This window comes from Mesoplodon densirostris, chromosome X (genome assembly GCF_025265405.1).
Source record: "Mesoplodon densirostris isolate mMesDen1 chromosome X, mMesDen1 primary haplotype, whole genome shotgun sequence".
Taxonomy (NCBI): Eukaryota; Metazoa; Chordata; class Mammalia; order Artiodactyla; family Ziphiidae; genus Mesoplodon; species Mesoplodon densirostris.
In genome coordinates, this window is record NC_082681.1 from 49,353,670 (window position 1) to 49,497,848 (window position 144,179).

The 144,179-nt window shown below is 42.3% G+C and overlaps 2 protein-coding genes across 2 annotated transcripts; both read right to left on the reverse strand.

Annotated features, from left to right (window-relative positions):
* Positions 1-18,332: 18,332 nt before the first annotated feature.
* LOC132481569 (melanoma antigen preferentially expressed in tumors-like) lies at positions 18,333-21,070 on the reverse strand. The gene is made up of 4 exons (XM_060086434.1): positions 20,781-21,070; positions 19,724-20,050; positions 19,558-19,611; positions 18,333-18,885 (listed from the first exon to the last, which is right to left on the reverse strand). Exons 1-4 carry the CDS (start codon positions 21,068-21,070, stop codon positions 18,333-18,335), a joined length of 1,224 nt encoding a protein of 407 aa, XP_059942417.1.
* Positions 21,071-53,945: 32,875 nt separating this feature from the next.
* LOC132481570 (nuclear RNA export factor 2-like) lies at positions 53,946-98,263 on the reverse strand. Its single transcript, XM_060086435.1, has 20 exons — positions 98,120-98,263; positions 97,426-97,509; positions 97,198-97,308; positions 97,007-97,087; positions 96,799-96,868; positions 96,564-96,652; positions 96,337-96,444; positions 96,045-96,154; positions 94,195-94,231; positions 93,744-93,812; positions 93,605-93,660; positions 93,354-93,461; positions 93,189-93,247; positions 92,965-93,080; positions 92,828-92,869; positions 92,149-92,206; positions 81,783-81,798; positions 56,602-56,769; positions 54,126-54,186; positions 53,946-53,990 (listed from the first exon to the last, which is right to left on the reverse strand). The coding sequence occupies exons 1-20, from the start codon at positions 98,246-98,248 to the stop codon at positions 53,946-53,948; spliced, it is 1,617 nt and encodes a 538-aa protein (XP_059942418.1). The 5' UTR covers positions 98,249-98,263.
* Between the last annotated feature and the right edge of the window lie 45,916 nt (positions 98,264-144,179).

Here is a 144,179-nt window from a genome sequence, read left to right on the forward strand (position 1 = left end):
AACTAAATATTGTAAAATACTTGCACTCTCATCATTTAAATTGTTTAGGCACTTCTCAACCTTGTTTACACACTAGAGTCACTTGGGAAGATTGAAAAAAATCACTAGCGCCAGCCTACACCCACAACACTTAAAACAGATTTGGGGGTAGACCCAAGCAATCACATTTTTAAAACTCTTCATGTGATTGCAGTGTGCAACCAAGGTTGAAAACCACTATGTTAAAAGGCATCAGCTTTGGGGTTATGCTTGGCAGAAGACCTTAGGAATGCCTGCCACCTCACTTTGCTGACTTTCCACTCAGTGCTCTTTTTGGGGACCTAGTGATTCCATTAGCTTACAGTGGGGATTGGTAAACTGTGGTCCACGAGCCTGTTTCTGTATGACCTGCAAGCTAAGAATGTTTTACATAGTCGAATGGTTAAAAAAATCCAAAGAAGAATCATATTTCCTGGCATGTGAAAATTACTTGAAATTCACATGTCCCTGTCCATATATAAAGTTTTATTGGAAGAGAGACATGCTGTGTCAGTGGCAGCTTTTGCTCTACAATGCAGATCTGAATAGCACCATCGGAAACTGAAAGGCCTGCAAAGCCTCATATATTTGTCATCTGGCCCTTCCAGGAAAAGTTTTTTGAGCTCTGGCTTAGAGCAATTGTCCTTAAAGCAAATGCACAGTAATAGCAGTAAATGGCTGACGGTCCCTTTGGCTAAGCCTGGGAAGAAAATTTACTGCAGTAACTTGCGACTTCACTGTAGGGTCCTTCCACAGTAGTCCACTCATTCATCGTGTTCTGGGTCAAGTGTGGGAATTGAGTAAGGGACTACCATTTGCCATCATGATAGCTCAATTCACCAGATCTAGCGCTTGATTTATTAATTTTAATATTCTTATATTTTATTATAAATAAATACTTATTTATATTCTATTTATTTTTACACTGATCAAATGCAACTTTGGAGTATGTTCAGATATTTCAAGATCCAAGGGATCTGTTGATCAATTAGCCACCTTCAAAGATTGCTGTAGGTCAAACCAATGTGACTACCCTTCCAGCCTTGCTGCTTATTAAGGTAAACAGCACTCACCTTGAGGCAGGAGGTTAAGTGTTCCTACTGGGCCTGCAACTCCAGGACCACAACATCCCCACTGAAATGAGGGGATCTCCCATCTCATCGGTGGCCTACACAAGTCAGCCACTTCAGAACACTTCGAAGATGAAGATGCCCTCCGCACTAATGTGTTTCTCAGTGCTGTGGGGAAGGGAGCCTCCTCTGAGTCCCTAACAACATCTGTTTGGACCACGGACACATTTACTTCAAAGGCATTTCATTCAAGTGACCACAGGCGACAACTCCTGCAACTGTTTCACCATTGTGTGCCATGGGACACCAATATATCATCCTCTAATGTCAGTTGGATCCTTACCGTCGTCAGATGCACCTAAGCCAAATAACTTTTCTCAGATTCCCACTTCCTCCAGAGCTCTTGGCTTGAACCAATTTTGGTGTCAAGGACTCTATCAATCAAAGTTCCCACTTGCCTATGCCAGCTATTCGTTCTAATAGCTATTTCATAAAAATAAGATGTTGTTAATAAAATATATTACATAGCTGACAAAAACTCTGTGAGGGCCAGAAAAGCCGGCTTGGATGCTATGCAGCCAGGGGAAGTCCACTCACGCTTTGGGACTGCTATAGCTGAAACACCACTGCTGCCTGTGTGCTAACTGACATGTATGCATTCCAGGCACTCTGCTGTGACTGCTCCATAAGAACCAGAGACCCCTCCCATCATACACAGCTAATCAAGTCACTGAGCCATACGTGGCTCCCATGTCATTCAGTTACACCTCCAATTCTCAGGATGGTGCATATGCTTGATACAACCGAGATCCCACTTGGAATCCAAGCTGTAAGGGGTTCTGCTTAATGTGTACACACACACAAACACACACACACACACACACAGACACTGGTTTCACGTCTTTAGTTTTTTGTTCACTAAAGAACAGGAAAGCATATGAGTGTTCAGGTATGTCTGAAGAGTTGCCAATGGAATCCGATTCATCGTTGATTTTATAGAACGTTATAACTTTTGCTTCTGTAAATGGTATATTCAAAATGGAAACGGGACTTTGTACTTGTCACAATTATTTTGTGTATATTTGTCTTATACTCAACAAACTTATTAATCTCTATCGTTAATCTTAATTTCCTTAGCCTCTCTTGAATTTGCATGAAGGTAACTGTGTTATCTTGACAGCTTTATTTTCCCTTGTACACATTTATTAATTCACATGTGTATAGATGCATATATACATTCCGGCTCACTGTACTGCCTAGTAGATGTAGTGTGATGCTAAAACAAAAGGGTCATGTAAGTCATCTTTGTCTGTCTTCTGATTTTAAAGGGAATGCTTCCAACATTTCGCTATTACGTATGATGTTTGATGCAGTTTACTCTTTTTTAAATAATTGTTGTCAGTCTAAAGAAACATCTTTCAATTTATGACTTGCTGAGAATTCCTGTTATTGCCAGTTTTACTGCTGACTGGTTGTTTCAATTTTTCTAGGCCTTTTTTTACTGAATATTTTTTGATAATCCTCCTTTCCTCCTTCCTTTAGAGCACTAATGGGCTAAAATTTTTTTCATAGATCTCCTAATGTTAAACCAACGTGGCATGCTTGGAGTTAAACACGACTTTGTCATCCTGTGCTTCCTGTCTTGGCCGTGGCAGGATTTAGCTTGCTATACATTTATGAATACTTTTTGCATTTGTGTAATTATCTGAGATTGGCTAATAATTTTGCCTTCTCATGTATTCTTTGTCAAGAATACTTTTAATAACATTAAGATTTTCTGTTTCTTTAGCATGGAAAATCATGTTTTTCTCTGGGATTTGTCTGTTTTCTCTAAATTTTAAATTTATCAGCATATCTTTTCCATAACACTGTTGTATCTTTTGAATCTTTGCTGAAACTGAAAGTGTGACAGCTTTTCTCATTTCAGAGTGCCTTCTCCATGCCTTATCTCTAATTTTCTTGAGCCTTGTTGCCAGATGTATCCTTATTTTCTTATCTCTCTAAACTGTTTGCAGCTAGCATTTTGTTGTTGTTGTTGAACTCTGTCATATCTCCTATCAGTTCCGTTAATTTCTGTTCTTATTTTTATTATTTTTCCTTGACAAGAGTGGAAAGACATGAGATTAATTTTTATACATTAAATGATCCATGAACAGGCTTTGCATCTAACTCCAGGTTTTATTTTCTAAGTTTTATGTTTGAATATAATGAACACACATATACCCAATCCATTCATCTGTTTGGAGGAGGCCCAAAGCTTTGCAATGCTGCCACTGCCACGACGTCTCTTCAGTTCCACTGTTGGCACATCAGATGATTGAGGAAGAGGGAACTGGAGCACTGAAGTAATAGGCTCTCTACTCTAAGTACAGCTGACCCTGGAACAACAGGGTTTGAACTGCGTGGGTCTGCTTATATGTGCAGTTTTTTCAACAAATATATAAAACAATACACGTGTAGAACATCGTGTACAAGACAGGTATTGAAGTGGATAGCCTATCCTTACACAGGCAGAAGGTGAGGGATATTTAACAAAAAATTAATGACGTGTTTGTTTTCTTTCTCTTTTACAACTTTGCTTTCAAAGAATTACATACCCATTCAGTACGTCTCTCTGTCTCTCTGTCTCTCTCTGTCTCTGTCTCTCTCATAATTGGAGAAACTATGCATCAGCCTATCATCACCACAGGTTTGTGCTTTTTTTAGTATAACAATGTTTCCATGCTGTATTATGAATATGACGGTGATACTGTATGCAATAAAAGTTTTATAACGATTCATTCATTAGTGTATGGTCTAGGCTACCATGAAGCAATGGTATCCAGCACACTGGACAACCATAAAGCAATCATATTGCTGCTTCGTCGTTATCAATGCACTAATCCCTATTCCTCTAAAAAATATGAATTTTTTTTCACAGTATCTTTCTACTTTTGGTGTCAGCATTAGTAGTACATATAACATGTACCATGTTTTGTATCATATAAGACAGTATTGATGTTGGTACTGACGGACAGACGATTCATTTTGTAAGCAGATGATGCAAACTTTCGGTATCAATAAATACAGTACAGTACTGTAAATGTACTTTCTCTTCCTTATGATGTTCTTTATAACATTTTCTTTCCTCTGGCTTACTTTGTTGCAAGAATACACTGTATAACACATATAACACACAAAATAAGTGTTAATCCACTGTTTATGTTATCGGGAAGGCTTCCAGTCAAGAGTAGGCTATTAGTAGTTACGTTTTTGGGGGACTCAAAAGTTATCTGCAGAGTTTTGACTGTGCAGGGGGTCGGCGTCCCCAACTCCCGCATTGTTCAGGGGTCAAGAATATATATGTATTTCATTTAAGAGAATAGCATACAATGTAGAAAAGAGTATGTAAACAACCTGGACTTTGAAAACATACCTGTCTGGATTCAAATCCTGCTCTGTCCCTTACTGCCCATGTGACTTTACACAAGTACTCAATCTCTCTGCGTTTCAGTTGCATCATGCAGCAGTCAGTGGTCCTGTTTGCCAAGTGTTTCCACTTCTCCCCTGTTCCAGGCCCCTGGCAGAACTGCACTTCTTGCTTTATCCCCTTTGTTTGGGCGGGGCCATAAATGTGACTAGTTCTGGCTAATGGGTTTGAGTGATATGTGAAATAATTCTGGGCCACAACATATGGTTGTTGGTGTGAGACCTCCCTCCAGGCCCAGGCCCCTCTTTCCCTCGGGCACAGCGATCAAAAACTTTCTACATGGTGGCTGCTCTGTCGGGTTCAGTCTCCAGGTCATTCCAGTAGGAAGAGATCAGATCTCTGACATCCACCATCCTGTGATGGACGTGCACCTGCCATGGACATGTAGTCGAAGTGAGGAATAAGCCAGTGAGATTTGGAGATTGTCTATGACCACAGCATAGCTCAGCCTCTCCTGACTCACGTGTCTCATCTGCCAACTGAAATAACACCCTCTCAGGATTTTTTTGAGGGTGAAATGACTTAACTTACATGACGAGGTTATCACAGTGCTTGACACATTATAGGGACTCAAAACATGGCAGCTTTAATTATTACATATTAAAAAAATTGTTTTGGAAAAGTGTGGGATATTTGTATAAAATGAGAGGTATTGTGTCTGCTCATCCTGACAGGTAAGGTGTACTTTGCTTTCCAGAGGGGGGCACTATATTTGTTGCTATAGGTAAGACTGCTTAATGATTTGCACTTATGCACTTCTCTTTGCCACCACGCTATCAAACATATGTTTAGAAATTGAAGTTACCTCTGAAGACTAAAAAGTGAATAGATTTAAGCAGGAGAAAGTCTGGCTGATGTGATAAGATAAACTGCATTTCAGAGCAATAAGTAATTTCTTAAAGAGAAGAAGAGATTATAATAATTATAAACATATTCTCTTACTCTTAGTAAGCAAAGGCACAAGGTTTTAAAGTGGTAGGAGACTTAGTGTGGACAGGTCTTCACAGAATATTTTCTGGGAACACTCGTTCCTCAGATGCTCTGTGGAAAAATGTATCATCCCCGCATAAGTTGGGGAAACTATCCCTCCTTTTGACATTCATATTGCATATTACCATATTATCTAAAAAACATCCTATTGTTTGGAAATTCATTTACCTCTAGTCCTGTGTGTTCCACACATGTCTGACGTAGTGTCCAATTTCGTTGGTGCTGTTTTATTGTGGCCCTAGTGTTTTGCAGAACAAGCTTGGAAATGCTGAAGTGAGAGAAAACTAAAGTGGATTATTTAAGCATCATGTAATATAAATTATCACATGTGACAATATTCTTGAGCCATGTAGCAAGAAGTATTTCTACCCCATAAATGTAAACAGAATCTCACTATCTGCTCAACTTGACTCATTCAATACCACATTCATGACAGACCAGGACCCTGCTGCTGAGAGATGACATCCAAGTCCATGAACCCCAGCCACCCTGTCCATGGCCGCCCCACCCACCCAGGCCAGGCCATCCTCCTTCTCCACTTCACTCTCTACCAGAAGCTGCTCCCGTCAGTCCAGGTTCAGGTCGCTCACACCCACAGGCTTTCTCTGCCAGCTGTACAACAGTTAGGCCATGTCCAGAAGCCCCCTCCCACCCCCCACCTATGTCCAACACTCTCTCTCGGGCCCACGGCTCTTTGCCGGACCTCGGTCTGATGTTGCTTGGGCGCCTCTAAAAACCCAGTTCCGTGAGTAAACTTCTAGTACCGGCGGGGGCAACTCCTACCCGAGTACCACCAACCGTGGCAGGATATTAAAGTTGGTGGAAAGGTTGGGATATGAGCCAGAGTCTCCTCAAAGTGCCCCCTCAGCCAGAGTGACCACCACAGGTCTAAAGGTCTTCTGCACCTATGGGTCTGACTCTTCTGGAGGTTAAGCCAAACTGCAGTTCAGTAGACCTTACCCACTCTTAAATGGCATCCCATCCTGCACGACCATAGGTGATCACATGACGTCGGAGACCACCTGAACCACCGAAATGAGGAGCCCTCAATCTTCACCTGACTGAGGGGGCTGAGTCTCACGTGACCACATGGTGGCACATGACCATAAGGTCCACTTGACCAACAGTGGTCCAGAAGCTGCAGAGTTCACATGAGTGGAAGAACCTTGGGTGCCACGTGTGGTAGGAGCCACACTGTTGCCCATACATGGATCTACAGCATTTAGTAGCCCACAAACTTCACATGATGGATATTGCTGAACTTGGCATGTACCATGCTGGGAAGGGTACCAGACCATAGCATCCACATAACCCTAAGCAGTAGATCACATCAAGGGCTGAGGCTACCACATGCTGGTAGCTAGACAGGGTCACATGAGAGAAGGAGCCATGTGACACACAGGGTTTAGGAGTCCACCATGCTCTAGTGACTTGTAAGGCCGGATCTACCACAGGGCCATGGCGGCAACAGGCCCAAAGATCCCACATGCCCATTGGGTTTAAGAGCCCAGGGTTCTGACTGGACAAGAAGGGCTTGGCCTGTCAGGTAGCTATTGTCCACAGGAGGGCAGCATCCACATGACCCGCACCCTTAGGTACCCACAACGCTCATGTGCCTGGGAGGGCCGAGTCAGCTTTCTGACAGTAGAGTCCAATGACATTAGGGTTCTACTCTATCTGCATGTTTCAGGGGAACATTACCTTCGGGAGAACAGGAGATCTGAGATTGCCCCCATTCCTCATCTCCTCCCTGATATTGGTGCCTCTGAGTGACCTTCTAAGCGGACAAGCTTGGGCTTTACCTACACCCACCCCTCTCTAATGTGTTAATTTTATGTGCTTTTTTCCCACCGTTAGCACATGAAATTTAACAGGTAACAAATTAACACATAAGGATGAAATAAGTCTTCCCCCAAAACCACTGTCCTGGGCATGCTGTAGAAACTACTGTTAACAGCCTAAGCCGTGGGTACAGGTAAGTGCTGTTGACTTCAGTTTCATGCAGGTCTAAAGGAAATTAAAGCAAGTCTAATGAGTTGTAGTTTTTAATTTTGGAGGAATAGTGTATAGTGATGACTGCAGGCCACAAACCTGAGAAGGATAACTCGTTTAAGACAGGTAACTCTATAGGTTACGTGCTGTTACAGAATTTTACAGATGTGAACACTGAACTCCAGAGTTATTAAATTGATCAGTTGACTAAGAGGTCATGGATATTGCAGGTGGCACACCAAGAGTGGCCCACAGTCCATCTGGCTCCAGGATCTGTGTTCTGCTCAGCCACCAGGGCCCTCACCAGAAGGTAACATTGAGTTCACCCTTACTAATTCACAAAATCTGGGAAATCAGCCCCAGTTACTGAAAAGTTGAGATCATGAGAGGTCTCTTTGGGATGCCACACTAATTACACCCAGTCAAATTTGAGTCTATTTCATGGCCTCTATTTAAATTTTGTGTATAGATATAAATGTATATCTACTATGTGGAATATGTGTATATGAGTGGTTTATGAATTGCTTGATGATAGCTGAAAACATTTCCTTCTTTTAAATAAACCCTGAAAAGGAAGTATCATAAAGTTTGAACTACAACAATTTCAAATGAGTGGAATCTGAATTCATTAGATTTTACAGTGTATATTCTGTCTGTCTCTCCCCAGAAAGAAGAGAGAAAGGAGTAGGAGGATATATATTGTGGGGTTTTTTTAATTGCAAATCCAGGAACACCTATTTTACTGATTTGTGTGGGAAATGGCAGGATCATCAGTATGTCCAAAATAAGTGTGATCTGATCTTTCTGGTTTGCTGGGCTTGGTAAACAATGCTTTATATTGTTCAGATTATTTTTCTAGGTTCCTGCAATGTGGCATGGCTGCATAAATGAGCTGAAGAAAATGCAACAGATCAAATTTTCCACTGTGGTTAAAGTTGAAGTATTTAGAAAAGTCAAGAGAATCTGTGGTTCCAGGCCTACTGAAAAATGTCCTAGTTTGGGGAATAGAATACTAAGAGAAGACAGTTATTCGTGCAGATCACTGTGTCTCATGTAACTGTGGAGAATTTTTTGTTGCACACATAAATTCAGGATACAAAAAAGGACGTATATCTTTATTTAAAATAGAGCCTATTATGAAACTTTACACTGGATTTAGGAAACATCTCCATGTAGTCATAGGATGGAATCTGACACCAAGACCTGATATAGTTGTTATAATTAGATACAGATGAGCAGATCAACAGTGCAAGATGCAGAACAATTTTATCGAGCCTAACTATGCTCACCTGATGGTGATTCAGGTCAACTTTTTTGACCAAAAGAACAATTGTGGCCTCCTCGTTACCCTCTTAAGTCAGCTTCTGCTCCTGTCAGACCTGATAACTCAAATCAATCCTTCTTTCTCTGAGAGGACGATCAGGAGTTCCTCAGGACCTTTTGAAAACATTTAGTTACATCAGTGGGGCTCTGTCACCACCCTCTACTACGTATCGCTGGGGCAGGGAAGAAACTCTATAGTTAAAGATCTGTGTATCTGGGGTCCAGTTTAGGCATTACATTTATCAGGCACTGTGTTTAGGCAGCATGATAATCCATTTCTCTTGCATGTGATTAGCAGGACTTCATGGGAACAAATTTTCCTTCTTTTATCTTTTTTTGCTTTGAGGTGGCCACTTTGGAAGTTGGTGCCAGTGGTTTTAGGAGGAGGAGTGGCTTTATGTAACACAGAGAAGTGGGAAAGGGGAGAAAGAGAACAGTTGTGATGCTGTTTCCCTAAAGGAAAATACTCAAATTCTTCTGGTTCTAACACACTTATGTACAACTGAACTAGATGTCTTATGTGACTTTACTTTCAGAGAGCAAAGTTGACTTACCTAGCAACAGTACACAGGAGATAGCGTCAGATGGGGCTGTATCATTATGGAAATTGCATTCAGAACCTGTTTTTCTTTGTTCCTTTGTGAAATTCGTTAAGATATATGGAAGTAAGTTTACAGTCAGTGTTTTTATTCTTTTTTTAACATCTTTATTGGAGCACAGTTGCTTTACAATGGTGTGCCAGCCTCCACCCTACAACAAAGTGAACCAGCCACATATACACACACCTTCCCATATCTCCTCCCTCTTTTGCCTCCCTCCCTCCCACTCTCACTATCCCACTCCTCCAGGCGTTCACAAAGCAAGGAGCTGATCTCCCTGTGCTATGCGACTGATTCCCACTAGCTATCTATTTTAGGTTTGGTAGTGTATATATGTCCATGCCACTCTCTCACTTTGTCACAGTTTACCCTTCCCCCTCCCCATATCTTCAAGTACATTCTCTAGTAGGTCTGTGTCTTTATTCCTGTCTTACCCCTAGGTCCTTCATGACCTATATTTTGTTTCTTAGATTCCATATATATGTGTTAGCCGACGGTATTTGTTTTACTCTTTCTGGCTTACTTCACTCTGTGTGACAGATTCTAGGTCCATCCACCTCAAAAGAAGGAAAATGGTTGCAGTTACTGTCCTGTGGCGTAGAGTTGAATATCCCTACCCACCAACCATCACGAAGTAAAATTCAACAGCCCTAGGTTGAATATAATAGGTAGCATAAAGGGCTCATCCTGTAAGGATTACTGTAGTATGGATTAAAGTTAATATTAAATTACAGTTTCTTCCAGGCCAAGGATGGAGACAAGTGAGAAGATAGGGATTCTGTACAGGGTGTTTATTCATGAGCTGTGTCGTTTGTCATGACATGACTGTCCAGTACAATTTGGAAACCCCTTCCACGTAAAAACCATTGAAAATAAAATTGTGGTTCATCGATTTTCATAGTACTAGTCGGGAATGAACTTTTTCCTGGGCTGCTTCTTTTTATCCAGTCAAATATTTTTCCATTCAAAACATAGTTCTAGAGTGTGATGTCAGGAAGTTGGCATAACAGGAGTCTCCAAATAAATATTTTGCCTAATCAGCCATGGGCAAGAGTGTTTTTGTGGGAGCCCCAGTATCCAGTGATGAAGCTCCAACACCCTGATCCATTAGAAAAAAGAATCCAAGAACAGACACGTTGAAGAGAGTAGGAAGAACAGCTTCACCCTACCAATATCAAACTTCCCCCAAGGCTACACATATCAATGCCTAGATAGACGCACTACGCCTGCAATTCCTCCCATGGGGGAAAGTGAGAGTGTGGTGAGCCCCTGAATACCCAGTGGTGCTAGATGCTGCCCAGGAATCCCACTTCTTTCTTGCCCAAACCCAGAACCCAGAGGCGATGAGCATGGCTGAATAGTCTTGGGATAGCAAGGAGAAGGGGAAAGGGCAATGGCTCACAGCAAACAGGGCGCTAAGCTCAACAAAGGGCTGCAGTTCTTCTAACTGCCTCAGAGACTGTACCTTACAAACCTCATAGGACCCATCACCTACAGAAGCCTCAATTTGCCCACGAGCAAATCCAGCACTCCATGTTCTTGACCCTCTCAGAACCGGCATTCCATGGACACCCCTGCAGAAGGTGCACTCATGCCTCAACAGATCATGCACATGTGCATAAAAAGAACTGGCACCACTCGGCTGGATGGTGAGAACAGTCATACCTTAAACACTTCAGGGTACCGAAATGGGGAAAATAAACTGGAGGCTGTCAGCATGTGCCCTGGCTTTGTGCAATTGAGAAAAGGCGTGTATCATCCAAACACATCCTTCACAAGATGGACCAAGAAGGGCAGAGCAGGTGAATCCACAGAAGAGGCCTCAGAGACCCCCCAGTATCCCTAGCTTGGCTGAGTGGTGCAGGTGTTTCTCTCCTGAAAAAAGTCAGTAAAGACTGATGGAGGAGATTGCTTCCTTAAATGTGAAGACACCAACGTGAGATTTTCAGGGGCAGGAAAAATCTCGGAAGCCCAACTCCCCACCAATGAAACAAGATAATTTCCCAGTAACTGACCCCATAGAAATGGAGGTCCATGAATTGCCTGACAAGGAATTCAACATGATTGTTTTAAATATGCCAGCCAGCTGCAAGGCAACTCAATGAAATCAGAAAAGCAATACCTGAACAAAATGAAAAAGTCAACAAGGAGATAGAAATCATAAAAAGGAGCCAAAGAGAAATGATGGAGCTGAAGAATACAATGGATGAATTTAGACCTATAATAGAGAGCTATAACAGCAGACTTCATCAAGCAGAAGAAAGAATTTATGAACTCAGAAAGCAGTAATTTGAAGTTATCTAATCAGAGGAGGAAAAAAAAAAGAATGAAAAAGAGTGGGGAAAATCTATGGGATTTTTAAAACACCATTAAATGGACTCATATATGGATGATGGGAGACCCTGGAGGAGGAGGAGTGGAGAGAGATCGAGAGAAAGAGAGAGAGAGAGAGAGAGAGAGAGGTGGTGGTGGAGATTTTATTTAAAGAAATAATGGCTGAAAACCACCCAACTTGTGGGAGCAACATGGACCCTTATGTTCACGAAACTCAAAAGTTCTCGAACAGTATCATCTCATAGTAGGTTATATGAAGACACATTATAATAAAAATATCAAAAGTCAAAGACAAGGAAAGAATTGGTTTTCTTTTCTTAACTGTCTTTATATTTTACTTATTTATTTTGAATATTTACAACAATCTAGAATTTTAGTCAACTCTATTAAAAATTAATTTTTATTGGAGTACAGTTGCTTTACAATGCTGTGTTAGTTTCTGCTCTACAGCAAAGTGAATCAGCAATATATATATATATATCCCCTCTCTTGTGGATGTCCTTCCCGTTTGGGTCACCACAGAGCATTAAGTAGAGTTCTCTGCACTATACAGTGGGTTCTCATTCGTTATCTATTTTATATATAGTAGTGTATATATGTCAATCCCAATCTCCCAATTCAACCCACCCCCCCTTCCCGCCCTGGTATCCATATGTCTGTCCTCTACATCCATGTCTCTATTTCTGCTTTGCAAATAAGTTCATCTGTATCATTTTTCTAGATTCCACATATAAGTTATATGATATGATATTTGTTTTTCTCTTTCTGAATTACTTCACTCTGTATGACAGTCTCTAGGTCCACCCACGTCTGTGCAAATGACACAATTTCGTTCCTTTTTATGTCTGAGTAATGTTCCATTGTATATGTGTACCACACCTTCTTTATCCATTCCTCTGTTGATGGACATTTAGGTTGCTTCCATGTCCTGGCTATTGTAAATAGTGCTGCAATGAACATTGGGGTGCATGTATTGTTTTGAATTATGGTTTTCTCAGTGTATATGCCCAGGTGTGGGTTTGCTGGGTCATATGGTAGTTCTATTTTTAGTTTTTTAAGGAACATCCATACTTTTCTCCATAGTGGCTCTATCAATTTACATTCCCACCAACAGTGTAAGAGGATTCCCTTTTCAAGGAGAGAATTGTTAAGTCTGTGAGAGAAATGCCACTTGTCATATACAAGGGAACAGCATAAGGCTATCAGGAGATTTCTGAAAAGAAACCTTGCAGTCCAGGAGAGAGTGGGATGATATATTCAAAGTGCTGAAAGAAAACAACCAACAACCAAGAATACTCTATTCGGAAAAGCCGTCCTTCAGAAATGAAAGATAGATGATGACATTCCCAGACAAACAAAAGCTGAGGGAGTTATTCACCACTCGACCTGCCTTACAAAAAATGCTAAAGGGAGTTCTTTGAGTGGAAACAAAAAATTAACAACATGAAAACCTACGAAAGCATATAACTCATAAGTAAAAGTAAGCATATAGTCAAATTCAGAACACTCCAACGTTGTAATGGTGGTGGGTAAAACACTTTTAACTTTAGTATAAAAATGGAAAGACAAAAGTATTAAAAATAAATACAGTTGCAATAATTCATTAGTGCTCACAATATAAAAGATACAAACTGGGACATCAATAGCATGTAATGATGTGGGAAGAGGTAAAAGTGTACAGATTTTGCATATGATCAAAGTTAAGCTGTTATCATCTTAAAGCAGACTGGCATAACTAAAGATGTTTTATGTAAGCATGGTGCTAACCACCATGGTTAATTAATTTTAGTTTTCTTTCTTTTTTTGGTAAGTCTTTGAAATGCAGTGCATTTTCTCAATATGTAAGCAATAAAAACAGATTATTAAATAATTTTGCATCCTTTCTCTTCTTTTAATTGAAATATAGTTGATTTATAATATTATATTAGTTTTAGGTGTACAGCAGAGTTATCCAGCATTTTTTCAGATTATACTCCACTACAAGTTATTATCAGATAATGCCTATAATTCCCTGTGTTATACAGTATATCATTGTTGCTTTCCCATTTTATACATAATAGTTGTATCTCTTAATCCCATGCCCCTAATTTGATTTGTCCCTCCTACCTTCCCTCTCCCTTTTGGTAACCAAAAATTTGTTTTCTATATCTGTGAGTCTGTTTCCATTGTGCATATGCATTCATTTGTATTATTTTTTAGATTCCACATATAAGTGGTATCATACGGTATGTCTTTCTATATCTGATATTTCACTAAGCATAACATTGTCTAGGTCCATCCATGTTGCAGCAAATAGCAGATATTCATTATTTTTACGGCTGAGTAATATTCCATTGTGTGTGTATATATGCCACATTTTTCTATCAAGTCGTCTGTTAATGGCCACTTGGGTTGCTTCCATATCTTTGCTATTGTAAATAGTGCTGCTATGAACTTTGGGGTGCGTGTATCTTTTCAAATCAATGCTTTTGTTATTTTACTGTATAGGTATCCAGGAGTGGAATTGCTGGATCATATGGTAGTTTTATTTTTAGTTTTTGAGGGAGCTCCATATTGTTTTCCATAGTGGCTGCACCAATTTACATTCCCACCAACAGCATATAAGGATTCCCTTTTCTCCACATCCTCTCCAGTATTTGCTATTTGTAGACATTTTGATGATAGCCATTCTGACAGGTGCGAGATGATATGTCATTGTTGTTGTGATTTGCATTTCTCTAAATATTAGCGATGCTGAGCATCTTTTCATGTGCCTGTGGACCATGTGTACATCTTCTTTAGAAAAATGTCTATTCAGGTCTTCTGCCCATTTATCATTGGGATGATCGTTGTTTTGATATTGAGTTCTATGAGCTGTTTACATATTTTGCATATTAACCCCTTGTCGGTCACATCATTTGCAAATATTTTATCCCAATCCTTTGGTTTTATTTTCATCTTTGTTGATGGCTTCCTCTCCTGTGCAAAAGCTTTTAAGTTTAACAAGGTCTCGTTTAGATTATTTTTGTTTTCATTCATTTTGCTTTAGGAGATTTATCCAAAGGAATATTGGTATGATATTTGTCAAACAGTGTTCTGCTTATGTTCTCTTCTAGGAGTTTTATGTTTTGAGGACTTGCATTTAGGTCTTTAAGCCATTTTATTTTTGTATATGGTGTGAGGGAATGTTCTAACCTTTGTTTACATGTAGATGACCAGTTTTCCCAACACCACTGATTGAAGAAACTGCCTTTTCTCCATTGTATATTCTTGCCTCCTATTCTGTAGATGAATTTACCATACGTGCATAGGTTTATTTCTGGACTGTCTATTCTATTCCATTGACCGATGTGTCTGTTTTTGTACCAGGCCCATGCTGGTTTTTTTGGAGGGCGGTTTTGTTTCTTTTTTTTGCGGTACGTGGGCCTCTCACTGTTGTGGTCTCTCCCGTTGCGGAGCACCAGCTCCAGATGCACAGGCTCAGTGCCCATGGCTCACGGGCCCAGCCGCTCCACGGCATGTGATATCTTCCAGGACCGGGACACGAACCCGTGTCCCCTGCATCGGCAGGCAGACTCTCAACCACTGCCCCACCAGGGAAGCCCAAGGCCCATGCTGTTTTGGTTAGCTTTGTTGCATAGTCCGAAGTCTGGGAGGGTTATACCTCCAGCTTTATTCCTTTTTTTTCTCAAGATTGCTTTGGCAATTTGGGGTCTTTTGTGGTTCCATATGAATTTTTGGATTCTTGGTTCTAGTTCTCTGAAAAATGGCATGGGTATATGATCGGGATTGCGTTACATCTGTAGATTACCTTGGGAAGTATGGACATTTTAACAATATTAATTCTTCCAATCCAACAGCATGGGATATCTTTCCATTTCTTTGTTTATCTTCAGTTTCCTGTATCACTGTATCATAGTTTTCATATAGGGCTTTCACATCCCTGGTTAAGTTTACACCTAGGTATTTTATTCTTTTCATTGTGATTTTAAACAGAGTTAAAAAATTTCTTTTGTGATATTTCATTATTAGTGTAAAGAAATGCAACAGATTTCTGTATGTTAATCTTGGATCCTGAAAGTTTGCTGAATTCATTCATTAGTTCTAACAGTTTTGGGGTGGAGGCTTTAGAACTTTCTATACAAAGTATGTCATCTGCAAAGAGTAACGGTTTTACCTTTTCCCTTCCAGTGTGGGTACCTTTTATTTCTTCTTTCGTCTGATCGCTGTCGTTAGGACTTTCAATACTATGTTAAATATAAGTGGTGAGAGTGGGCATCCTTGCCTTCTTCCTGAATGTAGTGGAAAGTCTTTCAGCTTTTCGCCATTCACTATGATGTTGGCTGTGGGTTTGTCGTAAATGCCCTTATCATGTTGCAACATGTTCCCTCTATACACACTTTGTTGAGAGTTGTTGTCATGAATGGATGTTCAATTGTGTCAAAAGTTTTTCCTGCGTCTATTGAGATAATCATGTGATTTTTATCTCTCATTTTGTTGCTGTGGTGTCTCACACTGATTGATTTGCAAATGTTGAATCGTCCTTGTGACCCTGGAATAAATCCTACGTGATTTATGGTGTATGGTCCTTTTGATGTATTGTTGGATTTGTTTCGCTAATATTTTGTCCAGGACCTCTTCATTTGTATTCAGCGAAGGTATTGCCCTCCCATTTCCTTTTTCTGTAGTGTCTTTGTCTGACTTTGGTGTCAGGGTATTGGTGGCCTTGTTGCATTCTTATTTTATGATGTCTTTGAAATGCCATGTGTTATCATTTCAACAAAGCAACAACCTATACAATTCATTTAACATGTTTGTCTTTCTAAGTCAGAAATGCAGTAGCAAACTGGAGGTAAGAACAAGTTATTAACTATTTTTATTAAGTATTAATTAAATTTTACATCATTTTCTCTGTTTTTGAAATGCAGTTTATCACTTCAACATGTAAGCAACAAGAAAAAATAATTGTAAAAAATTTTTTACTGAGTCTTTAAAATGTGTGTGTTATCATTTCAACAAGGAAACAATGTAACCATCATTCATTACTTTTACATTCTTCTTTCTTACTAAGTTTTTAAAGTGCAATCTGTTTTCATTTCAACAAGGAAAATGCAATCTGTTTCCATTTCAACCAGGAAACACTATACACAAAATACTAATAATTTTTCCATTCTTTTCTGTTATCAGATCTTTGACATTTTCTATGTTACCATTTCAACATACAAATATTAGGAACAACCTATTAATTAACTTTATTTTCTATCAATTAGTCTTTGGAATGCAATGTTTTATCACGTTGACATATAAACATATAAACAGGTAATTATAACATTTTTCTTGCTAAGTCTTTGAAATAAAATGCTATCATTTTAACACGTAAGGATATAAAGAATTTAATTTACATTCTTTTACCTTTACTGTCTTTGATATGCAGTATGTTATCATTTCAACATGTAAACAATACATGTAAATTAGCAATTAGTTATTCTACATCCTTAGTTTCTTGCTAATCTTGGATACACAGTGTGCATTCAACACCTAGGGTACATCACATTTGAGAGTAGCCAAATTTCTAGAGTTCAAAAGCCACATACCGTTAGTGTGCACCATACTCAGCAGTGCAACTCTAGTGGAAGAGCAGAGGGAGCAAATACATATGCAACCATGTGTACCATGAAGGAAATAGACATGGGACCTTAAGAAAAAGCAGCAAAAGAATAAGTCTACTTAAATGGGGAAGTAAGAGAAAACCTATCTGAGGAGGTAACATTTAAGCCATGACCTGAGGCCTGAGAAGCTATCCAAAAGGATAAATAGGCCAATATCATTTGAGCAGACTATGTAAGGGTAAAAAGTGAAAAAAATACTGTGTTATGAGGGAATAAATAATTTCCCCAGTCCTCTAAGAAAGACTAGAGAAACTGATAAATCGTAGGAATGTCTACACTCTGAGTGAGATCAGGGACTTTATCTTTCTTAGCACCTGGAAAAGTACCTAAATCATAACAAATGCTTGGTGAATGTGTGTGGAATAAGGAATAACTGAGCCAGGGGTCTGAGACCTGGGAAATCAGGCAGCAATATGCTGATGAGGATACCAGTAGGTAGTGTGCATAGTTTGTTTGTTTCCTTTTAGTTGCATATGGTTTCTCGTAAGACACCTGAGGTAATCAGAAACACAAGAAGTTTGCAGGTGCCTAGATGGTAAAATTATTCAACAACTATCACCTCTAGGAAGAGTTTCAATTGATCTGACTTGTGTCAAGTGCCCATAAATGGATAAGTGAACCAATCAGTGTGGATAAGGAAATGATGTACCATGACTGGGTCAGCTTATGTCACATACCCAACACTGTGGTTAGTAACCAGAAGATGTAGAGGGCAGTCAAGAGACCCAGCGGACCTTTCAAATTCCTCTATTTCCTTTTTAAAGTTCCTCTTTTATAGAGATCAGTTTACCTATCCAGTGTTCCGAACCCCAGTTTTGTAGAATAGTAGAACTTTACACGTGTCTCTACAAACTTGGGTTTCAGGCAGAAAAAAAAAAAGTGAACGCTTTCATGGCCACACATCAGTGTTGAATCTCCTCCTTGTACTGTGGAAATCACAAGTGACCCATTTCATGTCGTCCCGCTGTGCCCCGTGCAGCATCGCCTCCAACTGAGCCTGAACTTCAGCAAGTTTCTGTCGGTCCAAACTGTCATGAAAATTCCCTTCCTCGTAGCAATGGAGAGGGACAGGATAAATCACATACTTCAGCTTCATCAAGGATGTCAAGTGCTGCAGAAGGCTCTTGAGCACAAGCATCGTAATGGGATTGAAGGCAAAGCTAAGGAAATTGAGGTGGGTACAGTGGCTCAGGGCTGGGAGGATGGCAGAGAGAGTAGAATCAGTTATCATACAATTGTCTATCTCCAGATGTTGCAAGGTGCTTGAGACCTTCTCCAGCAGAGTCTGCAGGGGCTCATAAACTTCGGAGAAGAAATGGTTGTTACTGAGACTCAATACCCTTAGGTGGGTGGCCTGAGAGCTCTCGGACAGGACAGTGACATCTCTGTCAGAAAGGCTACAGTAAGGTAGATACAGTGTATCCAACTGACGTGGCACAACTCTATAGAGAGAAAAACATAAGGTTATTTCAGAAGAATGAGGGCAATGAGCCCCAAATTATAGGTACCTAAGGCTCTAGAATAAAGTACTGTGTTCACGGTTTGCAACAGGTGGTTAACATTGTGGACTTTGGGATCAGACTTTATACATTTGTGACCCTGAGAAAGTTACTTTACAACTCTGAGGTACAGGGATTTAATCTTGAAAACGTGCACAGTAGTAATTATTATAAAGAACTGCGGGAAAGATTAAGTGAAGAAATTGCATGCACTTAGTATATACGACATAATCAGTGTTGCATCTGATTCACTTATTTGGCGAGGATGGGTCTGGGAAAGCAGCCAACTGAGGGTTTCCTTTGACTAGTTCCCAGATGACAAGCTCTCCATTCAGGGTCTAAGGCTTGGGGGAAATACAGGAGCAAAATTATCTGGCAGTGTTAACTATTGGGGCCCATCCATGGGCATGTGCATTAGTCCTATAGCTTAATGTTTCTCCATCTGAATGCCTCCTCTTCCGCTCTAGAGAGCTGTAAAGTCCAATCGGAGAAGGACTGAGTCTTTTTCACCAATATATTTACAGACTTCTTTTAGGGTCTGCCCATGGCCACTGAATGAATGAATGAATGAATGTATGAGCACAGCTTCCTTTTCTAACCTCATCTGCTGCTCACCGTAAGGTACCCCTCTCTCCCCCGGCTAGATTCAAAATCCCAGCAGTGCCTATGCTGAGGCAAAAAGAGAAATGGGTTACAAGGAGCTTAGGAAGATCCAAGCATGGTCTCTTCTGTCTTAACAATGAGGTGTTCGGGGAACCCAGGTTCCTACCCACCCCCTCACCTGAGCAGTTTGTACAGCTGATTTGTGAGGCAGAAGAAAGATAAGCTGAGCTCCTGGAGATTGTCCAGCCGCCCAAGGCAGAGGAGAAAAGATCTGAAGTTCCTTCTCTCAAAATATTTATAGGGCATGTTGTACAGAGTAAGGCTGTAAAGGTGGATCACCCGAGCCAAAAGGGTGACGACTTCACTCAGATTAGCCTGATCCATTTCCAGGTGATCAATGCAACCCAGATCCACAAACTGCAGGATACTTCTGTGGCCAGACATTCTATCGATTTGCAAATTTCTGCAGCAGACGTGCAAGGACCCAAAGTTCTGCTGAATTTTACTACAAAGGAAAGAGAGGAATTGCTCTGTTCTCAAGGTACTGTTGAGGGAAATATCCACTAGTAATTCCATGGGTTCCTGAGCTGACTGAGTCTCAGACCCGGAATTACCAATCCCGAGGCACATGACACTATGCTGAGCTTCTTCTATCTTAAGGATAGAGTGCTGAGAGTAAAGGCATGACTTAAAACAGAAAGGGAATGCGGTCCCAATCTCAGAGCATATTGTCTTACAGTCCGGGTCATGCCTTAAATCTAGGATCCTCAGTCTGGGCCCCCTGGAAGGAAAGGAAGAGACAGAACACATGAGAGATAGCTGATTTTAATATAACCCAGCAAGATCAATGATGAGAAGCAGGGACAGTGCACTTTAACCCTGGTTTTCACTTCATTGCCATTCACCAAGAAGTTCTTTCCACACAAATGCAGCGTCTTTCATCCTTTCCCCACCCCCTCCTTCACCTCCAGGCTTTCCCTGTCTCAATGCCCATATTCCACTTGTGTGTAATCACACTCAAATCCATTCATAGTATCCTCAAGCACCTCTATTCTATAATCAACACTATAAAGCAATAGAGTCCCGAAGGTGACCCCAAGTGCTGACCGACAGCTCTGCAAAGACTGCAGTGTTCACCATTGTCTACTGTTGGGAGATGGTTAGGTATTCCCTTGCCCCAGGCTACAGCATACCCTCCTGCTGACTCCCTGTGTCTCTACTACTCATAGTCTTACCAAGAGGAAGAGTTCTTGGCAGGGAGCATCTGCAGACCATCAATCATGGCTTCCAAGATGTCATAGTGTGACTCCCGTGTGTTCAATGACCCAATATGGAGACAGCGAAAAGGCCAAACCCTCACCATTGCCTTTAGTATCGTCTTATGCCCACCCAAGAAGGCAGCGTTGAACAATGGAACAAAGAGGTCTCTTGGGATTTCGTCCAGGGCATGGATAGCTGCAGGCTCATTATTCAGCAGACTCTTTGCAGCAAGCTCAAGGAGGGTGACTGTGGTCTTTTGGTCCATCTTCAAAAACCTGCTTCAGAGTGGAGAATATTTAGAAATCCTGAGAAGATATCTATAGTCACTTGTTTGCTTCCAGGGTTAGCTATGGACAAAATACTTATTGAATAAGTATGTGGTGAATCATAGGGCCAATTCAAGTGACCTCTACTATAGGAATAGAATGAAAATGGACTTGTGTGTATATTTAATTATATATGTGTACAAACACGTACACATGCACGCACACACACACACACACACACACACACTTACATGAGATAAAAATGCCATTAGAAATCAGAGGTAAGTTAGCAGAAGACAATGCTGACCACCAAGCTGCCTTCCTGAAATTATTTCCTCCTGAGGAGCTTCAAGATGGCAGAAGGGTACGGCGTGGAGATCACCTTCCCGCCCACAAATACATCAGAAATATATCTACATGTGGAACTCCTACAGAACACCTACGGAATGCTGGCAGAAATCCTCAGACCTCCCAAAAGGCAAGAAACTCCCCACGGACCTGGGTAGGGTAAAAAAAAAAAAGGAAGAACAAAGACAACAGAATAGGGATGGAATCTGCATCAGTGGGAGGGAGCTGTGAAGGAGGAAAGGTTTCCACACACTAGGAAGCCCCTTCGTGAGAGGAGACTGCTGGTGGCGAGGGTGAGAGCTTCGGAGCCACGGAGGAGAGCACAGCAACCGGGGTGCAGAGGGCAAAGCGAAGAGATTCCCGCACAGGGGATCGGTGCCGACCACCACTCACCAGTCCGAGAGGCTTCTCTGCTCACCCGCCGGGGCGGGTGGTGGCTGGTAGCTGAGGCTTGGGCTTCGGAGGTCAGATCCCAGGGAGAGGACTGGGGGTGGCTGCATGAACACAGCCTGAAGGGGGATACTGCACCACGGCTAGCTGAGAGGGACTCCAGTAAAAAGTCTGGAGCTGCCAAAGAGACAAGAGACTTTTTCTTGCCTCTTTGTTTCCTGGTGTGCCAGGAGAGGGGATTAAGAGCTCTGCTTAAAGGAGCTCCTGAGGAGGATGTGAGGAAATAGTTAATCAAGTCTAGGAAGCACAGAGAGTCCCATACAGGATAAATCCAAGGAGAAACACGCAAAGACACATATTAATCAAACTATCAAAGTTTAAACACAAAGAACAAATATTAAAAGCAGCAAGGGAAAAATGACAAGGAACACATCAGGGAATCCCCATAAGATAAACAGATGACCTTCCAGCAGAAACTCTGCAAGCCAGAAGGGAGTGGCAGGACATATTTAAAGTGATGAAAGAGAAAAACCTACAACCAAGATTACTCTAACCAACAAGGATCTCATTCAGATTTGAAGGAGAAATTAAAAGTTTTACAGACAAGCAAAAGCTAAGAGAATTCAGCACCACCAAACCAGCTTTACAACAAATGCTAAGGGAACTTCTCTAGGTAAGACACACAAGAGAAGTAAAAGACCTACAATAATAAAAACCAAAACATTTAACAAAATGGTAACAGGAACATACTTATCGATAATTACCTTAAATGTAAATGGATTAAATGCTCCAACCAAAAGACACAGTTTGGATGAATGGATGCAAAAGGAAGACCCATATATATGCTGTCTACAAGAGACCCACTTCAGACCTAGAGACACATACAGACTGAAAGTGAGGGGATGGAAAAAGATATTCCATGCAAATGCAAATCAAATGAAAGCTGGAGTAGCAATTCTCATATCAGACAAAATAGACTTTAAAACAAAGACTATTACAAGAGACAAAGAAGGACACTACATAATGATCAAGGGATCAATCCAAGAAGATATAACAATTCTAAATATTTACGCACCCAACATAGGAACACCTAACTACATAAGGCAAATACTAACAGCCATAAAAGGGGAAATCAACAGTAACACAATCATAGTAGGGGACATTAACACCCCACTTTCACCAATGGACAGATCATCCAAAATGAAAATAAATAAGGAAACACAAGCTTTAAACAAGATGGACTTAACTGATATTTATAGGACATCCCAGCCAAAAACAACAGAATACACATTCTTCTCAAGTGCTCATGGAACATTCTCCAGGACAGATCATATCTTGGGTCACAAATGAAGCCTTGGTAAATTGAAGAAATTTAAAATCATACAAGTATCTTTTCTGAACACAATGCTATGAGACTAGATATCAATCACAGAAAAAAATCTGGAAGAAATACAAACACATGGAGGCTAAACAATACACTACTAAATAACCAAGAGATCACTGAAGAAATCAAAGAGGAAGTCAAAAAATAGCTACAAACAAATGACAATGAAAACATGAAGACCCAAACCTATGGGATGCAGCATAAGCAGTTCTAGGAGGGAAGCTTATAGCAATACAATCCTACCTCAAGAAACAAGAAACATCTCAAATAAACAGCCTAACCTTACACATAAAGCAATTAGAGAAAGAAAAAAAAAACCCCACACTTAGCAGAAGGAAAGAAATCATAAAGATCAGATCAAAAATAAATGAAAAAGAAATGCAGGAAACGATAGCAAAGATCAATAAAACTAAAAGCTGGTTTTTGAGAAGATAAACAAAATTAATAAAACTTTAGCCAGACTCATCACGAAAAAATGGAAGAAGACTCAAATCAATAGAATTAGAAATGAAAAAGGAGAAGTAACAACTGACAATGCAGAAATACAAAGGATCATCAGAGATTACTACAAGCAACTCTATGCCAAAAAAATGGACAACCTGGAAGAAATGGACAAATTCTTAGAAATGCACAGCCTTCCGAAACTGAACCACTAAGAAATAGAAAATATGAACAGCCCAATCACAAGCACTGAAATTGAAACTGTGATGAAAAATCTTCCAGCCAAAAAAGCCCAGGACCAAATGGCTTCACAGGCGAATTCTATCAAAACTTTAGAGAAGAGCTAACACCTATCCTTCTCAAACTCGTCCAAAATATAGCAGCGGGAGGAACACTCCCACACTCATTCTACGAGGCCACCATCACTCTGATACTATAACCAGACAAAGATGTCACAAAGAAAGAAAACTACAGGCCAATATCACTGATGAACATAGATGAAAAATCCTCAACAAAATCCTAGCAAATAGAATCCAACAGCACATTAAAAGGATCACACATTATGACCAAGTGGGGTTTATCCCAGGAATGCAAGGATTCTTCAGTATATGCCAATTAATCAACGTGATACACCATATTAAAAAACAGAAGGAGAAACCCCATATGATCATCTCAATAGATGCAGAGAAAGCTTTCAACAAAATTCAACACCCATTTTTGATAAAAACCCTCCAGAATGTAGGAATAGAGGGATCCTTCCTCAACATAATAAAGGCCATATATGACAAATCCACAGCCAACATCCACCTCAATGGTGAAAAGCTGAAAGCATGTCCACTAAGATCAGGAACAAGACAAGGCTGCCCACTCACACCACTATTAGTCAACATAGTTTTGGAAGTTTTAGCCATAGCACTCAGAGAAGAAAAAGAAATAAAAGGAATATCCAAATTGGAAAACAAGAAGTAAAACTGTCACTGTTTGCAGAGGACATGATACTATACATAGAGGATCCTAAAGATGCTACCAGAAAACTACTAGAGCTAATCAATGAATTTGCTTAAGTAGCAGGATACAAAATGAATGCACAGTAATCTCTTGCATTCTTATACACTAATGATGAAAAATCTGAAAGAGAAATTAATGAAACACTCCTATTTACCATTGCCACAAAAAAATAAAATATCTAGGAATAAACCTACCTAAGGAGACAAAAGACCTGTATGCAGAAAATTATAAGACACTGATGAAAGAAATTAAAGATGATACGAATAGATGGAGAGTTATACCATGTTGTTGGATTGGAAGAATCAACATTGTGAAAATGATTCTACTACCCAAAGCAATCTACAGGTTAAATGCAACCCCTATCAAACTAACATTGGCATTTTTCACAGAACTAAAACCAAAAAATTCACAATATATATGGAAACACAAAAGACACTGAATAGCCAAAGCAATCTTCAGAACCATAAGTGGAGCTGGAGGAATCAGGCTCCCTGACTTCAGACTATACTACAAAGCTACAGTAATGAAGACTGTATGGTACTGGCACAAAAACAGAAATACAGATCAGTGGAACAGGATAGAAAGCCCAGAGATAAACCCACGCACATATGGTCACCTTATCATTGATAAAGGGGGCAGGAACGTATAGTGGAGAAGGATAGCCTCTTCAATAAGTGGTGCTGGGGAAACTGGACAGGTACATGTAAAAGTATGAAATTAGAACACTCCCTAACACCATACACAAAAATAAACTCAATATGGATTAAAGACTTAAATGTAAGGCCAGACACTATAAAAGCCTTGGAGGAAAACAGGCAGAACGCTCTATGACATAAATCACAGCAAGATCCTTTTTGACCCACCTCCTAGAGAAATGGAAATAAAAACAAAATAAACAAATGGGACCTAATGATACTTAAAAGATTTTGCACATCTAAGGAAACCATAAACAAGACGAAAACAGAACCCTCAGGATGGGAGAAAATATTTGCAAATGAAGCAACTAACAAAGGATTAACCTCCAAAATTTACAGGCAGCTCATGCAGCTCAATAAGAAAAAAAAAAAAAACAATCCAATGCAAAAGTGGGCAGGAGACCTAAATAGACATTTTCCTAAAGAACATATACAGATTGCCAACAAACACATGAAACAATGCTCAACATCATTAATCATTAGAGAAATGCAAATCAAAACTACAATGAGATATCATCTCACACCGGTCAGAATAGCCATCATCAAAAAATCTACAAACAATAAATGCTGGAGAGGGTGTGGTGAAAATGGAACACTCTTGCACTATTGGTGAGAATATAAAATTATACAGCCACTATAGAGAACAGTATGGGAGTTCCTTAAAAAACTAAAAATAGAACTACCATACGACCCAGCAATCCCACTACTGGGCATATACCCTGAGAAAATCATAATTCAAAAAGAGTCGTGTACCAAAATGTTCACTGCAGCTCTATTTACAATAGCCAGGATGTCGAAGCAACCTAAGTGTCCATCAACAGATGAATGGATAAAGAAGATGTGGCACATATATACAATGGAATATTACTCAGCCATAAAAAGGAACGAAACTGAGTTATTTGTAGTGAGGTGGATGGACCTAGAGTCTCACATAGAGAGTGAAGTAAGTCAGAAAGAGAAAAATAAACACCGTATGCTAACACATATAAATGGAATCTAAGAAACAAAAAAAAAAGGTCATGAAGTACCTATGGGTAAGATGGGAATAAAGACACAGACCTACGAGAGCATGGAGTTGAGGATATGGGGAGGGGGAAGTGTAAGCTGTGACAAAGTGAGAGAATGGCATGGACATATATACTCTACCAAACGTAAAATAGATAGCTAGTGGGAAGCAGCCACATAGCACAGGGAGATCAGCTAGGTGGTCTGTGACCCACTGGAGGAATTGGATAGGGCGGGTGGGAGGGAGGGAGATGCAAGAGGGAAGAGATATGGGAACATACGTATATGTATAACTGATTCACTTTGCTATAAAGCAGAAACTAACATACAATCGTAAAGCAATTATACTCCAATAAATCTGGTAAAACAAACAAACAAACAAACAAATAAATAAATAAATAAAGAGGGGCAGAACGAGATTTGACACACACAGAAAAGGCAATGGCAATGTGACCATACAGGAAGAGGTTGGAGTGATGTGACCACAAGCCAAAGGATGCTGGCAGCCACAAGAGGCTGGAAGACGCAAGAATGGATTCTCTCCTGGAGCCTCCAGAAGGAGAACAGCCCTGCCCACACCTTGATTTCAGCTCAGTGATATTGATTTCAGACTTGGCTTCCCGAACTCCAGAAGAATAAATTTCTACCATTTTATGCCACCAAAAAAAAAGAAAAGAAAAAAAATTAAAAAGAAAAAGGAAAAAGAAAGAAAATGGTCGGGAGAACCTAGGGGTAAGACGGGAATAAAGATGAAGACCTACTAGAGGCTGGACTTGAGGATACGGGGCAGGGGAAGGGTGAGCTGGGACAAAGTGAGAGAGTGTCATGGACATATATACACAACCAAACGTAAAATACATCACTAGTGAGAAGCAGTCACATAGCACAGGGAGATCAGCTCAGTGTTTTGTAACTGCCTAGAGGGGTGGGATAGGGAGGGTGGGAGGGAGGGAGATGCAAGAGGGAAGAGATATGGGGACATATGTGTATGTATAACTGATTCACTTTGTTATAAGGCAGAAACCGACACACAATTGCAAAGCAATTTTAATCTAATAAAGATGTTAAAAAACTATTTTCTCCCAAAAGGATACAAACCAATAAGAAGGAAAATGTACATCTACACAAAAGCCACACCCTCATCATTACTTTAAAATGGAAAAGGCCAAAAATTCAAAAGAATTGTGAGTAAAACAAGAAAAATCATAAATCCTGGCATAAGATTTGTCATACCCCCATTACTAGGCTTTGTGGAAAGCAAAAAGACAGACCAAGAAAAGCTTCCAAGAGAGAGGAAAGAAGATGGAAAAGGGATGAAAGCTGATCTAAAACTACAGCAGAATGACTAAGCCCAGAATAAATCTAAAAATATCAAAAAGGTGTCCTAGAATATGAGAGCCCAGACTACAGGGAAGGTACTCCAAAATCAGAGCTTATGAAGGGACAGGGATGATTTAAAGTGCAGTCTTTGAAAGATATAACTCTTACGGAAGAATAAAGGCAAAGAGTTAGGGAGAAGCATCCGTTGGCGCTTGGGTAATGACAGAGAAAATAAACAAAAGGGGAAAATTAAGGATCTTGCAAGACATAAGAGAACCGCAAAATCAGAGCACTCAGGACTTCTCCCTTCATCACCAAAACAAACAAACAAAATATAAAGGATCTGGACTTTGCCACACTAACAAGAATTCACATTATTAAACTAGGAATCTTGTCAAAAAAAAACCCAATATCATACAGATGAACAGAATGAAGGGATTTCCATACAAAACGCTGTCAAAAAAATAGATGAGGAAACAAAAGTGCATACATATTAAACAACCATGAAGGAGAAAAAGACTGGAAGTCAACACTCCAAACAAATTTAATTTTACTCAAGCAAGCATTGGAGGATATGAAACCCACCTTAAATAGAATATTTTTAAAAATCAAAAGACAGAGAGTGACTAAAATGAAAGGCTGAAGCATAGATTTCATAACCAACTGGGGTGTCCTTTAAATATCACAGCCTACTGAAAAAACGTTTGAACTTGTAGAAACTTGGGAAATTCTGCACCCCTCAGCCCTTCCTAAGGAAGCTACTAGAGCAGGGGTCTGCAAACTGGCCCAATGATCCAAATCCAGCCCACTGCTTGATTTTGTAAATAAAGCTCTATTGGAACAAAGCCATGATCAATCATTTATGTATTGTCTATGAATGCTTTTGCACTACAGTAGCAAAGTTGAGTAGAGAGACAGTGACACTGTGACCCAGGAACTTACAATACTTCCTATACTTCTCTTTACAGAATGTTTGCCAAGTAATTTAAAACAGGAACTGGGATTGTGGTCCCACTGCGATGAGAAGGAAAACTTCACCAAAATACCTAATGGAGAGTATTTTACATACAATAGTAAAATCAAGGTGGAGGAAAGGGGAGAAGGCTAATGTACAAAAGGTTTATGCTGTGAAAAAAGAACACAGAAACTGTGCAACTAAACATGAGAGAAGGGAGAGAAGTAGAAGGAAATAGAACAAACACTTTATCATAATGCAGTAGGTGAGTGTTAAATGATACGGGAGGAAAAAGTGCATAGACCAGAGAGTAAAGTGTTAAGAAAACAGGTGGTTCAGAATGATTTTAAGAAAGCATTAAACGTGACCAAAAACATGTCTTAATGACAAAAGCCAAAACTCACAAAGAAGCTATAACCCTTAGGAATATTTATGCACCAATAACAAACAAACACCTTTATAAACCAAAAATGAAAGGAGACGTAGATAAAATAATAACAGGAAACAGTAACAGTAGGATATTTAATACACCAAACTCAGTCTAAGGCTGATCAAGTCATATAAAAAAAAGAGAAAGCTAATCAATAATGTTATATAGGGAATATATATTTGTCAAAATGGATCATAATTATCTCACAGAGATTAGATAATTGATTTCTATAAAGTAGAAAAAGTACAAACAATCCTCTAACCCCAAAGCAATAAAAGTTAGTAATAAAAGTTGAAAACAGAAAGGCCTTTCCACCTGAAAAAAATTATTAAAGCTTCTCTTAAAAAATTTTGAATATAAGAGGAGATGCAAACTGAGGTTGTAAAGAATTTTTTTTAAAGAATGACTATGAAAAACTACATATCGGCGTCTATGGGATACAATTAGCATGGTGATCTGAGGCAAATTCACACAGTACACACTTTTATGAGTAAAAATGGAAGAATGAGGATAAATGAATTAAAGTATGGCATCAAAAAACGAAAAAAAACAACTAGGAAAAAAAGAATAACTAAAGAATGCAAAACATAAAAGCAGAAATGAATGAGATACAAAATAGAAAAATGAAATCTTGTTTTTCAAAACGGACAAACCACTAGCTGGCCTGATGAAGGAAGAAAGGGAGAGATCACATATAGACAAAATAATAAATGACAAAGGAGAAATAATCATTGAAACAGAAAAAAAGAAGAAATTTCTTTGTCAACCTCTACGCAAATAAACTTGAAAATCTATATGAAATAGGTAACTTCCTAGATAAATACAGATTAACAAAATTCTGGTTGTAGTGTTAGAAAGCTTAAATTAGGCAATTTTCATAGAAGAAATAAAGTTATTACAGCAATACCCCCAAGAAGCACCTTGCTCAGATGGTTTTTCAGGTGAATTCTAGTAAACCATCAAAGATCAAATAGTACCAATGCTCTATGAGTTATGTAAGTACATTAGAAAGGAAGGAAACTTCCCTAACTTCTTTTACAAAGCCAGTAGGATGCTAACAGGTAAAATGTAGATACCAAAATACTAAATAGAATATTAGCAAACATCCAACAATACATTTAGAAACTAATATACTCTGAGCAAGTGCAATTTATCCCATTAATACAAGGCTGGTTCTATATTAGGAATTCCATTGATATCATTCACCATAGTAATAAAATCAAGGACAAATATCATATGATTAAAACCACAGATGCCAAACAAATCTTTGGGAAACTTCAACACCCATTCATGTTAAGAAAAGAAAAACCTCAAGAAATGGGAAAGAGGGACGCATTCTTAACATGATAAAAGATATATAATTAATTCCTCATGCAAGTATTTTATTTAGTGGGGGACTACCAGAGGTTCTCCAATAAGGTCAGGAACAAGAAAAGTATGCCCATTATATCATTCCTGATCAATCTTCAACTACAAGCATTAGTCAGTTGACTAGAGAAATCAATTAGATTTATGAGAATGAATAACAAGAAGTAAAGCCACCTCTGTGTGCCGATGATATTACTGTACACCTGAAAAGCCCTACACAAACAATGACAGATTAAGTAAAACAATAAGAGAGATCAGCAAGGTAGTAGGATATAAAGTTACATACAAAAGTCAACGGTCTTTGTGTACACTCACACACACACAGCTAGAGGACACTTTAGTAGAGAAAATAACATATACAATAGCAAAAACAAACCTTAAATGCATAGAAATAAACTTAATGAGGGCATCGATGCAAGGAAAATCTTTAGGCGACATAGAAGGAAACTTAAATAAGCCCAGAGATATTGGCCAATGTTCTTGGATAAAATAACTCAACATTAAAAACATGTCGGTTCTCCCTAAACTAATGTATAAATTTATTATAATCTCAAAAATATCAGCAAACGTTTTTATGTTGTTAGGTCAATGGATAATAAAATTAATATTTTTATAAAAAATCATGTAAGAATAGCCAGGATATAAGTGAAAAAGAAAACCTATAAGTGGGGAGTATTGATACCAGGCATTAAAGCACGCTATAAAGCCTCAGAAATTATAACACTGTGGTACTGGTACATGAATAGACAAATAGTCCAGTGAAACAGAATAGGAATCCCAGAAAAACAACCATAATATATGGAAATTTCAGTATATGATGAAAGGGCATTTAAAACCACTGAGGCAAAGATGGACGTTCAATAACTGATGCTGGAACAACTGAGCCATTTGGGAAAAGAATCAGTGTAGATCCATATCACACACTATACACAAAAATAAACTGTAAACGGGTTAGGAATCTAAACAAATGAAACCATAACAAAATCTTTAAGAAAATATGGCAGGACTCTGCTTTAACCTCAGCATAGGGAAAGGCTTTCTTAACTGTGACTCAAATTTCCAGAGGCAATGAAAGAAAACAATGATCTGTGTGACTACAAAGGATTTTTTTAATGTACGGCAAACACATCATAACTAAATCAAAAGGCAATTGACAAATTGAGATAAAGTATTTGCAGCATGCCTCCCGGACAAATGAATAATAGTCCAAGTATATACAGAACTCTGAAGTACGGAAGGACAAAAGGCTAATATTTCTACAGAAAAATGGGAAAAGATATGAGCAGATAATTCACAAAACTATATAAAATAGTCCTCAAAATATAGAGTCAAACTTTCTCATAATTAGACAAATGCATACTAAGACAATGCCGAGATATCATTTCTCACCTACAACATCAACAAAGGTCACAAAAGTAGGGCAACATGTTCTGTTAGTGAGTCTGTGGGGAAACAGTCACAGTAGCTAGTGGGAGTGAAAACCAGTACAACCCTTCTGGAGAGAAATTTGGAAATACCTAACAGAAATACACATGCACTTCACTTTTGGCCCAACAATACTACTGCTGGGAATAAAACTTGAAGATCCATTTCCACCAACACAAAAGTACTTATGCCTTAGGTTATTCACTGCAGCATTGTTTGTCGTTGCAGAGTGTTGAAAACAAGTTAAATGCCCCTACATATGTCAGCGGAGTCCAATGCAGCTGTAAAAAACACAGAAACAAAAACAAAAACAAAAAAACAATGAAGCCCTCTATGGCATAAAGAGTTTTTTTTATGGAATGCTGTTAACTGAAAAAGGAAAAGTGCAAAGGAGCATTATAAGATGCCGTCCTTCATTTAATAAACAAGGGAATATAAGAAAACATATATGGATCAGTTCATTTGTGCAGAGTAAACACAGGAAAGATTAAACCAGAAACTAAAGAGATTGGTTATCTACAGGGGGAGTGTGGGAAATAAGTGGGGAACGGGAAGGGGTTAGAAGGCATGACGAAAGAGTGACACTTGTCTAATAGGTGTTTCTGTGCAGCCCTGACTCTTTGAATCACAGTAATATTTCACATACCCCAGAATTAAATAAAAAATCATAATCAACTAAGATGTGGGGAGGAGGCAAGCTCAAATAAAAACACCACAAAATTAACCTAACTATATGACAAATGAATGTCTTAACCACAGCTGAAGAGGTGAGAAAGAAAATAGCTAAGCTAAGCAACGTGGGGAAATAGTACTTCTTTGATTGCATCCTCTGAGGCCTAAGGCATAAAGAACTGTACACAAACACGAGTTATCAAATCTGTTTCTAACAGGTGTATTGGGTAGCATTTCTGCAAGTACTTCATGTATATATCAGGAATGAACAAGTAAGTAAATATTGAAGATAAGGAGAGCCAGGTCACACAAAGAAGTTACAAACAAGGCTACAATGGATTAACATAAGAAGTATCAGTATGAGCTCCTGGCTTTCAATATCTATACATATAGGTAGAGAAACTGAGAAGTATCTGTAAACATGAGTATATACATACAATATATTTCCTTCATTTGTGGATGGAGAGGGAGGACTTAGCAGCAATGAAACTGCAATAGCAATGAACACACACTGAGATATTGGTTTCTAAATGTCATTTTCCAAGGAAAGGAAGCTTGGCTCTTTGCAGAAGTGTTTTTTTGATTTCAGGGCCGTGCTGGGGACAAAAACACAAGATGAATGGGAATACCTTACAGTGCCAGCAAGGAAGTACACAAAAAAGGATCAGGTCGTGCTGAAAGAACACAGACCCCACCAAAAGAAGCTTGCAGTCACCAAAGCTGGAACAATTCAAGAAACTAAATAATGATATAATTTGATTATAAGCCACAATGTAACATAGTTATTCATGATTCAATACTGACATAAATAATTTGATTAGTTATTTGATTCAATAATTTGAAATAAAACAATTTTTATAAACAACTTGAAAATCTATACATACATAAATGGGGGAGAAAAGACAGCTCTTCAGAATTCCAGTGAACCAATGTAGTAGGAATAAGGAAATAGAAAGTCACCATTAAGTCATAATTGTTGTAGGCAAGATCAACAGATGGATTTTAAAAGTCGTGAATAACAGTCTGAGAAGAAATAGGATATTTTCATAGTCTGAAAGTATTTCCTACACGATATTTATTACTTACAAATAGGAAAACAGTACCATTACAATGGAGCCACACAGTTGTCCCTACCTTAATCAAGTGTTGCAAATGAATAGCATCATTAATACAACATATGGACATCATGTACCCCCTCACATGATGCTTGGAGAAGGGAACAGAATCGCTTTTGCAGCGCCGTGGTATAAGACCTAAAATTAAGGCACAGTGACATGTATGCCTTGACATTTGGGGGAAAACCCAGAGGGTCTCAAATGGACTCACCACAAGTTCCCATTCCCCTTTTGTGCTCCCAGGAAGAAGGTCCCCTAGCCAAAGAACCAGCCTTATCATGGGAACTAGCCACAGTGCCTGCTCGCCCCTGACTATCAGGTTTCGGTTCCCTACCAGCTCACAGAAGTATTCAAACAAGCCAATCACATCCTCCCATGTGAACCAAGGGTCATCTCGTCCTCTTGCTACTACAGACTGCCCCCCACAGCCCCTGCTTGTTCACTCTCTTCCAGAGAATGACTCCTGTGGGGCTCTACCTGGCCAGTAGTGTCCTCCTCCCCAGGCTGTGAGTAAATGTTACTAATAAGCTGCTGTGGGTAGTATCTGTCCAGTGTCAGGTGTCGTGTGTTCAGCCACCCCCATAACACTAGGGTGGAAATTCCTCCATCATCAATGGGATGAAGGGGAGGAGAATAAAACAGGTATTGTTGCCAAAAATGTATAATTTCAATCAAATCAGAAGAACACATCAGAGAAACCCAAGTTGACAGACATTCTATAAAATACCTGACTGGTATCTTCAAGAGCGTCAATACTGGGAAACACCCAGAAAGCTTAAGGAACTGTCAGCTTGGAGGAGACTAAGGAGAAATGATGGCCAAATGCAATGTGGTATCCAGAATGGGATGCTGGAATAAAAAATGAGATTACTGGGACAAATGGTGAAATTCAAATAAAGTATGGAGATTAGTTAATAGTACTGCATCAATGTTAAGTTCCTAATTTTGATAATTTTTCTATGGCTATATAAGATGTTAAGGGCTTCCCTGGTGGCGCAGTGGTTGGGGGTCCGCCTGCTGGTGCAGGAGACACGGGTTCGTGCCCCGGTCCGGGAGGATCCCACATGCCGCGGAGCGGCTGGGACCGTGAGCCGTGGCCGCTGGGCCTGCGCGTCCGGAGCCTGTGCTCCACGGCGGGAGAGGCCACGGCAGTGAGAGGCCCACGTACCGCCAAAAAAAAAAAAGATGTTAACATTAGGGAAATCTGGGTGAAGGCTTTCTATACTGTTCGCAAAGTTTCTGTGAGCCTAAAATTATTTCAAAATAAAGAATTTTAAAAAATTCAGTGGTTAAAGGAATGGTTATTGTATAAACGACACTGTTAGTAATAGTTTAACTAATTGAAATACGGTTAGGAGGATGGATAAATGCTCATGCCGCATCATCCATTAAAAAACTATTTCAAACTGCTTTAGAGAGCCTATTAAAATAAATGAAAGTGCAGTCATCTCCAAGATGCAGATGAGTATTTATCTGCTCTTCAGAAGATAACCATTTTAAGTATAAACACAATGAAATACCATATATATAGAGACAGAGACCAGAGAGAGATAGAGAGGTGGGGGAGGGGGGAGAGAGAGACATACATTTCGATACTTACAATTTAAAATCTGAGATAGCAAAACAAACTGCAAAACTGAGGTGCAAAGGAGAAATACAATTTTATTTTTAAGAAGTGGAAGGGTGATCTAGGGACTGTAAAGAGAGAGCGGGGAATGATTAGCCACACAACTGAAGCGAATCACAGCTGAGGAAAGAGGAACGCATGGCGCGTGGACAGGACAGTGGACCCAGCTATCCGTTCGATTGCCTTTCTTATTAACCCCCAAACCTTGATCCTGGGTAATTTAATTTAAGTCAATAGAGGCGTAATTTATAGAAAGAATGCTGTTGTAATTTACCTGACTGGAACAAGAGTTGGAAAAAACTTGGGCTGTCCAAGACCCCAGCAGTAGGCGCGGGTTCCTGCCTCTCTGGAGCTCGCAGCTGACAAGCCTCAAGGCTGCCGGCTTGGGCGTCTTAACAGCTCCCTCTCAAAGTTAAGCTCGCTGGAAAAGGACTTGGATTGGTGCAGCTCAGGTCACGTGACCCCTATCGCTCAATCTACACTGTACTGGGAGGCGGGGCCAGGTTCCCGACCCCACCCAGACGGACCGAGGGGAGAGAGCCTTATGCGTGAGAGGGTTCTTCTCAGGCGCCAGCCCCACCCTCCTACATCTCCTTGGCCCAGTGTCTTTCCTTGTGGCCTGGACACCGCCTGGCCAGGGTTTCTGCCAGGCCAGCTCTCAAACCTAGAGAACTGACGTCAAACTTGATAGGCTACACAACAGAGGGTGTGAACTTAAAAACGAGGGGTGGGCTTCCCTGGTGGCGCAGTGGTTGAGAGTCCGCCTGCCGATGCAGGGGACGCGAGTTCGTGCCCCGGTCCGGGAAGATCCCACATGCCGCAGAGTGGCTGGGCCCGTGAGCCATGGCCAAAGAGCCTGCGCGTCCGGAGCCTGTGCTCAGCAACGGGAGAGGCCACCACAGTGAGAGGTCCGCGTACCGCAAAAATAAATAAATAAAATAAAAGTAAAAAAAGAAGAATTGAAATCTCGCAGAGTGTGTTCCCTGGGCACGATGGAATCAAATTAGAAGCCAGTAATAGAAAGCAAGAAGTAGAATCCCTAAACACTTGGAAGTGGTGGTTCACACATCATTCCAGGTTATCATTCACACCCTTGTTATAGAAGAGCTGAAGTGAGGAAGATTTGCCTGCTAAGCTGAAAGGCATTTCAGGCTGGCCCAATAAAGAGCTCACTCTGGCTCTTTCAAACAGCCTATTGTTCGGGGCAAGGCTGGAGGGAGGGAGACAGTTCAGGAGGTTGTTACATCAGTGCCACCTGACATTAAAGCTCCTAGTGCACTGGCAAAGGAAGTCCAGCCAGCTTGCTGGTTGTTAGTGCAATCGGTTTGGTGGCTCATTGGATTTGTCAAGCACAAGAGAGGTATTGGTGTGGTTGCTGGAAAGTCCTGAGAGAAGGCAAGATTCGGGTGCCTTCCTGGTATATATATGACTGCTGTCCAGTCTAACCCATGGACGCATACACCGCGGTTCTTTATCAGTCCAGCTCCACCGTTTTAAAAGTTTCACCGCAGTTGTCCTCTCCTCCTTCCTCCTCCTCCTCCCTCTTTCTCCTCCTTGTCCTCCTCTTCCTCATCCTGCTCCTCCTCGATTCTTCCCCTGATAGTGCCATCTGTCGGATAAGGCTGTCCTTTCTGGACAGGCAGAAGAGTGTCCTTTCTGAGGTTTGTAGGATTGGTCCCTTAGGCCAGGTTGGCACTTTGCCTGCCCTACCATGCTGTTAGCCTAAGACATGGTGCGTGGTAAGTGGACCACAGATGTGTCTGCAAACTTGTATTTTTGCTCCTCTTTTCAGAATACAGTGATGGTGGTAGACCACCTCAAGGAAGAAAGAAAGGTTGGAGTTCTTTCCCAGGTAATTCTGGCGAGAGGAGCCCTCATTATGACCTTGTGCGAGTACTTCAAGGACAGCAGGAATATAAAGAAGCTCAAGGACCCCTGTGAGTGTGTGATGGGAAGACTGGGTGGGAAAGAGCTGTGAAGGGGTCAATCATAGGGCCCAGGGTGTGGCAGCCCCTGACCTTTGCTCGCTTCCTCTCCCTTCGCTGACCTTCGGGTCCAGCTGCTGAAGTACACAAAACGTGTCATTGTGCACACCCTCGGTGTGTTGCCCAAGACTCAGCATGTCTTCAGCTCCTTTGGGGTGGACATGTGGTACCAGACGGTAAGCGCCTGCTTCCTCCCTCGGGCGGGCCCAGGAAGCCACAGGTGGGTAGGAGGTGGTTGTGGTGACTGGGCGCCTGGTCTCTTCCTTTTCAGGAAACGAAGCTCTGCTTCTGTGTCAACAGGGTGTTCAAGGAAGGTGAGTGTGGGTACACCCCCTCCCCAGATGCCCCACTGCTCCCTCCCCCTGGCCAGTCTCACTCCCAGAAACCTCCCCTTCACTTCCTTTCCCTTCCCTTCCTTATCCATCATTTCCCTTCTCTTCCCTTCCCTTCCCTCCCGTCCCCCCTCCCCTCCCCTCCTTTCCTCCCTCCCCTCCCCCCTGCCCTCTCCTCCCTCCCCTCCCCTCCCCTTCCCCACTGTGTTCTCCAGCCCTCAGTCTTCCCACAGACACCTCAGGTTTGAGCTGTGTCTACACCTGTCTGCCCTGCACACACTGGGCGTTGGGGAAACAGGCTGTGGAGTTTGGTGGCTCTCATCCCAGATCCTTACTCTGAGAGTTTGGGCCATTACTTAACCTCCCAGTTTCTTTATTTGAAAATGGGGTAGTAGTATCCACCTCTTGTGTGGCTGTGAAGACTGCATCCCGTGCACTTGTGTAGTGGTTGTCTGGGACCCTGTCACTGGGCGCAGACTGCTCCTATATTTGCCCTCCCCATTCCCGACACTTTGGCCCCCATGAACAACTGCCCTCTCAGCATGAGGGTCCAGTCATAGCCTGACTGAAGACCACCATGTGAGCGTGTACAGCATGTGCAGCTCCAAGGGGTACTGTGGTTTGTTTGCTCTTGAAGTGGAAGGAAGTTCTCAGGGCTGTGTGTGTGCCTTCACCTGGACCTTAATCGCTACCCCTGCCAGCTACGCCAGGAGACAGCCCTGTAGTGGGCGGGAACGCCTATCACAGCTTGGGCTCAGGGGTGTGGGAATGAGGTGGCATAGACCTTAGGTTTGCTCAGTATTGTGGAAAGCCAGCAGGGAGATCCCAGGAGCAGTCTAGCCTAGTGGTTAAGAAGAGCATGGGCTCTGGAATCAGCTTATGGGTTCTCCCCTTGACCCAACACTCACTCGCTGTGTGACCTTGGTCAACTCACATGACCTCTCTGTGACTCAGTGTCTTCTTCTGAGAATGGGGATCTGACCATCCACTCCTTAGTCTGTGTGTCTATTTCTATAAATAAAATCCCCACCCACCGCCTCTCTCTCTGTCTCTCTCTCTGTCTCTCTCTGTCTCTCTCTTTCTCTCTCTCTCTCTCCCCTCCTCCTCCTCCAGGGTCTCCCATCATCCATCTATGAGTCCATTTAATGGTGTTTTAAAAATCCCATAGATTTTCCCCACTCTTTTTCATTCTTTTTTTTCTCCTCTGATTATATAACTTCAGATTACTGCTTTCTGAGTTCATAAATTCTTTCTTCTGCTTGATGAAGTCTGCTGTTATAGCTCTCTATTATATTTCTAAATTCATCCATTGTATTCTTCAGCTCCATCATTTCTCTTTGGCTCCTTTTTATGATTTCTATCTCCTAGTTGACTTTTTCATTCTGTACAGGTATTGCTTTTCTGATTTCATTGAGTTGCCTTGCAGCTGGCTGGGCATCTTTGAAACAATCATGTTGAATTCCTTGTCAGGCAATTCATGGACCTCCATTTTTATGGGGTCAGTTACTGGGAAATTATCTTGTTTCATTGGTGGGGAGTTGGGCTTCCTAGATTTTTCCTGCCCCTGAAAATCTTGTGTTGGTGTCTTCACATTTAAGGAAGCAATCTCCTCCATCAGTCTTTACTGACATTTTTCAGGAGAGAAACACCCGCACCACTCAGCCAAGCTAGGGATACTGGGGGGTCTCTGAGGCCTCTTCTGTGGATTCACCTGCTCTGCCCCTCTTGTTTCATCTTGTGAAGGAAGTGTTTGGATGATACACGCCTTTTCTCAATTGCACAAAGCCAGGACACATGCTGACAGCCTCCAGTTTATTTTCCCCATTTCGGTACCCTGAAGTGTTTAAGGTATGTCTGTCCTCACCATCCAGCCGAGTGGTGCCTGTCCTCTTTATGCACATGTGCATGATCTGTTGAGGCATGAGTGCACCTTCTGCAGGGGTGTCCATGGAGTGCTGGTTCTCAGCGGGACAGGAACATGGAGTGCTGGATATGCTCGTGGGCAAATTCAGGCTTCTGTACGTGATGGGTCCTATGAGGTTTGTAGGGTACAGTCTGTGAAACAGTTAGGAGAAACTGCAGCCCTTTGTTGAGCTTGGTGCCCTGTTTGCTGTGAGCCCATGCCCTTTCCCCTTCTCCTTGTTATCCCAAGACTATTCAGCCATGCTCATCGCCTCTGGGTTCTGGGTTTGGGCAAGAAAGAAGTGGCATTCCTGGGCAGCGGCTAGCACCACTGGGTATTCAGGTGCTCACCACACTCTCACTTCCCCGCATGGGAGGAATTGCAGGCCTAGTGCATCTGTCTAGGCATTGATATGTGTAGCCTTTGGGGAAGTTTGATATTGGTAGGGTGAAGCTGTTCTTCCTACTCTCTTCAACGTGTCTGTTCTTGGATTTTCTTTTCTAATGGATCAGTGTGTTGGGGCTTCATCACTGGATACTGAGGCCCCCACAAAAACACACTGGCCCATGGCTGATTAGGCAAAATGTTTATTTGGAGGCTCCTATTCTGCCAATTCCCTGACATCACACTCTAGAATTATGTTTTGAATGGAAAAATGTTTGACTGGATAAAAACAAGCAGCCCAGGAAAAAGTTCATTCTCGACCAGTACTATGAAAATCTATGAACCACAATTTTATTTTCAATGGTTTTTACATGGAAGGGGCTTCCAAATTGTACTGGACAGTCATATCATGACAAACGTCTCAGCTCATGAATAAACACCCTGTACAGAATCCCTATCTCCTCACTTCCCTCCATCCTTTGCCTGGAAGAAATTTTAATTGTGGATATAATTTCCTATTTCCATGACATGGTAATCCTCACAGGATGAGACTCTTTTCAAACTATTATACTCAAACTAGGGCTGTTGAATTTTACATCGTGATGGTTGCTGGGGAGGGATATTCAACTCTTCGCCACAGGACAGTAACTGCAACCGTTTCTCTTTTTTCGAGGTGGATGGACCTAGAGTCTGTCGTACAGTGTGAAGTAAGTCAGAAAGAGAAAAACAAATACCGTATGCTAACACATATATATGGAATCTAAGGGAAAAAAAAAGGTCATGAAGGACCTAGTGGTAAGATGGGAATAAAGACACAGACCTACTAGAGAATGGACTTGAAGATATGGGGAGGGGGAAGGGTAAGCTGTGACAAAGTGAGAGAGTGGCATGGACATATATACACTACCAAACGTAAAAGAGATAGAAAGTGGGAAGCAGCTGCATAGCACAGGGAGATCAGCTCCGTGCTTTGTGACCGCCTGGAGGTGTGGGATAGGGAGGGTGGGAGGGAGGGAAACGCAAGAGGGAGGAGATATGAGAAAGTGTGTATATGTGGCTGGTTCACTTTCTTGTAGGGCGGAGGCTGGCAAACCATTGTAAAGCAATTGTGCTCCAATAAAGAAGTTAAAAAAAAAAAACACTGACAGTAAACTTACTTCCATATATCTTAACGAATTTCACAAAGGAGCAAAGAAAAACAGGTTCTGAATGCAACTTGCATAATGATACAGCCCCATCTGACGCTATCTCCTGTGTACTGTTGCTAGGTAAGTCAACTTTGCTTTCTGACAATAAAGTCACATAGGACATCTAGGTCAGTTGTACATAAGTGTGTTAGAACCAGAAGAATTTGAGTATTTACCTTTAGGGAAACAGCATCACAACTGTTCTCTTGCTCCCCTTTCCCACTTCTCTGTGTTACATAAAGCCACTCCTCCTTCTAAAACTGCTGGCACCAACGTTCGAAGTAGCCACCTCAAAACAAATAAGATAAAATAATGAAAATTTGTTTCCGTGAAATCCTGCGAAATCACATTCAAGAGAAATGGATTATCAGGCTGCCTAAACACAGTGCCTGATAAATGTAATGCCTAAACTGGACTCCAGATACACAGATCTTTAACCATAGGGTTTCTTCCCCGCCCCCGCGATATATAGTAGAGGGTGGTGACACAGCCCCACTGATGTAACTAAATGTTTTTAAAAGGTCCTGAGGAACTCCTGATCGTCCTCTCAGAGAAAGAATGATTGATTTGAGTTATCATGTCTGACAGGAGCAAAATCTGACGTAAGAGGGATAATGAGGAGGCCACAATTGGTCTTTTGCTCAAAAAAGTTGACCCCAACCACCATCAGGTGAGCATAGTTAGGCTCGATAAATTGTTCTGCACCTTGCACTGTTGATCTGCTCATCTGTATCTAAACATAACAACTATATCAGGTCTTGGTGTCAGATTCCATCCTATGACTACATGGAGATATTTCCTAAATCCAGACTAAGGTTTCATAATAGGCTCTATTTTAAATAAAGATATGCCTCCTTTATTGTCTCCTGAATATATGTGTCCCACAAATACTTCTCCACAGTTACATGAGACACAGTGACCTGCACGAATAACAGTTTTCTCTTACTATTCTATACCCCAAACTAGGACATTTTTCAGTAGACCTAGAACCACAGAGTCTCTTGTCTTTTCTAAATACCTCAACTTTAACCACAGTGGAAAATTTGATCTGTTGCATTTTCTTCAGCTCATTTATGCAGCCATGCCACATTGCAGGAACCTAGAAAAATAATCCGAACAATGTATAACATTGTTTACCAAAGCCAACAAACCAGAAAGATCAGATCACACTTAGTTTGGACATACTGATGATCCTGCAGTTTCCCACACAAATCAGCAAAATAGGTGTTTCTGGATTTGCAATACAAAAACCCCTACAATATATATTCTCCTACTCCTTTCTCTATTCTTTCTGGGGAGACACAGACAGAATATACACTGTAAAATCTAATGAATTCAGATTCTGCTCATTTGTAACTTTTTTAATTCAGGCGCGGGGAGTATGGTGACTAAACTTTATGATATCTACTTTTCAGTGTTTATTTAAAAGAAGGAAATGTTTTCAGCTATCATCAAGCAATTCATAAACCACTCACATACACTATTCACATATTAGATATACATTTATATCTATACACAAACCTTAAATAGAGGCCATGAAATAGACTCAAATTTGACTGTGTCTAATTAGCGTGGCATCCCAAAGAGATCTCTCATGATATCAACTTTTCAGTAATTTGGGCTGATTTCCCAGATTTTGTGAATTAGTAAAGCTGAGCCCAATGTTACCTTCCAGTGAGGAACCTGGTGGGTGAGCAGAACACAGTCTGGAGCCAGACGGCGTGTGGGCCACTCTTGGTGTGCCAACTGCAATATCCGTGACCTCTTAGTCAAGTGATTGATTTAATACCTCTGGACTTCAGTGTTCGCATCTGTAAAGTTCCGTAACAGTACGTAATCTATAGAGTTACCTCTCTTAAATGAGTTATCCTTCTAGAGTGCATGGCCTGAAGTCATCACTCTACACTTTTCCTCCGAAATTAAAAACTACAACTCATTAGATTTGCTTTAATTCCTTTAGACCTGCATGAAACTTAAGTCAACAGCTCTTACCTGTACCCACTGCTTAGGCTCTTAACAGTAGTTTCTACAGCATGCCGAGGACTGTGGTTTTGGGGAAGACTTATTTCATCGTTATGTGTTAATTTGTTAACGTGTTAAATTTCATGTGCTATGGGGGGAAAAAAGCACATGAAATTAACACGTTAGAGAGGGGTGTGTGTAGGTAAAGCCCATGCTTGTGTGCTTAGAAGGTTACTCGGAGGCACCAACATCATGGAGGAGATGAGGAATGTGGGCAATCTCAGATCTCCTGTTCTCCCAAAGGTAATGTTCCCCTGAAATTTACAGATCAAGTAGAAACCTACTGTCATTGGACCCTACTGTCAGAAAGCTGACTCAGCCCTCCGAGGTACATGAGCTGTGTGGGTTGCTAAGGGTGTGGGTCATGTAGATGCTGCCATCCTGTGGACAATAGTTACCTGACAGGCCAAGCCCTTCTTGTCCGGTCAGAACCCTGGGCTCTTAAACCCAAAGGGCATGTGGTCCCTTTGGCTCTGTTGCCGCCATGGCCCTGTGGTAGATCCAGGCCTTCAAGTCACTAGAGCATGGTGGACTCCTGAACCCTGCATGTCACGTGGCTCCTTCTCTCATGTGATCCTGACTAGCTACAGCATGTGGTAGCCTCAGCCCTTGATGTGATCTACTGCTTAGGGTTATGTGGATGCTATGGTCTGGTACACTTCCCAGCATGGTACATGTCACGTTCAGCAATCCCCATCACGTGAAGGTTGTGGGCTACTAAACACTGTAGATCCATGTATGGGCAACAATGTGGCTCCTACCACACGTGGCACCTAAGGTTCTTCCACTCATGTGAGCTCTGCAGCTTCTGGACCGCTGTTGGTCAAGTGGATCTTATGGTCATGTGCCAGCATGTGGTCACGTGAGACTCAGGCCCCTGAGTCACGTGAAGATTGAGGGCTCCTCAGTTCGGTAGTTCAGGTGGTCTCCGACGTCATGTGATCACCTATGGTCGTGCAGGATGGGCTGCCCTTTAAGAGTGGAGAGGGTCTTTTGAACTACAGCTCGGCTTAACCTCCAGAAGAGTCAGACCCATAGGTGCAGAAGACCTTTAGACCTGTGGTGGTCACTCTGGCTGAGGGGGCACATTGAGGCGATTCTGGCTCAGATCCCAACCTTTCCACCAACTTTAATATCCTGCCACGGTGGGTGGTACTCGGGTAGGAGGTGCCCCCGCCGGCACTAGAAGTTTACTCAGGGATCTGGGCTTCAAGAGGCGTCCAAGCAACATCAGACCAAGGTCCAGCAAAGAGCTGAGGGCCTGAGAAACAGTGTTGGATGGAGGTGGGGGCGGGAGGGGGCTTCTGGCTACGGCCTAACTGTTGTACAGCTGGCAGAGAAAGCCTGTGGGTGTGTGCGACCTGAACCTGGACTTACGGGAGCAGCTTCTGGTAGAGAGTGAAGTGGAGAAGGAGGATCGCCTGTCCAGGGTGGGTGGGGCGGCCGTGGACGGGGTGGCTGGGGTTCATGGACTTGGATGTCATCTCTCAGCAGCAGGGCCCTGGTCCGTCATGAAAGTGGTGTTGAATGAGTCAAGGTGAGCAGATAGGAAAATTGTGTTTACATTTATGGGGGAGAAATACTTCTTGATACATGGCTCAAGGATATTGTCACTTGTGATAATTTATATTACATGATGCTTAAATAATCCACTTTAGTTTTCTCTCACTTCAGCATTTCCAAGCTTGTTTTGCAAAACACTAGGACCACAAAAAAACAGCGAAATTGGACTCTACTTCAGAGATGTGTGGAACATACAGGACTACAGATAAATGAATTTTCATACCGTAGGATGTTTTTTAGATAATATGGTAATATGCAATATGAATGTCAAAGGGAGGGATAGTTTCCCCAACTTATGCGGGGATGATACATTTCTGCACAGAGCATCTTAAGAACGAGTGTTCCAGAAAATATTCTGTGAAGACCTGTCCACACTAAATTTCCTACCACTTAAGACCTTGTGCCTTTGCTTACTAAGAGCAAGAGAATGTATGGTTACAATTATTAGAATCTCTTCTTCTTCTCTTTAAGAATTTACTTATTGCTCTGAAATGCATTTTATCTTATCACATCAGCCAGACTTTCTCCTGCTTAAATCTATTCACTTTTTAGTCTTCAGAGGTAATTTCAATTTCTAAACATATGTCTGATTGCATGGTGGCAAAGAGAAGTGCATAAGTGCAAATCATTAAGCAGTCTTACCTATAGCAACAAATATAGTGCCCCCCTCTGGAAAGCAAAGTACAACCTGCCTGTCAGGATGAGCAGACAAAATACCTCTCATTTTAAACAAATATCCCACATTTTTCCAAAACAATTTTATTATTATGTAATAATTAAAGCTGCCATGTTTTGAGTCCCTATAATGTGTCAAGCACTGTGATAACCTCGTCATGTAAGTTAAGTCATTTCACCCTCAAAAAAATCCTGAGAGGGTGTTATTTCAGTTGGCAGATGAGACACGTGAGTCAGGAGAGGCTGAGCTATGCTGTGGTCATAGACAATCTCCAAATCTCACTGGCTTATTCCTCACTTCGACTACATGTCCATGGCAGGTGCACGTCCATCACAGGATGGTGGATGTCAGAGATCTGATCTCTTCCTACTGGAATGACCTGGAGACTGAACCCGACAGAGCAGCCACCATGTAGAAAGTTTTTGATCGCTGTGCCCGAGGGAAAGAGGGCCCTGGGCCTGGAGGGAGGTCTCACACCAACAACCATATGTTGTGGCCCAGAATTATTTCACATATCACTCAAACCCATTAGCCAGAACTAGTCACATTTATGGCCCCGCCCAAACAAAGGGGATAAAGCAAGAAGTGCAGTTCTGCCAGGGGCCTGGAACAGGGGAGAAGTGGAAACACTTGGCAAACAGGACCACTGACTGCTGCATGATGCAACTGAAACGCAGAGAGATTGAGTACTTGTGTAAAGTCACATGGGCAGTAAGGGACAGAGCAGGATTTGAATCCAGACAGGTATGTTTTCAAAGTCCAGGTTGTTTACATACTCTTTTCTACATTGTATGCTATTCTCTTAAATGAAATACATATATATTCTTGACCCCTGAACAATGCGGGAGTTGGGGACGTCGACCCCCTGCACAGTCAAAACTCTGCAGATAACTTTTGAGTCCCCCAAAAACGTAACTACTAATAGCCTACTCTTGACTGGAAGCCTTCCCGATAACATAAACAGTGGATTAACACATATTTTGTGTGTTATATGTGTTATACAGTGTATTCTTGCAACAAAGTAAGCCAGAGGAAAGAAAATGTTATAAAGAACATCATAAGGAAGAGAAAGTACATTTACAGTACTGTACTGTATTTATTGATACCGAAAGTTTGCATCATCTGCTTACAAAATGAATCGTCTGTCCGTCAGTACCGACATCAATACTGTCTTATATGATACAAAACATGGTACATGTTATATGTAATACTAATGCTAGACACCAAAAGTAGAAAGATACTGTGAAAAAAAATTCATATTTTTTAGAGGTATAGGGATTAGTGCATTGATAATGATGAAGCAGCAATATGATTGCTTATGGTTGTCTAGGTGATCGAAACCATTGCTTCATGGTAGCCTAGACCATACGCTAATGAATGAATCATTATAAAACTTTTATGGCATACAGTATCACAGTCATATGCATAATATAGCATGGAAACATTGTTATACTAAAAAAAGCACATACCTGTGGTGATGATAGGCTGATGCGTAGTTTCTCCAATTATGAGAGAGACAGAGACAGAGAGAGACAGAGAGACAGAGAGACGTACTGAATGGGTATGTAATTCTTTGAAAGCAAAGTTGTAAAAGAGTAAGAAAACAAACACGTCATTAATTTTTTGTTAAATATCCCTCACCTTCTGCCTGTGTAAGGATAGGCTATCCACTTCAATACCTGTCTTGTACACGATGTTCTACACGTGTATTGTTTTATATATTTGTTGAAAAAACTGCACATATAAGCAGACCCACGCAGGTCAAACCCTGTTGTTCCAGGGTCAGCTGTACTTAGAGTAGAGAGCCTATTACTTCAGTGCTCCAGTTCCCTCTTCCTCAATCATCTGATGTGCCAACAGTGGAACTGAAGAGACGTCGTGGCAGTGGCAGCATTGCAAAGCTTTGGGCCTCCTCCAAACAGATGAATGGATTGGATATATGTGTGTTCATTATATTCAAACATAAAAATTAGAAAATAAAACCTGGAGTTAGATGAAAAGCCTGTTCATGGATCATTTAATGTATAAAAATTAATCTCATGTCTTTCCACTCTTGTCAAGGAAAAATAATAAAAATAAGAACAGAAATTAACGGAACTGATAGGAGATATGACAGAGTTCAACAACAACAACAAAATGCTAGCTGCAAACAGTTTAGAGAGATAAGAAAATAAGGATACATCTGGCAACAAGGCTCAAGAAAATTAGAGATAAGGCATGGAGAAGGCACTCTGAAATGAGAAAAGCTGTCACACTTTCAGTTTCAGCAAAGATTCAAAAGATACAATGGTGTAATGGAAAAGATATGCTGATAAATTTAAAATTTACAGAAAACAGACTAATCCCAGAGAAAAACATGATTTTCCATGCTAAAGAAACAGAAAATTTTAATATTATTAAAAGCATTCTTGACAAAGCATACACGAGAAGGCAAAATTATTAGCCAGTCTCAGATAGTTACACAAATGCAAAAGGTATACATAAATGAATAGCAAGCTAAATCCTGCCACAGCTCAGACAGGAAACAGTATGACAAAGTCGTGTTTAACCCCAAGCATGCCACGTTGGCTTAACATTAGGAGATCTGTGACCTTAATTTAGCCCATTAGTGAAATAAAGGAAGGAGGAAAGGAGGATTATCACAAAGTATTCAGTAAACAAAGGCCTACAAAAATTGGAACAACCAATCAGCAGTAAAACTGACAATAACAGGAATTCTCAGCAATTCATAAATAGAAAGATGTTTCTTTAGAATGACAACATATATTAAAAAACGTGTAAACTACATCAAACATCATACTTAAGAGCAAAATGTTGGAAGCATTCCCTTTAAAATCAGAAGACAGACAAAGATGACTTACATGACCACTTTGTTTTAGCATCACACTACATCTCCTAGGCAGTACAGTGAGCCAGAATGTATATATGCATCTATACACATGTGAATTAATAAATGTGTACAAGGGAAAATAAAGCTGTGAAGATAACATAGTTACCTTCATGTAAATTCAAGAGAGGCTAAGGAAATTAAATTAATGATAGAGATTAATAAGTTTGTTGAGCATAAGACTAATATGCACAAAATAATTGTAACAAATACAAAGTTCCATTTTCATTCTGAATATACCATTGAGAGAGGGAAAAATTATAACATTCTATAAAATCAACTATGAATCAGATTCCACTGTCAACTCTTCTGCCATACATGAACACTCTTATGCTTCCCTGTTCTTTAGAGACCAAAGAGCAAAAAACATGAAACCAGTGTGTGTGTGTGCATGTGTGTGTGTATGTGTGTGTACACATTAACCAGAACCCCTTACAGATCGGGTACTAAATGAGATTTCTGTTGTATCAAGCATATGCAGCATCCTGAGAATTGGAGGTGTAACTGAATGACATGGGAGCCACGTATGTCTCAGTGATTTGGTAAGCTGTGTATGATGGGAGGGGTCTCTGGTTCTTATGGAGAAGTCACAGCAGAGTGTCTGGAATGCATACATGTCAGATAGCACACAGGCAGCAGTGGTGTTTCAGCTATAGCAGTCCCAAAGCGTGAGTGGACTTCCCCTGGCTGCATAGCATCCAAGCCGGCTTTTCTGGCCCTCACAGAGTTTTTGTCAGCTATGTAATATATTTTATTAACAACATCTTATTTTTATGAAATAGCTATTAGAATGAATAGCTGGCATAGGCAAGTGGGAACTTTGATTGATAGAGTCCTTGACACCAAAATTGGTTCAAGCCAAGAGCCCTGGAGGAAGTGGGAAGCTGAGAAAAGTTATTTGGCTTAGGTGCATCTGAAGACAGTAAGGATCCAGCTGACATTAGAGGGTGAAATATTGGTGTCCCATGGCACACAATGGTGAAACAGTTGCAGGAGTTGTCGCCTGTGGTCACTTGAATGAAATGCCTTTGAAGTCAATGTGTCCGTGGTCCAAACAGATGCTGTTAGGGACTCAGAGGAGGCTCCCTTCCCCACAGCACTGAGAAACACATTAGTGCGGAGGGCATCTTCATCTTCGAAGTGTTCTGAAGTGGCTGACTTGTGTAGGCCACCGATGAGATGGGAGATCCCCTCATTTCACTGGGGATGTTGTGGTCCTGGAGTTGCAGGCCCAGTAGGAACACTTAACCTCCTGCCTCAAGGTGAGTGCTGTTTACCTTAATAAGCAGCAAGGCTGGAAGGGTAGTCACATTGGTTTGACCTACAGCAATCTTTGAAGGTGGCTAATTGATCAACAGATCCCTTGGATCTTGAAATATCTGAACATACTCCAAAGTTGCATTTGATCAGTGTAAAAACAAATAAAATATAAATAAGTATTGATTTATAATAAAATATAAGAACATAAAAATAAATAAATCAAGCTCTAGGCCTGGTGACTTGAGCTATCGTGATGGCGAATGGTAGTCGGTTAGTCAATTCCCACACTTGACCGAGAGCACGATGAATGAGTGGACTACTGAGGAAGGACCATATAGTGAAGTGGCAAGTAACTACAGTAACTTTTCTTCCCAGGCTTAGCGAGCGGAACTGTCATCAACTTACCGCTGTTACTGTGCATTTGCTTTAAGGACACTTGCTCTAAGCCAGAGCTCAAAAAACTTTTCCTGGAAAGGGCCAGATGACCAATATATGAGGCTTTGCAGGCCTTTCAGTTTCCAATGGTGCTATTCATATCTGCATTGTAGAGCAAAAGCTGCCACTGAAACAGCATGGCTCTCTTCCAATAAAACTTTATATACGGACAGGGACATGTGAATTTCAAGTAATTTTCACATGCCAGGAAATATGATTCTTCTTTGGATTATTTTAACCATTCGACTATGTAAAAACATTCTTAGCTTGCAGGTCATACAGAAACAGGCTCATGGACTATAGTTTCCCAATCCCCAGTGTAACCTAATGGAATCACTAGGTCCCCAAAAAGAACACCGAGTGGAAAGTCAGCAAAGTGAGGTGGCAGGCATTCCTAAGGTCTTCTGCCAAGCATAACCCCAAAGCTGATGCCTTTTAACATAGTGGTTTTCAACCTTGGTTGCACACTGCAATCACATGAAGAGTTTTAAAAATGTGATTGCTTGGGTCTGCTCCCAAATCTGTTTTAATTGTTGTGGGTGTAGACTGGCGCTAGTGATTTTTTCAATCTTCCCAAGTGACTCTAGTGTGTAAACAAGGTTGAGAACTGCCTAAACAATTTAAATGATGAGAGTGCAAATATTTTACAATATTTAGTTTAAAAATCTTATAATTGTTGTTTTGGAATAATAATATTCCAATAATGATTACATAGAATATTCCAATCATAATGAATACATAACTGTGTTCGAAAGTATGAAATAAGAATTCCCATGTAGTAAACGGAGAATGCTCTTCTTCAAGGAAGGAAAGAAGGAAGGGAAGGAGCGAGGGAGGGAGGGAATGAGAAAGCACAGTGGTAAGGCAGGGGCCACCAGTGGTAGGGTTAGGGAGGAAGGCTAAACCACTGACGAGCCCAGAGCCAGGTATGGGTTAAAGCCAAGCACCCAGGAGCCCAGGGCTGACTCGGCAGTGAAGTCTTCTCTTCAGGAGACGGTCACAACCCAGCGTAAGCGTGGAAGGGACAGAGCAAACACAACACATGGAGTGATTGGCACTGAGGGAAAAGGAAAAAGAGAAAAGCCTGGAAAAGACCAAAAGAGAGAATTTCCCTAGAGAGATAAAGGAGTGGTAAAGGTTGAAATTATATCCATTGTGTAAGAAGAGAACACTGACCAGGAAGATGGCTGATTGAACACAAGGGTGGACTTTCACTTCCTCCTGAAACTTCATTAAAACAACATGAAAGGTAAACAAATCAATACAATGGTATATTACCCAGCAATAAAAAGGCAAGAACACGGGTGGATCTGAAGAAAAAAAAAATATGCTAAGTTCAAGAAGCCAGACACAAAGGAGTACAGGATGAGTGATTCCATCTATACGAAATTCTAGAGCAGGAAAAGCTAATATATGGAAATGGAAAGCAGATCAAAGTTTGCATGGGGCCAGAGGAAGAAGAGGAGATTAACTGGGAGCCTTTAGGGAGTGTGGTATGTGCTCTATATATTGATTAAGCTGGTGGTTAACCCTAACCCTTGATTTTTACATGTAAGTAACCGGGCATCAGGAAATGTTGGGTGAGTCATGTAAAGTGTTGCAGCTTATTAATCAGCGAGGAGATACTCATATCTGCTTATCAATGATAAATTGTCCTTGTTATGCTGCGCAAGGAGCCAACAGGTATAGTGCTTCAGCCTAAGCAACTGGGAAGACGCTGACCCAGACACAAACATCCTTTTATACAAGCAAAGCATAGATCTGAACGAATAACTATTGTGCATTCCAATCACCCATTTATAAACACAGTTGACACTCTCACGCGTTCCTTTGCCTTGACTTCTTAATGTTTATAATTACACATAAAAACCTAGGACTTCCCTGGTGGTGCAGTGGTTGAGACTCCGCCTGCCGATGCAGCGGACACGGGTTCGTACCCCTGTCCAGGAAGATCCCACATGCCGCGGAGCGGCTGGGCCCATGAGCCATGGACGATGAGCCTGTGTGTCTGGAGCCTGTGCTCCGCAACAGGAGAGGCCACAACAGTGGGAGGCTCGTGTACCACAAAAAAAAAAAAAAAAAAAAAACCAGAAGCATTCATTAATATCTTCTTCTGAGGAACCACAAAATCATTAACATTCATTAATATTTTCTTCTGAGGATCCATACTTTAATATAGTTTTATACCCTGAGTTTTTTTTTTTTTTTCACATTGTGTCATGTGGTGTCAGGAATATTCTGTCTTGCATTTTGCAATCTACCACTTAAACCCAATCTGTTTCCTTTTTTTAAATATCTTTAATGGAGTATAATTGCTTGCTTTACAATGGTGTGTTAGTTTCTGCTTTATAACAATGTGAGTCACTTATACATATACATATGTTCCCATATCTCTTCCCTCTTGCATCTCCCATGAGACTGGCAGCCACATTCACGGTGCTTCTTGCTGGTCGCAGGGGTCATAATATGGACCTTGTTCTCCCCCAAAACTGTGATTGTGCCTTCTGCCCTCTATGGAGGACCCCTGAGGGTATGGCACAGAGGATGAGTTTTGTTTCCCACGGCCCCTCCCAGGCATGGAGTGGCTTTCTCGGTTGTGTCTCTCAAAAGCATCTAAAAACGTATCATACCCATAGCTGCCTGGGGCAAGGTAAAGAAAAGGCAAGCAGCAGAGAACCCCCAAAGCCTGGGAAGGGTGAGGGTGATGAGGAAAATTCTTGGGGGAATAAGAGTTTTGAAAGGCATCGCAGAGATTCCAGAGTGCAATGCATATGTACAGGGTAGGACACAGGCTCAGCAAAGGTCTGACAGGAAGCCAAGCTTGCACATGTGGCTGACCTTTGGGCTCCTCAAAAGCCAGAGGTGAAGGCTAAGTCAGAGTTGGAGGCAGCCTGGCTAAGCATTGGTGGAGTGTCACAGATCAGAAGCCAATCTGCAAGGACTAGACAATATTGTTTTCCTTTCCTTTTTGGCTCCAGGCCCTTCAGGAAATCTCTGTCAAGTCACTATCTGACCACTGACGAAATAGAAGGACAACTCCCATGACCATATATGACAAGGATTTCAATCTTTGCAAAAATGCATGTTCCAAGGTGTGTATATACTACAATTTGTTTATCCACTCATCCCTTGATGGACAGATGGGTTGTTTCAACCTTTTGAATATAATGAGTAATGCTGCTGTGAGCATTCACGTACAATAATTTGTTTTGGCACCTCTTTCATTTCTTTCGGGTATACAGCTAGGAGTGCAGTAGCTGGGTCATATGGTACTTCTGTGTTTAATTTTGTGAGGAACCAACAAACTGTTCTCCACAGCAGCAAAACCATTTTTATCCCCACCAACAATGTACCGAAGTTCCAATTTCTCCACATCCTCACCAAAGTTCATCTTGTTATGTTCCTTTTAAAAAAAAGCTACAGGCAATGTAGTAGGTGTGAAGTGGCATCCTATTGTGGCTTTGATTTGCATTTACTTAACGACCAATAGATTTTCCTCTGATCATTGCTTTTGCTGTGTCACACAAGTTTTGGTATGCTGTGTTTCCATTTTCAATTGTCTAAAGGTATTTTTAAATTTCCCTACTTGATGCATGATATATGTAAACCCATCTAGCTGGGACATAAAGGAGTTTTGACGCATGCACTTTAAATCCCATTGCTATCCCATTTTTGTGCAGAATCTTCATGTTTTATAAATGGAAAAAAATTGTATAAAACCCCCACTTGTTTGGGTTAGAAGGTGCCTCGTCCTCGGGGCCAAAGGCAGGGACGTTCAGTCCTGGACCTACTGTCTAGTGATTGGGGCAGGGAAGAGCAATGGAGGACACACGACATACAGCTTGCAACAGCACTCTTTATTATGAAACCAAACAGCAATCGTGAGTGGGGAAAAGACACAGAACAGCCGACCCTTCAGGTGGCTATGTTACCTGGCCTACAATGTAACTTTGGATTCTTGGTTAGCCAGGCCTCCAACCCCAGGCATGAATGTGGCCTGAGGCTGGATACAAAAGATGATGTGGATGAAGACAAGGATGACATCCAAGGGCTCCTTTTAGGGGATTTCTTTGAAGGCCTCCTCTGGGAACTTGTCCTCGGTCTGGAGAGAAGGGGTCGGAATGTGAGAAGAGCCTGCTCCCCGAGTTCCATTCCCAGGACACTGGCCTCCACGTTCTTGGCCTCCCTGAAGGCCCAGAAATGTTCATCTTTACCCCACTTGATTCCCAGACCTCACCTTGAGCATACTGCAGACATGACCAGCTCTGGTGCAGTTCCATTCGTTGTCCTGAAGGCACCTGCAGTGGGAGAACAACAGGTGATCTCCATTAGTACCACAGTACAGTCACGCTGACCATGCAATGCCACCAATAAATGTATGCCACTTTCTTGCTGGGACACATGTACCAGTATGAACACTATGTGTAATGACGAAGAAAGACCCAGTGAAAAGCAAACCATGTATCACTAGCATTCATGCCCACTAGAATTCAAAACAGAAAAGTAGAGCTGGGCAAAAGAACAAGGGAATTCAATATATACTGATCAAGAAAGATGTTCAAGGAAATAGCAAATGAAAAATTCTAAAGTACAAGTCTCCCACCATCTTTTATTGAGATATAATGTACACACCACTTTAAAGTATACAAATCAGTGCTTTTTCATACATTCACATGATTGTGCAACCACCACAACTATCTAATTCCAGAGTAATTTTATCACCTCAAAAAGAAGCTCCTTAACCATTCGTGATCACTCCCTATTCCTCCCCTTCCCCCAAGACCCTGGCAACCACTAATCTGCTTTTGGTCCCTGTGGATTTGCCGATTCTGGACATTTCATACAATATTTGACTTTTTGTGACTGGCTTCTTTCACCTAGCATCCTGTTTTCAAGGGTCATCCATGTCATGACGTGTATCAGAACAGTATTCTTTTTTATGACTGAATAATATTCTACTATATGGATGTACCAAGATTTATTCATCCATTCATCAGCTACAGGACATTTAGGTTGTTTCCACTTTTCGTCTATTATCAATAATGCTGCTATGAACGTTCCTGAACAAGTTTTAGAGTGTACACATGTTTTCATTTCTCTTGGTAGGATACTTAGGAGTGGGATTACTGGGTCTTATGGTAACTCCGTGTTTAACATTTTGGGGAAGTGCCAAAATGTTTGCCCAAACCACTGCTCCCTTTTATATTCCCATCATAACACATGAGAATTCCAATGTCTCCACATCCTCACCAACACTTGTCATCATTCGTTTCACTAATTAAAGCCATCTTAGTGGGTGTGACCTGGTAACTCACTGTGGTTTTAATTTGCATTTCCTTGATGACTAACGATGTTGAGAAGTTTCTCATTTCCTTCTTGGCCATTTATATGTCTTCTTTGGAGAAATGTCCATTCAGAGCCTTTCCCCAGTTTAAAAAAATTGGGGTGTTTGCCTTTTTATTGTTGAGTTACAAGGGTTCTTCACATATTCTTGCCAGATATGTGACATGCAAATATTTCCTCCCATTCTGTTGGTGGGCTTTTCACCTTTTGGATGCTGTGCTTTGATGCTCAAGAGGGTTTAATTTTGACGAAGTCAACAATTTATCTAGTTTTTTTCTTCGGTTGCTTGTGCTTTTGGTGTCATATGTAAGAAATGATTGCCTAATTCGTGAAGACTTACACCTGTGTTTCCTTCCCAGATTTTTATAGTCTTAGCTCTTACTTTTAGATCTTTGATCCATTTTCAGGCTAGGTTCATACATGGTGTGGGAGTCAGGGGTCAAAATTCTTTGGTTTGCATGCGGATACCCACTTGTCCCAGCACCATTTTTTGAAAACAATATTATTTTCCCATCAGATTTTTTCAGCACTCTGTCTGGTTGATCATCAGTTGACCATAAATGTGAGGGTTTATCTGTGGACTCTCAGTTCTAGTCCACTGATTCATACACTGTCCACAGGCCAGTAACACGTAGTCTTTATTACTGTGGCTTTGTAGCAAGTTTTGAAATTGGGACGTGTGAGTCTTCTAACTTTGTTCTTCTCTTTTGAGATTGTTTTGGTGCACTTCCATATGAAGTTTAGGATAACCCTATCAACTGTTGCAAAGAAGGATTCTGATAGGGACTTCATTGAATCTAGTTTGCTCTGGGTAGTACTTCCATCATAATAATATTGCCTTCCAACCCATGAAAATGGAGTGTCTTTCCATTTATTTAGGTCTTCTTTATTTTTTTCAACAGCGTTTTACAGACTCTGGAGTATGACATTTGCACTTCTTTTGTTACATTTGTTTCAAAGCGTTGTACTATTTTGATGCCATGGTAGCTGGGCTTGCTTTCATAATTTCATTTTTGGGTTGTTCATTGCAAGTACACGGAAATACAAATAAGTTTTGTATATAGGTCTTGTATCCTGCAAGTGTGGTTAACTTGGTTATCAGTTCTAGTAGGGTGTTTTGTTTTTTTGTTGGTTGGTGCGTGTGTGGCTTTTCCTCGATTTTCCATATACAAGATAATGTCACTGAGCATTATACTATCTTGAAAACCCTTTACACATATATTAGTATGATAACTTTCTCATGGGCTCACTTTTATTTTTTGGAAGCAAAATATTCAAAAAGCTATTTTTCCAAATTGCTTTCAACTTTCCATGATTCACTCCCCCGCCGTTCCAACCCAACCTCATTCCCATGCACAGCAAGCACTCACTTCTGAGACCACTCGAGTTTCATCACAGACAGGGTGGAGAAAGCCTGCACCATTTCCTGCTGCTCCTGGGAGAGGGAGGAGGGTGTAGGCATTGGGATGGAGAACGCACTCTGAGTCTCACTGGGGCTGGCGTCCCTCACAAACAGTTCGTCATTCACAGTGCATAGCCTGGAGGAAATATGGGCACTCAGACAACTGGACAGATGGACAACCCCACACCCCAATCAGGGATTAGAGCTAACCACCACCTCAATCAAGATATAAACCATATAGCCATAAAAAGAAATGAAATTGAGCTATTTGTAATGAGGTGGATAGACCTAGAGTCTGTCATACAGAGTGAAGTAAGTCAGAAAGAGAAAGACAAATACCCTATGCTAACACATATATATGGAATTTAAGAAAAAATGTCATGAAGAACCTAGGGGTAAATCAGGAATAAAGACACAGACCTACTTGAGAATGGACTTGAGGATATGGGGAGGGGGAAGGGTAAGCTGTGACAAAGCAAGAGAGAGGCATGGACATATATACACTACCAAACGTAAGGTAGATCGCTAGTGGGAAGCAGCCGCATAGCACAGGGAGACCAGCTCGGTGCTTTGTGACCGCCTGGAGGTGTGGGATAGGGAGGGTGGGAGGGAGGGAGACGCAAGAGGGAAGGGATATGGGAACAGATGTATATGTATAAATGATTCACTTTGTTAGAAACAGAAACTAACACACCATTGTGAAGCAATTATACTCCAAAAAAAGATATAAAGCGTATACCACACTCCAAATGGTTCCTGGTTAATCTTTCCACCTCCCTGCTCCATATAAACCTTGATCTGATCACAGTTCCTATATATTCGTTTTGCCTGCTGTAGAATTTCTTGTAAATGGAATCATACATGCTGCACACCTTTGTGTGTGACTTCTTAAAGTCAGCATCATGTTTTTGAAATCCTTTTATGTTCCTGGCTTTTTTATTTCTGAGTAATATCCCACAGTGTGGGTTGTAGTTCTCCACCTTGCTTACACAGTAGAGCCACTTGGGGCGTTTGAGAATATCACCAGCTCCAAGCTATATCGACAATAATTAAAGTAGAATTGGGTTGAGACCCATGCACCCACATTTTCTAAATTCTCCACGTGACTGCAGTGTGCAACCACAGTTGAAAGCTACTGTATTAAAGTATCAGCTTTTGGTTTATGCTTGCCAGAGACCCTAGCAATGGATGCCACCTCATTTTGCTGGCTTTGCACTCTGTTGTTTTAGGGACCTAGTGATTCCATTAGCTTAAATTAGAGACTGGCAGACTACAGCCCATGGGCCAAACCTGGCCTGGGGCCTGTTTCTCTAGGGCCTGCAAGGTAAGAATGGTTTTTACATATTTCAATGGTTAAAACAATAATATTTCTTGACATGTGAAAATTATTTGAAATCCACACGCCAAGGTCCATACACAGAGTTTTAGTGGAACACAGCCATACTTGTCTGTGGAGGCTTCCGCTCTACAACAGCAGAGCTGAGTAGTTACGAAAGAGACAAAATGGCCCACAAAGCCTCAAATATTTGTCACCTGGCCCTTTCCAGGGAGTTTGTTGAGCTCTGGCTTAGAGCAAGTGTCCTTAAAGCAAATGCACAGTAACTGTGGTAAATGGCTGACGGTCCCTTTGGCTAAGCCTGGGAAGAAGATTTACTGCAGTAACTTGCGACTTCACCGTAGGGTCCTTCCTCAGTAGTCCACTCATTCATGGTGTTCTGGGTCAAGTGTGGGAATTGAGTAAAGGACTACCATTTGCCATCAAGAGAGGTCAAGTCACCAGACCTAGAGCTTGATTTATTTATTTTTATGTTCTTATATTTTATTACAAATCTTTGTTTATATTTTATTTATTTTTACACTGATCAAATGCAACTTTGGAGTATGTTCAGATATTTCAGATCCAAGGGATCTGTTGATCAATTAGCCACCTTCAGAGGTTGCTACAGGTCAAACCAGTGTCACTACCCTTCCATCCTTGCTGTTTATTAAGTAAACAGCACTCACCTTGAGGCAGGAGATTAAGTGCTCCTACTGGGCCTGCAACTCCAGAACCCCAACATCCCCACTCAAGTGAGGGTGACCCTGTCAATGGCAGAATCTCCCATTTCATCTGTGGCCTACACAAGTCAGCCACTTCAGAACACTTCAAAGATGAAGATGCCCTCCACACTAATGTGTTTCTCAGTGCTGTGGGGGAAAGGAGTGTCCTCTGGGTCCCAAACAGCAGCTGCCTGGCCCACCAACACACTGACTTCAAAGGCATTTCAATTCAAGTGACCAGAGGTACAGCTGGTAACGCTTGAAACTGAGTCCCCCTAAAACCGAGTTCCCTTGCCAAGTTTATGATTAACTTCTCTATCCAAAACTTTATTCTCTCTCTTGTCCCCCTCATGATCCCCTCAGGATTGAGGAGTATCTAAGAAAATGGGGGACTGACACTGAACAGAACCCTTCAGGGCCCTCCTGGGTACAAAAGCCCCACTGTGTTCCTTGTTTCTTGTCGGTAGAAAAAGGCTTAGGCCCCCTAGGTCTTGCCTGAGTTCCAAACAACAGACTCAAGCACTTACTAGTTAGGGAAGTGAGGAAATGCAGAAACAAAGGAAAAGCAGTCAAAGAAACAAAACTGAGCTATTTGTAGAGAGGTGGATGGACCTAGAGTCTGTCATACAGCATGAAGTAAGTCAGAAAGAGAAAAAGAAATACTGTATGCTAACACATATATAGGGAATCTAAAAAAAATTGGTCATGAAGGACCGAGGGGCAAGACGGGAATAAAGACAACGACCTACTAGACAATGGACTTGAGGATACGGGGACGGGGAAGGGTAAGCTGGGATGAAGTGAGAGAGTGGCATGGACATGTATACACTACCAAACAGAAAATAGATAGCTAGTGGGAAGCATCTGCATACCACAGGGTGATCAGCTCAGTTCCTGGTGACCACCTAGAGGGGTGGGATAGGGAGGGTGGGAGGGAGTAAGATGCAAGAGGGAAGAGATATGGGGACATATGTATATGTATAACTGATTCACTTTGTTAGAAACAGAAACTAACACACCATTGTAAAGCAATTATACTCCAATAATGATGTTAAAAAAAAAGAAAGAAAGAAATGTAGTCAAGAAACAATAGTGCAGTGATAAAGCAGAGTCCTAGTTTCTCTGCAAGGGATAACAACTTCATACATATCTTTGAGCTGTTACGCAGAAACTAAGATCCCCTTCCCAGGTGGAGGATGGTGACTGCATGCTGACCACAGCACACTGAACCCAGACAGGTTAGAACCAGAATGCTGATGATTAAGATCCCTGAAACAGCACCCTGTTTCCTCACCAACAAACAATCAGAGGAAAGTCATGCACTTCCCTGAAAGTCAGCAGGGGGTTAGAGTCTTCTGAACACAAGCAGCCAGTTCTCCTTGCTTGGCACCCAGAAAACAAACACTGTACTTTCCTTCACCGACAACCCAGCGTCAGTAGATTGGCTTTGCTGTGCAGCAGGCGAGTGGACCCAACTTATGTCCAGTCTCGCAACTGCAACTCTTTCACCATTGTGTGCCATGGAACACTATGATTCATCCTCTGTTACCAACTGGGTCCTTACTATCTTCAGATCCACCTAGACCGGATAACATATCCCCGATCCCCACTGCCTTCAGGGCCCTTTGCTTGCAAACAATTTTGGTGTCAAGTACTCTATTAATCAAAGTCCCCACTTCCTTATGCCAGATATTCATTCTGGTTATTTTATAAAAATAAGACATCTTTAATAAAACATATCACACAGCTTACAAAAATTCTGTGAGGGCCAGAAAAGTGGGCTTGGATGCTGCACAGCCAGGGGAAGCCCCCTCACGCTGTGGGACTGGTATAGCTGAAACACCCCTGCTGCCTATGAGCTAACCAACATGTATGACAGAGACTGAATTCCAGGCACTCTGCTGTGGCTGCCCATAAAAAGCAGAGATATCTCCTATCATATGTAGCTGATCCTGCTTGTGGCTCCCACATTACTCAGTTCTACCTCCAAGATTCACTATGGTGCATAGGCTTGATACACAGAGGTCTTCTTTGGGACCCCAGACAAAAGGGGGTCTAGGAAACACACACACACACACACACACACAAACACACACATACTAATGTAGGTCTCCATTCTTGTTTTTAGCTTTCCAGTAATCTACAGTACAAGAAAACATGTAAGAGTGTTTATGAGTGTTGGAATAGTTGCCAGGTGAGCCAACTTGAGGTATATTCCACAGGACTAATATTTTTCCTATCGTAAATGGTATATTCACTTTGAAAATATTATTTTCTATTTTGTGCAATTATTTTGTGTATATTAGTCTTTCATCCAGTAAACTGGTTAATCACTATTATTATAATTTTCCATAGATCCTCTTGAGTTTTATATGAAGACAATTATACTCACAGTTTTGTTCCTTTTCACTTTTGCACATGTATTAATTAATGTATGTATGTATTTTGGCTTACTGCAATGCCTAGGAGACTCAGTAAGATGTTGAACAGAAGTGATTATATGAATCATCTTTGCCTCTTCTGATTTAGAATGGAATGCTTTTAATGTCTCATTATTACGTACAGTGTTTGTTATAGATTTCTTAAAGCACACATTATCATTTTCAAGAAATATCTTTCTATTCCCAATTAGCTAAGAGTTATTTTTGTTGTTGTTTAAACTTGATTGGTTGTTGAATTTTATTGCATGCATGTTTTTCTGGAATCTTTGTGACAATCATCCTTTTCTTGCTCCTTTATACTATTAATGTGTTGAACTACATTATGAATCTCCTAATGTTAAACCAACATTGCAAGTTTGGTATAAACACAACTTTGCCCTGCTGTATTATCTGTTTTAGCCATTGCTGGATTAAGTTTGCCTTTATCTTATTTGTAGTTTTTGCATTTTTATAACTAATTAAGATTGACCAGAAATTTTGCCTTCTCATGCATGCAATGTCAAGAATAAGCTGAATATTTTGTTTCCCCAATATAATGTTCTTTTTTCTAAAACTTTCCCATTTAGTATTAATTTTCAAATTATCAGCATATCTTTTTCATAATATTACCTTTTAAATCTTTACTGTAAATACAAGCAAGACACCTTCTTCAAAAGTGGCTTATCTGTGCCTTCTAATTCTCTTGACTCATATTGCCAAAGGTTTCCTTATTTTTTATACTTTCAAAGCACTAACATCTAGCATTTTTATTCAACTCTTCCATGTCTGTTATCAATTTCATTAATTTTTGCTCTTATTTTTATTATTTTTTTCTTGCCAATACGGAAATGTATGAGATAATTTTTATCAAGTATATGACAAATCCACAGTCTTTTCATCTACCATCACGTTTTCTTTTATAATCTCTGTCCTCGAATAGCATGGATATCCAAATATCCAGTACATTTCATTACTTGGAAAAGACCTGTGGCTTACTGATGAGGGGGGTTTAACTAAATCCATTGTTGAAATATCAGATGATTAAGGGACACGGAACTGCAGTATTGAAGCAAAGGAACTTCTATGATAAGTACATATGAACTTCACTGAAGAGGACAGCATACAATATAGAAAGGAGTAGGAACAGAAAGAACACGGACTTTGAAATCATATATCCAGAATGTGCGCAGTCCCTTACTGCGTATGTGATTTTAAGCGAGTATTTTACCTCTCTGAGCCTCAATTCCATCATGCAGTAGTGCTGTTTGCCATGTGTTTCCATTTGTCCCCGTTCCGGGGACATGGAAGAGCTGTACTTCTTCACCTCCTTGGTTTGGGCAGGGCTGTGTATGTGACTGGTTCTGGCTAATGGGTTGTGAGTGACATGTGCTATTTCTGGGCCAGAACATATGGTTGTTGGATTGAGACCTTGCAGGATCCGCTTCTCCTCAGGCACAGGGACAGACAATTTCCTAGATGATGGCTGCTCTGTCAGTTTGAGTCTCCAAGTCATTCCAGTAAGAATGGCTCAGACCCCCAAAGTCCACCATCCTGTGAGGGGCATGCACCTGCCATGGACATGTAGTCGAAGTGAGGAATAAGCCCCTGAGATACGGGGACTGTCTATTACCACAGCATAATCTAGCCTATCTTGATTCTTGGATCTTATCTGTAAATTAAAATAACATCCTCTCAGGATTTTTCTGAGGATTAAATGAGAAAACTGGTATGACAAGGTTTCCACAGTCCTTGACGTATAACAGGAACTCAAAAAATGGCAGCTATAATGATTAAATAATAATAACAAACTAGTTTTGAAAAAGTGTGGAAAATTGCTATAAAAGGAGAGCTATTTCATCCACTCATCGTTATGGTAAGTTGTATCATCTTTTCAAGAGTGGGGCATTTTATTTTATTTTTCAGACTTCCTAATGACTAGCACTTATGCACTTATTTCTTGCCATCATGATATCAGAAACATAAATTGAGGTTATATGTAAAGAATGAAAAAGTGGAAAGATTAAGCAAAAGAGAGAATGACTAATGACATAAGATAAAATGAGTTAGCAATAAGTAGTTTCTCAATGAGAAGAACAGATTATAATTATTAGTAAGCATACATTCTACTTAGTAAACAAACGTACAAGGTATTAATGTGGCAGAAGAGATTTAGTTTGAACAGGCTTTCCCAAAATGTTTTCTGAGGAACACTAGTACTTCCAGTGGACTGTGGGAAAATGTTCCATCCCCATATAGCTTGAGGAAACTACCTGCTACAGACTGACTGTTTATGTACCAACCTAGGCTCCAAGGTGACAGTATTTGCAGGTCGAGTCTTTGGTAGGTGATTAGGTCATGAGGGAGGTGCTGTGATGTATGGGATTAGTGCCTTTATAAAAGAGGACCCAGAGAGCTCCCTTGCCCTTTCTGCCATGTGAGGATACAGCGTGAAGACAGGCCTTTAGGAACCAGGAAGCAGACTCTCACCAGACACTCAACCTGCTCGTGCCTTGATTTTGGACTTCACAGACTCCAGAACCGTGAAAAATAAATTCTTGTAAGTTACAAGCTACCCGGTCCATGGTGTTCTACTACAGCAGCCTGAACAAGCTAAGACACTACCCTTCTCTTTGAGATTCAAGTGGCATATGATCTTAAAAATATGACATATAGAAATCCTTTATACCTTCATTCTTGTATGTCCCATATTTCTTCAATGGATAAAAGCATTTTGGTTGTTGCTGTCTCTCAGACATAGTGCGTTGTAGAACAAACCTGAAAGTGCTGAAATGAGAGGAAAGAAATGGCTATTATATAATTTAAAAAATATATCACCCCTTTAACCGTCTCTCAAACAATCTTTAAATCCCTCACAAATGTGAACACCTTATTTTACTTGCTGCATTTTACTCATTAAGTACCATCTACGTGATTTTTATGATATGTATCATCTATAATTTTACTTCATATGGTTTTCTTAAATAAATTCACTGTTTTTTCCCACATGAAGGAAAGGGGAGAACTTTCAAGGAATGTAACATGGAATGGTTAGAAAATCAAGAGGAAAATCAGAAGCCAATAGTGGCTGGCTGGACTAATTTAAGCCGTTTAGACAGTCCAAGCAGAAAAAGATTATGGCATCCCACCCCACACACACTTTGAAAAACTACTGGTCGGCAAAGCATATACAGAAAACAAATTCTGAACCTTAACGTGCTGGCTACTTTCACACTTTTACTGAAAAAAATATCAAATTAAAAAAAGTCTCTCTCCTTGCCTCTCTCCACACAACAAATTAAGAGACAGAAACTCAGATCAGATTTGAAATCATTGATACGAAGTGGCATCTAGGAGTTCTCTGCTGTTCCTAATAACAAACGTGGTCAGCAGAGCGCAGAGGACACCATCACATGGCAGGTAGTGAATACGGATACGAAACAGAGATAAGCAAGAGTAGGGCTTTAATGTGGGGGTTGGCAAGGAAGGGGGAAGGGAGGGGTCCACCCAGTTTCCCGAGCCTAGCTGCCGAGAGCAGCCCATGAACGCCTGCCGCCCGCTGTCCCGCCGATTCTGAGTGAACCTCTAGTACTGGAGGGCGCCCCTCCTACCCGACTACCGCCTACCGTGTCAGAATATGAAAGTCGGTGGAAAGGATGGCATCAGAGACAGAGCCTCATCAAGTTCCCCCTCAGCCAGGACAAGTACCTTAATTCTAAAGGTCTTCTTCACCTCTCGGTCTGAGTCCGCAGAAGGCTAAGCCGAGCTACCCACCGTTCGGCAGGCTCTCCGCACGCTATAACGGCGCCTCCCGAGATCACGACCTTATGGCGTCACGTGACTGCGGGACCTACGTAACGTAACGCGCTGCTGTGGGGCCCTACCAGACTTCCAGGGGCTTGGCTGGCGGAGGCCACAGAGTAGAAGGATGCATGTGACCTCAGGATTCAGGAGCCCTCAATCGTGAACTGTGACCAAGAGAACTGATCCTCAGGAGACCACAGCATGTCCCATGACCGTAGAATATACACGACCAACACCCGAATGGTAGGTGCGGTGTTCACATGACGGCAGGCGCTTTGCCTGCCATGTGATGGTAGCGGCCACATCCCTGTTGACTCAGGGATCTGAAGATTCTGCTAGGCAGCAATCTTCACGAGATTAGAGATGGCTGAGCCTGATGTGTGACCAAGGGGGATATGTGACGGACCATAGCATCCATATGACTCTCAGAAGCAGGTCACCTTTGTGACTTGGAGGGCTGAGGCTTCCACATGCCACTAGCTCGTGAGGGCCACATGACAGGATGAATCCACATGATGGGCAGGGTTTAGGAGTCTGCCATGCTCTAGCGCCTTGAAAAGCTGGATCTACCACATGATCATAGTGGCAATAGGTCCAGAGAGACTACACGAGCTCAGGGTTTAAGGGCTCATGGTGCTGACATGGCCAGTAGGTCTGGGCCTGCCACATAACTGTCTGGGCCTGCCACGTGATGGCCGCATCCGCGTGACCATGGCCTTAGGAGCCCACGGTGCTCAAAAGCTGCGTCAGCCTCCTGAGTGTAGGATAGTGACAGTAGGGTTCTCCCGGCTGCGTGTTTCAGGAGGCCGTTCTCTTCACGAGAGCTGGAGATCTGAGATTGCCCACATTCCTGGGCTTCCTGTTGATGGTGGTGCCTCCGGATGATCTTCCTCAGAACACAAGCTGGCTTCACCTGCCCCAACCCCTTTTTAATGTGCTAATGTGCTTCTTTCGTGTGCTAATTTTTTTTCCCTAATAAAACGTGAAATTTAACACATAAATTAACACATAGCAATGGACTAGGTCCTCCCTAAATCCATAAACATTGCCATATTTTAGGGACTACTTGAAAAACCTAAGCAGTGGGTACAGGTAAGCTCTGTTGCCGTAATTTCATGCAAGTCTAAGAGAAATTAAAGCAAAGCCAGTAAGTGCATTTTAGCTGTTAATTTGAAAAAAAATGTATATAATTATTACTATGTGTCATGCACTTTAAAACGTCAACTCCTTTAATAGTGGCAATCCTATAAACTAGGTACTATGATTATTATTCGAGTTTTCACAGATGAGAAAGTGGAAGTACAGATGTGTTAAGTCACTTGCCTAAGAGGTAACTGAACCTATAGGTGCCAAACCAGGATTTACTCCCAGGCACCCTGGCTCCAGACTTTGTGTTTGGATCACCCACAAGAGTCTCCAAAGAAAATTAAGAATAAATCAGTCTTCCTTATTCTGACGAACTGGAAATCCATCCACAGTTACTGAAAAGTTGAGATCATAGAGGACCTCTTTAAAGTGCCATTTAAATAATTTCCAGTACTACCAGTAATTAGAACTAATCAAAGCTGAAGCCAGTTAAGGCCCTTGGATTCATTTTAAGGTATAAATATAAACTTATCCTTAATAAGTGAAGTACATGTGTATATAAAAGGTGGTATAAAATGCTAGACATTAGTTGAAAACATTTCCTTCTTTTATTTTTAAACACTCTAAAGATAAACATTGCAGACTTTATGGCTCTTTTTCTCCAAAGAGAAATATTGCAGACTTTATGCCTCTTTACGGAATTCCAAAAGTTAAATGTGAGCAGAATCTGAATTAGATATTACTGCACTTATATTTTGTTTGCATCTTCCTAGAAAGGACCGAGAAAGGGAAAGGAGAATATACAATAGAGTTTTCGGTTTTTTTTTAATTGCAGTTTTACAAACACCTCTTTTGCTGATTTGTGTGGAAAACTGAAGATCTGTGTGTATATCCAAAAGAGGTTTGATGTGATCTTTCCCGTTTGCTGGCTTAGGCAAACTTAATGCTATACAAGCAGTGGTATTATTTTGCTGGCACCCTGCAACGTGGCATGGCTACATAAATAACCTGAAGAAAATACAACAGACCAAATTTTGCACCATGGTTAAATTTGAATATACTACCAAGGATAACAGACTGTTTGTAGTTCTAAGCCTATTGAATGCAGTAGTGATTTTTTGGAGTGACTCTGTTTGGGCACATTGGTGTTACTTAGATAATTTTGGAAAATTATTTATGGGACACATGTAAATGCAAGGAATGAAAATGGAGCCACGTGTTTACAATAGAGCCTGTTATGAAAACTCAAGATGGATTTAGGAAGCATCTGTATACAATCACTGGATGGAATCTGCCATCAAGACCTGATGTCTGTCCCAACTGTAGCTTCTGTGATGGACAAATCCACTAAAGGTGATTGAGGTCAACTTCTTTCACCAAAAGGCAAACGCTGGAGTTCTAATTATAACTTTTCTTGGGAAGGGTCAGATATTCTCCTGTCAGAACTAGTGGTCCTATCATTTATTCTTGCCCTGCGATGATTACCAGGAGCTATTTTAGGATTAAAAAATATATTTAGTTACACCAGTGGGTGCCTGTCAGCTCTTTCTTACATACATTGGGGAAGGGACGCTAAGGCTATGGATAAACACCTGTATGAACACAGCTTATGTGAGCTAGGCCGTTTAGGCACTGCACGTATATCAGGCGCTGTGTCTGTTTAGGTGAGGCAGGCTGATAAGCTATTCTTCTTGAATGTTGTTTGGCAAGGTTTACTGGGAACAGCTTTTACTTCTTCTATATTTCTGTTTTGGGGTGGACGTTTTGGAGGTCAGTGCTAGTGGCTTTGTTTAACACAGAGAAATGGGAAAGGAGAATAGCAGACATTTGTGATGCTGCTAAATTAAACACAAATACTCAAATGCTTTTGGTTCAAACACAAATATGTACAACTCAAGTAGAGGTCCTAAGTGAATTTACTTTCACAAAGTAAAATTGACTTAATCTGGTACCATTATCCAAGAGAACTTATCAGATATTGCTGTACTTTTATAGAAATGGTAATCGAAACATGTTTTTCTTTGTTCCTTTAAGAAGCTCGTTAATTAACTAGAATTGACTTTACTGTCAGTGTCAAGCAATGGGAAAGAAGAGAAACAATTGTAGATAATGCTCCCTGTCAGAGTACTCAGTGTGCTCCCTTCCCCCAGCCCAGTGTAAATTTTAACAGCTCTAGGTGACGAGCTCATTCTTGGGGACTACCACAGCGTTGAAACAGAAAATTACATCCACAGTGAAAACTTCTTTTGAGGCCAAAGGATGATAAGGGGCGAGAAGGCAGGGATCCCTTTCACGGTTTTTGCTCATAAACTATGTCATTTGTGATGGTATGATTCTCTGGTACAGTCTGAAAATCCCTTCCGGGTGAAGACCATTTAAAAATTAAATAAGTGTGTTTCCAGGCTTTAAAAATTATTAGACAGGGAGAATTGAAGTGGTCCTAGCTTGGCTCTTATTATCCACTCATTGTAACTATTTTTTTTGCCACAATCCCCAAATAATTCTAACTATAGTCTTTGAAAGTATTGTGATATGTGTTTTTACATAAACAGCCACATTGTTTTCTTGTAACGATATCACACTGCCATCTACTGCTGGTTGATATGTTCCCATATGATGTAAATGAGTGACATTTGCCAGCTTTCTTTAGGATAGAAGCAGGCTTTGAGGACTAAGTCATATCAATGAACTCTGCATTTTCATCACATCACCAGATGATGTTTTAATTATCTAATTCATGTAGCCTGTTTGGGTCCAAAGATCATCTAAAATGTACATGATGCTCTACCTTTTTTCCCCCACAAAATCTGGAAAAACCTGCCATATCATGGGCTCTCTAAAAACTGACAGGCACTTGCAATAGGTAACTATCACTGGATTCTGAAATTCTACTTTAGTCTAGTGTATCTGTTTTTATATGGGACACGTTGATGCAATTCAAAGTCTCCCAAATAGGGAGGGGGATCAAGATGGTGGAGTAGAAGTATGTGGAGCTCACCTCTCCCCACAAACACATTAAAAATACCCCTACATGTGAGGCAGTTCTCACAGAAAACCAACTGGAAACTGGCAGAAGATCTCCTACACAACCAAAGCTGCAAGGAATATCTCTACATATCCAGGAAGGACAGAAAAAAATTTTAAAGGCATGAGGACGGTCCTGGCCCCCCTGGGGGAGATCTGTAAAGGAGAAAAGGTCCACATAGGCAGACCCTTGTCCCGGGGAGCCCCCTTGCCTGCTGGAAAAGCCGCTGGGAGAGATGGAGGGGCTGGAAAAGCCTAAATTCTGCTCACAAGGAGTGCATGCATGCTGGCTTGCTAACAATCAGGGCAGAGAGAGACAGGCACTGGCGCTGCTGCCTTGCTGCACTCCCCAATCCAAAGCACACACAAGGTGGTGGGGCCACAGATGCACACAGCAGCTGAGCATTGAATCTTAGGTAGACAGGTCCAGGGAGAGGACTTGATCTAGATGTGTGGAGACAGACCGCAGGGCCTGGGGTATGATCTGGGCCAAACCAAGGAGCCCATTGTCAGCCTGCACATAGTGGGGGCAGGTCCTGCCACAGTGCCCATTGTCAGTGTGCACACAGTGGGGGCAGGTCTGGCCATGGTGGACTTTGCCAGCACGTGCGCCAGATGGCGCCATGGAAAGGCAGAGCAGCTGGGCACTGCATCTCGGTTGGATGGGCGCTGGGCAGGAGTATGCAGTTGTTCATTTCAGGGTGGGAGCACACTGGCCCCGCTCACTCTACACCATAGCTTGGTGCCAGATCTGGAGCTGACAGGTCCTGGGAGAGGTCTGACACAGAGGCAGCCCAGGTTCCAGGCAGTGGCACAACCACCTCAATTCCTGCAGCCACAGGTCCCCGGCCCCCAGCACCAGCCTACTGCACACCACAGCCCAGCACTAGGTCTGGGGTGAACACAACAGAGAAAGAGATGCAACCATGGGCTGCTTCTGGGCAGAGCCATGGATGCCTGCACTGGAGGCACATAGGTTTGCAGTGACCACACGGACCTCATTAGCTTCAGTGGTCACCTCCTTTGCATCAGGGCATGGGCTCAGGGGCAGTGGAACCTGACTGAACCTGACCCTCAGGGCTTCTGCTCCAACAGCTGGGAATCAGACCCCAGCCCCAACAGGGCTGTGACAGCCATAATGCAAAGAGGAGGCCCCAGCCAAGAACCAGTGCAGGCTCTGGTCAACACAACTTCAAGCACACACCCTATCAAGGGAAGAAGGGCCAGCACACATTAAGGAAATACGTGGCAAGCACCCACACCAAAACCAGCCTTTGCACCAAAAGTATTGGACTCATACCGTCTACAGAGGGATCCTCCAACCTAAAAACACCCCTTCACGAACACAGTAGATTCATGCCTGTCCTAAATTCAGAGACGAAGAAAGTTAAGTAGAAAGAAAAACAGAGATACTATTCCCAATAAAAAGAACAAGAGAAATCCCCTGAAGGAACAAATAATGAAGGAGACCTCACCACTTTACTAGACCCCAGATTCAGAAAGGAGGTAAGGAAAAGGCTAAATAAATTAAGGAAGATTATTGATAGAAATGCAGATCACTGCAACAAGGAAATAGAAACTGTAAAGAGAAATCAATCAAAGTGGACAATTCAATTGCTGAGATAAAAAACAAACTAAAAGCAATAAATAGCAGACAAACCAAAGCAGAAGAATAAATAAGTGATCTGGAAGATAGAATAATGGAAATCACCAAATGAGAACAGCAGACAGAAAGACAAATTTTTTTAAAGTGAAGAAAACATATGAGATCTATAGGATAATATAAAGCATGCGTAATATGCATAATCATATGCATAATGGGAACAGTCATATGCATAAAAGGGGTACCAGAAGAAGAGGAGAGAGAAAGGGGGATAGAAAATGTATTTGAAGAAATTATGGCTGAAAACTTCCCAAACCTAAAGAAGAAAACCGATATCCAGGTACAGGAAGCACAGAGGGTCCCACACAAGAAGAACCCAAATAGAGTGACAGCAAGACGTAGCATAATTAAAATGGCAAAAGTGAAAGATATAGAGAACTACAAAGTCAACTGGAAAACAGGGTTTAAAATGGCAGTAAGTACATACTTATCAATAATTACTTTAAATATCAGTGGACTAAATGCTCCCATCAAAAGACAGAGTGGCTGAATGGATAAAAAAAAAAAAACCCAAGAACCTACAATATGCTGCCTATAAGAGACTCACTTCAGGGCACAAGACACAGACAGATTGAAAGTGAGGAGATGGAAAGCTATTTCATGCAAATCGAAAAAACAAGAAAGCGGGGTGAGCAATATACATATCAGACAAAATAGACTTAAAACAAAGTCCATAAAGACAAAGAAGGACATTATGTAATGATAAAGGGATCAATAAAGAAGAGAATATTACACTTGTTAGCATATATACACCCAATATAGGAGCACCTAAATATATAAAACAAATACTTACAGACATAAAGGGAGAAATTAACAGGAATACTCTAATACTAGGAGACTTTAACCCCTCACTGACAACAATGGACACATCTTCCAGACAGAAAATCAGTACGGCAACAGAGGCCCTAAATGACACAATAGACCACTTGGACTTAATTTTTACCTACAGGACACTACATCCCCCAATAAACAGAATACACATTCTTTTCAAGCGTGCAAGGCACGTTCTCTAGGAGAGGCCACATAGTAGGACAGAAAACAAACCTCAACACATTTAAGAGGATAGAAATGACTTCAAGCATCTTTTATTACCACAATGTTATGAAACTAGAAATCAACCACAGAAAGAAAAATGGGAAAAGAACGAATACATGGAGACTGAACAACATGCTACCAAAAAACTAGTGGGTCAGTGATGAAATCAAAGAAGAAATCAGGAAATACTTCAAGACAAATGACAATGAAAACACAACCTTCCAAAATCTATGTGATGCAGCAAAAGCAATTCTCAGAGGGAAGTACAAAGTGATTCAGGCCTTCCTCAGGGAACAAGAAAAATCTCAAATAAACAAAAAGAGAAAAAGAATTCGAAAAAGAAGAACGACAAAATTCCCAAAGTCACTTCTTTGGGAGAGATCAGAGGGAAATAATTAAAATAGAGGTAAAAATAGAAAAGATCAATAAAACCAAGGGCTAGATTTTTGAAAAGACAAACAAAATCGACAAACTTCTAGCCAGGCTCACCAAGAAAAAAAGAGAAAGGGCCCAAATAAACAAAATAAGAAATGAAACAGAAGCAACAACTAATACCAGAAAAATACAAAAAAAAAATAAAATCACAAAAACCAAAACACATAAGAGAATATTATGAACAGTTATAGGCCAGAAAATTAGACAACCAAGAAGAAATGGACAAGTTTCTAGAAATATACAGCCTGCCAAATTTGAGTCAAGAAGAAACAGATAATTTGAACAGACCAATCACTAGAAGTGAAATAGAATCTGTAATTAAAACAAAACAAAAACTCCCTGCAAACAAAAGTCCAGTACCAGACAGCTTCACCAGTGAATTGTACCAAACATACATAGAACTTATACCTATACTTCTCAAACTCTCCCAAAAGGTTGAAGAGGAGGGAACAGTCCCAAATTCATTCTATGAAGCCACCATCACCTTGCTACCAAAAGCAAAGACACTATCAAAAAAGATAATTACAGGCCAATATCTGTGAAGAATATAGATGCAAAAATCCTCAACCACATATTAGCAAACCGAATCCAACACTACATTAAAAAGGATCATACACCGTGATCCAGTTGGATTCATTCCAGTTGCTCTGATAGCCTTATGGGAGTTCCCCTGTATGTTATTTGTTGCTTTTCCCTTGCTGCTTTTAATATTCTCTCTTTATCTTTAATTTTTGCCATTCTAACTACAGTGTGTCTTGGTGTGGTCTCCTTTGGCTTGACCCTGTTTGGGACTCTCTGTGCTTACTAAACCTGGATATCTCTTTCCTTTCCCAGGTTAGGGATGTTTTCAGCTATCATGTCTTCACATATGTTCTCTGCCCCTTTCTCTTTCTCTTTCTCTTCTCCTTCTCAGACCCCTATAATGCAAATGTTAGTACACTTGCTGTTGTCCCAGAGGTCTCTTAAACTGCCCTATTTCTTTTTCTCTTCTTTCTTTCTTCTATTCTGCTTCAGTTATTTCTTCTACTCCATCTTCCAGCTTGCTCGTCCATTCCTCTGCATCATTTCATTTACTGTTGATTCCGTGTAGTGTATTTTTCATTTCAGTTATTGTATTCTTCTCTGTGTGGTTCTTCTTCATATTTTCGAAATCTTTGTTAAAAACTTCTCACTCTGTTCATCCAATCTTCTCCTGAGTTCTTTGAACATCTTTATGATCATTACCCTGAACTCTTTATCAGGTAGATCTCCTATCTGCACTTCACTTGGTTCTTCTTCTGGGGTTTTATTGTGTTCCTTTGTTTGGAATAGATTCCTCTGTTGACTCATTTTGTCCAATTTTCTATTTTGTTTCTCTGTATCTGGTAGGTTGGCTATATTTCCCAACCGTAGAGAAGTGGCTTTTTGTAGGAGACGTCCTGTGTGTCCCAGCCGAGCTCTCCCCTGTGGTCACCAGAGCTACATGCTCTAAGGGTGCCCCCTGTTAGGGCTGCGTGTGTCCTTCTGTTGTGAACAGCACACTACTGTGCATGCTGTGGTAGGTGTGGCTGGCCCCTGTTCCAGTGGGTTGCCAGGCCCTGCCTTGTGCAGAGGCTGGTGACCACTGGCGAGTGAGGCTGGTTCATGAGGCTACTGGCTGCAGTGCCTCAAGAAGTCCCAGGATTAGCGCTGGCCCACTGGTGGGTGGTTCTAGGCTCTGCAGTGGGTGGTGGTGGGGCTAGAGGTCCTGTATGTAGTGTCAGCCTGCTGGTGGGCAAGGCCAGTTGCACATGGCTGGCTGCCGGGTTTGGGGCAAAAAGCTAGTGTTGGCCCACTGTTGAGTGGGGCTGGATCCCAGGGCAGTTGGCTGTGGGGACCAAGGTGTCTTGGAACTGGGGTTGGCCTGCTGGTGGGTGGGGCTGTGGCCCAGAGAGTCCTGGAGGTATTGTTGTCTCGCTGGTGGGCACAGCCAGGTTCCTGGGTCTCTGACTGCTGGGCCTCGGAGTCCTGAAGCTAGTGTCAGTTTGCTGGTGTGTGGGGCCAGTTCCTGACATAGCTGGGTATGGGGTCTGGGGTGTCCCAAGGCTGGCTTCATCCCACTGGTGAGTGGGGCCAGATCCAGGAGCAGCTGGTTGAGGGGTCCAATGTGTCCCAGAGCTGGTGCCAGGCTGTTGGTGTATGGGCTGGGTCCTGGTATGCCAGGAGGCAGGGCTGTGGTGGTTCTTGGGCTAGTGTTCCCAGAGGAATATTCCTTTCTACATATTTACAAATATGTACACTAACAGAAGATGTTCTTTAATGTTATTACATTTTTATAAGAGTGAATTTCTTCTAAAAGCTTGAAGCTTTTTTTTTTTTCCTGCGGTACGTGGACCTCTCACTGTTGTGGCCTCTCCCATTGCGGAGCACAGGCTTCGGCTCAGCGGCCATGACTGACGGACCCAGCCGCTCTGCGACATGTGGGATCTTCCTAGACCGGGGCACGATCCCGTGCCCCTGCACCGGCAGGCGGAATCTCAACCACTGCGCCACCAGGGAAGCCCAGCTTGAAGCGTTTAAAGATATTCCATATTGAAATTTAATGGTGCTCTTTAAAGAAAATTGTTGCTGATCATAAATGTTGACAATTTTCTTGCTTCTCATCTTTCATATCTTTATGAACTCTGTGTTGTATGTTTACAGAATGGTAATACTTGATAAAATTGTAACTATGAAGAATCCATTCCCTTCTAGCCAAACTATCCTGACACAATAATATCAAAGTACGATAGTAAAGAAAAAGCTCTGCCAAAAATTTGAGAAAGAAAATGAGATTTAAGTATGCTACCATGGATGCCTTTGTGGTTCTTCCTAAACTTACTGCAGGGATGAGAGCTCTAGTGCTTTGTAACTACCCATTCACTAATTCAATGTAGGTATTTCCTGAGTAGAAGTATTTGTTACCTGGAAAGACATAGTAGTTGAAAACCGTTTGAGCTTGAGTACTGTGGGTATTATGCTCATATTGATAATTGTGCTTTCAAATGGGGCCTGAAGGTGACATTTTTGTTTACCTATGCAATATACATTCCTCATCTTCCTAACTGGTCTCAGATTTTCATTAGTGCATTTCCTCCCTCATACAGTCTCATGTTTGGGGGGAATTTGACTGCTAGTTCCAAGGGTGAGACCAGAGTTACTCTAGATCTCACACAATAATCCTATGTCCCTAGCCACAGTCATTGGTTCAAGATTGGGCCTGAGTCTTTATATCTTTGAGCCACTGGATCAACTAACCTAAAGTCTCCTCTACCTCTGGGCTCTCAGTTATATAAGCAAGTATATTTCCTTATGGTATACACAAAAGTGGATTTTACTTTCTGTTACTTGTAACTTTGTTACTGCTATATCTGTTTTGAAGATATGTTATTAGGTGAATGTAAGTTCAGAATTTGTAATCTTAATACATTTTCTTTTATGGTTTGATAGCAGCCTTCTTTGTTGCAATTGCTTGATGTCTATTTTGCCTGATAGTAATACAAATTAACCACATTCCTTTCAGTTTTACTGATCATTGGTATTTTTTACCATCACTTTATTTTCATCCTTTCTGACAGTCTACTCTACCTGCTTCATAACCTACTGAAACACGTTCATAATGCCTGTATTAGACTGTTCAGACTGCCACACAAAAATACCACAGATAAGTGGCTTAACAACAGAAATTTGTTTCTCACAGTTCTGGAGGCTGGAAGTACAAGATCAAGGTGTGAGTCGGGTGATTTCTTCTAAGGCCTCTCTCCTTGGCTTGAAGAGGGCCATCTTCTTGCTTCTTTTTCACATGGTTGTCCCTCTGTGTATACACACTTCTGCTGTCTCTCTGTGTGTCCTGAACTCCTCTTCTTGTAAGCACACCAGTCAGATGGGATTAAGGTATCCCCTAACAGCCTTAAATTAACTTAATCACCTTTTAAAGGCCCTATCTCCAAATCCAGACACATTCTGAGGCACTGGTGATTAGGGCTTCAGGATATGAATTTTGGAAGAACACACTTCAGTCAATAACAAAACCTAATGTTAAGATGACGTTATCATAGAAAACAAGAGAGCAGAGGCAGGAGCAATGATGCGGAGCAGGCAGGAGGATGGCATGTTAGGCTTTCATTTTCCTGTAGCTTCTCCAGTTCCTAAAATCCTCTAATGGCCAATGAATCCCAGGCCTTTGACTGGGAAACTTGCATTGCTACTACCTCAGCCTGGACCTAAAGGACGGGAACGAGTCATCCACACTAGTTAAGAGCTCACAGCTTAAAATCTAACACTTTCCTATTATCAGTAGATCTGCTGTTTTCTTCCAAGATACTTGACCCTTCTTAACCTCAGCTTATTAATTAGCCACAGAGACAAAATAATTAGTCATACAACTCCAACTGTGAGAATTACGTGAAATTGAGATCTACTTCTGCACATAATCAGGGCTGTTTGCTGGGTGGAAGGTTTGGAAAGCTGTTTCCTCAGCCATTTATGCACAGCATGTTCAGGCTCATTCTATTCTAACAGCTCTATATTCTAGGTCATGCCACAGCATTGTCTATGAGACATGCAGAAGGGGAAGAGTTGCATCTGTGCACTGGGCTTAGACCTTTTGGGGGCCCAATTATCTCACCAAATACCTCCCTTACTATTTAGCAACCAGAGCCACTTGCAGTTCTCTATTTCGCCTCCTAATCTTCAGGAAGACAGAGACGTTGTCTGAATTTTTTCATGGTCCTATCTTCCCTTCTTAGCACAGAGCTTGACATGCGCTAGGTGCATGAATGAATGAATAGGTGGGTGAATGATAGTTATATTCCAGACATACATGTTCCTTCTCTAATAGTTAGTATCCCCTGGCAGGCCAGAGCCTTAGCCTTATAGCTAAGTCCAGTGGTTAGGACTCGGTGCTCTCACTGCAAGGGGCCCAGGTTCGATCCCCAGTTGGGGAATTAGGATCCTGCAAGCCGTGCAGAACAGCGGAAAAAAAAAAAAAAAAAGATTGATGCATTCTGTTGAACGTAAATTATAACTCAGTGAAGTAGGTTTTTATTATGTCATTGTATCCCTTCCAGAATCTAGACCTGCATCATGCTCATATGTGGAATCAACCTGTATTTTCAGATTGAACTGTACAGTTGGGTTTTTCGTTTGTTTTCTTGCATGCTTGTTCTTTTGTTTTTTTTTGTTTGTTTTTTGTTTGTTTTTTGTTTTTGCCACAGCCAAGAATATTCTCAGGATCTCCTGACTTATACATCCACCCACATGCTCCCCACCCAGATTTTTCATAGGCTCCGCAAACGACATGGTCAAAACAGAACTGTCAGTTTCCTGGCATTGCACTGAAGCTGGTCCCCCGTTCATTTCCCCAGCGAAGAAAACCACCGTAACCCAGCTGCCAAAATCCACATTCCAAGAGACACACTTACTTCCTCTCTATCCCTTACCACAAACATGGACTTCATCAACAAGTTCAGTACTTCCAAGATACATGTCATTTCAAACCCCATCTCACCCCTTCCATTGCTACGACTGTGGTCTACGAGACTGTAACCTCTCACTCTCATGCATGTCGTAGACTCCTAATCTTGTCTCTTGATCTTACAGTTGCTCTAGTTCAGTCTGTCCTCTAAGGAACATTTAGAATGAGCTTTAATAAAGTAGATTATAATAATAATTTCCCTTCCTTTCAGAAAGCACCCATCATAATAAGATCAAAAGCCAGAGTCCTTACCATGGCCCACAGGACCTTCTGTTATTGGGCCCCTCCTACCATTCTCACCTCATTTTCTAACGTTGTCCTCCCAATACACACTGGCATACAAGCTGTTCCCTAAAACTGCCAAGCTTGCCCATATCTTAGGGCCTTTTGTCTTGCTCTTCCCTCTGCCTCGAGGGCTCAGCTCCAATATCTTCCCACTGCTGACTGTGTACTTCTTGTTATCTGAATATTAAATCTAAGTTACACCTTCAGAAAATCCTTCCTTGCCTTCCCCACCCTAGTCATTCTTTGTCACATTTTCCCATATTATTTTCTTAATGGCTTTTAAATCTTGAGTGAATGAACCCGTGTAGAATGTGAGCTCCATGAGAACCATGACCCTGTCTGTCAGGTTCTCTGATTTATCTTCAGTGCCTATTACAGTGCTTCACATATCATTGGTAACCAATAAATATTTGTTGAATGAATGAATGAGTGAGTGAATGATGTAGATTAAGCACGCTAAGTTGTGAGGACTCAGGCATAGTCTGGGACATGGGATTTGGGAGGATGGGAGAGTGAGCTCAGGTGTCTCTGAAGCAGCAGTTTTGTTTGAACCCATGAAAACTGTGGTTGGAGAACTGGGTAGAAAGGACATGATAATTGAGGTAGTGCTTCTAGCTGCCTTGGGTATGAAAGTGTAGCATATGTTCTATACCAATTCTCCTTCTTTCTTAATAAAAGAATCCCACATTTATTTGGTACAGTAATGTTTCCAGTAAAAGAACATATTTATAGCCTGCTTTGCAGGCAAGAATGGTCATATGACCAACTCCTACCTAATGAGGTGATGGCAGAAGTGTTGTATAGTAGTTCCAGGAAGGTAGCTAAAAGGGAGATGAATTTCTCACACCAAGGTATTTCTCATACCATCTGTTGTGGACTGAACTGTGTCCTACTCAAATTCATATGTTGAAGCTTTAACCACCAGTACCTCAGAATGTGGCTGTGTTTGAAGATAGGGTCTTTAAAGAAGTGATTAAATTAAAATGAGGCCCTTAGGATAGACACTAATCCTATATGATTGGTTTCCTTATAAGAGGAGTTTAGGACACATAAAGAGATACCAGGGTGTGTATGCACAGAGGGACAACCATGTGAAGAAGGACTAAGAAGGAGGCCATTTGCAAGCCAAGGAGAGAGTCTCAGAAGAAACCAAACCTGTGGACACCTGGATCTTGAACTTCCAACCTTTAAAATGTGAGAAATAAATTTGTGTTGTTTAAGCTACTCAGCCTGTGGTATCTTGTTAGGGCAGCCATAGCAAACTAATACACCATCAGATAAGGTTTTCAATTTTGACAGCTCATTAGAATCAACTGAGGTGAACCTTGAAGATACTGATGACTGGGCTTATCCCTAGACGCTCTGATTCAGTTAGTTGAATCTGAGCATTACAGGGGATCCTAATGGATATCCAGAGTTGAAAACCACAAGTCTCGGAGAATAGTTTTTTGCACTCCATTGAGCAGGCTGAGAGTGATGAATCTAGCATCATTTAGAAGGCATCCCCCCATATCTCCCTCCTTCCACTGTTCTTCCTCTCCCCCATGTCCCCCTTCTTTTTCTGACCTATCCAGATCTCCACAGATGGACCCAGAGATGCCCCCACCTCTTAATCCTGTTCTATATCCAAGTTCAGTCGTAATTTGAGGAACATTTAATAGCTTCAGCCCCACTTCTGCCCTCCCTGTCAAGAAAAGTGAGTCTCGAGGGGCCTCACATTCTCTTACTCTGCCTGTTAGCCAGAGCCAGGGCAGCTCTCTAGAGGTAACTTCTTGCCTCTTAATCCAATTATAAAATGGATGAAAGACATGACCAGAGGGCAAATAGGCTTAGGAAAAGCTATTCAACATCTTTAGCTGCCATGCAAATGCAAATTAAAGTACAATGAAATGTTAAACCCACCTATCCGAATGGCTGAAAAAAACAGTGACAAAACCAAATGCAGGCAACACTGGATAAACTGAGTCACTCATACATTGCCAAAGGGAATGCAAAATGGTACAGGCCATCTGGAAAACAATTTGGAAGGTTTTTCCAAAAGATACATGCAATTACCATATGATACAGCAGTTGCACTCTGGGCAATTTACCCAGAGCAATGAAAATTTATGTTTACACAAAAACCTTTACATGAAGTTCATCACAGTTTTACTCACCATAGTTAAAAAGTGGAAATAGCCCCGATGTCTTTCAACAGGGGAATGGCTAAACAAACTGTGGTACATTCACACCATGGAATCCTATTCAGCAATAAAAAGGAACAGACGATAGACACACTTTACAACTTGGATGGATCTCAGGAGAGTTATGCTGAGTGAAAGAAATCCATTCCTACAGGTAATGTACTATAGGATTCCATTTCTATGACATTTAGGAAATTATAATAGTGTTAGACAGAGATTAGGGATGTGGGATCAGGAAGAAGGTGGGTGTGGCTATAAAGGCTAACATGAGGGAAACGTGTGGTGATGAAACAGTTTTTGATCTTGTTTGTGGTGATAGTTAGAACACCTGCATAGCTGGTAAAAGTGCATGGAATCATATGTATGAGTATTATGCACAGGCGTTCTAACACACAAATGAGTGCCTGTAGAACGGCAAAATCTGTCTTTAAAACTTTGAACTCAAGGCATACCAGAGAGAGATTTGCTTCCTTCATAAAGATATGTATATTCTCATTAGGAGAAAGAATGAAAAACGCATTTCCACAGTGCCTGCCTTAGCCCTAAGGCTGAGCCAGGCCCTGCTACTGAGTCTTGACTTTTAAAGAGCCCTTGAAGTCCCACAATATGCCATATACTTTGGGCAGGTTTTCTCAGTTTCTCCTTGGGATGGCTGTGTGACAAAAGGATCCTGAGTCCCATTTCACAGACTACAAAGCTGAGGCTCATAGAACCGACAGCACCTCTTCAGATAAGTGGCAGGATTCAAATGAAGTTACATCCCTTGCCCTAAGGAAAGGACACAGAGCAGCCTCCCTTTGAGAAAATGGGCTTCCAAGGCTTGAGAAGTGAGCCTCTTACACTCCCCTGACATTGTGGCCCCATGGGTACTCACCCAAAAATCCCTCTTGACGATGAAGATGATAGTGCACATATGTGTGCACATACATTCTTCACGTTATAAACATTCATTACATTCAATTTTATAGAAGAACAAAGTAGATTTTACAATTGAATTGACACTGTGTGTATGTGTGTGTGTGTGTTTCTATATGTCCTATGGCTTGTACACTCCACGTCACAATCTTTATCTTCATATCAGACCAGAGCTTGATTCCTATCTCAGATTTAGATATGGCAGAAAAATGGTAGATACAGAGAAATTGCCACCAGCAAGTGAACAATTCCGGAAAACACTGGCTAAAACCATTAACCCAGAGCCCAAACTTCGTCCTCACTCTCCTTTGCCAAGCTCCCTGGTCAGAGCCTCAGAGCAGCAATCCTGGATCTGGCCAGCAGGTGGCTTCCACCTCCATTTTTCTTTTACAAAGAAAATGAGCGCATGACGCCAAGAATAAGAAGATCTTGGGATGTTTTGTTTACTAAGACACTAATTATGTTTGTGAAATTTATATGTATTACTAGAGCAGTCCCATCTGCTGTTGACCCGAAAAGAACATCGAGTTCATTGAGGTATCTCCTTCCCTCCTAAGTGTAGGTTGAAGTGTCCACACTGCAGATGGGGTGACCCTCCCAGAGAGTAGGGTGTTCACCCTCCAGCCCCACCCAGCCCGTAGAGTCTGTCCAGAACTTTTCCCACTCCGTGTCTGTCATACCCTGTCCATGACACTGGACACAGCCGCCAAGACCCCGCTCTGGAGCCCCATTCTCTCTTCCACCTCCCACCAGTCCTGCAAAGCCCTTCAACAGCCGACCATTGCCAACACGCTACTGCCACCTGCTATTTCGTCTTCGTATTCAAGACCCGGAGTATATGTTTTTACCCTCTGCTTTTACACCTAACAGGTTTTTCAGACAAAACTAGAAACATTCTATACATAGGTTCATGGGCTGGGTTTTGAGGAAGAGGATGGAATTTTTTTGCTCTTTGAATGAAAGTCTTTGTGGAGAAGTTTGACCATCGAGGTACGAAGGTGCCAACTCGTGACAGTGGACTGAACTGAAGCATGAACATCGCTGAGCCAGAAGGTGGGAAGGAAAGGCCTAAATCCAGAGAGCTTTCTGGAAGCCTGGGTGGAAAAGGGGCACACTCCGGGTACAGGAATACTGAGGTATCTAGACAGAAAGTGCAGCTTCTTTCTATGCTGAATGGAAAGCTCTATGTGATTTCAACAGAAAGACCATTTTTATTTTTTATGTTTTAACAGAAAGAGTTTTTTTAAGGACCTCTGGATAAAGGGTTATACACCTATATAAGCAAATCTGGATCCCTGTCATTTATTTTTTATTTTTTTTATCAATTTTTTTTATTTTTTACTTTATAACAAATTTGATCAGTTATACATATACATATGTTCCCATATCCCCTCCCTTTTGCGTCTCCCTCCCACCCTCCCTATCCCACCCCTCCAGGCGGTCACAAAGCACCGAGCTGATCTCCCTGTGCTATGCGGCTGCTTCCCACTAGCTATCTACCTTACGTTTGGTAGTGTATATATGTCCATGCCGCTCTTTCACTTTGTCACAGCTTACCCTTCCCCCTCCCTTATGATCACTGTAACCCACCTTGGCACTTATTGTGACCATATTTCTATGTAAATGAATTTCTGTGATAACATTTTAAGTTACTTGACAATAAAATTTCACTTATTTTTTTATATTGACCTGTTGTTGCATCATATGGATGCTCCAGAAATCACTTTTCCAGTACTAGTGATGTAAATATAGTTCCTTTACCACGTTTTCTGCTACAAACTATAGTGTGCTTAACATTCTTGTTCATATACATGCAGATATCTTAGTAAGCATTTTTATAAGTTCCTGAAGTGTTCTTTCAAAACAATGAAAAAACTATTTTATTTGAACAAACTCTATTTTATATTTCTAACAATACTATATGAAAATTCCTGTTTCTGCACACTTTAGAAATAATGTGAATTACTGCTAATCTGATAGGCCACAAATCCTTTCTCCTTGTCGTCACTATAACTCGTTTTTGCTGCCTGACTAGAATTCCATCCTATGGATGTGACATAATGGAGTCTCACAACCTCGTGTCATTTGGAATTCAGTGTTCCTTATATTCCCCATTGTCAAGGCTGTGTGGATGGCATTTAACTGTGCTGAAGGGCACAGCTCAGGATTCATGTGGCTATTTGCACATGAGCTGAATGTGTCCTCTTTGAGCACACACTGCACTCTCTGGGGAGAGTCCTAGGATTCAAAACGCAGCCTGGTCGATGCATGAATATATATGGTGTGAGTGTGTCAGTGTATGGGTGCATGTGTGTGTGTGTGCGCACACTGACAACCACATTTCCTTCTGTTTCGTTCAGCCCCTTTATGGCCTTGCTTCTCATTCGTTCTCCCTTCCTAAATCCAGGTTCACGAAGGAAGGTAGGGAATTATCAGGATGGCAATCCTTATAACCAACTCCTATCACCATCCTTTACTACGTCCATCCTGCATGTAATTTGCTTGGTATGGTGGTACAAAAGAAGACCAGGGCAACATCATATTTTACTTTTATTTTTAATTTCTTTTATTTTAAACAGCTTTCTTTGGGTAAAATTTACAGGCAATAACGTTCACACATTTTAAGGGTACAGGGTGATGATTTTTAGTAAATGCACGCAACCATCACCATAACTGAATTTTAGGCATTTCTGTAGTTCCCAAAACTTCCATAATGCTTGAAAACACTGAAGCCCCGTACCCATATTTAGTACCAGGCAAGCACTGATTTGTCCCCTGTCTCTATGGATTTGCCTATTTTGAACATTCCCTATAAATTGAATCATATAGTATTTGGTCTTTTATGTTTGACTCTGTTCACTTAGCATAATGGTATCAAGGATTATATATGTTGTACATGTATCAGTGCTTCATTCATTTCATGGCTGAATAATAGTTTGTTGTATAGCTAGACCAAATTTTACTTGTGCATTTATCAACTGATAGGCATTTGAGTTGTTTCCACTTTTTGGCTGTTATGAGTAATGGTACTATGAATATTTTTCCCCGAGTTTTTATGTAGACGTGTTTTTATTTCTCTTCAGTATGTAACTAGAAGTGGAACTGCTGGGCCATACGGCGCCTCAACACGTGAGACAACATTACAATTTCAGATGATTTCATTCCATAATTGGAAATACCTTGAGAAAAAAAAAAGAGAGACAGGTGAGACAGTCTCTAATGAGACGACCCTAATAAACATGCTTATCCTGCTGTAGACCTATTTGTAAAATCCCTTTCAATGATGCAAAAGTATGAGACATGTGGGGGACATTTTCAACTTCATTTGAAAGCCTACTGTCTATAGCACACACTTCCCCATTATCTGACTTGGTCTCCATGGAAGGTGTTTTACCATTCTAGATTTCAGGTAACTGACAGTATCAGTTTGCAATGTAATCCTTGTCTGTAGACAAGCAACTTAATTGTATCCTGGCTAGGGAAACCTCTGTCTCCATTTGACCATGCATTTCAACACTCATGATGTATAAATGTGACAAAAAGGTGGTTGTTGACTTGGGCAAGATCAATTTCAGTGGAGGAGTGGAGGGACGTCCCCATTAGATGAGAGATGAAGACTGGGTTGGAGGGGAGGTCGGGGGATGTGAATTGAGTATCAAGAGTTCATTGTAGATCTTTGATTGAAGACTGCAGAATATATATGTAAAGAGGTCAGTAACCAGAGATGTGGACAGAGGTCCACAGCATTAAATGATGTTCTATAATCACCATTTATCAGAAACTTGAGCAGCTTGAAATCTTAATGAGAAGGATCTATCTCTTTCTAGATTTAACATCTGAATTTACCACACCAGCCTTCCCACACTTTATTTCCTTGTTTCCTTCCATTCAGGAGAAGCCTAAAACTTACTGAAGGGCTAGTGCAGAGTTTCTTCGTAATGTCTGTTAAACGTAAGAACAGATGAATAGGTGGATGCACGATGTGTCAAAGATGTGCTTAGAATTTAAGGATTTTTATCCCTGAGTGCGGAGCTCCTCGTGCAGATGACTGAACCCATGGTGGTGGATGGCTGAGAGGATGCAGCTTCTCAGGACTCTGCAACTGACAGCTGCAAGATGGGAGCCCTCAACTTCAGTGTTCAGAAGCACATTTAGGCAGACTGCCACACCTTATGTCCTGGAGGGATCCATCCCTGACCTGAGCAGGTGAGTTCACAGACAGGCTTGCCTTGCATCTGGGGGAACGAGACTATTGTCTGCTCAGAAGCTTGCTGTGGTCCAACTCTTGTGCCATTTCTAAAGACTCCAGAACGAGCAGATCCAGCTCCTCTCTAAACTTGAACTCAACATATATCACAAAGAGATATTCTCAGTCTCTTTCTAGGGTTACACATTGTCCTTAGGAGCCCCCAGAGGACACACACACACACACACACACACACACACACACACACACGCACACACAGCCTAGAGCCTTCATGCAGGCAGTAGCCCTAGGAGAACTTGCTGGCTTATAAGGCCATCACACATGGTTTGTTAGGTTGCAGAGGTCACTGGAACTTTTTGCGTTAATAACTAATGCAAATGATGATTAGCAGAATAGTCTGCATACTAGGGATACTTTTAAATAACCTTACTATCCAATTAAATCTGATGACAATAAGAGAATTTCTATGTTCCTGTTTTTCAAGTGTAACAATAAACTACTGAGAATTTCCAGTGTGGGTGTGCCTGTGGGGTCTCCTACAAAGTCTGATATTGCTGGTGGGGATTTCACTTAGTACAACTTTTTCACAGGTTGATTTATAAATATGCATTAATGAATCCAGGAAGTTTTGACCTTCTTGCATTTGGAGCCTGTTCCTTCAATTATTCATCCTCAGCATAACACCTGTCCCTCTATTATACTGTGCGTATTCCTTATGTTGTCTGGGAATTCACTTTCAAACACTAATGACCTAATCACATTCAGTTGTCTCCACAGAATAGGAAAATGAAGTACAACTTGCATAAATACAAGCAGGACTATCAGCCTGGCATCGGAAGTGAAGATAGATTTCAGAAGTGACACAGGTCAGCAGGAAAGCAAGACTTATTTGAATACGGTGTCATGTGCGGCTGAGCATCATGCAGTCTGCACTTGGACATACAGGGTGTCAGTCTCTGCTTTTCCTCTTAAGAGAAGGATGACCCCCAGCCAAGTAGCGTAACCTCTGTACATTACTGTTTCTCCAGCTACAACATGATCTAAAGATATGTTATTCTCTACCTTCCAGGAATGTTGTGGAAAATGCATGAGAGAGAAAAATGCATGCATTCACAATAGATAAGCCCCTATGATTTTCTGGGTCAGAGGTCCTGTCCTAATATATAACTTTTCAGTTCCAACCATCCAAAGACTATTCACAAATGGCCGTTCAAGTACAAAGTAATGCAAGGACTTAGGCCTATTGAATTCATTCAACACAGAGTATGATAATATCTGAAGTGTAGATTGGAAAGTAATTACGTAGAAATAATAGCTTCTTCCATCCCATCTAAGGTCTCAAAAGTGCTTTCCCAGATGGTATCTCATTAGCCTCTACATCTGAGAGGTTTTATCCAAAAAAATGGCCAGCATGGGGGAAACGATTTAGCCAAGAACCTATGATGTGCCTGAACCCCAGTGATTTACTGTAGTGTTCTTCTGCAAAGCCCATTCTTGCTGGGTTACAGTACATGTTATTCTTTTTTATTATTATTGAAGTATAGTTGATTTACAATGTTGTGTCAATTTCTGCTGTACAGCAAAGTGATTCCGTTACACATATATATTCCTTTGGACTTTCTTTTCCATTATGGTTTATTAGAGGATATTGAATATAGTTTCCTGTGCTATACAGTAGGTCCTTGTCGTTTATCCATTCTATGTATAATACTTTACATCAGATAATTCCAATCTCCCAATTCATCCCTTCACCACCCCATCTCCCCCTTGGCAACCACAAGTGTGTTCTCTGTCTGTGAGTCTGTTTCTGTTTCATAGATAAGTTCGTTTGAGTACACATGCTATTCTTAAGAAATTAACATAATTATTAAAAGTGGAATGGGAAAGGATATGAAATAATGTGAAATGGACCAATGGTTTTCTTTCACACACCCACTGGAAATGCTGGAGTCAGGTTTCCTTTCTCCTAAATTATCTGAGAAATGATTCCAGCACAGAGGAATGACACTGAAGCGAATACGTAATGATAACTTATACATTTCCCTTCCATTTAATATTTCCACATTACTGTCTTATAATCATGTGGTTTGGATTGTATCAAGGGAATCTCCTTTAAAGGACAGTCAGGTATGAAATAAGACTATTCATCCCTATTCAGTACTATATGTATCATCTGCCCGATTGACCTTTTGCTCCTCACAGTAATTGTCTAATATGGATAGAATTGTTTCTGTTTTACAAGTGAGGAAAGGCAAATTCAGAGATACTGTGACGCAGCTATTATAAAATTTCCCATCTGCTTTTCGCATCCCATTTTTTTTTGCAGCCTCTAATGATCATTGCCTAGAGGTACGTTTCATTAAAGGTTGCAAAAGCATGATGTACAAATTCTTTAATTGCTTCTGCATGTATCGGCGGAAATTCTTTTATAAAAGAATTCTTCCCTCAACAACTATGTGTAGGTATAACATGCACAGGAAAGGCAAGGTGTATATACAGTTCATTGGCAATATTTCCACTTTCAAACATTAGGTGTTTCCCTAGGACTCTCAAAGGTGAGCACTGAGTTGGTTTTGTTGGCTTTTTTTTTAGAGTTGTCATAGATATCTCCATATTTGACGTGTTTTAGTGCATGATAGTCATTAATGTTTGTTCTATCTTTGGCCAATGGGAGGCCCTGAGGTTATGAGCCTTTTTTTTTTTTTTTTTTCCGGTACGCGGGCCTCTCACTGTTGTGGCCTCTCCCGTTGCGGAGCACAGGCTCCGGACGCGCAGGATCAGCGGCCATGGCTCAGGGGCCCAGCCGCTCCGCGGCATGTGGGATCTTCCCGGACCGGGGCAGGAACCCGTGTCCCCTGCATCGGCAGGCGGACTCTCAACCACTGTTCCACCAGGGTAGCCCCAGAAGCAATTTCTTATTGAGCCCAAGGAAGAAGAATTAGCACAGAAGAGCAAAGAATAGGCACAGTTCAGCTAGACAGAAGTCATCAAACATATGTCCAGTTCCAGAGCCATCCACTGACCACAGGACCTGGGTTGAATCTCTTCCCCTGTGTCGGCCTGAGTCCTAACATAGAAGTACACTCGATATAGAAACAGGGGTTAGGGGTGGGGCGTTTTTGGTCAGAAGACCAGGATTTGATACTGGGAACCATTACTGTCTGGTTGACTTACCTCGAGCAAGTAATTTATCTAATATGTGTGCTATACTTGTTGCTATCTTTTATTACTATTGTGGGTTTATTCTTTCAGTTTTATGAGTATTATTATTTTCCCTACCACCCAGCCAAGTGTGAATGGTAGGAGTGGTGATTAGCACAAAGTTAGGGACGAACCCAACTGAGGGTGGAGAATAGAGGAAGTGCAGACAGAGAATGGAGGTGAAGTAAGCAGACCAGGCCTGGGCTCTCTCTGGGTGCCAGGCCCTGGTCCCACCCTTTCATGACCCAGGGAAGCTTCTTACCCAACAGCACTCCTGCTTCTCAGCTGCAGACAGTGGTGACCTGGGGGCTGCCAGGGAACTGCCCAGATGAAGGACTATAGCCTTATTAGCTCCCTCCACACCGAAGACCACCAGAGCTGCCTCTCCATTGCCATCTCCCTGCTCTTTGCTTCTGGGTATCGGAAAAGGTACCACGTGGAAACTTCCACACCTGACCCTTGAAGGGCTTTCCTCATACAAAAGGTACTATACCTTCCTCAGTCCTCAAAGGTTGTCCTGCACAACTTACATTCCCACCAACAGTGCAAGAGGGTTATGACCCAGCAATCCCACTACTGGGCATATACCCTGAGAAAACCATAATTCAAAAAGAGTCAGGTACCACAATGTTCATTGCAACACTATTTACAATAGCCAGGACATGGAAGCAACCTAAGTGGCCACTGACACATGAATGGATAAAGAAGACGTGACACATATATACAATGGAATATTTACTCAGCCATAAAAAGAAATGAAATTGAGTTATTTGTAGTGAGGTGGATGGACCTAGAGTCTCTCATACAGAGTGAGGTAAGTCAGAAAGAGAAAAACAAATACCATATGCTAACACATGTATATGGAATGTAAAAACCAAAAACGGTTCTGAAGAACCTAGGGGCAGGACAGGAATAAAGACGTAGATGTAGAGAATGGACTTGAGGACATGGGGAAGGGAAGGGTAAGCTGGGACGAAGTGAGAGAATGGCATGGACTTATATATACTACCAAATGTAAAACAGACAGCTAGTGGGAAGCAGCCGCATAGCACAGGGAGATCAGCTCGGTGCTTGGTGACCACCTAGAGGGGTGGGATAGGGAGGGTGGGAGGGAGACGCAAGAGGGAGGCGATATGGGGATAAAAATACACATATACCGCATTCACCTTGTTATACAGCAGAAACTAACACAACGATGTAAAGCAATTATACTCCAATATAGATGTTAAAAAAAATAATTGTCCTGCACACTAAGGAATGCGGACTCTGAGGTAAAGAAGGAAGTGCCTGCCTCTCAGAGGTATGTCATCTCCACGTTTTTACCTGACATATTGTACTTTTATCACTAATGACTTTATACATTTCCTATACACAGCCCATCGATACGCACACACAAAGACACACACACACGGAGATATGCTGTCAATTCCATTTGGTTCTACTTTATCTCCCCCATGAAACTGAGCACAATGAATGCTTTTCCAAGTTAATGAAAGCATGTGCACATGTATGTGTACTATCCTATTCCTCAATAGGGGTTTTGAGGGAGTACCCCTTGGGCCTGTTATATCAGGGGGGAACAAATTGACCATTTCCCCAGCCCTAGAAGCCCATTGTCTAAAAGGGAGGCTGCTCCACTGTCCTCTAGAGAGGGTGAGGGATGGAACCTCATTCCCAAACTCCCACTTACCTGGATAGGTGACAGAAGCTATATGAGGAGGAGCTTTGTCATGTGTGAAATGGGACTCATCTTTAACACAGAGCTGTCCTGAGGGGTGAATGAGAAAACCTGGGGCTAAGGCAGGCATTGTGGAAAGGTGTTTCTCATTGTTTCTCCTAATGAGAACATAGATATCTTTATGAAGGAAGCAAATCTCTCTCTGGTACGCCTTGAGTTCAAAGTTTTAAAGACAGAAGGATCTCTAGCTTCTTGGGAGACTCAGAAGCTCCTAAGAGCTGCCCAACATCGTGCCTCTGAGCAGACCCTAACCCAGTTCCCCATGCTGGGAAGACAGGCTTGCCTTTGATTCACCTGGTGAGCTCAGTGAGAGATGGCACCAGGGCAGCAAGCTGTAGTGTTTGCCTAACTGCTGCTCCTGGACTGCTCCGCCTGTTAATACGTTTATGGGAAAAGTCTAGACCTGTCTCCCATTCAGCAGTGCAGGGGTCCTCAGATCACGTGTCATCCAGCCACGTCACACCACAGTTTCAACCATCCGCTGCCTCCCTGTGAGACCAAAACCTAAAAAGTACTACCATTTCATTGAAATACAATTGTCCCTTCTTTCTTTCACTAATAACTAAATATATATTGGGCTTAAAATTTATACTATTCCATTTGAGGTGTCTCATTAGCTCTGTGGTAGAAATAAGATAAGAAGGAAAATTAATATATGGGCAAATTTAAGAGTGGAAAATGAGCTGAGATGGCTCCTTCCCATTAGCTGTTAACTTGCTCAAGCTTCAAGGCACTGAAGATTAAATAATCCCTCTTTGGACCCCTCTTCCCCATTCAGCCACAAGCCCCTCTTTCTCTTTGTCTCTGTCTCTCTATTTCCTTCTCTCTCTCTCTCATGATGAGATCTCATTTTCTGTAGATAAATATAGAAATATATAAACGTGCATAATAAATATGTAAACACCTACATAAGCAAACTTACAGGAAGATATGATGAAGATGAAAACATTCAACGGTTACCTCTGGGTAGTATGTTTTGGGCTAACGATTTTTCCCCCCTCCACATATACTGTGACATATACAGTGGAATGAACCTCATGCACACTCCTGAACACCCAACTCTCTGTTAATACAGAAGCAGCATCCATGAAATTAATAAAAATAATACAAGGCTGCTCAAAATAACTAGGTAGCTTTATATGTACCACGAATGAAATGTTCAGATTAAAAATGACTGAAATAAACAAGGAAAACAAATTACCTTTAAGTTCCCATTAATCCCTCCTCTACTCGTCCCAGCTCCCTCCTATCCCCATGCAAACCCAGCACTCACTTCTGAGACCACTAGAGGTTCATCTCAGATGGCGTGGAGGATGCCTGCATGATGTCCTGCTGCAGCTGGGAGAGGGTGTGCATGGAGCTGGAGGTGGGTGTAGGCACTGGGATGCAGAACACCTCTGGGTCTCACTGGGGTTGGCATCCCTCACAAACAGCTCGTCATTCACGATGCACAGACTGAAGGAAAAATGGGCCCTCAGACAACTGATGGATGGACACCCTCACCCCCAATACTGACTCTGCTCCCAGTGGCACTCAGCAACCAGATTCCTTCCACGTCCCTCCTGTGTCTGTCTCCCAGGTTCCTTGACTGGTACCTCTGCCCCTCCCCACAGAGCCCACATTTGGAGAGACTGTCTACCACCTTCACTCGATTTATAGGTTTATCCCCAACCCACGGGCAATTTCGCATTTACCCTTTACCACAGCCCAAGGGCTGGACGCTCTGATCCCCATTCCCGGAAGAAGACACTGAGTCACACAGAGGTCATGTGACTTGACCAAGGTCACACAGCGACTGAGTGTTGTGTCAAGGAGAGAACCCATAGGCCGATTCCAGAGCCCACGCTCTTCTTAACCAGTAGGCTAGACTGCTCCTGGCATCTCCCTGCTGGCTTCCCACAGTACCGAGTAAACCTAAGGTCTGCACCACCACATTCCCATGCCCCTGAGCCCAGGCGGGGATGGGTATTCCCGCCCACAACAGGGCTCTCACCTGCAGTATCTGGCACGGGTAGCGATGAAAGTCCGGGTGAAGGCACGCACACAGCCCTGACAACTTCCTTCAACAGCAAACAAACAACAATCCCCCTTAGTGTAGCACATGCTGTACATGCTCACACGGCGGTCCCCAGTCAGGGTGTGACTGGACACTCATGCTAAGAGAGCAGTTGTTCACAGGGGCCAGGGTGTCTGGAATGGGGAGGGCAGCTGTAGGAGCAGTCTGAGCCCAGTTACATGGCCCCTGACAACCACTACACAAGTTCACGGGTGCATTCTTCGCAGCTCCCCAAGAGGTGGATACTACTACCGCATTGTGCAAATGAGGATACTGAGAGGTTTAGTCATGGCCCATGTTCTCAGAGTAAGTATCCGGGTAGAGAGCCACCAAACTCCACAGCCTATGTCCCCAACGCCCAGGGTATGCAGGGCAGACAGGCATGGACACAGCTCAGACCTGGATAGTCAGTGGGAAGACTGAGGGCTGGAGAACACAGTGGGGAAGGGGAGGGGAGGGGAGGGGAGGGGAGGGGAGGTGGGAGAGGGCAGGTGGGGAGGGAAGTGGGGAGTGGAGGGAAGGGAAGGGAAGGGAAAGGAATGGGTCCAGGAAGCTGGGTGGGTCTGGGAGTGAGCCTGGCCAGGGGGAGGCAACAATGAGACATCAGGGGTGGGGGTCTACACACACTTGCCTTCCTTGAACACCCCGCTGATGGAGAAGCAGAGCATCGTTTCCTGAAAGGGAAGAGCCCAGGTGCCCAGTCACCACCTCCACCTCCTACCCACCCGTGGCTTCCTGGGCCCGCCCAAGGGAGGAAGCAGGCGCTCACCATCTGGAACCAAATGTCCACTACGAAGGAGCTGAAGTCATGCTGAGTCTTGGGCAACCCACAGAGGGTGTGCACAATGACACGTTTTGTGTGCTTCAGCAGCTGAACCCACAGGTCTGTGAGGGGAGGGCAAGCGAGCGAAGGTCAGGGGCTGCCACGCCCTGGGCCCTATGATTGACCCCTTCACCACCCTTTCCCACCCAGTCTTCCCATCGCACACTCACGGGGGTCCTTGAGCTTCTTCATATTCCTGCTGTCCTTGAAGTACTCGCACAAGCTGCTTCTAGGAGACAAAGAGCAACAGTGGGTGGTGCGTATTTGCAGGAGCTGGCCTGTGTCTGCTGGGGAGCCACACGGCCCAGGAGCAGAGCCTGTGATGTGATACTCACGGGGCTGGGTCCTCGGGGTGGAAGGGAATGGTCAGGGAGAAGCAGGCCTCCTCGTGATAAGCACCCGCGAGACGCTGTCGGTCTCCATAGTCATGGATCAAGTAGTACCTAAGGGAGGGCAATGAAGACAGTCTATCTCTGTGGTCTGGACCTCAAATGAGACTTGAAAACTCCCCTGAGCAGACCTGTGCTTAGGTGGCCTCACCTCTCATAGCCCTCCACCCCTTGCTCCGCTTGTCAGAGGTACTTACTGCTGTAGGAATTGCAGGACTAGGCTCTTCAGCTCATCAGATCCAAGGAAGATGTGCTGGAATCAAATGGCACTTGAGACTATGCAGTAGATAAAGCCTCCCTGCAACACCCCAAATGTTGTTTGATCCACTTCCTCACCTTGCAGGGCTTTACTATGTAGGGAGTGTCAACGTCAAGGGTAACTGGCGACTGTAACTCCTGGCCATCCTGGAGAAGGGAAGAGGAAGTCAAGAGTGGAGACCAGGGGAGTGGCCCTGGATGATCCGGGAAAAGGATGGGCCCGGGAGGGTGAGGGTCAGAGGTCAGGTGCGAAAGGGCCCTGGATATTCCATGGGAAAGCTTACAGTGGATGTCTTCATCATGAGGTCCTGGAAGTCTCTAGTGTTATATTCAACTTGTGTGTGTGTGTGTGTGTATTTATGGGTATTTTTCCAGCAAGTATATCCATGTCATTTTCAGGAGTCCATGTCCCCCAAAACGGTTAAGGTTCTGATGCTAATATGCGATCTAGGCAAGACCCAAACGGCTTGAGGGCAGGTGCAGAGGCCACCAACATTCGTAAGAGACAATGATTTACGTAGGCACTTACCAGGCGTAACAACTTCGGGAAACATTCTCTGATGGCCCTGTCCAAAACCAAAAATAGAGAAGAGGTGGTTTATAGTTCAAGGTTGCAATGCTTCCTTTCAGTTAACACAATAATACCACAAAGAGAGATCAGTGTGTTCTGGCCAATCCAGCAGCACCCCTTGCCCAGCTCTGCTTCTGATTTTAAGGGTTTTCGGTCCACTTGCCTGTTGAGCACTGAGTATCTGTCATCTTACTGTCTGAAAGGCACTGTCTCCTCATCTCTCTCAGTACCTTCACTTAATATTCCTTCCCTCCCTCCCTCTGCTTCGCCTTGGTAGCTCCCACCCAGACTACTCGGACTCCCTTCTCCAGTGCCACAGGGACCAGCATTTCAAACCCATGCTGCAGGGCTTGCTTCTCCTCCCTTCCTTCCTCCAGGGCCCCACTGAAGGCTGTGGGGAGAAGAGGGCATGGAGTGGGAGCCCGGGGCCCTGCCACCTCACCGGGAGTCCAGCACTCTGGCAAGACCCGGACACCCCCCCGGGATGGCCCAGGATGCTGGGCTAGGGAGGTGAGTGAGGTGGGGCTCAGGAGGCAGGGAGGAAGATGGAGGGGATGAGGACAGAAAGGGAGTGAAGGTAGGAGGGGAGAGATGAGAGAGACCTAGGGGCCCAGAGACAAGGGAGAGAGAGAAAACAAAGGGAAGGGAAAGAAGCTCTCCCGTGGTGGGGGTCAGGGAAGAAGAGAGAAGAAAGGGGAAACGGCACACCCATTGCGGCTCTTCACCTGCCCCAGAATCGCCCAGACACACCAGCTAGGAATGGAAAATATGCACATGTTGAACTGGGGGCTCATTGTATGCTGGTTGAAACTTTGTCACCTGTGTGAGCTCAGCCAGACTTGGGCATGGGAAACAGAGCAGCCATGGGGGCAGATCTTCCCAAGAAGGAGAAAAGGGTCAGGTCCCAGCTCAGCATGGGGCTGAGGATCCGTGGCCCCCTCTGATGACCACCGTCTTCTCTCCCGATGACCCCTGCACCTGTCTGAGTTGGTTCTTTATCTGAGGAATCATACCTGTCTCAGGCTGCCCAGGGCTCCTGTGAAGGACCAGGCGGGATGCTGTGACGTGCGCAGGGAGGGATGGCAAGTGCCCCTGAGAGGCCTGTCCTTCTGTCTCCTCTACCACCTCTGCCCTGTGCCATCCACTCCTGCCTCAGGAAGCCCTCTGATCACTGGCGGGGACCCACGTCTGGCCCCCTGACTCAAAGAGCCCTGCTTTTTCCCAAGCTGGACCCCAAGGAGGGTCCAATTCCTGGCACTGGGCCAGCAGAATGGATGTCATGACAGCAGCCACCCATGGCCTCAGCCCTCAGCATGGCGCAGGAAAGCCCCCATGTCAACCTGGGAGAGGAGGGTGGACCGCTTTGGAGGCAGGGGAAGAGGGCCCCTCTCAGAAAGGGGGAGGCACACCCCAGTTCAGCACGAAGAAGGAAGGCTTCGCTCAGCAAGAGGCCCGGGACTGGAGGACCCTTCTCAGTCCAGGGCGCCAGCATCTGGATCAAGGCTGGTCGCTCCTGGTCCTGGTGAGGAGGAGAAGCCATGCTTCCTGGGGCACACTCTTGGGGGGCCTTGGTGCAATATAGCTGGGAGCAGAGAGCTGGAAACAGACCCCAGAGCGCCTGCAGAGGTGAGCAGGTCAGGGGAAGGAAACTCCTCACTGGTGATAGGCACAGAGAGAGCAGAAGGTGGGGCCTGTGATCCTCCCAGAAGACCAGGGCGGCCACCTGCGGCATAGGGGCACTGTCACAGATAGTCTAGGCTCCCATGGGTGAAGGTCACCAAGAAGGGTGACAGGGTGTTCACACTGACCTTACATAGGTGGACTGGTCTGCGAAGGTGCTACACAATGGGTTCCCTTGCAGCCACAGCTCTTCAAGCTTCAGCCCTTGCATCTTGCTCAACTCCCACACAGACTTCAGCTGAGAAATATGGGGTGGAAGTGGGAAATGGAATCCCATGAAAGGGGACATCCAAATCCCTGCACCCCCAGACCCCTCCCTCCCCGACAGGTCCCTTCACCTGCCTCCTGTCATCACTCTGATGGCCACTAAAAGGCCCCCTCTGCTCTCAACCCAAGTTTGACCTGGCTCCCTCTTCTCACCTCATTTTCAGACAGGTTCAGGGTTTTGACCATAGAGGCCACCTGTATAATGTCAGACAGGCCATCCAGCTGGTACAGCTTGTTGCTGCTCAAGTTCAAGGACAACAGCTTTGGGGCAAGAAGAGGTAGAATGAAGTTTACTATCGAGGACCTTGGAGACAAATCTGCCCTGCACCCCAGCTCTTGCACCCCCTACCCTAATACCAGCACTGGGCCTACAGCCTCACCTCAGGGAAATTCTTTTCGATGACATGCAGGGTGGCAGCCATGCAGCTTCTTCGATTCAGAATTATATCAATATCATGGCCTACCAAGTCTTCAGGAAGGAGAGGGGAGGGAATCAGGTGGCTGAGTGGTGTCTGGGGCCAGCACCAGCCCCTCCCCACGTTACCATCCCTAAGTCACCCTCCAGGAAGACCCCTCTGCCCTCGCCTGCCCTAGAATTACTGCTGTCAGCCATACCTGGGTCAAAGCGGAGCCTCTGGAGGTCAAGAGCTTGCTTGAAGATATTATATCGTTTGCTCAATGTCAGCTGCAGAGTGAGAGATGGAGACAGCCGCTCTGAGGCTGTGGTGATGGCAGGGAAATCAGGGGTGAGGGGGACGGGGGACTGGAGGAAGGAGAGGTGGGTCTGAGCGTTGGCACACAACACGTCTTGAATCTGCATTACCTTTAGCTGCTCCATTTCTTCTGGCTGCAACTTATCCCGCACAGAGTAGGGAACAGGGGAGGGGCCAACAAAGACAGGTATCTGCAGGAAGAAGACGTGGGGTAAGCACCAGGAACTCTAGTTCCAAAGAAGACAACCAGCCCCTGGCCTGTCCTCCTTCCTCAGGATGAGGTACATGTAACGCCCTCGACACACACCTTTCGTCTCTCCTCGTCACAAATCTTGTAGCTGACATCCATCAATGCACAGGCAGTGCTAGCTTCCTGGACAAAGAACTGAGCCCCAGTTTGCAAAAAGTGGAACTACAGGGATTGAATGCAACAGCAATAGTATCAGAAGCCAACAGACCCTGCTGAACCAGGTCTCTCTCTCTCCCCCTTCCCTGTGCCCACGCGTCTGTCTTCCGCATCCTCTCTTACGTCCACTGGAGTGAAGGGGACACTGCAATGGCTCTGGATTGAGTTCATTAGCCATGTCTTGTCATACTTCATCCCACAAGGAATCTAAGGATGAAAAGAAGGGATGGGAGAGAGGACAGACAGCAGGGAATTTAGGCTGCAGGACGAACCTTTTCCTGTTCTTTTCTGGCCTTCTACTGAGCTTGAAAGGGCTTCTAAAGAAGGGATCACTGGTCCGATTTCTTATGGGTGTGCGTAATATGGATTTCCTAAATACCCTTTCTCTCCAGTCAAACTCTCTTCCTCATAATGAAGGTGACAGAGATGATCTTCCTTTTATAAATTTCCAGGAGATCCTACCCAGTGCAGACATTGCTTGCCCCTCAGACAAGGTCTCCAGAGGCTTGAACCTCCATCTCGCACACTCAGCTTGCCAAACTGAGACCTCCAATGTGGAGTTGCTCCATATCCTTGGCAGTAGTTTCCATCTTTGCTTTGAGACAGGCTCCTCTGTTCTCCTCACAGTCAGCCTGTTCCCTTAACATTGCTTCTCTGAATCTGACCTTAGATGAACAAGACTGTTAACTCTTGGTAATAAAAGGGACAGATTACAAACTGTCCCCAGTGAAATAAACCAGCATGTCTACATGAGCCCAACACAACTCCCCCTGGCTTTTCTCTCCTGCACATTCCATACATTTTTCAGGATACTCACTGTGACCCTGAACCAGCTCCCTGGGGTTCCATCATGTGTGTTCTCCCCCATTTCTCTCTCCACAGGTGTTCTCTTTCTCCACACACTCTTATCCCTGTGGCCTTCACTGTGCCATCTCACTCTCCTCATGTTGTCTCGGATGGTACCGGGAGAGCTGCAGGGGGGATGTGGAGAGAAGGAGGGTGAGGGGCCATAAGTGCTAAGGAAGTCTTCTGTACACCCTCGTCTCTTTGACACCAGCACTACAATTAGCTTTGCTCAACCATTATTTCACTTCGAGCAAGCTTCTGTTTTGCAGTGAGAGAAGAAAAACAAGTCCACGGAGACTGAGAGAGGTGCATAGTCCCAGGGGCTCCTGTGTACAAACCCTGCTGCCTGACCACTTACTGTCTTACTTCGGGGTCCTCCGGGACATCCCTCTTCACCACGTTTCCAGCATCCTCCTGGAGGTGTGAGGGCTGAGGCTCACACCCATCGTGTTCGTAATGAGGGCTCCTCTCACCAGAATTACCTGGGAAAGAACTCCAACCTTTCTTTCTCCCTTGAGGTGGTCTACCACCATCACTGTATTCTGAAAAGAGGAACAAAAATACAAGTTTGCAGACACATCTGTGGTCCACTTACCACGTACCATGTCTTAGGCTAACAGCATGGTAGGGCAGGCAAAGTGCCAACCTGGCCTAAGGGACCAATCCCACAAACCTCAGAAAGGACACTCTTCTGCCTGTCCAGAGAGGACAGCCTTATCCGACAGATGGCACTCTCAGGGGACGAATCGAGGAGGAGCAGGATGAGGAAGAGGAGGACAAGGAGGAGAAAGAGGGAGGAGAAGGAGGAGGGAGGAGAGGACAACGGCGGTGAAACTTTTAAAACAGTGGAGCTGGACTGATAAAGAACCGCGGTGTATGCGTCCATGGGTTAGACTGGACAGCAGTCATATATATACCAGGAAGGCACCCGAATCTTGCCTTCTCTCAGGACTTTCCAGCAACCACACCAATACCTCTCTTGTGCTTGACAAATCCAATGAGCCACCAAACCGATTCCACTAACAACCAGCAAGCTGGCTGGACTTACTTTGCCAGTGCACTAGGAGCTTTAATCTCAGGTGGCACAGAGGTAACAACCTCCTGAACTGTCTCCCTTCCTCCAGCCTTGACCTGAACAATAGGCTGTTTGAAAGAGCCAGAGTGATCTCTCTCTTGGGCCAGCCTGAAATGCCTTTCAGCTCAGCAGGCAACTCTTCCTCACTTCAGCTCTTCTATAACAAGGGTGTGAATGATAACCTGGAATGATGTGTCAACCACCATTTCCAAGTGTTTAGGGATCCGTCTATTTGCTTTCTATTACTGGTTTCTAATTTGATTCCATCGTGGCCAGGGAGCACACTCTGGGAGATCTCAAGTCTTCTTATTTTTTTAAATAATTTTCTTTCTTTATTTATGGCTGCATTGGGATTTCGTTGCTGCACACGGGCTTTCTCTAATTGCGGCTAGCGGGGGCTACTCTTCGTTGTGGTGCATGGACATCTCATTGCAATGGCTTCTCTTGAGCTCTAGGCGCGCGGGCTTCAGTAATTGTGGCACGCGGGCTCAGTAGTTGTGTCTCGAGGGCTCTAGAGCACAGGCTCAGTAGTTGAGGCGCATGGGCTTAGCTGCTCGGCGGCATGTGGGGTCTTCCTCACCAGGGCTCGAACCAGTGTCCCCTGCACTGGCAGGCGGATTCTTAACCACTGCACCACCAGGGAAGTCCCTCAATTATGTTTGAATTTACTGACAATTGTCTGATGGTCAAGGAGATGGTCTAACTTGGTGAATGTTACAGAGACCCCCGGGGAAAAACCTGTACTCTGCTGTTGGTGGGCGGACTGTTCTATTTATGTCATGTAGATCTCCTTAGTTTACTGTGTTATTCAGGTCTTCTATATCCTTGCTGATTTTCTCTCTAGCAATTCTGTCACTTGCTAAGAGGGAGGTGGGTGTCAAAGGCCCCCACTATAATTAAAGATCTGGTTCTTTCTCCTTTCAGCTCCACCAGCTTCTGCTTCGTGTACTTTGAGGCTCTGTTGTTTGGTGAGTACGCATTTAGGATCTTTATGTCTCCCGGGTGTCCTGATCCTTTCATCATTCCGTAAGGCTTTGGCTCTTGTTCATTTTCTTTACTCTGACATCTACTGTACTGCATACTGAAGCTACAGGCACGCTTAGAAAGTGTCCTGGGTACACTTCACCTTGTATTCACTCCCAGAAGTTGTGTTGCTGTTCACCCCTCCGCCCACAAATTCTCCCCTCCCACATGTCTAATTCACCATGGAAAAAGATTTGGAAGTTTTTCGGCCCCTGCAGAAATAAGGTCGTGTCAATTCTCTTCCCCATAGGTGGATTCACTAAGGGTATTTTATTTTTAACACATTCCACTGAAACAGTGAACCAGCAGATAATCATACTAGTGGCTTGTGGGGAGGGAGGATTATGGTAATTACACTGTTAGAAACCAGCTTCCTTTGGGTTGTAATGCTTAAGGTTCTCTAGGTTTGTGTGCTGTGCCTTTTGTACATTAACTATTCCATGTTGTCTCAGGGCACACATATGAGTAAAGATCCGTCCACTGCTGATCACTCCACGATAGAGTGATTACGACCAGGCCTCAGATGAACTCCTCTGGGGAGCTGTTGCTTTCCCCGTGTGGCCCGCTGTCAGGGCAATCCTGCTACTCACAACCTTGGGACTTTCCCTGTGTGGCACTGGAAGTGAAAGTAAACACAGATGGGGCACTTGACCCACAAATGTCACTTGCTCAGTCCCCAAAACTCGGAGGGGGCATGGTGTGCTCTCTTTCTCCCACACTCCACATCCAACTGGTCAGGAAATTCTCTCGGCCCCTCTCTCAAAGTATGTCCAGAAGCCAGCCACTTCTCACCACCTCCATTACCACCACCCTGGCCAAGACACCAACATCTACCTCCTGGACTGGACTGCTGTCCAGCTGGCCCCTCTGCTTTCATCCTGGCTCCCTTACCTGTCTGTTTTCAGCCCAGCAGCAGAGTGCAAGTCACATCATTTCAGTCCTCTGCTCAACACCACATCACAATGGTTTGAAGCCCACCAACATGCTCAAAAGCCAGGAGTTCATAATGACCCTCATCAACAATAACAACAACAAAGAGGAACCTTATTGCTGACCTTTGGAGAATGCCGGGCAACCAACTCGTTTTCAGGGAAATCCAGCAATGAAAGGGAAAAGTTCACATTTTAAAGGGAGCAGTAAGGGCATGTGGTCTACATACGGTGTATAGGAAGAGTCAGAGTCATTTGCAAGAACCCACATTCCTTCCGAAATAACGTTGACGAGGGGAAAGGGTAAAAGGAGCTAGCTGACAGCTACTGCAGTCCCCTGGCTGACCAACTGCATCAGGTGCCTGAACAGGGCTAGAGACCTCCCTCAGCAAGGTGATTCAGACACAAGCAGTCTCAGACATCGCCTTGTCAAGTATTTGATAGAATAATCCAGTGAAACCATGTGGTCCTGGGATTTACTTTGCTGGGATATATTTGTTAACTGATTAAATCTCCTTACTCATTAATCGATCTGTTCATATTATGTATTTCTTTATGATTCAGTCTTGCTAGATTGTCTGTTTGGGGGACTTTATCCATTTCTTCTAGGTTTTCCAATTTGTTGGCATACAATTATTCACAGTATTCGCTAATAATCCTTTTAATTTCTGTAGTATCAGTTGTAATGTCCCTCTTTCATTTCTGAATTTAATTATTTGAGTGTCCTCTATTTTCTGTTTCTTAGTGAGTCTAACTTAGGGTTTCTTAATTTTGTGTAGCTTTAACAAAAACCCAACTCTTAGTTTCATTTACTTTTCTTCTATTGTTGTTGGTTTTTTTCTCTATTTCATTTATCTCTGCTCTTATATATCTCCTTCCTTCTGCTAGCTTTGGCTTTAGTTTCTTCTTCTGTTTCTAATTTCTTGAGGTGTAAAATTAGGTTGTTGATTTGAGATCTTTTGTCTTTTCAATGTACACATTTAAAGCTATAAACTTCCTTCTTAACATACCTTTGCTGCATCCCTTAAGTTTTGGTATGATGGACTTTCCTTTTAATTTGTCTCAAAGTAGTTTCGAATTTCCTTTGTGACTTCTTCTTTGACCCATTCATTCTTTATGAGTGTGTATGGGGATTCCAGAGAAAATGAAAACTAGAACGCCCATATGACCCAACAATCCCACTTCTTGGTATATATCCAAAAGAACTGAAAGTAGAATCTTGAGGAGATACTTGCACATCTATGTTCATAGCAGCACTATTCACAACAGCTAAGAAGTAGAAACAATTAAAATGTCCATCGATGGATAAAAGGATGAACAAATTGTGGTATATATATATATATATATATATATATATATACACACACACACACACACACACACACACACACACAATGGAATATTATGCAGCCTTTTAAAGGAAGGCAATTCTGTCATATGCTACAGCATGGATGAACCTTGAGAACATTACGCTAAATGAAATAAGCCAGTCACTAGGAGACAAATACTGTATGATTCCACTTACATAAGGTTTCTAGGGACTTCCCTGGTGGTCCAGTGGGTAAGACTCCATGCTCGTATTGCAGGGGGCCCATGTTCAATCCCTGGTCGGGGAACTAGATCCTGCAAGCATGCTGCAACTGAGAGTCTGCATGCCAAGGCTAAGAAGCCTGCATGCCACAACTGAGTCCACATGCCACAACTAAGAAGTCTGCATGCCGCAACTAGAGATCCAGCATGCTGCAACAAAGAGCCGGCGCAGCCAAAATAATAAATAAATAGATAGATATTTTTAAAGTTGGGAAAACTATCGTAAACAGAGTCCATGGGTTTAATCAAAATAAGGTATCTAAAGTAGTCAGATTCATAGAAACAGACAGTAGAATGGGGTTACCAGGGACTGGGGGGAAGGGACAAAGGGGAATTGCTGTTTAAAGTATAGAGTTTCAGAATTGAAAGATGAAAAAGTTCTGAAGATTGGTTTCACAGCAATGTGAATCAACTTAACTGTACTGAACTGAACACTTAAAACTGGTTATGATGGTAAATTTTATGTCATGTATTTTTACCATAGTTTGTAAACCTGCATATTAGAGTGTGATTACTCAAAAGGAAATATTAAGAAAAGTTTTTGTTTGGATATGTAAATACAAACGGAAAGAAGTCAACGTAAAGGAACACGTGAGAATGTCAACTGTGCTTATGAGTAGGTGTTTGGAATGCACAAGAGGTGTACTTTCACGTGCATGCTTTACTTGCATAAAAGGCTGGGTCAGGTTTTGCCATGGGCTTGGGGGGAAGCACTATTACTATTGACTCATTCCATAGCATAACAGGAAAAATTATCGATAATCAGATCCACCTGTCTTCTCTCTGATTATTAAGCTACGTCACTTTGGACAATTCACCCAACTTCTCCTGATCTCAAATTACTTACATGTAAAAATCAGGGATTAGAGCTAACCACCACCTCAATCAAGATACAAGGCATACAGCCATAAAAAGAAATGTAATTGAGCTATTTGTAATGAGGTGGATAGACCTAGAGTCTGTCATACAGGGTGAAGTAAGTCAGAAAGAGAAAGACAAATACCGTATGCTAACACATATACATGGAGCTTAAGAAAAAAAATTTCATGAAGACCCTAGGGGTAAAACAGGAATAAAGGCACAAAATTACTTGAGAATGGACCTGAGGATATGGGGAGGGGGAAGGGTAAGCTGTTGCGAAGCAAGAGAGAGGCATGGACATATATACACTACCAAACGTAAGGTAGATAGCTAGTGGGAAGCAGCCGCATAGCACAGGGAGTTCAGAACGGTGCGGTGCCTTGTGACCACCTAGAGGGGTGGGATACAGAGGGTGGGTGGGAGGGAGATGCAAGAGGGAAGGGATATGGGAACAGATGTTTATGTATAACTGATTCACTTTGTTATAAAGCAGAAACTAACACACCATTGTGAAGCAATTATGCTCCAATTTAAAAAAAAAAAGATATAAAGCATATATCACACTCCAAACGGTTCCCGGTTAATCTTTCCACCTCCCAGCTCCATATAAACCTTGATCTGCTCACAGTCCCTATATATTTGTTTTGCCTGCTGTAGAATTTCTTGGAAATGGAATCATACATGCTGCACACCTTTGTGTCTGGCTTTTTAAAGTCAGCATCATGTTTTTGAAATCCATTTATGTTCCTGCCTATTCTATTCCTGAGTAATGTCCCACAGTATGGGTTGTAGTTCTCCACCTCGTTTACACAGTAGAGCCACTTGGGGAGTTTGAGAATATCACCAGCTCCAAGCTATACCCACAATAATTAAAGCAGAACTGGGTTGAGACCCAGGCACCCTCATTTTGTAAATTCTCCACGTGACTGAAGTGTGCAACCACAGTTGAAAGCTACTGTATTAAAGTATCAGCTTTTGGTTTATGCTTGCCAGAGACCGTAGCAATGGATGCCACCTCATTTTGCTGGCTTTCCACTCTGCTGTTTTAGGGACCTAGTGATTCCATTAGCTTAAATTAGAGACTGGCAGACTACAGCCCATGGGCCAAACCTGGCCTGGGGCCTGTTTCTCTAGGGCCTGCAAGGTAAGAATGGTTTTTACATATTTCAATGGTTAAAACAATAATATTTCTTGACATGTGAAAATTATTTGAAATCCACACGCCAAGGTCCATACGCAGAGTTTTAGTGGAACACAGCCATACTTGTCTGTGGAGGCTTCCGCTCTACAACAGCAGAGCTGAGTAGTTACGAAAGAGACAAAATGGCCCACAAAGCCTCAAATATTTGTCACCTGGCCCTTTCCAGGGAGTCTGTTGAGCTCTGGCTTAGAGCAAGTGTCCTTAAAGCAAATGCACAGTAACTGTGGTAAATGGCTGACGGTCCCTTTGGCTAAGCCTGGGAAGAAGATTTACTACAGTAACTTGCGACTTCACCGTAGGGTCCTTCCTCAGTAGTCCACTCATTCATGGTGTTCTGGGTCAAGTGTGGGAATTGAGTAAAGGACTACCATTTGCCATCAAGAGAGGTCAAGTCACCAGACCTAGAGCTTGATTTATTTATTTTTATGTTCTTATATTTTATTACAAATCTTTGTTTATATTTTATTTATTTTTACACTGATCAAATGCAACTTTGGAGTATGTTCAGATATTTCAGATCCAAGGGATCTGTTGATCAATTAGCCACCTTCAGAGGTTGCTACAGGTCAAACCAGTGTCACTACCCTTCCATCCTTGCTGTTTATTAAGTAAACAGCACTCACCTTGAGGCAGGAGATTAAGTGCTCCTACTGGGCCTGCAACTCCAGAACCCCAACATCCCCACTCAAGTGAGGGTGACCCTGTCAATGGCAGAATCTCCCATCTCATCTGTGGCCTACACAAGTCAGCCACTTCAGAACACTTCAAAGATGAAGATGCCCTCCACACTAATGTGTTTCTCAGTGCTGTGGGGGAAAGGAGTGTCCTCTGGGTCCCAAACAGCAGCTGCCTGGCCCACCAACACACTGACTTCAAAGGCATTTCAATTCAAGTGACCAGAGGTACAGCTGGTAACGCTTGAAACTGAGTCCCCCTAAAACCGAGTTCCCTTGCCAAGTTTATGATTAACTTCTCTATCCAAAACTTTATTCTCTCTCTTGTCCCCCTCATGATCCCCTCAGGATTGAGGAGTATCTAAGAAAATGGGGGACTGACACTGAACAGAACCCTTCAGGGCCCTCCTGGGTACAAAAGCCCCACTGTGTTCCTTGTTTCTTGTCGGTAGAAAAAGGCTTTGGCCCCCTAGGCCTTCCCTGAGTTCCAAAGAACAGACTCAAGCACTTACTAGTTAGGGAAGTGAGGAAATGCAGAAACAAAGGAAAAGCAGTCAAAGAAACAAAACTGAGCTATTTGTAGAGAGGTGGATGGACCTAGAGTCTGTCATACAGCATGAAGTAAGTCAGAAAGAGAAAAAGAAATACTGTATGCTAACACATATATAGGGAATCTAAAAAAAAATGGTCATGAAGGACCGAGGGGCAAGACGGGAATAAAGACAACGACCTACTAGAGAATGGACTTGAGGATACGGGGACGGGGAAGGGTAAGCTGGGATGAAGTGAGAGAGTGGCATGGACATGTATACACTACCAAACAGAAAATAGATAGCTAGTGGGAAGCATCTGCATACCACAGGGAGATCAGCTCAGTTCCTGGTGACCACCTAGAGGGGTGGGATAGGGAGGGTGGGAGGGAATAAGATGCAAGAGGGAAGAGATATGGGGACATATGTATATGTATAACTGATTCACTTTGTTAGAAACAGAAACTAACACACCATTGTAAAGCAATTATACTCCAATAATGATGTTAAAAAAAAAGAAAGAAAGAAAAGTAGTCAAGAAACAATAGTGCAGTGATAAAGCAGAGTCCTAGTTTCTCTGCAAGGGATAACAACTTCATACATATCTTTGAGCTGTTACGCAGAAACTAAGATCCCCTTCCCAGGTGGAGGATGGTGACTGCATGCTGACCACAGCACACTGAACTCAGACAGGTTAGAACCAGAATGCTGATGATTAAGATCCCTGAAACAGCACCCTGTTTCCTCACCAACAAACAATCAGAGGAAAGTCATGCACTTCCCTGAAAGTCAGCAGGGGGTTAGAGTCTTCTGAACACAAGCAGCCAGTTCTCCTTGCTTGGCACCCAGAAAACAAACACTGTACTTTCCTTCACCGACAACCCAGCGTCAGTAGATTGGCTTTGCTGTGCAGCAGGCGAGTGGACCCAACTTATGTCCAGTCTCGCAACTGCAACTCTTTCACCATTGTGTGCCATGGAACACTATGATTCATCCTCTGTTACCAACTGGGTCCTTACTATCTTCAGATCCACCTAGACCGGATAACATATCCCCGATCCCCACTGCCTTCAGGGCCCTTTGCTTGCAAACAATTTTGGTGTCAAGTACTCTATTAATCAAAGTCCCCACTTCCTTATGCCAGATATTCATTCTGGTTATTTTATAAAAATAAGACATCTTTAATAAAACATATCACACAGCTTACAAAAATTCTGTGAGGGCCAGAAAAGTGGGCTTGGATGCTGCACAGCCAGGGGAAGCCCCCTCACGCTGTGGGACTGGTATAGCTGAAACACCCCTGCTGCCTATGAGCTAACCAACATGTATGACAGAGACTGAATTCCAGGCACTCTGCTGTGGCTGCCCATAAAAAGCAGAGATATCTCCTATCATATGTAGCTGATCCTGCTTGTGGCTCCCACATTACTCAGTTCTACCTCCAAGATTCACTATGGTGCATAGGCTTGATACACAGAGGTCTTCTTTGGGACCCCAGACAAAAGGGGGTCTAGGAAACAAACACACACACACACACAAACACAAACACACACATACAAATGTAGGTCTCCATTCTTGTTTTTAGCTTTCCAGTAATCTACAGTACAAGAAAACATGTAAGAGTGTTTATGAGTGTTGGAATAGTTGCCAGGTGAGCCAACTTGAGGTATATTCCACAGGACTAATATTTTTGCTATCGTAAATGGTATATTCACTTTGAAAATATTATTTTCTATTTTGTGCAATTATTTTGTGTATATTAGTCCTTCATCCAGTAAACTGGTTAATCACTATTATTATAATTTTCCATAGATCCTCTTGAGTATTATATGAAGACAATTATACTCACAGTTTTGTTCCTTTTCACTTTTGCACATGTATTAATTAATGTATGTATGTATTTTGGCTTACTGCAATGCCTAGGAGACTCAGTAAGATGTTGAACAGAAGTGATTATATGAATCATCTTCGCCTCTTCTGATTTAGAATGGAATGCTTTTAATGTCTCATTATTACGTACAGTGTTTGTTATAGATTTCTTAAAGCACACATTATCATTTTCAAGAAATATCTTTCTATTCCCAATTAGCTAAGAGTTATTTTTGTTGTTGTTTAAACTTGATTGGTTGTTGAATTTTATTGCATGCATGTTTTTCTGGAATCTTTGTGACAATCATCCTTTTCTTGCTCCTTTATACTATTAATGTGTTGAACTACATTATGAATCTCCTAATGTTAAACCAACATTGCAAGTTTGGTATAAACACAACTTTGCCCTGCTGTATTATCTGTTTTAGCCATTGCTGGATTAAGTTTGCCTTTATCTTATTTGTAGTTTTTGCATTTTTATAACTAATTAAGATTGACCAGAAATTTTGCCTTCTCATGCATGCAATGTCAAGAATAAGCTGAATATTTTGTTTCCCCAATATAATGTTCTTTTTTCTAAAACTTTCCCATTCAGTATTAATTTTCAAATTATCAGCATATCTTTTTCATAATATTACCTTTTAAATCTTTACTGTAAATACAAGCAAGACACCTTCTTCAAAAGTGGCTTATCTGTGCCTTCTAATTCTCTTGACTCATATTGCCAAAGGTTTCCTTATTTTTTATACTTTCAAAGCACTAACATCTAGCATTTTTATTCAACTCTTCCATGTCTGTTATCAATTTCATTAACTTGTGCTCTTAATTTATTTTCTTGCCAATACGGAAATGTATGAGATAATTTTTATCAAGTATATGACAAATCCACAGTCTTTTCATCTACCATCACGTTTTCTTTTATAATTTCTGTCCTCGAATAGCATGGATATCCAAATATCCAGTACATTTCATTACTTGGAAAAGACCTGTGGCTTACCGATGAGGGGGGTTTAACTAAATCCACTGTTGAAATATCAGATGATTAAGGGAGATGGAACTGCAGTATTGAAGCAAAGGAACTTCTATGATAAGTACATATGAACTTCACTGAAGAGGACAGCATACAATATAGAAAGGAGTAGGAACAGAAAGAACACGGACTTTGAAATCATATATCCAGAATGTGCGCTGTCCCTTACTGCGTATGTGATTTTAGGCGAGTATTTTACCTCTCTGAGCCTCAATTCCATCATGCAGTAGTGCTGTTTGCCATGTGTTTCCATTTGTCCCTGTTCCGGGGACCTGGAAGAGCTGTACCTCTTCACCTCCTTGGTTTGGGCAGGGCTGTGTATGTGACTGGTTCTGGCTAGTGGGTTGTGAGTGACATGTGCTATTTCTGGGCCAGAACATATGGTTGTTGGATTGAGACCTTGCAGGGTCCGCTTCTCCTCAGGCACAGGGACTGACAATTTCTTAGATGATGGCTGCTCTGTCAGTTTGAGTCTCCAAGTCATTCCAGTAAGAATGGCTCAGACCCCCAAAGTCCACCATCCTGTGAGGGGCATGCGCCTGCCATGGACATGTAGTCGAAGTGAGGAATAAGCCCCTGAGATACGGGGACTGTCTATTACCACAGCATAATCTAGCCTATCTTGATTCTTGGATCTTATCTGTAAGTTAAAATATCATCCTCTCAGGATTTTTCTGAGGATTAAATGAGAAAACTGGTATGACAAGGTTTCCACAGTCCTTGACGTATAACAGGAACTCAAAAAATGGCAGCTATAATGATTAAATAATAATAACAAACTAGTTTTGAAAAAGTGTGGAAAATTGCTATAAAAGGAGAGCTATTTCATCCACTCATCGTTACGGTAAGTTGTATCATCTTTTCAAGATTGGGGCATTTTATTTTATTTTTCAGACTTCCTAATGACTAGCACTTATGCACTTATTTCTTGCCATCATGATATCAGAAACATAAATTGAGGTTATATGTAAAGAATGAAAAAGTGGAAAGATTAAGCAAAAGAGAGAATGACTAATGACATAAGATAAAATGAGTTAGCAATAAGTAGTTTCTCAATGAGAAGAACAGATTATAATTATTAGTAAGCATACATTCTACTTAGTAAACAAAGGTACAAGGTATTAATGTGGCAGAAGAGATTTAGTTTGAACAGGCTTTCCCAAAATGTTTTCTGAGGAACACTAGTACTTCCAGTGGACTGTCGGAAAATGTTCCATCCCCATATAGCTTGAGGAAACTACCTGCTACAGACTGACTGTTTATGTACCAACCTAGGCTCCAAGGTGACAGTATTTGCAGGTCGAGTCTTTGGTAGGTGATTAGGTCATGAGGGAGGTGCCGTGATGTATGGGATTAGTGCCTTTATAAAAGAGGACCCAGAGAGCTCCCTTGCCCTTTCTGCCATGTGAGGATACAGCGTGAAGACAGCCCTTTAGGAACCAGGAAGCAGACTCTCACCAGACACTCAACCTGCTCATGCCTTGATTTTGGACTTCACAGACTCCAGAACCGTGAAAAATAAATTCTTGTAAGTTACAAGCCACCCGGTCCATGGTGTTCTACTACAGCAGCCTGAACAAGCTAAGACACTACCCTTCTCTTTGAGATTCAAGTGGCATATGATCTTAAAAATATGACATATAGAAATCCTTTATACCTTCATTCTTGTATGTCCCATATTTCTTCAATGGATAAAAGCATTTTGGTTGTTGCTGTCTCTCAGACATAGTGTGTTGTAGAACAAACCTGAAAGTGCTGAAATGAGAGGAAAGAAATGGCTATTATATAATTTAAAAAATATATCACCCCATTAACCGTCTCTCAAACAATCTTTAAATCCCTCACAAATGTGAACACCTTATTTTACTTGCTGCATTTTACTCATTAAGTACCATCTACGTGATTTTTATGATATGTATCATCTATAATATTACTTCATATGGTTTTCTTAAATAAATTCACTGTTTTTTCCCACATGAAGGAAAGGGGAGAACTTTCAAGGAATGTAACAAGGAATGGTTAGAAAATCAAGAGGAAAATCAGAAGCCAGTTGTGGCTGGCTGGACTAATTTAAGCCGCTTAGAGAGTCCAAGCAGAAAAAGATTATGGCATCCCACCCCACACACACTTTGAAAAACTACTGGTCGGCAAAGCATATACAGAAAACAAATTCTGAACCTTAACGTGCTGGCTACTTTCACACTTTTACTGAAAAAAAATATCAAATTAAAAAAAGTCTCTCTCCTTTCCTCTCTCCACACAACAAATTAAGAGACAGAAATTCAGATCAGATTTGAAATCATCGATACGAAGTGGCATCTAGGAGTTCTCTGCTGTTCCCAATAACAAACGTGGTCAGAGGAGAGCAGAGGACACCATCACATGGCAGGTAGTGAATACGGATACAAAACGGAGATAAGCAAGAGTAGGGCTTTAATGTGGGGGTTGGCAAGGAAGGGGGAAGGGAGGGGTCCACCCAGTTTCCCGAGCCTAGCTGCCGAGAGCAGCCCATGAATGCCTGCCGCCCGCTGTCCCGCCGATTCTGAGTGAACCTCTAGTACTGGAGGGCGCCCCTCCTACCCGACTACCGCCTACCGTGTCAGAATATGAAAGTCGGTGGAAAGGATGGCATCAGAGCCAGAGCCTCATCAAGTTCCCCCTCAGCCAGGACAAGTACCTTAATTCTAAAGGTCTTCTTCACCTCTCGGTCTGACTCCTCAGAAGGCTAAGCCGAGCTACCCACCGTTCGGCAGGCTCTCCGCACGCTATAACGGCGCCTCCCGAGGTCACGACCTTACGGCGTCACGTGACTGCGGGACCTACGTAACGTAACGCGCCGCTGTGGGGCCCTACCTGACTTCCAGGGGCTTGGCTGGCGGAGGCCACAGAGTAGAAGGATGCATGTGACGTCAGGATTCAGGAGCCCTCAATCGTGAAGTGTGACCGAGAGAACTGAGCCTCAGGAGACCACAGCATGTCCCATGATCGTAGAATATACACGACCAACAGCCGAAGGGTAGGTGCGGTGTTCACATGACGGCAGGCGCTTTGCCTGCCATGTGATGGTAGCGGCCACATCCCTGTTGACTCAGGGATCTGAAGATTCTGGTAGGCAGCAATCTTCACGAGATTAGAGATGGCTGAGCCTGATGTGTGACCAAGGGGGATATGTGACGGACCATAGCATCCATATGACTCTCAGAAGCAGGTCACCTTTGTGACTTGGAGGGCTGAGGCTCCCACATGCCCCTAGCTCGTGAGGGCCACATGACAGGATGAATCCACATGATGGGCAGGGTTTAGGAGTCTGCCATGCTCTAGCGCCTTGAAAAGCTGGATCTACCACATGATCATAGTGGCAATAGGTCCAGAGAGACTACACGAGCTCAGGGTTTAAGGGCTCATGGTGCTGACATGGCCAGTAGGTCTGGGCCTGCCACATAACTGTCTGGGCCTGCCACTTGATGGCCGCATCTGCGTGAACATAGCCATAGGAGCCCACGGTGCTCAAAAGCTGGGTCAGCCTCCTGAGTGTAGCCTAGTGACAGTAGGGTTCTCCCGGCTGCGTGTTTCAGGAGGCCGTTCTCTTCACGAGAGCTGGAGATCTGAGATTGCCCACATTCCTGGGCTTCCCGTTGATGGTGGTGCCTCCGGATGATCTTCCTCAGAACACAAGCTGGCTTCACCTGCCCCAACCCCTTTTTAATGTGCTAATGTGCTTCGTTCGTGTGCTAATTTTTTTCCTAATAACACGTGAAATTTAATGCATAAATTAACACATAGCAATGGACTAGGTCCTCCCTAAATCCATAACCATTACCATATTTTAAGGTCTACTTCAAAAACCTAAGCAGTGGGTACAGGTAAGCTTTGTTGCCATAATTTCATGCAAGTCTAAGAGAAATTAAAGCAAACACAGTAAGTGAATTTTAGCTGTTAATTTGAAGAAAATGTATATAATGATTAATATGTGTCAGGCACTTTAAAACGTCAGCTCCTTTAATAGTGGCAATTCTATCAACTAGGTATTATGATTATTATTCCAGTTTTCACAGATGAGAAAGTGGAAGCACAGATGTGTTAAGTCACTTGCCTAAGAGGTAACTGAACCTATAGGTGCCAAAGCAGGTTTTACTCCCAGGCACCCTGGCTCCAGACTTTGTGTTTGGATCACCCACAAGAGCCTCCAAAGAAAATTAAGAATAATTCAGTCTTCCTTATTCAGACTAAGCGGAAAGGCATCCGCAGTTACTGAAAAGATGAGATCATAGAGGACCTCTTTAAAGTGCCATTTAAATAATTTCCAGTACTACCAGTAATTAGAACTAATCGTAGCTGAAGCCAGTTAAGGCCCTTGGATTCATTTTAAGGTATAAATATAAACTTATCCTTAATAAGTGAAGTATATGTGTATATAAAAGGTGGTATAAAATGCTAGACGTTAGTTGAAAACGTTTCCTTCTTTTATTTTTAAACACTCTAAAGAGAAATACTGCAGACTTTATGGCTCTTTTTCTCTAAAGAGAAATATTGCAGACTTTATGGCTCTTTACAGAATTCCAAAAGTTAAAAGTAAGCATAATCTGAATTAGATATTACTGCACTTTTATTTTGTTTGCATCTGCCTAGAAAGGACAGAGAAAGGGAAAGGAGGATATAAAATATAGTTTTGTTTTTTTTTTAATCGCAGTTTTACAAACACCTCTTCTGCTGATTTGTGTGGAAAACTGAATATCTGTCTGTATATCCAAAAGAGATTTGAAGTGAACTTGCGTGTTTGCTGGCTTAGGCAAACTTAATGCTATACAAGCAGTGGGATTATTTTGCTGGCACCCTGCATCGTGGCATGGCTACATAAATAACCTGAAGAAAATACAACAGACCAAATTTTGCACCATGGTTAAATTTGAATATACTAGTAAGGATAACAGACTGTTTGTAGTTGTAAGCCTATTGAAGGAAGTAGTGATTGTTTGGAATGACTCTGTTTGGGCACATTAGTGTTACTTAGATAATTTTGGAAAATTATTTATGGGACAAATGTAAATGCAGGGTATGAAAATGGAGCCACGTGTTTACAATAGAGCGTATTATGAAACCTCAAGATGGAATTAGGAAGCATCTGTATACAATCACTGGATGGAATCCGCCATCAAGACCTGATGTCTGTCCCAACTGAAGCTTCTGTAATGGACAAATCCACTAATGGTGATTGAGGTCAACTTCTTTCACCAAAAGGCAAACCCTGGAGTTCTAATTATAATTTTCTTGCGAAAGGTTAGATATTCTCCTGTCAGAACTAATGGTCGTATCATTTATTCTTGCCCTGCGATGATTACCAGGAGCTATTTTAGGATTAAAAAATATATTTAGTTACACCAGTGGGTGCCTGTCAGCTCTTTCTTACATACATTGGGGAAGGGACGCTAAGGCTATGGATAAACACCTGTATGAACACAGCTTATGTGAGCTAGGCAGTTTAGGCACTGCACGTATCAGGTGCTGTGTCTGTTTAGGTGAGGCAGGCTGATAAGCTATTCTTCTTGAATGTTGTTTGGCAAGGTTTACTGGGAACAACTTTTACTTCTTTTATATTTATGTTTTGGGGTGGATGTTTTGGAGGTCAGTGCTAGTGGCTTTGTTTAACACACAGAAATGGGAAAGGAGAATAGCAGACATTTGTGATGCTGCTAAATTAAACACAAATACTCAAATGCTTTTGGTTCAAACACAAATATGTACAACTCAAGTAGAGGTCCTAAGTGAATTTACATTCAGAAAGGAAAATTGACTTAATCTGGTAACATTATCCAAGAGAACTTATCAGATATTGCTGTACCTTTATAGAAATGGTAATCGAAACATGTTTTTCTTTGTTCCTTTAAGAAGCTCCTTAATTAACTAGAAGTGACTTTACTGTCAGTGTCAAGCAATGGGAAAGAAGAGAAACAATTGGAGGTAATGCTCCCTGTCAGAGTACTCAGTGTGCTCCCTTCCCCCAGCCCAGTGTAAATTTTAACAGCTCTAGGTGATGAGCTCATTCTTCGGGACTACCACAGCGAGGAAACAAAAAATTACATCCACAGTGAAAACTTCTTTTGAGGCCAAAGGATGGAAAGGGTTGAGAAGGCAGGGATTCCTTTCATAAACTATGTCATTTGTGATGGTATGATTCTCTGGTACAGTTTGAAAATCCCTTCCGGGTGAAGACCATTTAAAAATTAAATAAGTGTGTTTCAAGGCTTTAAAAATTATTAGACAGGGAGAATTGAAGTGGTCCTAGCTTGGCTCTTGTTATCCACTCATTGTAACTATTTTTTTGCCACAACCCCCAAATAATTCTAACTATAGTCCTTGAAAGTATTGTGAAATGTGTTTTTACGTAAACAGCCACATTGTTTTCTTGTTATGATATCACACTGCCATCTACTGCTGGTGGATATGTTCCCATATCATGTAAATGAGTGAGATTTGCCAGCTTTCTTTAGGATAGAAGCAGGCTTTGAGGACTAAGTCATATCAATGAACTCTGCATTTTCATCACATCACCAGATGATGTTTTAATTATCTAATTCATGTAGCCTGTTTGGGTCCAAAGATCATCTAAAATGTACATGATGCTCTACCTTTTTCCCCCACAAAATCGGGAAAAACCTGGCATATCCTGTGCTCTCTAAAAACTGACAGGCACTTGCGATAGGTAACTATCTCTGGATTCTGAAATTCTACTTTAGTCTAGTGTATCTGTTTTTATATGGGACACGTTGATGCAATTCAAAGTCTCCCAAATAGGGAGGAGTATCAAGATGGTGCAGTAGAAGTATGTGGAGCTCACCTCTCCCCACAAACACATTAAAAATACCCCTACATGTGAGGCAGTTCTCACAGAAAACCAACTGGAAGCTGGCAGAAGATCTCCTACACAACCAAAGCTGCAAGGAATATCTCTACATATCCAGGAAGGACAGAACAAAATTTTAAAGACATGAGGACGGTCCTGGCCCCCCTGGGGGAGATCTGTAAAGGAGGAGAGGTACACATTGGCAGACCATTGCCCCGGGGAGCCCCTTTGCCTGCTGGAAAAGCCACTGGGGTAGATGGAGGGGCTGGAAAAGCCTAAATTATACTCACAAGGAATGCATGCATGCTGGCTTGCTAATAATCAGGGCAGAGAGAGACTGGCACTAGCAGCTGCTGCCTTGCTGCACTTCCCAATCCAAAGCACACACAAGGTGGTGGGGCCACAGATGCACACAGCAGCTGAGCATTGAATCTTAGGTAGACAAGTCCAGGGAGAGGACTTGATCTAGATGTGTGGAGACAGCCCGGAGGACCTGGGGTATGATCTGGGCCAAACCAAGGAGCCCATTGTCAGCCTGCACATAGTGGGGGCAGGTCCTGCCACAGTGCCCATTGTCAGTGTGCACACAGTGGGGGCAGGTCTGGCCATGGTGGACTTTGCCAGCACGTGCTCCAGATGGCGCCATGGAAAGGCAGAGCAGCTGGGCACTGCATCTCGGTTGGATGGGCGCTGGGCAGGAGTATGCAGTTGTTCATTTCACGGTGGGAGCACACTGGCCCCGCTCACTCTACACCATAGCTTGGTGCCAGATCTGGAGCTGACAGGTCCTGGGAGAGGTCTGACACAGAGGCAGCCCAGGTTCCAGGCAGCGGCACAACCACCTCAATTCCTGCTGCCACAGGTCCCCGGCCCCCAGCACCAGCCTACTCCACACCACAGCCTAGCACTAGGTCTGGGGTGAACACAACAGAGAAAGGGATGCAACCTTGGGCTGCTTCTGGGCAGACCCATGGATGCCTGCACAGGAGGCACATAGGTTTGTGGTGACCACACGGGCCTCATTACCTTCAGTGGTCACCTCCTTTGCATCAGGGCTTGTGCTCAGGGGCAGTGGAACCTGACTGAACCTGACCTCAGTGCTTCTACTCCAACAGCTGGGAAGCAGACCCCAGCCCCAACAGGGCTGTGACAGCCGTAGAGCAAAGAGGAGGCCCGAGCCAACAAGCAATGCAGGCTCTGGTCAATACAAATTCAAACACACCCCGTATCAAGGGAACAAGGGCCAGCCCACTTTAAGGAAATACGTGGCAAGCACCCACACCATAACCAGCCCTTGCACCTTAAATATTGAACTCATGCCGTCTACACCGGGATCCTCCAACCTAAAAAACCCCTTCACGAACACAGTAGATTCATGCCTGTCCTAAATTCAGAAATGAAGAAAGTTAAGTAGAATGAAAAACAGAGGAACCCATCCCAATGAAAAGAACAAGAGAAATCCCCTGAAGGGACAAATAATGAAAGAGACCTCACCAGTCTACTAGACCCCAGAGTCAGAAAGGAGGTAAGAAAAAGGCTAAAGAAATTAAGGAAGATTATTGATAGAAATGCAGATCACTGCAACAAAGAAGTAGAAACTATAAAGAGAAATCAATCAAAACTAGACAATTCAATTGCTGAGATAAAAAGCAAACTAAAAGCAATAAATAGCAGACTAACCAAAGCAGAAGAATAAATAAGTGATCTGGAAGATAGAATAATGGAAATCACCACATCAGAACAGCAAACAGAAAGATAAATTTTAAAAATGAAGAAAACATATGACATCTATAGGATAATATAAAGCATGCATAATATAAATAATCATATGCATAATGTGCACAGTCATATTCATAATAGGGGTACCAGAAGAAGAGAAGAGAGGCAAGGGGATAGAAAATGTATTTGAAGAAATTATGGCTGAAAACTTCCCAAACCTAAAGAAGAAAACTGATATCCAGATACAGGAAGCACAGAGGCTCCCACACAAGAAGAACCCAAATAGAGTGACAGCAAGACATAGCATAATTAAAATGGCAAAAGTGAAAGATATAGAGAACTACAAAGTCAAATGGAAAAAAAGGTTTAAAATGGCAGTAAGTTCATACTTATCAATAATTACTTTAAATATCAGTGGACTAAATGGTCCCATCAAAAGACAGAGTGGCTGAATGGATTTAAAAAAAAACCCAAGAACCTACAATATGCTGCCTATAAGAGACTCACTTCAGGGCACAAGACACAGACAGATTGAAAGTGAGGAGATGGAAAGCTATTTCATGCAAATGGAAACAACAAGAAAGCGGGGTGAGCAATACACATATCAGACAAAATAGACTTAAAGTCCATAAAGACAAAGAAGGACATTATATAACGATAAAGGGATCAATAAAGAAGAGGATATTACACTTGCTAGCGTATATACACCCAATATAGGAGCACCTAAATATATAAAGCAAATAGTTACAGACATAAAGGGAGAAATTAACAGGAATACTCTAATACTAGGAGACTTTAACACCTCACTGACATCAATGGACACATCTTCCAGACAGAAAATCAATATGGCAACAGAGGCCCTAAATGATACAATAGACCACTTGGACTTAATTTATATCTACAGGACACTACATCCCCCAAATAAACAGAATACACATTCTTTTCAAGCGTGCAAGGCACGTTCTGTAGGAGAGGCCACATACTAGGACAGAAAACAAACCTCAACACATTTAAGAGGATAAAATGACTTCAAGCATCATTTATTCCCACAGTATTATAAAACTAGAAATCAACCACAGAAAGAAAAATAGGAAAAGAACGAATACATGGAGACTGAACAACATGCTACCAGAAAACTAGTGGGTCTATGATGAAATCAAAGAAGAAATCAGGAAATACCTCAAGACAAATGACAATGAAAACACAACCTTCCAAAATCTATGTGATGCAGCAAAAGCAATTCTCAGAGGGAAGTACAAAGTGATTCAGGCCTTCCTCAAGGAACAAGAAAAATCTCAAATAAACAAAAAGTGAAAAAGAATTCGAAAAAGAAGAACGAAAAAATTCCCAAAGTCAGTTCTTTGGGAGAGATCAGCGGGAAATAATTAAAATAGAGGTAAAAATAGAAAAGATCAATAAAACCAAGGGCTAGATTTTTGAAAAGACAAACAAAATCGACAAACTTCTAGCCAGGCTCACCAAGAAAAAAAGAGAAAGGGCCCAAATAAACAAAATAAGCATTGAAACAGAAGCAACAACTAATACCAGAAAAATACAAAAAAAAAATAAACTCACAAAAACCAAAACACATAAGAGAATATTGTGAACAGTTATATGCCAGAAAATTAGACAACCAAGAAGAAATGGACAAGTTTCTAGAAATAAACAGCCTGCCAAATTTGAGTCAAGAAGAAACAGATAATTTGAACAGACCCATCACTAGAAGTGAAATAGAATCTGTAATTAAAACAAAACAAAAAAACCTCCCTGCAAACAAAAGTCCAGTACCAGACAGCTTCACCAGTGAATTCTACCAAACATACATATAACTTATATCTATACTTCTCAAATTCTCCCAAAAGATTGAAGAGGAGGAAACAGTCCCAAATTCATTCTATGAAGCCACCATCACCCTGATACCAAAAGCAGACAAAAACACTACCAAGAAAGATAATTACAGGCCAATGTCTGTGAAGAATATAGATGCAAAAATCCGCAACCACATATTAGCAAACCGAATCCAACGCTCCATTAAAAAGGATCATACACCGTGATCCAGTTGGATTCATTCCAGTTGCTCTGATAGCCTTATGGGAGTTCCCCTGTATGTTATTTGTTGCTTTTCCCTTGCTGCTTTTAATATTCTCTCTTTATCTTTAATTTTTGCCATTCTAACTACAGTGTGTCTTGGTGTGGTCTCCTTTGGCTTGACCCTGTTTGGGACTCTCTGTGCTTACTAAACCTGGATATCTCTTTTCTTTCCCAGGTTAGGGATGTTTTCAGCTATCGTGTCTTCACATATGTTCTCTGCCCCATTCTCTTTCTCTTTCTCTTCTCCTTCTCAGACCCCTATAATGCAAATGTTAGTACACTTGCTGTTGTCCCAGAAGTCTCTTAAACTGCCCTATTTCTGTTTCTCTTTTTTCTTTTTTCTATTCTGCTTCAGTTATTTCTACTACTCCATCTTCCAGCTTGCTCGTCCATTCCTCTGCATCATTTCATTTACTGTTGATTCCATGTAGTGCATTTTTCATTTCCGATAGTGTTCTTCTCTGTGTGGTTCTTCCTCATATTTTCGAAATCTTTGTTAAAAACTTCTCACTCTCTTCATCCAATCTTCTCCTGAGTTTTTTGAACATCTTTATGATCATTACGCTGAACTCTTTATTTATTTATTTGCGTTACACGGGCCTCTCACTTTTGTGGCCTCTCCCATTGCGGAACACGGGCTCCGGATGCACAGGCTCAGTGGCCAGGACTCACGGGCCCAGCTGCTCCACGGCATGTTGGATTTTCCTAGAAAGGGGCACAAACCTGTGTCCCCTGCATTGGCAGGCGGACACTCAACTACTGCGCCACCAAGGAAGCCCTACCCTGAACTCTTTATCAGGTAGATCGCCTATCTGCACTTCACTTTGTTCTTCTTCTGGGGTTTTATCGTGTTCCTTTGTTTGCAATAGATTCCTCTGTTGCCTCATTTTGTCCAGTTTGCTATTTTATTTCTCTGTATCTCTAGGTTGGTTCCATTTCCCCACTGTACAGAAGTGGCTTTTTGTAGGAGACGTCCTGTGTGTCCCAGCCGAACTCTCACCTCTGGTCACCAGAGCTATATGCTCTAAGGGTTTCCCTGTTAGGGCTGTGTGTATCCTTCTGCTGTGACCGGCACACTACTGTGGGTGGTGTGGTAGGTGTGGCTGGCCCCTGATCCAGTGGGATGCCAGGCCCTGCCTTGTGCAGGGGCTGGTGACCACTGGCGAGTGAGGCTGGTTCATGAGGCTACTGGCTGCAGTGCCTCAAGAAGTCCCGGGATTAGCGCTGGCCCACTGGTGGGTGGTTCTAGGCTCTGCAGAAGGTGGTGTTGGGGTTAGAAGTCCTGTATCTAGTGTCAGCCTGCTGGTGGGCAGGGCCAGTTCCACATGGCTGGCTGCCGGGTTTTGGGGTGTCCAAAAGCTAGTGTTGGCCCACTGTTGAGTGGGGCTGGATCCCAGGGCAGTTGGCTGTGGGGACCAAGGTGTCTTGGAACTGGGGTTGGCCTGCTGGTGGGTGGGGCTGTGGCCCAGAGAGTCCTGGAGGTAGTGTTGTCTCGCTGGTGGGCACAGCCAGGGTCCTGGGTCTCTGACTGCTGGGCCTCGGAGTCCTGAAGCTAGTGTCAGTTTGTTGGTGTGTGGGGCCAGTTCCTGACATAGCTGGGTATGGGGTCTCTGGTGTCCCAAGGCTGGCTTCATCCCACTGGTGAGTGGGGCCAGATCCAGGAGCAGCTGGTTGAGGGGTCCAATGTGTCCCAGAGCTGGTGCCAGGCTGTTGGTGTATGGGCTGGGTCCTGGTATGCCAGGAGGCAGGGCTGTGGTGGTTCTTGGGCTAGTGTTCCCAGAGGAATATTCCTTTCTACATATTTACAAATATGTACACTAACAGAAGATGTTCTTTAATGTTATGACATTTTTATAAGAGTGAATATCTTCTAAAAGCTTGAAGCTCTTTTTTTTTGCGGTACGTGGGCCTCTCACTGTTGTGGCCTCTCCTGTTGTGGAGCACAGGCTTTGGACGCGCAGGTTCAGCGGCCATGACTGACGGACCCAGCCGCTCTGCGACATGTGGGATCTTCCTGGACCGGGGCACGATCCCGTGCCCCTGCACCAGCAGGCGGAATCTCAACCACTGTGCCACCAGGGAAGCCCAGCTTGAAGCGTTTAAAGATATTCCATATTGAAATTTAATGGTGCTCTTTAAAGAAAATTGTTGCTGATCATAAATGTTGACAATTTTCTTGCTTCTCATCTTTCATATCTTTATGAACTCTGTGTTGTATGTTTACAGAATGGTAATACTTGATAAAATTGTAACTATGAAGAATCCATTCCCTTCTAGCCAAACTATCCTGACACAATAATATCAAAGTACGATAGTAAAGAAAAAGCTTTGCCAAAAATTTGAGAAAGAAAATGAGATTTAAGTATGCTACCATGGATGCCTTTGTGGTTCTTCCTAAACTTACTGCAGGGATGAGAGCTCTAGTGCTTTGTAACTACCCATTCACTAATTCAATGTAGGTATTTCCTGAGTAGAAGTATTTGTTACCTGGAAAGACATAGTAGTTGAAAACCGTTTGAGCTTGAGTACTGTGGGTATTATGCTCATATTGATAATTGTGCTTTCAAATGGGGCCTGAAGGTGACATTTTTGTTTACCTATGCAATACACATTCCTCATCTTCCTAACTGGTCTCAGATTTTCATTAGTGCATTTCCTCCCTCATACAGTCTCATGTTTGGGGGGAATTTGACTGCTAGTTCCAAGGGTGAGACCAGAGTTACTCTAGATCTCACGCAATAATCCTATGTCCCTAGCCACAGTCATTGGTTCAAGATTGGGCCTGAGTCTTTATATCTTTGAGCCACTGGATCAACTAACCTAAAGTCTCCTCTACCTCTGGGCTCTCAGTTATATAAGCAAGTATATTTCCTTATGGTATACACAAAAGTGGATTTTACTTTCTGTTACTTGTAACTTTGTTACTTACTGCTATATCTGTTTTAAAGATATGTTATTAGGTGAATGTAAGTTCAAAATTTATAATCTTAATACATTTTCTTTTATGGTTTGATAGCAGCCTTCTTTGTTGCAATTGCTTGATGTCTATTTTGCCTGATAGTAATACAAATTAACCACGTTCCTTTCAGTTTTACTGATCATTGGTATTTTTTACCATCACTTTATTTTCATCCTTTCTGACAGTCTACTCTACCTGCTTCATAACCTACTGAAACACATTCATAATGCCTGTATTAGACTGTTCAGACTGCCACACAAAAATACCACAGATAAGTGGCTTAACAACAGAAATTTGTTTCTCACAGTTCTGGAGGCTGGAAGTACAAGGTCAAGGTGTGAGCAGGGTGATTTCTTCTAAGGCCTCTCTCCTTGGCTTGAAGAGGGCCATCTTCTTGCTTCTTTTTCACATGGTTGTCCCTCTGTGTATACACACTTCTGCTGTCTCTCTGTGTGTCCTGAACTCCTCTTCTTGTAAGCACACCAGTCAGATGGGATTAAGGTATCCCCTAACAGCCTTAAATTAACTTAATCACCTTTTAAAGGCCCTATCTCCAAATCCAGACACATTCTGAGGCACTGGTGATTAGGGCTTCAGGATATGAATTTTGGAAGAACACACTTCAGTCAATAACAAAACCTAATGTTAAGATGACGTTATCATAGAAAACAAGAGAGCAGAGGCAGGAGCAATGATGCGGAGCAGGCAGGAGGATGGCATGTTAGGCTTTCATTTTCCTGTAGCTTCTCCAGTTCCTAAAATCCTCTAATGGCCAATGAATCCCAGGCCTTTGACTGGGAAACTTGCATTGCTACTACCTCAGCCTGGACCTAAAGGACGGGAACGAGTCATCCACACTAGTTAAGAGCTCACAGCTTAAAATCTAACACGTTCCTATTATCAGTAGATCTGCTGTTTTCTTCCAAGATACTTGACCCTTCTTAACCTCAGTTTATTAATTAGCCACAGAGACAAAATAATTAGTCATACAACTCCAACTGTGAGAATTACGTGAAATTGAGATCTACTTCTGCACATAATCAGGGCTGTTTACTGGGTGGAAGGTTTGGAAAGCTGTTTCCTCAGCCATTTATGCACAGCATGTTCAGGCTCATTCTATTCTAACAGCTCTATATTCTAGGTCATGCCACAGCATTGTCTATGAGACATGCAGAAGGGGAAGAGTTGCATCTGTGCACTGGGCTTAGACCTTTTGGGGGCCCAATTATCTCACCAAATACCTCCCTTACTATTTAGCAACCAGAGCCACTTGCAGTTCTCTATTTTGCTTCCTAATCTTCAGGAAGACAGAGACGTTGTCTGAATTTTTTCATGGTCCTATCTTCCCTTCTTAGCACAGAGCTTGACATGCGCTAGGTGCATGAATGAATGAATAGGTGGGTGAATGATAGTTATATTCCAGACATACATGTTCCTTCTCTGACAGTTAGTAGCCCCTGGCAGGCCAGAGCCTTAGCCTTATAGCTAAGTCCAGTGGTTAGGACTCGGTGCTCTCACTGCAAGGGGCCCAGGTTCAATCCCCAATTGGGGAATTAGGATCCTGCAAGCCGTGCAGAACAGCGGAAAAAAAAAAAAAGATTGATGCATTCTGTTGAACGTAAATTATAACTCAGTGAAGTAGGTTTTTATTATGTCGTTGTATCCCTTCCAGATTCTAGACCTGCATCATACTCATATGTGGAATCAACCTGTATTTTCAGATTGAACTGTATAGTTGGGGTTTTCGTTTGTTTTCTTGCATGCTTGTTCTTTTGTTTTATTTTGTTTGTTTTTTGTTTTTTTTTTTGTTTTTGCCACAGCCAAGAATATTCTCAGGATCTCCTGACTTATACATCCAACCACATGCTCCCCACCCAGATTTTTCATAGGCTCCACAAACGACATGGTCAAAACAGAACTGTCAGTTTCCTGGCATTGCACCAAAGCTGGTCCTCCATTCATTTCCCCATCGAAGAAAACCACCCTAACCCAGCTGCCAAAATCCACATTCCAAGAGACACGCTTACTTCCTCTCTATCCCTTACCACAAACGTGGACTTCATCAACAAGTTCAGTACTTCCAAGATACATGTCATTTCAAACCCCATCTCACCCCTTCCATTGCTACGACTGTGGTCTACGAGACTGTAACCTCTCACTCTCATGCATGTCGTAGACTCCTAATCTTGTCTCTTGATCTTACAGTTGCTCTAGTTCAGTCTGTCCTCCAAGGAACATTTAGAATGAGCTTTAATAAAGTAGATTATAATAATAACTTCCCTTCCTTTCAGAAAGCACCCATCATAATAAGATCAAAAGCCAGAGTCCTTACCATGGCTCACAGGACCTTCTGTTATTGGGCCCCTCCTACCATTCTCACCTCATTTTCTAACGTTGTCCTCCCAATACACACTGGCATACAAGCTGTTCCCTAAAACTGCCAAGCTTGCCCATATCTTAGGGCCTTTCGTCTTGCTCTTCCCTCTGTCTCGAGGGCTCAGCTCCGATATCTTCCCACTGCTGACTGTGTACTTCTTGTTATTTGAATATTAAATCTAAGTTACACCTTCAGAAAATCCTTCCTTGCCTTCCCCACCCTAGTCATTCTCTGTCATATTTTCCCATATTATTTTCTTAATGGCTTTTAAATCTTGAGTGAATGAACCCCTGTAGAATGTGAGCTCCATGAGAGCCATGACCCTGTCTGTCAGGTTCTCTGATTTATCTTCAGTGCCTATTACAGTGCTTCACATATCATTGGTAACCAATAAATATTTGTTGAATGAATGAATGAGTGAGTGAATGACGTAGATTAAGCACGCTAAGTTGTGAGGACTCAGGCATAGTCTGGGACATGGGATTTGGGAGGATGGGAGAGTGAGCTCAGGTGTCTCTGAAGCAGCAGTTTTGTTTGAACCCATGAAAACTGTGGTTGGAAAACTGGGTAGAAAGGACATGATAATTGAGGTAGTGCTTCTAGCTGCCTTGGGTATGAAAGTGTAGCATATGTTCTATACCAATTCTCCTTCTTTCTTAATAAAAGAATCCCACATTTATTTGGTACAGTAATGTTTCCAGTAAAAGAACATATTTATAGCCTGCTTTGCAGGCAAGAATGGTCATATGACCAACTCCTACCTAATGAGGTGATGGCAGAAGTGTTGTATAGTAGTTCCAGGAAGGTAGCTAAAAGGGAGATGAATTTCTCAGACCAAGGTATTTCTCATACCATCTGTTGTGGACTGAACTGTGTCCTACTCAAATTCATATGTTGAAGCTTTAACCACCAGTACCTCAGAATGTGGCTGTGTTTGAAGATAGGGTCTTTAAAGAAGTGATTAAATTAAAATGAGGCCCTTAGGATAGACACTAATCCTATATGATTGGTTTCCTTATAAGAGGAGTTTAGGACACATAAAGAGATACCAGGGTGTGTATGCACAGAGGGACAACCATGTGAAGAAGGACTAAGAAGGAGGCCATTTGCAAGCCAAGGAGAGTGTCTCAGAAGAAACCAAACCTGTGGACACCTGGATCTTGAACTTCCAACCTTTAAAATGTGAGAAATAAATTTGTGTTGTTTAAGCTACTCAGCCTGTGGTATCTTGTTATGGCAGCCATAGCAAACTAATACACCATCAGATAAGGTTTTCAATTCTGACAGCTCATTAGAATCAACTGAGGTGAACCTTGAAGATACTGCTGACTGGGCTTATCCCTAGAGGCTCTGATTCTGTTGGTTGAATCTGAGAATTAGAGGGGATCCTAATGGATATCCAGAGTTGAAAACCACATGTCTAGGAGAATAGTTTTGTGCACTCCATTGAGCAGGCTGAGAGTGATGTATCTAGCATCATTTAGAAGGCATCCCCCCGTATCTCCCTCCTTCCACTGTTTTTCCTCCACCCCATATCCCCCTTCATTTTCTACCCTATCCAGATCTCCACAGATGGACCCAGAGATGCCCCCACCTCTTAATCCTGTTCGATATCCAAGTTCTGTCCTAATTTGAGGAACATTTAATAGCTTCAGCCCCACTTCTGCCCTCCCTGTCAAGAAAAGTGAGTCTCGAGGGGCCTCACATTCTCTTACTCTGCCTGCTAGCCAGAGCCAGGGCAGCTCTCTAGAGGTAACTTCTTGCCTCTTAATCCAATTATAAAATGGACGAAAGACATGAACAGAGGGCAAATAGGCTTAGGAAAAGCTATTCAACATCTTTAGCCCTCATGCAAATGCAAATTAAAAGCACAATGAAATGTTAAACCCACCTATCCGAATGGCTGAAAAAAACAGTGACAAAACCAAATGCAGGCAACACTGGATAAACTGAGTCACTCATACATTGCCAAAGGGAATGCAAAATGGTACAGGCCATCTGGAAAACAATTTGGAAGGTTTTTCCAAACGAAACATGCAATTACCATACGAAACAGCAGTTGCACTCTGGGCAATTTACCCAGAGAAATGAAAATCTATGTTTACACAAAAACCTTTACATGAAGTTCATCACAGTTTTACTCACCATAGTTAAAAAGTGGAAATAGCCCCGATGTCTTTCAACAGGGGAATGGCTAAACAAACTGTGGTACATTCACACCATGGAATCCTATTCAGCAATAAAAAGGAACAGACGATAGACACACTTTACAACTTGGATGGATGACAGGAGAGTTATGCTGAGTGAAAGAAATCCATTGCTAAAGGTAATGTACTATAGGATTCTATTTCTATGACATTTAGGAAATTATAATAGTGTTTGACAGAGTTTAGGGATGTGGGATCAGGAAGAAGGTGGGTGTGGCTATAAAGGCTAACATGAGGGAAACATGTGGTGATGAAACAGTTTTTTATCTTGTTTGTGGTGATAGATAGAACACCTACACAGCTGGTAAAAGTGCATGGAATTATGTATATAAGGATTATGCACAGACGTTCTAACACACAGGTGAGTGCATGTAAATTGGCAAAACCTGTCTTTAAAACTTTGAACTCAAGGCATACCAGAGAGAGATTTGCTTCCTTCATAAAGGTATCTATATTCTCATTAGGAGAAAGAATGAAAAACGCATTTCCACAGTGTCTGCCTTAGCCCTAAGGCTCAGCCAGGCCCTGCTACTGAGTCTTGACTTTTAAAGAGCCCTTGAAGTCCCACAATATGCCATATACTTTGGGCAGGTTTTCTCAGTTTCTCCTTGGGATGGCTGTGTGACAAAAGGATCCTGAGTCCCATTTCACAGACTACAAAGCTGAGGCTCATAGAACTGACAGCACCTCTTCAGATAAGTGGCAGGATTCAAATGAAGTTACATCCCTTGCCCTAAGAAGAGGACACAGAGCAGCCTCCCTTTGAGAAAATGGGCTTCCAAGGCTTGAGAAGTGAGCATCTTACACTCCCCTGACATTGTGGCCCCATGGGTACTCACCCAAAAATCCCTCTTGACGATGAAGATGATAGTGCACATATGTGTGCACATACATTCTTCATGTTATACACATTCATTACTTTCAATTTTATAGAAGAACAAAGTAGATTTTACAATTGAATTGACACTGTGTGTATGTGTGTGTGTGTGTTTCTATATGTCCTATGGCTTGTACACTCCACGTCACAATCTTTATCTTCATATCAGACCAGAGCTTGATTCCTATCTCAGATTTAGATATGGCAGAAAAATGGTAGGTACAGAGAAATTGCCACCAGCAAGTGAACAATTCCGGAAAACACTGGCTAAAACCATTAACCCAGAGCCCAAACTTCGTCCTCACTCTCCTTTGCCAAGCTCCCTGGTCAGAGCCTCAGAGCAGCAATCCTGGATCTGGCCAGCAGGTGGCTTCCACCTCCATTTTTCTTTTACAAAGAAAATGAGCGCTTGACGCCAAGAATAAGAAGATCTTGGGATGTTTTGTTTACTAAGACACTAATTATGTTTGTGAAATTTATATGTATTACTAGAGCAGTCCCATCTGCTGTTGACCCGAAAAGAACATCGAGTTCATTGAGGTATCTCCTTCCCTCCTAAGTGTAGTTTGAAGTGTCCACACTGCAGATGGGGTGACCCTCCCAGAGAGTAGGGTGTTCACCCTCCAGCCCCACCCAGCCCGTAGAGTCTGTCCAGAACTTTTCCCACTCCGTGTCTGTCATACCCTGTCCATGACACTGGACACAGCCGCCAAGACCCCGCTCTGGAGCCCCATTCTCTCTTCCACCTCCCACCAGTCCTGCAAAGCCCTTCAACAGCCGACCATTGCCAACACGCTACTGCCACCTGCTATTTCGTCTTCGTATTCAAGACCCGGAGTATATGTTTTTACCCTCTGCTTTTACACCTAACAGGTTTTTCAGACAAAACTAGAAACATTCTATACATAGGTTCATGGGCTGGGTTTTGAGGAAGAGGATGGAATTTTTTTGCTCTTTGAATTAAAGTCTTTGTGGAGAAGTTTGACCATCGAGGTACGAAGGTGCCAACTCGTGACAGTGGACTGAACTGAAGCATGAACATCGCTGAGCCAGAAGGTGGGAAGGAAAGGCCTAAATCCAGAGAGCTTTCTGGAAGCCTGGGTGGAAAAGGGGCACACTCCGGGTACAGGAATACTGAGGTATCTAGACAGAAAGTGCAGCTTCTTTCTATGCTGAATGGAAAGCTCTATGTGATTTCAACAGAAAGACCATTTTTATTTTTTATGTTTTAACAGAAAGAGTTTTTTTAAGGACCTCTGGATAAAGGGTTATACACCTATATAAGCAAATCTGGATCCCTGTCATTTATTTTTTATTTTTTATTTTTTTTAACAATTTTTTTTATTTTTTACTTTATAACAAATTTGATCAGTTATACATATACATATGTTCCCATATCCCCTCCCTTTTGCGTCTCCCTCCCACCCTCCCTATCCCACCCCTCCAGGCGGTCACAACGCACCGAGCTGATCTCCCTGTGCTATGCGGCTGCTTCCCACTAGCTATCTACCTTACGTTTGGTAGTGTATATATGTCCATGCCGCTCTTTCACTTTGTCACAGCTTACCCTTCCCCCTCCCTTATGATCACTGTAACCCACCTTGGCACTTATTGTGACCATATTTCCATGTAAATGAATTTCTGTGATAACATTTTAAGTTACTTGACAATAAAATTTCACTTATTTTTTTATATTGACCTGTTGTTGCATCATATGGATGCTCCAGAATTCACTTTTCTAGTACTAGTGATGTAAATATAGTTCCTTTACCACGTTTTCTGCTACAAACTATAGTGTGCTTAACATTCTTGTTCATATACATGCAGATATCTTAGTAAGCATTTTTAAAAGTTCCTGAAGTGTTCTTTCAAAACAATGAAAAAACTATTTTATTTGAACAAACTCTATTTTATATTTCTAACAATAGTATATGAAAATTCCTGTTTCTGCACACTTTAGAAATAATGTGAATTACTGCTAATCTGATAGGCCACAAATCCTTTCTCCTTGTCGTCACTATAACTCGTTTTTGCTGCCTGACTAGAATTCCATCCTATGGATGTGACATAATGGAGTCTCACAACCTCGTGTCATTTGGAATTCAGTGTTCCTTATATTCCCCATTGTCAAGGCTGTGTGGATGGCATTTAACTGTGCTGAAGGGCACAGCTCAGGATTCATGTGGCTATTTGCACATGAGCTGAATGTGTCCTCTTTGAGCACACACTGCACTCTCTGGGGAGAGTCCTAGGATTCAAAACGCAGCCTGGTCGATGCATGAATATATATGGTGTGAGTGTGTCAGTGTATGGGTGCATGTGTGTGTGTGTGTGCACACTGACAACCACATTTCCTTCTGTTTCGTTCAGCCCCTTTATGGCCTTGCTTCTCATTCGTTCTCCCTTCCTAAATCCAGGTTCACGAAGGAAGGTAGGGAATTATCAGGATGGCAATCCTTATAACCAACTCCTATCACCATCCTTTACTACGTCCATCCTGCATGTAATTTGCTTGGTATGGTGGTACAAAAGAAGACCAGGGCAACATCATATTTTACTTTTATTTTTAATTTCTTTTATTTTAAACAGCTTTCTTTGGGTAAAATTTACAGGCAATAACGTTCACACATTTTAAGGGTACAGGGTGATGATTTTTAGTAAATGCACGCAACCATCACCATAACTGAATTTTAGGCATTTCTGTAGTTCCCAAAACTTCCATAATGCTTGAAAACACTGAAGCCCCGTACCCATATTTAGTACCAGGCAAGCACTGATTTGTCCCCTGTCTCTATGGATTTGCCTATTTTGAACATTCCCTATAAATTGAATCATATAGTATTTGGTCTTTTATGTTTGACTCTGTTCACTTAGCATAATGGTATCAAGGATTATATATGTTGTACATGTATCAGTGCTTCATTCATTTCATGGCTGAATAATAGTTTGTTGTATAGCTAGACCAAATTTTACTTGTGCATTTATCAACTGATAGGCATTTGAGTTGTTTCCACTTTTTGGCTGTTATGAGTAATGGTACTATGAATAATTTTCCCCGAGTTTTTATGTAGACGTGTTTTTATTTCTCTTCAGTATGTAACTAGAAGTGGAACTGCTGGGCCATACGGCGCCTCAACACGTGAGACAACATTACAATTTCAGATGATTTCATTCCATAATTGGAAATACCTTGAGAAAAAAAAAGAGAGACAGGTGAGACAGTCTCTAATGAGACGACCCTAATAAACATGCTTATCCTGCTGTAGACCTATTTGTAAAATCCCTTTCAATGATGCAAAAGTATGAGACATGTGGGGGACATTTTCAACTTCATTTGAAAGCCTACTGTCTATAGCACACACTTCCCCATTATCTGACTTGGTCTCCATGGAAGGTGTTTTACCATTCTAGATTTCAGGTAACTGACAGTATCAGTTTGCAATGTAATCCTTGTCTGTAGACAAGCAACTTAATTGTATCCTGGCTAGGGAAACCTCTGTCTCCATTTGACCATGCATTTCAACACTCATGATGTATAAATGTGACAAAAAGGTGGTTGTTGACTTGGGCAAGATCAATTTCAGTGGAGGAGTGGAGGGACGTCCCCATTAGATGAGAGATGAAGACTGAGTTGGAGGGGAGGTCGGGGGATGTGAATTGAGTATCAAGAGTTCATTGTAGATCTTTGGTTGAAGACTGCAGAATATATATGTAAAGAGGTCAGTAACCAGAGATGTGGACAGAGGTCCACAGCATTAAATGATGTTCTATAATCACCATTTATCAGAAACTTGAGCAGCTTGAAATCTTAATGAGAAGGATCTATCTCTTTCTAGATTTAACATCTGAATTTACCACACCAGCCTTCCCACACTTTATTTCCTTGTTTCCTTCCATTCAGGAGAAGCCTAAAACTTACTGAAGGGCTAGTGCAGAGTTTCTTCGTAATGTCTGTTAAACGTAAGAACAGATGAATAGGTGGATGCACGATATGTCAAAGATGTGCTTAGAATTTAAGGATTTTTATCCCTGAGTGCGGAGCTCCTCGTGCAGATGACTGAACCCATGGTGGTGGATGGCTGAGAGGATGCAGCTTCTCAGGACACTGCAACTGACAGCTGCAAGATGGGAGCCCTCAACTTCAGTGTTCAGAAGCACATTTAGGCAGACTGCCACACCTTATGTCCTGGAGGGATCCATCCCTGACCTGAGCAGGTGAGTTCACAGACAGGCTTGCCTTGCATCTGGGGGAACGAGACTATTGTCTGCTCAGAAGCTTGCTGTGGTCCAACTCTTGTGCCATTTCTAAAGACTCCAGAACGAGCAGATCCAGCTCATCTCTAAACTTGAACTCAACATATATCACAAAGAGATATTCTCAGTCTCTTTCTAGGGTTACACATTGTCCTTAGGAGCCCCCAGAGGACACACACACACACACACACACACACACACACACACACACACACACGCACACACAGCCTAGAGCCTTCATGCAGGCAGTAGCCCTAGGAGAACTTGCTGGCTTATAAGGCCGTCACACATGGTTTGTTAGGTTGCAGAGGTCACTGGAACTTTTTGCGTTAATAACTAATGCAAATGATGATTAGCAGAATAGTCTGCATACTAGGGATACTTTTAAATAACCTTACTATCCAATTAAATCTGATGACAATAAGAGAATTTCTATGTTCCTGTTTTTCAAGTGTAACAATAAACTACTGAGAATTTCCAGTGTGGGTGTGCCTGTGGGGTCTCCTACAAAGTCTGATATTGCTGGTGGGGATTTCACTTAGTACGACTTTTTCACAGGTTGATTTATCAATATGCATTAATGAATCCAGGAAGTTTTGACCTTCTTGCATTTGGAGCCTGTTCCTTCAATTATTCATCCTCAGCATAACACCTGTCCCTCTATTATACTGTGCGTATTCCTTATGTTGTCTGGGAATTCACTTTCAAACACTAATGACCTAATCACATTCAGTTGTCTCCACAGAATAGGAAAATGAAGTACAACTTGCATAAATACAAGCAGGACTATCAGCCTGGCATCGGAAGTGAAGATAGATTTCAGAAGTGACACAGGTCAGCAGGAAAGCAAGACTTATTTGAATACGGTGTCATGTGCGGCTGAGCATCATGCAGTCTGCACGTGGACATACAGGGTGTCAGTCTCTGCTTTTCCTCTTAAGAGAAGGATGACCCCCAGCCAAGTAGCGTAACCTCTGTACATTACTGTTTCTCCAGCTACAACATGATGTAAAGAGATGTTATTCTCTACCTTCCATGAATGTTGTGGAAAATGCATGAGAGAGAAAAATGCATGCATTCACAATAGATAAGTCCCTATGATTTTCTGGGTCAGAGGTCCTGCCCTAATATATAACTTTTCAGTTCCAACCACCCTAAGACTCTTCACAAATGGCCATTCAAGTACAAAGTAATGCAAGGACTTATGCCTATTGAATTCATTCAACACAGAGTATGATAATATCTGAAGTGTAGATTGGAAAGTAATTACGTAGAAATAATAGCTTCTTCCATCCCATCTAAGGTCTCAAAAGTGCTTTCCCAGATGGTATCTCATTAGCCTCTACATCTGAGAGGTTTTATCCAAAAAAATGGCCAGCATGGGGGAACGATTTACCCAAGAACCTATGATGTGCCTGAACCCCAGTGATTTACTGTAGTGTTCTTCTGCAAAGCCCATTCTTGCTGGGTTACAGTACATGTTATTCTTTTTTATTATTATTGAAGTATAGTTGATTTACAATGTTGTGTCAATTTCTGCTGTACAGCAAAGTGATTCAGTTACACATATGTATTCCTTTTGACATTTTTTTCCATTATGGTTTATTAGAGGATATTGAATATAGTTTCCTGTGCTATACAGTAGGACCTTGTCGTTTATCCATTCTATGTATAATAGTTTGCATCGGATAATTCCAAATTCCCAATTCGTCCCTTCACCACCCCCTCTCCCCCTTGGCAACCACAAGTGTGTTCTCTGTCTGTGAGTCTGTTTCTGTTTCATAGATAAGTTCGTTTGAGTACACATGTCATTCTTAAGAAATTAACATAATTATTAAAAGTGGAATGGGAAAGGATATGAAATAATGTGAAATGGACCAATGGTTTTCTTTCACACACCCAATGGAAAATTTGGAGTCAGGTTTCCTTTCTTCTAAATTATCTGAGAAATGACACCAGCATAGGGAAATGACACTGAAGTGAATACGTAATGAAAACTTATACATTCCCCTTCCATTTAATATTTCCACATTATTGTCTTATAATCATGTGGTTTGGATTGTATCAAGGGAATGTCCTTTAAAGCATGGTCAGGTATGAAATAAGACTGTTCTTCCCTATTCAGTACTATATGTATCATCTGCCTGATTGACCTTTTGCTCCTCACAGTAATTGTCTAATATGGATAGAATTGTTTCCATTTTAAAAGTGAGGAAAGGCAAATTCAGAGATACTGTGACACAGCTATTATAAAATTTCCCACCTGCTTTTCACATCCCTTTTTTTTTTTTGCAGCCTCTAATGATCGTTGCCTAGAGCTACATTTCATAAAAGGTTGCAAAAGCATGATGTACACATTCTTTAATTGCTTCTGCATGTATCGGCGGAAATTCTTTTATAAAAAAATTCTTCCCTCAACAACTATGCGTAGGTATAACATGCACAGGAAAGGCAAGGTGTATATATAGTTCATTGGCAATATTTCCACTTTCAAAAATCAGGTGTTTCCCTAGGACTCTCAAAGGTGAGCAGTGAGTTGGTGTTGTTGGCTTTTTTTTTTTTTAGAGTTGTCATAGATGTTTCTATATTTGACGTGTTTTAGTGCATGATAGTCATTAATGTTTTTGATGTTCAAATTGTTCTATCTTTGGCCAATGGGACGCCCTGAGGTTATGAGTCTTTTTGATATAATTTCTGGTATGAGACTTCAGTCCAGACTCACCTGGTACAATCCTCACCTAGACCAAAAATCAGGCATTTCTCCAAGGAAGCCTGGTTCCTTTTAGTGGGAAATTCAGGCTACGGACTACAGTTGCAGATTACTGCTGTGTTGGTCGTTGTTTCTTGCCCTTTCAGTGCATAGAGCCAGTAAACATAGGTTTCATATTTAAGAGAATCTATGTCATTGGCTTGCATCCTGGGCTGCTCTTCTGTCCCCTTATAGGTACGCATTTTAATCATCTTTGTATTAACTGTACAGTTCTTAACATATAAGAAAATATAACATACATTTGTTTTCTCCCCTTTCCTACGTAAAAGTTGTCATATTCTACACCAGTGCTATCCAACAGAAACTTCTGTGGAGATGGGAATGTTCTGTATCTGTGCTGTTCAACACAGCAGTCATTAACTACCTGAGTTTTATTCAGGAATTGAACATTTAGCACCTAAAACATGGCAACTCTGACTGAGTAACTGATTTTTTAATTTCATGTAATTTTTATTTAATTTAATTTAAATAGCTACTTGAGGCTAGTGGCCGCCATATTGGACAGCAGCAACTCCACACACTTTTCTGCATTTGCCTTTTATCACTGAACAGTATATCCTGGAGATGACTCCACAGCAGTACATAGAAGGAGTCTTCATTGCTTTTTATAGCTGCACAGTCCTCTCAGATGTAGTTGGAGCACAGTTTATTCAACCAGCCTCTTACTGGGGGATATGCCTTGTTTCTTGCCTTCTTGCCTTCCGCTCTATGAACTGTTCTGGCAGGACTGGCTTTGTGTTTATGTCTTTTTGTCTTTTTACATTGTTACTTTGGGATAGATTCTTAGGAGAGACATTGCTGGTTCCAAGGGTAAGTACCCTGGTAATTTCATAACACCATATCAAATCCCCTGGCTAGAAGTTACACCACGTTACATTACCACCAGCAATGTACGTGATTGCTTATTTCTTCAGAGACTGTGTAAATGATGAGAAGAGGCATCTCGGCTTTTTCGTTTGTCTGTTTCTTTCTTTGCATCTCTTAATCCAGAGTTAGGTTTCACACTTTTTAACATGTTTAAGGAACATTTTACAGGGAAATCCATTTTGTATCTAGTGCCCTTTCTCCTTCAGAATGTTCTAATTTGCCTTTGCTTTTTCATAATCTTCCTACTACAAGGTAGATAAGCTTTGTCATTGATGTAAGTTGTATGTTTCCCAATTTGTAATTTTTCAGTTTAATTTGCTTATGGGATGCTTTCTGCCTTACAATTTTTAATGAAATCAGGTGTACTATGGTTTTCCCTTATTGCTTCTGTATTTGAAGCCAAATTTAGAAAACTTTTCTTCACTACCAGCTTTTAGAGGAATTTATTATGGGTATATGTTTGTGGACAGGAGAGAGAGAAAGGGATCATATTTGAGCGTCAGGTGTAAGAGGAACCCAGAAAAGAAGTGACCATCATGTGAGAAATATGTGAAAACCATTTCACTAAGTCAAGAGAATTAGGCATTTGGACCAGAGTCTTGGTCCTGTGTTTGTCTTGATAGCTCGGTCTCTACTCTTTTCTGTCTCTTGTGGGTATGGATCCAGGCTCCCCCTGACTGGCAGAGAAGGTCTTCATGAAGCAGGAACTCCATGTCACCTCAAATGGACCTGTCAGATGACTAAATGGATAGAACCACCCTCTTAGGGATAAAACCTACAAAAGCAGTTCCAAAATGTACCACTCTGACAGAGCACTAAGAGAAAGTAAAACCTCCAGCTGGAGCTTGTGAGGAGAAGCAAAACTGAAAGCAACACTATTCACCTCATCCTTGACTCTCTGAGTGATGTCCCGTCAGGAGAAGGTAATAGCCTATTCGTCCTATGCAAGAAGACGGGGGTTTGAGTTACAGGGTGCCACAGTTTTCCAGGTTATAGCGTCTCCCAGTAAGCTACATCATTTCCTGTTTCCATGCTGGTTTCCAGGACTCAGGGTCAATCTTGGACTAATCTTACTTAGAATGGAGCCTGAGGTCATGGGGTTCCATGGGGTGGGCACTAACATCCATCTTGTTTCCTGGGGGATTTTCCAGTTATGCGGGTCTGGAGATGAAGAGAGGGAGGTTGGGATGCAGATAAGGAATTGGACTGACAGTTCCTGCCACATAGTACACACACAGTACACATTAATAAATGAATGAGAAGCAGCGTAGAAACTACACATACGCCCTTTTAGTCTTTCTACAAACATCTGAATGTTTCAAAGTAAGTTAAGATCACACGGTACTTGGTTTGTTTCCAATAGACTTTGAGGAAACTTTTCATTTCTGTTTTAAAAATATATATTTTCCATTGAGGGGAAAAAGAAAAATGTGTAGAAAATGGAGAGCGATGCCACCTGGTGACCAGAGTCAGAACTGCAGGTGTAAAAGTCTGAACTGGGGGCTTGGTAAAGGATAGGGGATGGAAAGGTCTGTGGTGTTGGTGGGGAGGGGAGTGAATTTCATCCTAAAGGCAAGATTTCTAGACTTCACACTGGCAGCGATCCTTCTGTATTCATGCCCATGCTGGGATCTTCAAGCCCTGGGACTGGAAATCTGGCCCCTAAGTGAACTGAGTAGAAGGCTGCATGAGTTAGTATATGAATAATTGGTGTAAAGAAATTTGAGACAAAGAGAAATATACAAATACACACACACATACAAAAAACTGTCAAATCAATTGTTTGGATCGGCTTCCGAAGCCATGAATTTATGCATAGCGTATTGGTAATCAGTTTGCAATCTTTTGTATTTTCAACATTTTATTCAATGTTTCCATTCTGTTCACCCCTCCACCCACAAATTCTCCCCCCCAACATATCTAATTCACCATGGGAAAAGATTTGGAAGTTTTTGGGCACCTGCAGAAATGAGATCGTGTTAATTCTCTTTCCCATAGGTGGATTCACTAAGGTTATTTTATTTTTAACACATTCCACTGAAACAGTAAACCAGCAGATAATCATACTAGTGGCTTGTGGGGAGGGAGGATTATGGTAATTACACTGTTAGAAACCAACTTCCTTTGGGTTGTAATGCTTAAGGTTCTCTAGGTTTGTGTGCTGTGCCTTTTGTACATTAACTATTCCATGTTGTCTCAGGGCATGCTTATAGTAAAGATCCGTCCACTGCTGATCACTCCACGATGGAGTGATTACGACCAGGCCTCAGATGAACTCCACTGGGAAGGGGTTGCTTTTCCCTTGTGGCCCGCTGTCAGGTCAATCCTGCTACTCACAACCTTGGGACTTTCCCTGTGTGGCACTGGACGTGAAACTAAACACAGATAGGGCACTTGACCCACAAATGTCACTTGCTCAGTCCCCAAAACTCGGAGGGGGCATGGTGTGCTCTCTTTCTCCCACACTCCACATCCAACTGGTCAGGAAATTCTCTCGGCCCCTCTCTCAAAATATGTCCAGAAGCCAGCCACTTCTCACCACCTCCATGACCCCCACCCTGGCCAAGATACCAACATCTACCTCCTGGACTGGACTGCTGTCCAGCTGGCCCCTCTGCTTTCATCCTGGCTCCCTTACCTGTCTGTTTTCAGCCCAGCAGCAGAGCGCAAGTCACATCATTTCAGTCCTCTGCTCAACACCACATCACAATGGTTTGAAGCCCACCAACATGCTCAAAAGCCAGGAGTTCATAATGACCCTCATCAACAATAACAACAACAAAGAGGAACCTTATTGCTGACCTTTGGAGAATGCCTGGCAACCAACTCGTTTTCAGGAAAATCCAGCAATGAAAGGGAAAAGTTCACATTTTAAAGGGAGCAGTAAGGACATGTGGCCTACGTACGGTGTATAGGAAGAGTCAGAGTCATTTGCAAGAACCCACATTCCTTCCGAAATAACGCTGCCGAGGGGAAAGCGTAAAAGGAGCTAGCTGACAGCTACTGCAGTCCCCTGGCTGACCAACTGCATCAGGTGCCTGAACAGGGCTAGAGACCTCCCTCAGCAAGGTGATTCAGACATTGGAATCTCAGGCATTGCCTTGTTTTGGAACTCTTCCAGGAGAGTGGGTATATGATCAAAAGCCACAGAGGGGTCATCACACACACCCGCGCGCGCCCAAACGCACACTCACACGCACACGCATACATTCACTTACTGAACATTTGCAACTCAGTCTGATTCCTGTCTCACAGTCGCGCTGCCAGAATCAAAGGTGATCACAGGAGTATCATAAAGCAACTAGTGCCTCCCGCTCAGGCTGCCTGGGTTGCCCCTCAGGCTTCACCACTTATGAGCTGATCCTCCCACGAAGAAATAGTCATTAGTATCCTTTATGACATCATGTGTATTCATATGGTGACTTTCTGTGTCGTTTTGGAATTCTGCCTACATCATGGCTATGCCACTGAGTACATGGCAACAGCATCCCTGCTATGGTAGTGAGAGAACATGGTGAGAAGTAAGCCAACGCTTGCCCAGCAGCAACCAACGTTTGCTCAGTGTTGGGCAGACTCACTAGATTTCTTTGACCTCTTCACAAATACCCCATAACGATTGTATCCACGGTCCCTTCTCAGGCTCACAGGGGTTAGATACAATAAAACTTTCCTGGATTCTCAGCCAAGTATGTGGCAGAAGGGGGATTGTGTCCTCACCTATCAGTCTCCCTCCACATCCTAAGTGTTCCTCCAGCTACTGCATTGGTTCTCCTTTAATGGTGAGCTTTCAGGTCTCGGGGACAGATTTCTGTGAGCAGACCTGGGATGATGTTTTGTGACCAGGTGCTAGTCGCTCCTGCTTGGGTGGGCCAGGTACCTCAGACCAAGTGGATATATCTGTCTTGAAATAGAGGAGAAATCTCTCTGGATCACAGGGTTTGCAGATTAGAAATCCCTTTGGTCTGGCAATGCCTGGCGTAGAATAACAACTAATTAATATCAGTTAAATGAATGTGTGTAATGGCGACTTGGGATCATCAACAAAGCCACATTTGAGAATCCACAGATCTCAACCATTTCCACCCACATCTATTTATTTCAGACAAAAAAAAAAGTAAAACTGGGCTGCAAAACTGTTTCATAACCTGCTTGTAAAACTAGCATGTGTTGATACTTGCTTTGGCAAAATTAATATTTTTCATTCATGTACAGTTAGAAATAGAGCTAAGCCCCTCCCTGTTGAGTAACACTAATACTACAGCTTTTCTGATCACAGGAAGGGAGGCTTTTGCAAACAGTGGGGACACAGAAACAAGGAGAAACTTTCCTTGAATCCAGCTGACACAACTTCTTCCAGGATGTCTGGTGGGTGGGGGAAGAAAGTTCCGGGCCCGCAGACATGACTGTGGGTGCTCAGCTTTGTGACAGAGAGTAAGCATGGCTTACTTCTCAGAGGAAGAGAAAAGTGTGAGTGTGCATGGGTGTGTGTTAATATTTTGCATTATAAGCTTTTATAACTGGGTTACAGATACATGTATTCCAAATCATGCTGGAAAATGCACTGCCCCTCATACTGGATTCTACTCTACATTTTCTGGATCCCACTGTATTACATATAACCAGTATTTGCTCCTTGGACTTAGTCTTAATATGATCTTTAATGATTTTTTTTCATATTGGTGTTTGATTTCTTTAAATTATGCAAGTACTGTGATAGAGTTCTGTGTACCAGAAAAAAAAAAAAAGGAAAAATACCCATGGGTTGACCAGGGTTATAGAGCATCCCCAGTGGTGGAGGCCAAAGAACCCAGTGGAGCACAGCTTGGGCTTCAGAGTAGGTCCAGGACTTGTGTCCCTGCTCTTCAGCTTCCCAGAAGAACCACACCAATATTTTTCAATGTAAGACATAGTTTTGTAAGGACGTGTGATGATAGTTACAGCAATATGCATTTCCGCTAATAGTGTATGACAGCCTAATTGCCTACAGTATGCTTAAACCATTCAGAAGTCATTCTTATACTTTGACCCAGACATTTCCCTTTTTGAATTTATCACACAAAATATTTCCTGCCTAAATATATACCTACAGCTACATGGCTGTGCTTTACCGTCTCTTTGTCACAGAAGGACAATGGGACCAGAGTGGCTGCTATTGTCAGAAGAGGGGTAGAAACGATTGTCATTGGAATCAAGCACAGGTGGAAAAGAAGGGACGTGAGTTCCTGACATACAGAGTGTAAAGGCCAAGGGATGGATGTAGGGGCTGGAAAAATGAGGGTGAGCACTGGGAAGAGAATGAAACACAAATGAAAAAGCCTCTAAGGAGTGAATTCATCCTGGCCATATGCACACACCCGCTGGAAACCTTCCTTTCTTTCCATGTGTAGCTTGTCTGTCTCTGTTACTTCACCTTCAGTTGGAACACCAGAGAAAGAGTTCCCACACAGTCTGTGAAAGGAGAGACAGTACAGGGCAACAGCGTGCAGCGATAGGCCTCTCAGACAGAAGGCTGGAGATCAGGGCACCTTGGTCCCACACCCCACACTCATCACTGCCTACCCGACTTTGTGAGTCCCATCCCAGTGCTCGTTTCAGTCTGAACACAGAGTCACACATGAATGATTATGGGCAAAAGATTTGAGGTCAGATCGATCAGAGTTGGAATACTGGTGCTAAATTGTATGGTCCAAGGCAAGTAACTTTGACCTTACGGTGACTCAGTTCCTCCGCCCCACCCTCCCCCACCAAAGTGAAGACAGTAATAGTTTCTACCTCATGAGGTAATTGTGAGAATTGAGTTGCTATATGGAAATACATGGAAAGCCCCTGGAGAAGTGCCTGTGACCTAATGAGCACTGCAAATAAGTTAGCTATTCCTAGGTCAGGTACTTAATACAGTATCTGGTGTTTAGTAAGGGATGAATATGTATTAGTAGCATTTGTTGTTATGAAAAGTAACATGGATGGCTGTACGGGGGCAGGTTGCAGTGTCAGCTACTAGTGTATCTTATAAAGTGGGAACAGTAAAACTGGGCAGCCCCAGTGGGAAGCAACTTGACATGCTGTTTAAGGGGACCAAAATTAAAAGTTCAGAGCCTGAAACAGGCATGTGGAAGGATTAATGGTGGGGGGAGCTAAAGTTCCCATTTCCAAACGCGGCTCAGAAAAGAAAAAGCATCATTACTGAAGAAACAGTTTGGGTTTAAGTGGTAGATTACAAAAAGCAAGACAGAATATTCCTGACACCACATGATACAATGTGAAAAAAAAGGGGTATAAAACTGTATATTACAGTATGGTTCCTCAGAAGATATTAATGAATGTTAATGATTTTATGGTTCCTCAGAAGAAGATATCAATGAATGCTTATGTTTTTATGTGTAATAATTAACATTAAGAAGTCAAGGCAAAGGAACGCGTGAGAGTGTCAACTATGTTTATCAATGGGTGATTGGAATGCACAATAGTTGTTCGTTCAGATCTATGCTTTGCTTGTATAAAAGGCTGTTTGTGTCAGGGTCAGCGTCTTCCCAGGTGCTTAGGGTGAAGCACTATACCTGTTGGCTCCTTACACAGCATAACAAGGACAATCTATCATTGATAAGCAGATATGAGTATCTCCTCGGTGATTAATAAGCTGCAACACTTTACATGACTCACCCAACATTTCCTGATGCCCAGTTCCTTACATGTGAAAATCAGGGGTTAGGGCTAACCGCCAGCTTAATCAATATATAGAGCACATGCCACACTCTCTAAAGGCTCCCAGTTAATCTCCTCTTCTTCCTCTGGCCCCTTGCAAACTTTGATCTGATTTACATTTCTATATATTATCTTTTCCTGCTCTAGAATTTCGTATAAATGAAATCACACATCCTGTACTCCTTTGTGTCTGGCTTCTTTAACTTAGCATAATTTTTTTTTCTTGAGATCCACCCGTGTTCTTACCTTTTTATTGCTGGGTAATATACCATTGTATTGATCTGTTTACCTTTCATGTTGTTTTAATCAACTTTCAGGAGAAAGTGTAACTCCACACTTGTGTTCAATCAGCCATCTTCCTGATCAGTGTTCTGTTCATACACAATGGATATAATTTCAACCTTTACCACTCCTTTATCTCTCTAGGGAAATACTCTCTTTAGGTCTTTTCCAGGCTTTTCTCTTTTTCCTTTTCCCTCAGTGCCAATCACTCCATGTGTTGTGTTTGCTCTGTCCCTTCCATGCTTACCCTGGGTTGTGACCGTCTCCTGAAGAGAAGACTTCACTGTCGAGTCAGCCCTGGGCTCCTGGGTGCTTGGCTTTAACCCATACCTGGCTCTGGACTCATCAGTGGCTTAGCCTTCCTCCCTGACCCTACCACTGGTGGCCCCTGCCTTACCACTGTGTTTTCCCATTACCTCCCTCCCTCCCTCCCTCGCTCCTTCCCTTCCTTCTTTCCTTCCTTGAAGAAGAGCATTCTCCATTTATTACATGGGAATTCTTATTTCATATTTTCAAGCATGGTTATGTATTTATTATGATTAGAATATTCTATGTATTCATTATTGGAATATTATTATTCCAAAACCACCTTTAAAAGATTTTTAAACTAAATATTATAAAATACTGGCACTCTCATCATTTAAATTTTTTAGGCAGTTCTCAACCTTGTTTACACACTAGAGTCACTTGGGAAGATTGAAAAAATCACTAGCGCCAGCCTACACCCACAACAATTAAAACAGACTTGGGAGCAGACCCAAGCAATCACATTTTTAAAACTCTTCATGTGATTGCAGTGTGCAACCAAGGTTGAAAACCACTATGTTAAAAAGCATCAGCTTTGGGGTTATGCTTGGCAGAAGACCTTAGGAATGCCTGCCACCTCACTTTGCTGACTTTCCACTCGGTGCTCTTTTTGGGGACCTAGTGATTCCATTAGCTTACAGTGGGGATTGGGATACTATGGTCCACGAGCCTGTTTCTCTATGACCTGCAAGCTAAGAATGTTTTACATAGTCGAATGGTTAAAAAAATCCAAACAAGAATCGTATTTCCTGGCATGTGAAAATTACTTGAAATTCACATGTCCCTGTCCGTATATAAAGTTTTATTGGAAGAGAGCCATGCTGTTTCAGTGGCAGCTTTTGCTCTACAATGCAGATATGAATAGCACCATCGGAAACTGAAAGGCCTGCAAAGCTTCAAATATTGGTCATCTGGCCCTTTCCAGGAAAAGTTTGTTGAGCTCTGGCTTAGAGCAAGTATCCTTAAAGCAAATGCACAGTAACAGCGGTAAGTTGAT

What these genes read in the sequence shown, in the direction of transcription:
- LOC132481569 (XM_060086434.1), bottom strand. Translation starts at nt 21,070, where the DNA reads ATGGACCAAAAGACCACAGTCACCCTCCTTGAGCTTGCTGCAAAGAGT. An exon ending in CAGCTGTACAAACTGCTCAG is followed by an intron (nt 19,612 to 19,723) that starts GTGAGGGGGTGG and finishes TTTTTGCCTCAG; the next exon opens with CATAGGCACTGCTGGGATTT. An exon ending in GGAGAGAGGGGTACCTTACG is followed by an intron (nt 18,886 to 19,557) that starts GTGAGCAGCAGA and finishes TTCTCTCTATAG; the next exon opens with AGTTGTGCCACGTCAGTTGG.
- LOC132481570 (XM_060086435.1), bottom strand. Translation starts at nt 98,248, where the DNA reads ATGAGGAGAGTGAGATGGCACAGTGAAGGCCACAGGGATAAGAGTGTG. An exon ending in AAGAAATGGAGCAGCTAAAG is followed by an intron (nt 96,869 to 97,006) that starts GTAATGCAGATT and finishes CTCACTCTGCAG; the next exon opens with CTGACATTGAGCAAACGATA. An exon ending in TCAGCGGGGTGTTCAAGGAA is followed by an intron (nt 92,207 to 92,827) that starts GGCAAGTGTGTG and finishes TGTTTGTTTGCT; the next exon opens with GTTGAAGGAAGTTGTCAGGG.